The following is a 144,179-nucleotide window of genomic DNA, read 5'->3' on the forward strand; positions in this document are numbered from 1 at the left end:
GAAGATCTTGAGTTTCCTGCTATAGATCTTTAATCTCAACCCTTTTGTGGTGAACTGGAACTGTGACTGCATCCCCATGCCTTTTCACCTCACCCAAATCAGGAGTTTTTATAACTGATTTCACAAACTGTCTGAATGAAATCTCACAAATCTTCACAAGGACACTTAAAGATCTAGTGGAACATCTTCAGAGAAGAATGGAGGTTCTTGTATTATCACATGACTAAGATGTTCATCTATAATGAACATTGACAACTAATCAGAAGCAAGAACTGGATGCAATATACTGTAAGCAAACTTGACAATGTCCAGCATCCAAACTGCATGATTAGTCCCAGGAAGAACAGGATGTTGTGAAGTCAACTGTTCACAAACGTACAACTTGCCATATGTACACAACGAGATCTTGTTGGATTTCTCTTCAACTCAAGCCATAGGGAATTTCTTTCCTGATTATTGAGAGGATACTGTACACTTCACTTCATGTATCAAATTACCGGACTTTTTTCCATAAAGTGCTACTGTACACTGTTGTAGTGCATCTGGAATCGGGCGGAATGTCAAAAGCAGAAGCGAGTCGCAGCAAGGCCACATGGAATCCGTCTGAATTACACCAGCCATAAAACGCGTAATAGGCAAACGATCAGTAGCTCATATCAGTGAAGTCTCGCGGAGTATTTACCTTTTTATAGGGCTGTAAATTTTACAGCTACTGAACACAATGAAGAGCAAAACAATGTTTTATAGGAAAGCCTGTGCAGTCTGTTAGGGTCTTACACACACACACACACACACACACACACACACACACACACACACACACACATTATTATACATTATTATACATTATTATTATACATAATTATTACTTTAAAGTAAGTGAAACCTTTATAATAATAATGATTAAATTAGTACAACTAAATAAAAAAAATTAAGAATAATAATAAAAAAATTAAAAATAATAATCTATTAGTGCTAATATTTGTGTTAGGATCATTATTATTACTTAATTAATAAGTAACTTTTTAGTATAATAATAATAAGAAGAAGAAGAAGAGAATAGTAAAGGAAGAACATTTAGAACAACTTTGCAAATAATAATAATAATAATAATAATAATAATAATAATAATAATAATAATAATAATAATAATAATAATAATAATAATAATAATAATAATATATTAAATAATTATTCAAAAAGTATTCTAAATTCCTTTACTGTTTGTTATTATTATTAGTAGTTGTTGTAATGTTTAATAATATAATAATAATAATAATAATAATAATAATAATAATAATAATAATAATAATAATAATAATAATAATAATAATAATGATAAAGAAAAAATATTTGGAATTCTTATTAAAAAACCTTTGCAAATTTAATTATGGTTTATTCCTGGAAATATTTGACATTGAATCCCAAAGAAAAAAAAAAAAAAAAATATATATATATATATATATATATATATATATATATATATATATATATATATATATATATATATATATATATATATATATATATACACACATAGAATAAGGCAATAATAATGTTACATTTTTTTGTATTATGCATTTTGTTTTACCTCTTATTAGCCTCAGGCGAGAGAAACGAGGGATATTGGTGATGGAACAATTGTAAAAATGAATAAACAGGAAAAACTGTCCCATATTAATCCAAAAGTCCAATTTTTTTTTTATTAAATGTGGGCAATTAATGTTTTCATTCATTTCTTTGGCTCATAGGATTGATTCTAAACTGTAAAGGATGTACGTTCTCGCAGGTTGAGAATCATCTCCCACTGTTGACTTTAGCACCTGTGCTAGAAAACGTCCTTGTCAATTATATTCACAGACTCAAATCATCAACATGTTCAAACTCCAGGATGTCAGCGACCCTTTTAGGGCCTCGACTCTTAATGAGCATGTACTTCGTCTCGCCGAGGTGTTGAGAGGCAGAGATTAGCACCCTGCGATACGCCGAACGCACTCCGAGTGCATTAAAGGAGCCGCAAATGGCTCTGTCACAACAGGGCAGACTCTGGAAAAGGTCAGCAGAAAAGCTCATACATGATGAAGAGATGTTATTTTAAGCATTATTCATAGCAATTAAAACACAGAGAGGTGGAGAAAAAGTGGAAGGCAGCACGAAAGGGAGAGCGGGGGAAAAAGGTACAGAATTCAAAGCTCTAATCAAAATGTCACTTCTGTCTCTTTAGTGAATCCTGGCGTACAAGTGTGTGTGTGTGTGTGTGTGTGTGTGTGTGTTTAAAACATTTACAAGAATATTTTGTCTTCATGCTATGTTATGTTTGGTTTCACTAATAATAAACATACATTTGCAGCGATAATTGTTTATGGCCATGTTGATTACAGTATTAAAATGTGCGATTAATCGCGATTAAATCGGTTTGGTTGCGATTAGTCGAGTTCGCTCGATTCGGCCGTGCGATTAATCACGATTAAATGTTTTTCTTTGCGATGATTTCAAACAAACATCTTCACGTTGTCTTTATGGGGTATTGTTTATAGAATACTAACACTATATTTGCAAAAGTATTGGGTCACCTGGTCATAAGTACGATATGTGATTTTTTTTTTTTCCATTTCACATTTAGTCCCAATCTGCTTTTATAATTTCCTCCACTCTTCTGGGAAGATATTCCACTATTATTTGGAGTGTGTTTATGGATATTTGTGTTCAGCCACAAGGTTGTAATGAAAGGCAGGTACTGATGTAGGGGAGGAGGCCTGGGGTGCAGTCAACGTTTACATTCATCCCAAAGGTGTTCAGTAGAGATGAGATCAGAGCTCTTTAGCAGGCCACTCAATATCTTCCTCTTCAAAGCATGTAAACCAGATCTTCAAGGAGCTGACTTTGTGCACAGGGGCATTGCCATGCTGGAACAGGTTTTGGGTTTCCAAGTTCAAGGGAATGAATGAATGAATGAATGAATGAATGAATATCTATCTATCTATCTATCTATCTATCTATCTATCTATCTATCTATCTATCTATCTATCTATCTATCTATCTATCTATCTAATCTAATCTAATCTAATCTATCTATCTATCTAGAAAGTGAGAGCAACGATGAAGAGGATGAAAAGTGGAAAGTCGGTTGGACCAGTACCAGTAGAAGCTTGATTTGGAAGGTGAGAAGATGCCTGAGGAATGGAGAAGGAGTTTGCTGGTACTGATCTTTAAGCATAAGGGAGATGTGCAGACCTGCAGTAACTACAGGGGAATAAAGTTGATCAGTCACACCATGAAGTTATGGGAAAGAGTATTGGAAGCCAGGCTGAGAGAAGAGGTGACCATCTGTGAGCAACAGTATGGTTTCATGCCGAGGAAGAGCACCACATATGCATTATTTGCTTTGAGAATGTTGATGGAGAAGTATAGAGAAGGTCAGAAGAAGTTGCATTGTGTGTTTGTGGATTTAGAGAAAGCGTACATCAGGGTGCCGAGAGAGGAGTTGTGGTATGAGGAAGTCAGGTGTGTCAGAGAAGTATGTGAGGGTGGTGCAGGACATGTATGAGGACAGTGTGACAGCAGTGAAGTGTGCAGTAGGAACGACAGACTGGTTCAAGGTGGAGATGGGACTGCATCAAGGATCAGCTCTGAGCCCTTTCCTGTTTGCAGTGGTGATGGACAGGTCGACAGACAAGGTCAGACAGGAGTCTCCGTGGACCATGATGTTTGCAGATGATATAGTTACTTGTGGTGAGAGTAGGGAGCAGGTTGAGAAGAGCCTGGAAAGGTGGAGGTACACGCTGGAGAGAAGGGGAATGAAAGTAGGAGTAAGACAGAGTACATGTGTGTGAATGAAAGGGAGGGCAGTGGAGTGGTGCGGTTGCAGGGAGAAGAGGTGGAGAAGGTGTATGTAGGATGTTTTGGAGACGAGGTGAGATTGAGATGGTTTGGACATGTGCAGAGGAGAGACATGGGGTATATCAGTATGAGAATGCTGAGGATGGAGCCACCAGGAAGAAGGAAAAGAGGAAGACCAAGAAGGAGGTTTATGGATGTGGTGAGGGAAGACATGCAGGTAGTTGGTTTGAAAGAGGCAGATGTAGAGGACAAGGGGGTATGGAGACGTATGTGCAGCTTTAGCGCCCCCTAGTGAGAGAAGCCAAAAGAAGAAGCAGAAGCAAAAATTAAATATACAAACATTGAAAACAAGAATTTTGAAAACAGAAGTTAACTGTTGTAGTAGACAAATGCTACAAATGCTTATTTTTTCGTTCCATGTAGAAACCTTGACCCTCAGCATGGAGGAGAATGTGGACCCGTTTTCCTCAGAAGAACAGCTCAGCTTCTAGACGCACATCGCCTCCATCCACAACATCAAGATCTATTGGTAACGAATGACTCGTTTTCTAACTTGATGCCATGCCCATGCCTTATTTTGTCTAATAATTTAAAGAAACAAGGTCAGAATATGTTGTGATTACACAACCACAATTAAAAATAAATACAATTCATAAAGAGACAAAATAATGGAAAAAAAATTATATATATTATACAATTTCTATATCATATAATATTATAAAATACTGATTTCATTGATTTGGTAACAGCCAAAATGTATTATTCTAAATGACTGATTTAAATGTAAGAATTTGACTCAAAAGACGATGCACACACAAAAAAAAAGGCTTAAAAATGCCCATAAAAATCGATTGAAACTCATTGGACAAGATGAATCTCGGTCAGAACGCAGGTCAAAGGAATATGCTGAAATACTTATAATGAAAATATGAAGAATATCGAACATTTTCGGTGTCAGCTGTTCACGATAGTCCCAGCACAATAACGCACTCGGCAAAATATCCTCCAATTATAGTTATAAATCCCCCCAAAACATACTGAGGGAATTTATTGTTAATATCCCACACCCCTGATTTGGACACAAATATAACAGGGAGCCAAATGATCACAACAAAGTGAACTAAATGAGCTCCAGTTTATTGGCTGTCGATTTGTAGTGGTTTCTGAATTCTGAGTGAAAAAAAAACATCCTACATCTGTTCACTCGTTCATACCCACAACGCCACGACAGGGTTCTGTACGTAATGTGTGTACATAATGTATTTATTGATTTATTTTAGAGAGGTTGAGCGAATTTTATTATTATTTTTTCGACCTCGGGATTTCGGTCGGATTGCACTTGTCGATAACCGATTAATCAACTAATATTTTTTTTAATGAATACTGGATAAAAACAAACGTATCACTCCATGTAAAATAGCACTGAACTATTCCAAAAATAATAAAATGTAATTTCAATGCTTCAGGCCTTTTTGTGAAGACGTATAAAGATGGCGGTTTTAAGCATGATCGTCGATGTGAAATGGTACCGCTTTAAAGTGAGATTCCATTTGTAGCGTTAGGTTAAAAAATGCTTTAGAAGTATTGTTTGTTTGTTCATTTCAAAATGTACTCCAATTTTTTCAAATTAAGTTCATTCTATATGTTAAGTTGAATGACTATGAACTAATATTAACAAGGTACAGCACACGATCTAGCAGCAGGAAAAAAAAATATTATTGTATAATAACAGCGGACCTCCAGCAGAGATGCAAACCGGAAAAACTATCAGTATGTTTTATTTTTTTTGTATTTTGCTGATAGAAGATAGTTCCAACTATCGGTTGTGATTAATCACAACCGATAGTTGGAACTATCTTTTATCAGCAAAAAAACCCCAAAAAACATACTGATAGTTTTTCCTATAACAGGCTAACCTGCAATTGAGTAAATTCCCAGTTTATTCTCATTCCTTTCCTTTGTCTTGAACACTCCTGGAATTTCACAACCCTAATGGTGACAAAAATAACCTAGTGTTTCTATGACGCAACCCAGACGAGGTAGGCGTAGCCCCATGACGACATCGTATTGACGACATGATATTGATGCCAGGGTCCAACTTTGCTCACTCGTTTTCATGCCAATTGCCAGGTGTTGTGTAGTGAATGAATAAACGATCAGACGCGGCAGTAGCTTGTTTATTTTATCATTTTAAATCAAATTATTATTATTAATATAAAAAAAATTGACATTTAATTAAAAATGTGCTTTTATTTAAAATAAATTCTCAAAGGTAACCGTTGGTTGGGTGGTTGCCCTCATATCTCACCTCAAAGGTTACAGTATTATGCTAATATTATGACGCATAGGGCAAAATCAGGTCACTCGTTCACTCCTCCCTATAAAGCGTATGGCATAAAGTTTACTCGGTGTGAAGAAGGGAATGAAAACGAGCGAGCGGATTCAGAGCCTGGCGTCAATATGCATCAGTGAGCATTTTTGTCACAACCGTTAAACCTGGAGTACACCGTAAGTACACCCTGTATCGCAGCTTTATCAACACAATTTTTATGTATATTCAACATTTATGTTTATTATATAAACTTACATTTTATATTTAAAAAAAATGTAGGATGTAACCAGACTACGTAGAGGGCATAATCGCCGGGTTTCCTGTCTGTGTCCTTGAGTCGACGGCGCCAAGCTACTCGTTTTGGTTTTGCCGAATCTTCTATTTCCGAGGAGAATTTTGTGGCTACAAGCGAATGATTGACTGTAGCGAATGAAGTCCTTTACTCAAAACTCGGACCCCACTAATGTACCTTCTATATAGTGCACCTCATATGTAGAAGACACTAAGCAGTTTCTGTAAACAAGTTCAAATAAAGAATGGACTTATCACGGAAATTTGATATTAAAAATGACCATTAATATCAGACTGAAAACACGTCATTCCTGAATAAAATGCACCTTTTATTCCGCAGCGGAAAGTAAAGGTAATACTTTGGAAGTAGCGTTGCCATGGCAGTAATACTGGTGACATCGATCACGGCGTACAGTCATGGCCGGATTATATTTAATGCCTCGGTACTATTCAAGACGTTGAATGCGTGCTAATAGAACGTAATGACAGTGGGTAACAGATTTTCGTATTTTAATACTGACCTACCGCTACTTGAAATCAGCGAGACTAAAGAAATCGGTGACGAAAGTGTACCGAGTTTGATATGAAGGGAATTAAAGAGCCGCACACTTTTTATGTACCCCTGCAATACCTTTCACTGGACAGTAGGGATGTGCATCTCCATAAGTAAGATACTTTAAAGATACATATAAAGCAGGGAAGGAAAGGATCCAACATGGCAACCATTCCATACCATGCAATTCCATATAGACTGTGATTGATTGGAACCGACTGCACCATACATGTCAATGAGCCGAAGCGTACGTCCGAGCTCTGTGGGCGTTATTTAGAGAGTTGTCTGGAGTGTTTATTAATCATGGAAATGCCTACCCAGTCACCATACCTAAATCCTATTGAACTGCTCTGGGATAAACTGGGAAAGTTCTGTGGTACAAGGGAAGCTGACGGTTTTTTCTTCACTTGAACTAGGAGACCAAAATCTGTTCCAGATTATTATTATTATAACTATCGGTTCTGATTAATCACAACCGATAGTTGGAACTATCTTCAAAACAGCAAAGAAAAAAAACAAAACGATATTCATCGTACTGGTGCATTCAAGGATGTTCGGACCACTCCTCCATTAGCATGCCCTTAGCTGCGATCACGGCCCTAATGACATTCTTGTTGCATTGCATGCTGGGAAGAGGGCTGCAAGGTGCCGCAGGGGGCCTTCAGGAATCGGCAAAATCTCATCCGAGCACATCAATCGCCAGCATTCTTCCTGCTTTGGAGTGAGGGGAAAAAAAAAAGACACAGCCTTCCAGATAATGTCTTTCATGGTTCAATAGCCTTCCAGGGGTTCTGTTCCTGCATGACGGGGATACATGGGCAAATTAATGTTTGCATTGAAACAAATCGTTCCCTCCGCATTAGATACGAAACTCTGCAAATGTCTATTTGATACATATTTGATCAACTACAATAAGGGGATGTACAGAACGATATAAATGACGCATCCAGTTCTTGGTGCATTACAGATCCGGTCGCTTTTGCTGAATGTCCTCCTTCAGGCATGGCACTCCAAACACCTCGGACGACTCACTGCAGTGTGGCCGTAAATTCGCCAAATCATGAGGGATTTGCCCAATTCCACGCAGAATTTTTTATGTTTGCTCTTCTAATTTGCTGTCCATGATAAAGTCAGAGTTGTGGTAATGCAGATGGTGAGAATAGTACCAATTGCACAGCTCCCAGTCTTTTGGCACACCGATTTATGAAGGTCAGTGCTCCCTTTGACTGTGCGTTCAGTCTTGTGCTGCCATGTGTTGGTGTGTTACAAAACTATTCTTTCTTCGAATCTTTTTTATACCACTTCGTAAAAGCGATTTATTTGAAGCTGTGGATGCTGGGGGACCTTGTTTGCAAAAGGGCGATAGATAAAACCACAGATGCGATAGATAAACCACAGGGCGATAGATGGACCACAGATGCGCCACAGACCACCCCTGATCGAGCTGAGACGTACCGTATACTGGTAAGGCACGTGGATGTGTTTGAGTATTTCTTTGTCACACTATGATTCAGGGGGAATAAAATGGAGGGGGCGGGTAGTCCTTGCCTCAGTAGTCCACAGATTTTGGGCACAAATTGGGCAGTTGTTATTAACTAGAACATGTGTGGACGGTGCTTGCGACAACATACCACGGGGTGGGAGGTCACAAAGAGGTGTTGCAAAAAAAATATATACAGACAGAAAAGCAGCAGACCATGTTACCGTCATGTTGGCAAGAATAGATTTTTCCACATAGGTTTTCCCGAAAAAGTACTTCATACCCCTAACCAAAAACATAATCTTCGACTTGAGTGCCTTTACCATAATTCCAAATGCAGTCAAGAGAGTTTTTTTTGCTCTTGTGGGACACCAAGCAAATGTTGTGCAGTTGTACCATTTCTAGTCTTTTTCCCCGAACACTCGGAAACCTGGTTTTGCATTAAAGACGCCGTTATCGTTCATCATCGTTTATTAAGAATGACATTTCCAAAGTACCTAAATACAGACTCTCGTGTAAACTCTGGCACCGGGGGGGGGACGTGTCAATCTGAAACTCTGCACCACAGTTCGGACAGAAGCGAGAATATAGGAATTCATGACAAAATATGAGGCGGTGTGTGTAGGACACTCCCTGCTCCTTTCAGCATCTCCTCTAGAATACTGTACAAATGTAAAAAATAGTGTTTGCTCTGATATTGCAGCGTCTTCCATCAGTCACAGGAGCTCGAGAATAGATTAGAAAATGGATTTCAAAAGCAAAACTTAACACAGAATATTTAATAATAGTACATTTCTCTCTGTACAAAAGAAACGATATTGCTAACACATCAGTATCGCATGATAATATATCACACAGGATGTTCACATTTCGGAATTAGCGCCGGTAGTGTACGAAAATATTGTTTCCTCGAAGCGGTCGATCTTTGCGGCAGTTCGCAGATTCGTCCGATTTTTTTTCAGCAGCAGTGTTTGGGACAGAGGAGACAGACGGCCTTCAGGTTTGTAGGCCAAATCGTGTAGGGTTGCGGGATTTCATTCACAGCTAAGCATCCGGCCTGCGGAAACGCATGCACGATGCTGGGAAGCCAGAGCGTTAGTTTGTAAACTTCGTCGTGGCTAAATAGGTACCTGGGGGGAAAAAAAGTTGATATGGTAGCTAGTTAGCAATCTGGTTCCTCTGGATAGTGACATATCGGTACAGCAGGAATCCTTTTACTCAAGGCGGTGTGTTGTGGATTGTGTCGATTTGCCGGGATTTTGAACTCGCAACCATCCAGAAGCGGATTGCTTCATAGTGAACGAACGGATTGTTTCAAGAGAACTTGTAAAACAGACTGAGAAATTAAAGGGGGGGAACGAACAGGGTGTCGGCACGGACACAGTGCCGGTGAGGTGATTCAGTCCGGGATCTCTTGCTCAGTTTCCTCGTTCACACACACTGCTCCGGGTTCACGCGCTTCCTCTTCCTCCTGAATAAAAAACAAAGATCGTGTTCACATCACATTGCGTTTCATGATCATTACAAACATTGAGTTTATTAACAAGAGACGAAAAGCTCTTGTTAAAATTTCATATATCCAGTGGAAAAAAAAAATCTTGCCCTCTGCCTGTATATTGTATTCTTCCATTTTTTTTTTATCAATATGCCATCTTTTCAACCTCAGCCAAGCAACAAATACTCGTGCAGTACAACATCGCGGGATGCTCGTGCCTCGGAGTCACTTAAAGCTCGGCGCGATTTAGAGGAGGACGCAAATAGAAAACGACGGCCATCTCGACAGTTAAATGAGTCTGACAGATGCAATTATCCCCTCTTCCTGAGGTTAATACACACATCTACAGCCAGCCATGTGTGATTACTTATTCCCAACCACACACTGCCCTCATCCCTACGCTGGAAGGGCAGCTGTATGACTCACACACACACACACACACACACACACACCTGAAATGACACCTCCTCTTAGGAAACTTCAGCCAAACTGATCAGCGATGGACCCTCGCATTCTCATTGATTATTTAGCTGATGTGCTATTTCCACGCGGATCTCCAACACGCGCCGTCTAGACGGCTGCTGAAACATGACGCGGACTGTCGGTCCTAAAAAAACGCTAACGACCCTCTCGCTAATGCGCAGCGTTCTTTATGGTTCACGCTTCGCTCAGCAATACGACGTCTTTTAACTCAGCCCAAGAAGAATGTAAGGTACGTGAACACTGTTAAACACTGCATGCCTCACCGCTATCATCCATTCATGAAGACGTGATTTACGTGCAGGAGCAAAGAGACACAGATCACATGCACTCTCCTTATAGCACACTGTACATGGTTTACTGTAATAGTAATTATGACTATAATTCAGAAATATATATACTTTAAGTAAAATAAAGATAATACAACAAATACTAAAAGTAAAAACTATTGTACTTTTACTAACAAAAATACTTAAAAATACAACTACTACAATTAATAATAATAATAATAATAATAATAATAATAATAATAAAAATACTACTAATCAACTTTTACATTTATTGTAGTTTACTGAGGGAATGTACTACAACTAAAAAGAAATTCTACTACTATAAATAAAAATAATGACACTACTAATAAAAATACTACTACCACCAATAATAATTATAAAAAATTCCACTCAACTTTTTGTTGCTCACTGAGGGAATACTACTAATTCAACAAATACTAAAAACAAAAAAATAATATAAACAACTAAAAATAAATGATAAAACTTCTACAAATACAATTGCTTCCTCTACGACTAAGAAAATATCACTAATGCTACTCCTAAAACTACTTTTAGTATTTTTATTATTAGTACTAATAAGTACTACAAATAATACTATTGCTACCTCTACTACTAAACATACTACCATTACTACTATTAAGAAAAATACCACTTCTACGGATAAAATGAATACAAAAAAATAGAACTACTACTAAAACAATGTAAACTACTACTGCTAATGATAAATAAAATAAAAACTACTACTAACAATACTACTGACACCTTTAGTACTAAAAACACTACTCACTACTGCTGCTGTTACTATAAAAAATTACTCTACTACTAATAAAAATATTCCCACTATTAAAAAAATCAATACATTTACCTTCATACCCCCCAAATCAAAACTAATGTCAAACGGCCCAGAAGCATTCTCTGAGAGGGTGGAGACAGACGAGCGTCCCTGACCCAATTCAAAAGCTTTCTTCTGTTTTTGGACTTCAAAAGTAACAGTGTGATGATGATCTGTAAATGATGTGGGCCAAATCCAGGAGGTATCAGCAGGAATACTTTTAATCCTAAATATGATTTGTAATATATTGTGTTGCTGGAATTCGAGCCCTACAACCTTCCAGAAGCTCATGAAACACCACGATACGAAAAATATACCGTTCATGAGGGAAACAAACAGGTTATATAGACAAAAGTATTAGGACACCTGACGTAGTTCTACCTCGGAAACCTTTGTGACTACAAAGTTGGAGGAGTGCGGTAGACCGAAATTTCCCCTTTATGTGATGTGCTTTACATGGAATGGATTAGATGATGATGAGTGGCCTGCTATAGTGCTGTAGACCCTCTTGAAAGCCTTTGGGATGAATTGGAACCGGAGCTACATCAGTACCTCAATCTCCAGACATCGAAATCTGGTGGAACATCTTCCAAAAAGAGCGGGGGTTATTATAATAGCAAATGGAGACTCTGAATTTATCTACTAACCAGGATGCTCAGTTCTAATGATTTACGCATCCAGACTTTGTATATAAAGTGTTAGCAGATGCCGCGCGGCCTTGACGGAGGACCGTCGACCTCTGCATGACAACATAATTCAAATCCCAGGCCTGCAGAAGAGAGAAATTCGTTTTACCCCGAGCGCCCGGGCTTTTTATTTCGGTCCGTCTGGCCGTCTCACATTCTCAGACTCGCACTGTCTGGAGGGAACTTTTGATATACAGCGAGGCCCTTTATGAAAAACGCGCCTCTTTTTTTTTCCCCTCCTGAACTCTGGACACTTTGTCGCAGCCGGCCCTTGGGCAGATATAAATTCGCACCTCGTGAGCTTGCGAGTGGCCGATCTGCCCATGCGCCATCCACCAAATCTCCCCGACAAGCCTGCCAATTTTCCAATTACCCGCGGCGCTGTACGTTATCTCCATGGCCGCTCGGTGGTTAAATGAGAAACCACCTCATGCTAAATGTCTTAGTTGGGCTACAGCGCCCCTCCCTTTTTTTTTCTATATCCACTTCTAGACTTTTGCTGATTTAGAGCTTGTCCCTGGGGCAGTGCCCCTGGACTCTTGGAGGGGCTGATTTGCGGGTCCTGCCGAACGTCCCCTCCCTCCCATCTTTTTTCCTCAGGGGGACAGAAGATGACTCGTTTTGGTTCGTGAGTTACAGCGAAGGCACGGCTGCTGCTGGCAGGATCGCATATAATGCGGCAAAAGCTGCTCAGGAGTGTGAGCGGAATAAGAAAAAAAAAACAGTATTTGTTACTTGGCTGTTTTTCGGGGTCTGAATGCGTGGACTACGTGGTCATGGGCAAGCAGTTCGTGCCCCGGAAACTACTGCACTGATTGATCGATGGACGGAGAACAAACGTGCAAAAACTCACATAAAAGAAACGGCGTTGAACTGAAAGTCATTCGATGTGTGCGCTCACCATCTGAATTCGGAATCTGCGATTTCTCATTTTTAGAAATGACTCGTTTTTGAAGGCGTACCTTCAATTAAAAACAACTAGTTCGAGATTTATATCCCCTTGTCCTTTTTGAACTACGCTAGAATCCCTCAACTAAAGGGGTGGGGGGGTGGGGTGTTGAATACGATGTTTATAAAGCACATATACTTATGACCAGGTGTCCACAAACTTTTGGCAATAGGGTGTACTTTTACTTCAGTAGAATATTTGATTGCTGTTTCCACCTCTGCAATCATGGCTGTGATCTCAATTGGAAGTGGTTATTATGATTGAGTTCAAATGGGCCCCTAAGCAAGGCCCTTAACTCTCATCTGCTCACAGGTGCTCAAAAGAGTTGAGGTCAGAGCTCCATAGCAGGAGGTCCACTCCATGGGGACACTGGGGTCTGAGACACGTCTGAGTTTTGGCGTTTGAAGAGAAAATGTCACGCTTGTGTGCAGTTTTGGGGAAGAACCACATACGGCTGGGAAAAGTCTGCCCATATCGTGTAGATGATTAAATAAAAACAAGGCATTTCATCTTAAAAAGAAAGAAAGAAAGAAAACTCCGGTCTTTATACCGACCGTGAATTGAAACGTTCCTGTCAAACTCGGACTCGATGTTCTACCTGAGACGTTAAGTGATTTTATGCAAGTCGGGGTCCAAAAACGCACGTGTCATTCGATTCGCTTCTGCTTCAAAGCGCTTTTCATATCAATCCAGAACGTGTCGCTCAACCTCTCTCTCTTTTTTTTTGTTTGCAGACAGGATGACATTTCCTCCGCGAGGCAGCCCGAGCCATCTCGAGCACCCTGACAGGCAGCGGCATTGTGGGAAGTCTCCGCCAAGCTCCTCTGGGACGAACCGCGCCCTGCCACTCACGCTGCCGCCCTCTGGCAAACGCGTGCATACGCGCGCAGCGATAATGAAACGCCACGTGCTCCGTTCCGATCGCATGTTCGAGCGCGTCAAGAAAAAAACAAGTCCCAAATACGATGGGAGAGGTTTATAACGGAGACGGAGGCACAGGCGCTTTTTCATCGCTGTTACCAAGAGTTAAATAAAGCAGGAACGCTGGAACGATAAAAGACATTAAACTGAAACAGAGAGAGAGAGAGAAGGAAAAAGAGGTGTATAAAAGCTAGTGCAGCTATTTACTCAATCGTTTCAGGATTACTGTTAGTACATTGGCTACACATTTAACTATATTTTTGTGTGTGTGTGTGGGGGGTGCAGCGAGTGAGAAAAAGAAGGGAGAGAACGAGTGAGTATAAAAGGGAGCACAGGATGATGAAAGAAAGGCAATAAGCAAATGAGAAAGATGGAAAGAAAGACGGGGTGGCAGAGAAAAAGTGAGAGAAAGAGGGACAGACAGTGAGAAAGAGACAAAAAGAATGAATGAGTATGAAAGGGAGAACAGGGTAATATGAGAGAGAGAGAGAGAGAGGTAAAAGAGGAATATGCAAATGAGAAAATGGACAGAAGGAGAGGGGGCAGAGGAAAAAGTGAGTGAGAGAGAGAGAGAGAGAGAGAGAGAGAGAGTGACTGCAAAGGAGAATTAGAAAATAAAAAGATGGACAGAGAGTAAGGAACAGTATGAGTGAGAATGAAAGGAGAACAGGAGATAGAGAGAATAAGTGAATGAGAAAATGGACAGAAAGAGAGGGGCAAAGTAAGGAAGTGAGAGAGAGAGAGAGAGAGAGAGAGAGAGAGAGGGCTGAGAAAAGGAAACGGACAGAGGGAGTGGAAAAAAAAAAAACAAACGCCAAGAAAGACAGAGACAAACAAAAGTGACACATAAAGAGGCATATAGACTGAAAGAGAGAAAAAGGCAAAGAGGAAGAGAGAAGAAGAGAGAGAGAAAGACGAAGTAAAAGAGACAGAAAGCGATAGAGAGACACAGAGGGGGAGAGTGAGAAAGTGGAAAAGAGTGAGACAGTAACCGTGAGAACGAGAGACACACACACACATTTGGAGATATAATGGAAGAGAGTGAGACGGAGGTGTGTGAGAAAAGGGGATGAGGGGGTAAAGAACAGAATACAGACTGAACCCTAGGTGGCATCAAAGCCTTGTGAAGTGTGTGAATGTGTTCGACACACAGACTCCTGCAGCCGCACCGTGCTGCGCTTCTCCATCCTCCTGCCTCCTCACACTCACACACACACACACACACACACAGTCAACTTCATAAAGTGGGATTAAACTAAAGCCGGGTGAAAAAGAATTCAAATTTACGACGCTGCTTTGGCTTTAATGAGCTTTGGCGTCCTTTATCAAGCCGCCGCAGTCCTCAAAGAATTCAGCCGCCTAATTAGTATGACGTATTTCCTTATCGTGTTTTCTGCTTTTATTGTCTTCCCTTGCGTGTGTGTGTGCGTGCGTGTGTGTGTATTGTGTATATATTTATGCGTGTAGTGCACAAGCCTTTATAGCCTCCTCCTGCCTGATAGGTGCCGCTGTGCGTTTGCACAAGACAGATTGATGTCCTGCGACGATGATGAAAACACACACAGCGCGTGAAGCCGGAATAACACGGGGGGGAAAAATCGCGAAGACGACGTCGAGTTCCGCTCGGGAAAAAAATCAAATAAATAATAACGCTCTGCGCCAAAGGACGGTTGATAAACGGGCGCGTGACGTACGAAGGCGAAATCTTCAACGTTCTGCGAGGGAAAAAAAATTCAATCACCGGCAAAAAGTTTGGGAACGCCGGATCCGACATCACGTTCCACATTTGGTTCACGTTTGCGTTAATGATAAGTTCCACTCTCCTGGGAAGTCGTTCCACTAGTGATGGAGTTGATGTAGGCGAGGAGGCCTGGGGTGCACTCAAGTGTTCACTTTCACTCTGGAAGTGATCATAAGGGGGTCCAGACACTTTTATATTGCATGTAAATGGGCTGGAAAAGTCAGGTGTCCAAATACTATTGCCCTTAAAAGTATATGTGTGTGTGTGTGTGTGTGTGTGTGTGTGAGTGTGTGTGTGTGAGAGTGTAAAAGTGTGTGTAAGTGTGTAAGTGTAAGAGAGTGTGTGTGTGTGTGTGTGTGTGTGTGTGTGTGTGTAAGTGTGTAAGTGTAAGAGTGTGTGTGTGTGAGTGTGTGTGTGAGTGTAAGAAAGAGAGTGTGTGTGTGTGTGTGTGTGTGTGTGTGTGTGTGTGTGTGTGTGTGTGTGTGTAAGAGAGAGAGAGAGAGCGTGTGTGTGTGTGTGTGTGTAAGAGAGAGAGTGTGTGTGTGTGTGTGTGTGAGTGTGTGTGAGAGTGTAAAAGTGTGTGTAAGTGTGTAAGTGTAAGAGTGTGTGTGTGTGTGAGTATAAGAGTGTGTGTGTGTGTGTGTGTGTGTGTGTGTGTGTGTGAGTGTAAGAGAGTGTGTGTGTGTGTGTGTGTGTGTGTGTGTGTGTGTGTGTGTGTGTGTGTGTGTGTGTGTGTGTGTGTGCGTGCAGTGATTTAAAGCCGCTGTCGGAATGCTGGATATGACACGAGCGCGTTTAGTCATATACACTTGGTTCATTAGGCGGCTGAGGCTGTGTGTTACACGCTACATTGAACCACCTCTGGCCCTCTCCTCCCTTTTCCTTCTCCTCCTCTTTTTTTTGTCTTTGCTCCCTCTTTCTCTCGTTCTTATAGGTCCAGTCAAAGCAAGTCTCCAGAAAGCACAATTAAACTTCATGACGGTGCATATCTGTGCTCCCTATTTCCGTTTATTACAAAGGGCGTTCATTAATCTGCCTTTTTTTCTTCTCTCTCTCTCTCTCTCCTCAGCCCCCCGCCTCTAAGAATGCGTTTTCCATTTTAGTGAGGCGTGACGGATACTGAGGTGAATTTAAGCGAAGACGGCTAATTAAATCAGCGGTAAAACGCACAAGCCTACATCTGATAAGCCCTTATGCTTGGGGGGGAAAAATATAACAGTGAGCGTAAAGTACTTTCACTCCGTTTCCAATTTCGAGCATAATATTAAATCACAAATTAACACGAGCGCTCGGCGGCTGCAGGTAAATTGGTTGCCTTGTCTGATGCACACTTGTTTTTTGGGGTAGTAGTGGGTTACCGGGGCGGGGAGATTGGGGTGCTGCTGCATGGGGTTGGACAACCACTGTGTGGTAAGAACACAGGTTAGAGTTCCATATACAGTAACAGAGAAACTGCTTAGAGAGAGAGAGAGAGAGAGAGAGAGAGAGAGAGAGAGAGAGAGGTTAAAGATAGTGAAAGAGATACGAATGCAATACAAATGTCCATATTTGCCATGTCAACAAAGCAACCTATGAATCTTGAATCCTGAGAGAGAGAGACTAAGGTGCAGATGGAATACGAGAGAGAGAAAAGGAGAAAAGAGAAAGAGAGAGTAAAAGATGGAGAAAGGCAGAAAGTAAGAAAGATGAGGGAGAGAGAGACAGTTTGAGACAGAAATTGAGAGACAGACAGAGGAAGAGAGTAAGAGTGAAAGATGGAGAAAGGCAGAAAGTAAGAGAGATGAGGGAGAGAGAGACAGTGTGAGACAGAAATTAAAAGACAGACAGAGGAAGAGAGTGAGAGTGAAAGATGGAGAAAGGCAGAAAGTAAGAGATGAGAGGAGGGAAAGTGAGAAAGCAAGAGAGATGGAGAGAGAGACACAGTGTGAGACAGAAAGTGAGAGAGAGAAAGAGACAGTGTGAGACAGAAAGGAGAGAGAGACAGACACAGTGTGAGACAGAGAGAGAGAGAGAGAGAGAGAGAGGGGGGAGTGAGATAAAACAGGAAAGGGAGAGACAGATAGGGAGATTCAGACAGAATGTGAGAGAGAGACAGAAAAGGAAATAAAAAGAAAGAGGCAGAGTGGGAAAGCGAGAGACAGACAGAGAAGGGAGTGAGACCGAGAGATTCTACAACAGCTAACAGGATCCAATAGCTTTTAACTATTTGCTAATTTAATGCTTGTAATCAGTAGTATCACTTTCTACCTTTTCTTTTGAATATGTACAAAAAAATATATATGAAACATTATTTCTTTATCGTTATACACAATATGCACAAAAGTACCAGGAGTTTAGAGTCAATTTATAGTTAAGGGCCTTGCTCGAGGGCCCAGCAGTGGCAGCTTGGTGGTGCTGGGATTCGAACTCATGACCTTCTGATCCAGAGTTAACCACTGAGCTACCACCTCCACATATGTGCATTTTCCTCAAACATAAACGTTCGCAATTGTACGGGACGCCGACACGATCTTGTGCACCAAGCCAGCTCCGTGAAGATATGCTTCAGGTGGGCTTGAATGGAAGATCTCCTGCTATAGAGCTCTATCGAAAGCATTTGGGATGAATTGAAACGCTGACTGCACCCCAGGGCCTCTTCGCCCACCTGACTTTACTAACTAGCTGAAAATGAAATCACCAATCTAGTGAAGCATCTTCTCGGGAATTCTAATAGGAAAGGGGTCTAAATGTGGGAATGGGGTGTACCAAAAAAAAAAAAAAAAAGGTCAGGTGCCCAGTGCCCAGTCAGGTGCATACAGTGTAGCCCAAATTGTGTATCATCATAAAAGGTCGACGTTATTTAAGTATCCACATCTCTCATTTTATTCATGTTTGAATTTCTTTTTTTCTGTTTTCTTCAGCACCATTTGTACGTTTCGGTTATTATGGGATTTCTGCTCTTTTTCATCAACACCACCTACCCATGAGTACAATACAAGGCATGTTGGTATAAAGAAACCTGTGCAGGTGCAGAAGAAATCAAGGTGAACAAGCTCATACTGGACCGAAGAAGTGGTAGAATTCCATTTTTTATTTATTTTTTTTTAAAGAAAAGACGCAAGCAATCCCGAAGAACCCAAACCCTCAGAAAAAGAATGCGCGTTTCATCCGTGACGAGCAGATAGCAGTCCCCTGACCCTCATTAACAAGATTTATAGCAGCTCAGAGATACCCTCCAGTACAAACACATTTGTAACTCTGTGTCCCTATTTGAAAATGTGTCCTTTGATATTAAAATATCAAAAGAACGTGTGAAGACGGGCTTCGGATACTAGAATTGGAACAGTATCCTGATTTAACATGCTAATACAGCTAAATATGTAAACAAAAGTAAGATGTTTTTTTGAGCACACTGTTTTACATGTTTTGCTCTTATAATAACCTCCACTCTTCTGGTAAGATGTTTCACTAGATTTTGGCTCCTTCTGCTACAATTATTTACGTAGGTGAGGGTGAGGAGGTCTGAGGTACATTCCGATTCATCCCAATAGAGTTGCGCTCTATTGAAGGCCACTCGAGATCTTCCACATCTCCAAGTTCAAATCAACAATCCAAATGCATCCTAAGACATTTTATACAATTGTGTACCTTCGCTTTGTGGTAACAGTTTGAGGAAGAAGCACATGTGGCTGGAAAAGTCAGGTGTCCCAATACTTTTTTTCTGTGTAGTCCTGTATGTCACTTTGCAAACTAAAACTTCCTGCCACATAAACATTAAAAAATCTTCGGGGGTCGGGGGCTCAAGGCGCTGGATCACCAAGCTGCCACTCTTGGGCCCTTGAGCAAGCCCTTATATCCTCCAGAGCTTTGACCACTGGTGAGGTTATTAACGTCGCCGGGATATGCGGACAAGAAGAAATGTCACCATGCTGGACGGCACATATGACAAGTAAAAAGCTTTTTATTGGGTCACAAAACAGTTCATCCAGACAATGTTGGTAAAAATGTAAATAAAATTCTATGTTGGCAAAAGCAAATTTGAATATTTTGCTTCATATCCAGGATATATCTTTTCTCCTCTTCACTGGCTGCAGCTTCAAAGCAGTATCAAGGGGTAAATTCACCAAAGACCACCATGATGTTCTTTAGTCTCCCCCACCCAAACAAATCGTCCCAGAACTGGTTATGAGAAGGTGGTTATGTCACAGAACCCAGCTCTATACATAGATCTGACCCTACAGTCACAAACATTTCATCCACTGGTCTGAGCTTTCATCTGCTGTAGGTCTTGCCCTGTGGATGACTGATCTATTCCTCGAACGCAGCCGTGTATAAGAGACCACCAGGGCAGGCTTATTAAAATCTATTCAGGGCTGAGTAATGGGGCAGGACCATCACCTTCACTCTTGTTTACTCCACAAATTGGCCCCTGAGAGAGGGGGAAGGCGTCTGGCTCGCCTAGTTAAAGTGATCGAGGTGACGCTGCTTCATTGATTTTCCCTCTGTCTTCATAAACTCCCATCGCCGAGTGGAACGCAGAGGGCCGCTGTTTGGACCCAGGGCTAACACCCTACGGATGGGTCCCCCAAGGTCCCGAACCGCCGCTCTAAATCACGATAACCTTTTGTCAACACGGTGGTCGTGAGCGTAACAAGCAGACGACATCCACCCATGCTCCGAGGACCCAAGGGTCCTATTGCCCTTGACTTCAAGAGCTTAAAGCAAACTTTATTCATTTCACCTTCAAAAGTGTGTCTGGATAAAGATATGAGTGCACAGGTTAAAAGCTGAGAGAGCAGCGGTCGGATGTTTTCTGGCTTCCTGCTTGTGTCCGTCTATTATACCTTCACCACGCTGCAGAAGCATCAGATCAGACGGAAAGGTTTTCAGATTGGAGATAACTCTAGTTAACAGTAAACATTGCAGTCTTTATACCAGTTTTGTACTTTTGGTCTTGCACCATTATACTGGTGTTCATTAAAGGCAATTGGCAGACGCCCTCATTCAGCACGACTTACAACTCTCTCATTTCTGGCCTTGCTCAAGGGCCCAGGAACAGCAGTTTGGTGGTGCTGAACTCATGACCTTCCAATCAATCCAACATCTTCCCACATTTGTCAAGAATGTTTGCATTAAGATTTCCCTTCGCCGGAGCAAAATCTATACTAGCAAGACAATGTCCTTGTGCACAAAAAGAGAAACCAACAAACTCTGACCAAAGAATATCAAAAAACCCTGAATAGAAAGGGCGAATTCACACCAGGCCTCCTCGAATACCATCAGTGTCTGACAAATCAATGCTTTTGTGGCTGAATAGTAAGAAATCCACACAGCCTTGCTTCAAAAGCCAAAAAAAAAGCCTTCCCAGAGGAATAGAGGTAATTGTAAGAGCGACGCGACGGGCAGGTGACGGCAGGTGGCTTCATATTGTGGACTCTGTAATTAGGGTATGATTGTGGCCATTTATTTGCGTCCCCTTTCATCTATTTTTCAAAAGGTATCCCTCACTTCCCGTTTAGTTTCTCATTTCGCTGTTACTCATCTTAATGCTAATTCTCAAGCGTCAAAGCTCCCTCTTTCTCTATCCTGCCATAAAACTTGCACCAAAACAACACAAATCTCACATGCGGACTGTTTAATTTACGTTACGACCCTCGTTTTCCCGCTGCCACCACAGGGCCTGATGTTCATTTGTTTTCAGAGGCGTAAACAAAGAGTGGTAACAATACCCAGCGAGAAAAGTGACACTACTTCGGCACTCTCTTAAGTGTGAATTAATGTCAGATCCGCTCCACGGCCGCATGCTTTCGGAAATACGAGGAGATTTGTAATTAAATATTTCTAATCTAATTGGATTAATATTCATTACCACTCACATTGATAAAATACTTTATGCACAGGAACAGATGATGGTGGCAATAACTACTGTACGCTACGTCCCGAGAAAGCTCTGCTCGTTCGTTTGCGTCGGCATCAAGATGCCGGGTGAAAAAAAGGGCGCCCGGACCGATGAGTAATGATCTCCATTTTCTCTTTCAATTTCCCATCTACGCTAAAGCAGCCAGACTGAGGCACTTAATTAAGTTAATTACGCTAACTTAATTAGGCCGTTTTGCAGGTCACTGTGCGAGTGGTCTGATTGATGAGTGCGCTTGTAAAGGTAATCGCCTTTAGAACTGGCTTTAACAAACAGCATGTTAACTGCTCGGTCATAAATAACACCAAAGTGCTTAGCGCAGGGCCGTTCAGGACGTGTGAAATCCTGCGCCTTTTAACAACCGAGTCAGGGAATTAACTTTGACACGTACAGGGCCTGTCAAAAGTTTGGAAACACCAAGGTTTTTATAGTTTTCGGAGAGACACGTCCATGTTCCTTTGCTGATATTTAACAATACGAGGATTTACTTTGACCAAAAGAATACAGAAATGTACAGACTTTATTTTCATTGAAAAACCTCCCTTAGCACAAAGAACAGCTTTACACACTTTCAGCACCCAGACAGTTCTCCAAACATTTAGCTGAAATACTTTGCAATGCCTCCTGTAAACGTCCCAAAGATGTTCCTCAGTACTTGGAGATTTCTTCCTTGCAATCCAGCTCATCCCAGAGCAGTTCAATAGGATTTAGGTGACTGGGCAGGCCGTTCAATGATAAATAACACTCCACACGACTCTAAATAACGCTTACAGAGCGTAGCTTTGGCGCATTGTGTTTGTCGGTTCCAATGATTTGGAAATGCATGGCGCTAAAGTATGGAATGGTAGCGATGTTGGTTCCTTTGGCTTAGAATAAGTCTCCAACCTTCCCTGCTCCAAAACAACCCCAAACTATTAAGCTTCACCCCCAGCACAGCCTTTGTTACACCCTTAACTTCAGGCAGACGCTAGAGGGGGAGCTAAAGCCAGAACTTTAAGGCTGACAAACAAACCATCAGGCTTATGGACAGTGTGGTCCTATTGCCTTTCCCTATTACTCCAGGCACAGATTACCCTCTGATCCTCAGAAAGTTCATAGACCCCGCCCTTCCCATACCTTCAATACAATTTTAGGCTTCAGACTACATTTGCATACTTGGGTCTGTACAACAACCTCCTCAGGACTTAATGTAAATGTGTCATATGTCTTTTTTTCCTTTACGTCCTTATCATTTGTACCAGCAGCTGCTTGAAGGATTCACAAAGCAAGAATTGTATTGTAGGTTGTAACAGTGTAGGTTGTACTTTCCTGTACGTATAACCTATGATAAACTTGAATCTTGAGCCTTCAAAAAGCGCAGCTCTCTGGGACCCTTGATTTGCCTTGGGCATTCCTGTTTATCGAGTCTTTTGACTTGAGCATGTCGGCTTGCTCTCTTGTGGGTATTACCGAGCCCCTGCGGTGCTTTAAAAACAAAGCCTGATATGGCCGAGCCCCCCCTTCATCACGGGAGTGTAAATAAGGCTCGAACAAGGCTTCTGGGTTGTGACGGGCTCTCAAATTAAAGGCCATCTATATATTACAGCAGAAGTGTCGTTTTATTGCCGGAATCAATTCCGCGAGGCTCCAGAGGTGACAGCGCTGGAACGCGGCCCCCGGTGGCTTTGAGGTTTATCTAACATGTGCAGCCAGGGGAATACGCAGCCGATGTAATGAACTCAACTCCACCTAATAAAGGCTTTACTGCAGCGCGCTGACCCCATCACACCCTGCGTATGCCTCCACGCCCATAAACCATACATGACATATCTTTTTTTATTTCCCCTCATCTTTTTTCTCCTTTAATACAGGCAGACGTAATTAAGGGATTTTATGATCGAGTGGCCACGTGCTGACAACTTGTCCATGTGAAAACAGATTTAGCCTCTTTTTCTTTTAATATATATTATTAATCAAGACCTGAGAGGCAGAAACCCATCCGCAGTGACCTTTAAAGAAGCGTTTCGAAAGAAAGTCAGAGATGGACAACTCGGCGGATCAGATCGGGGCATGACTGGTACCTCGTGTCAAACCAAGGCAAGATAGAACAGTGTCCGGGTGGTGATGCATGCGTGGCGGTTTTTGCCCCCCTTTGCATTTTTCCTTTTGATCGAGATGTAGCGCGTGAGATGCTACATCATTTCTCTAAATGCTTCTCTGCGCTCATCTGGAAGTCAAGGCTGGAAGAGATAACAAATCACCTCATCGGTTCCACTTTTCACCACTGCTGCTGCTTCTTCATTTGCCACCTGCCAGCGAGAAAGAGGGAGAGAGTGACGTACATCTTTAATGGCGACCCTCCCTTCGTCTCAGTTGGAAGGTTGAATCACGGCAGAGTTTTTGTTTAATTACATTTTTTTTTTTTAATGGCATTAGAAAAATCCACGGCTACGATATTTGCGATATTTTACTACGCACTTATAATCAGGATTCTCAGTGAAACAGAATTAAAAATACTTTTGAAGGACTCGAACTACACTAGATGGACAAACGTTTGTGGGCCCCAGACCATAAGACTCGTACGTGCCTTTTGAACATCCCATTTGCTAGTCATAATAAGCTCCGGCCTTCTGGGAAGATGTTTCACTAGATTTTGCAGTGTACTTGTAGATTTGTACTTGTTTTGTGGGGATTCAGACACAATTGTCTTAGTAAAGCCAGGTACTGATGTAGGTAAGAAGAAGAGGCCTGTGGTGCAGTCCAATTCATCCCAAAGGTGTTCAAAAAGGTTATAGAGCTCTATGGCAGGCCACCTAAGATCTTCCACTCCAACCCATGTAAACCATTTCTTGATTGACCTGATTTTGTGCACAGAGGCATTTTCATGCTGGAATTGGTTTGCATCTACTAGATCAAGTGAAGGAAAAATTTCATGCTCCCACAACCAAAGACGTCATTCACAATTGTGTGCCTCCAACTTTGTGGTAACAGAGGAAGAAAAAAAACCCACAAATGGCTAGGAGAAAATGAGGTCTTTGGATTCGAAGGTCAATCCCAGCCACACCAAGGTGCCACTTCTGGGCCCCTGATCAAGGCCCTTAACCCCATAGCTGCTGAGTTGTATGAATGAGATAAAAATGTAAGTCGCCCTGAAAAAGGCCAGCTTCCAAATGCCATAAATGTAGGTGTCTTAAAGCTTTAGAGCTTCAGGTAGAGTCATCCTTACTGCTAAACCATTGGTCAAAGGGTTTCAAATTTGAACCTGATACAACACCTCCTAATACTATATATACACTGTCCCTCACCCCAAAACACACACACACACACACACACACACACACACACACACACACACACACACACACACACACACACACACACACAGGTTCGACTCTGCCAAGAGGGATTAGGTCCGATTACATTCTCTTCCTCGGCGAAGGACACTTGGGTTCTCCCAGAGGTAAAAACCTAAAAACTTTTCATAAGTATCAGCACATGTAGGAGTGATCTTGGGCAGGTTTTCTTTTACAAGGACACAGCAAGAAAAGCAAACAACGATACCAATGCATGCCTCGATTTCAGGCTGGACGCAGGTACCAGGCGGCGGCGGCAGCAGCAGGAGCAGGAGCTACAACCCGAAAGAATGTGTACACCAGAGAGGAAAAAGAGAGAGCAAAAAGTGTGTAGCCCAATTTTCGCAGGCTGTGTGTAAGCGTGTGATTAAACGGGATTGCGTCTAGGCTTTCAGGCTCTCTGGGGATTGGAGCGGTTCCCCCTGCAGGCTGCCAGAGAACTCGTTAAAAAAAAAAGAAAAAAGTGAAGGCTTGCTTAATCCGGCGTATGCCTCCCACTGTCTAAATCTCCTTTCTCTACCTCCGCTCAGCGCTTTTGTTCACAGCCGCTTAGCCCTTGTGTTGTAGCAGCAGGTCATTATTCTTATGCTTTCTTCTGCGCTTTCGACTTACAACACCTAACAGGGCGCACGACGGGGGTCAGTCGTCGATTCAAATTCTCGCCACCGCGCGTTATAAAAGCCCGGGATCCGAGAGAAATTGTATTTCGTATACAAAAGCGGTCTGCTCGTTTACTTGTCTAGCTCAACGTGTACAATAAGCAATTAGACAAGCACATACATCCGTACAACGATTAGCCGTGCTTTAATTGAATGTCGACTCAAGGAACAAAATGATTTTCCTATTTTCGGACCGGAAAACGAAAGCAAGACCATTCTGGCGCAGAACCGTCTTTAACCTTTTGATGTTAGTGCTCGGACGGTAATCCCGCGCCGACGTTCCCGTCACGCAGACGTCCCGCTATGCTTTTTACATTCCACTTTCGCTCCGGCAACATCAATTAACCTCCATTTTCCATGCAGATAGAGCCTGGCAGGCCCGGGCTGGCCTTTTAAAGATAAATTGAAAAAAGCGGGTACATTTATTAACTTAATTAGGTTTGGATGTTGCCTTTGATTCAATGAGGGGGGACAAAATGTGACTGAGGGGGGGGGAAGGAAAAATAAATAAATAAAAGATATATATATATATCTACGTCACTGAAGGAAAGACATGAATGAATACGGAACTCGATGCTCGAGTCAAAACGTCTCAAATCTGATGGAAGGAAAATGATGGCACTGTTTAAAGTGGATATCAAAGAGTTTTTTCCTCCATGACCACACCATCATTGGGGCAGTCTTAAAATTCGAAACGCGAGGCTACTACACATTGGATCCATTTTTACGCATCCAAAAAAACGTGTAAAGAGTCATGTCCTGACGAGCGGTTTTCCTTTGCCGCATATGAAATGCATGGAATTTGTCTCAATTAGGGTTATGATTTCCGCCGGAAGTAGCAGCAGCATGGACTGACTTGCGCCGATGCCAATATGTTTTGATTATGTGCGGAAATATGTTAAAACGAGAATAAAAACAATATGATGTGCTGTTCGTGGTTGCACTTATAACCAGATGAAGCTTAATTTATACACAAACCAAAAGTTAGAGTGGACTTCACTTGCGAGATTGCAGGACATGCCTGTCTTTCCTTGCCTGATCGCATTCTCGAATAGTTTTTCCAGACTCTTTATTTTCCCACCTACCTACGATTGTAGATTTTAGATATAAACCACTAGTTGGCGCTCAGATTATGCTTCTACTACTCGCCTGATGCTAATGGTAATACTAATGATATATACATCAATAATAATACAATCATCATCATGAGCGTCAATCCCACTTCATATTATGTGCATATGTTTAAAAATTTTTTTTTTGCATACAGAAATGATGGTTTATATGTGGTAACATAAGTTTATGTACGACCCCGAGTTTGCACGAAGCCTTTTGAAGGATTTGAAGAAGAGTTGATGCAATGTGTGAATGCGATTGAATTTGAACCCTGAACTAACCCCTACCCCTTTAATACACTTCCAAACTGACACTAACCAACAAACCACCCACCCACAACCACCAAAGAATGACCTTCTCAACTGTCCCCAGAACATCAGAACTTAAAAACTTAAGAAAGAAAAAAACAAGACGATACCTCATTCTAATTAGATAGAAATCTCTCTTGTTCTCTTGCTCAAACCGAAAACCCTGAAAATTATAATTGGGACCAACATTATTTTGTGATCCGAGTAAAAAAAATCACTTGAAATGCATCACGGGGTGCAGGGGAATGCGACAAGCTAAAGACATTACAGCCCTGTCTTCACCTTAGGCTCCCTAAGCGACTCTCACCTTCGACGACGAGGTGTCGCATTCCTGACAGATCCAGCCGTATCCTGTCTGCTTAGGCGACTTCTTCAAGGGAGGGTCCAGGCAGCCGAAGTGGTAACACAGCTGACACTCATCGCACCTACGGAGTACAGGGAGAGCGATATTACCAGAGGGAATTCAGCTCAAGGCAGGGAGTAGCGTCTACGCCGACACGTCCGCGTGCACCGCAATGTATCGCTGCCAACAAAGCGGCATGGCCCTCATCAGGCGGATTTGATCGATGGTGACGGAGCAGCTTCCTGTCAGGTAACAGATGCTTAATAGATTCAAAACACATTGGCACAGCACCTCTCACATGGCCTTGTACAGCCATCATAAAACACGCCAGCTTGATTGGCTCGGCTGAAATAGGATTCCGTGCATCTTGCCAATAAATCTTTAAGGGATATATATATATATATATATATATATATATATATATATATATATATATATATATATTTAAAAAGTCAAGGGGTTTAAAAAGGAGGATCGGCCATACTAGCACTCCTGAACACATCAGTTCACATGAGGTATGAAAATAAAAGGGAAAAAAAACCTCTCTAATGAAAAGCTGATGGAACCTGAACCAAGCAAATCCTCCATTTATCATGCATGGGCTGTTAATGGTGAATGCCTGGATGCCCTTGAGGCCAGGCTCCATGCCCTCCCCTCTCCTTCCTGTCCATAATTAACTAATTATGTTGTAATCGATAGTGAACATTTAGATTTGGCAATGTAAATCAGATAAAGCAGATAAGGGCCGAGGAGGTCAATAGGCCCCCCTCCCCCGTTCCTCTACGTTATAGACATGAGGGGTGCTAAGGCTCTTATCAAACGATGTCCAGGAGGAGAGCAGGACAGAAAAACACTTCATTATTTATTGGCCTTAAATCAGATCAGACCTCTTTTTGTCCAGCCACGTGGTTGAGGTCAAAGCTCTATAGCAGGCCAGTCAAGATCTTCCACTCCAGCCCATGGAAACCATGTCTTTAAAAAGCTAGCTATGGACTGGAGGTAGACTAATTAAACTTTCTTTCGGCTTCTCCCATTAGGGGTCACCACAGCGGACCATCCGCATGTTTGATTTGGCACGTTTTTACGCTGGATGCCCTTCCTAACGCAACCCTTCCCATTTATCCGGGCTTGGGGCTGGCACAGAAAGTGGCTGGGTTTGGTTCCCTGACCGGGGCTCGAACCCGGGCCGCAGCAGTGAGAGCACCGCATCCTAACCACTAGACCACCAGGGAACCTGGAGGTAGACTAATTAATCGGCAAAAATCCAATAGTTTTTCCAGCGTCCAGCCTAGAGATTGTTCACGTTGTGACCTAAGACAGAGCTCTGCACGGAGAGCGCTGTTATATTTATTGTTTATATTTTGTTAACTAGTATCTTCGTATTTATAAAATTTAGCACAATTTCATGATTCAATGCTTTTTTTTCTGTTTCGTTTGCTTTTGTAATAAAGTTCAGTGTCCATTTTTTGTTTTTAAACAAACATTGGTTGATTAATCAGGGTTCCCTGGTGGTGTAGTGGTTAGGACGCGGCGCTCTCACCGCCCTTACCCGGGTCGATCCCCGGTCAGGGAACCAACCCCAGCTATTAGGGTGGCACAAGCCTTAGTGCCGGTCCCAAGCCCAGATAAATGGGGAGGGTTGCGTTAGGAAGGGCATCCAGCGATGCCCTAATGGAAAGTTTTTTATTGGTTGGTTAATCGGTTATTGGCAAGTACAATCCAACCTAACTATCGGTAAAATCGTTCGACCTCTACTGTGTACACGGTGGTTCAGAGGGGTTGAGGTCAGGCTTACAGGACAACCACGTTCTTCTAATCCTTAACATTTAAGGGATTTCACATGGGCATTGGAAAAGACAAGGATATTCTGTACAATTGTGGCCTTCCGAATTCAGCAATGACCAGATATTTGTGTTGTTTAAGTGCCCACAAATATACAAAAAAATCTCAAAACCAATAATCTAATAAATAGCTAGCTGTTCACTATAGAGTCCTTACCACCAGGCTCAGCTCAGGCGTTTCAAACCAACAACCAGGCAAAGAAGTTTTCAATCAAACAGCATAATCAGCCTCTACAAACTAGTAGAGGTGGAACAGAGGTTCCAAACCGATCTAAAATAAATAAATAAATAAAAAAAACACTATTCAGATGGTTATGGCATTTCCCCCCCATGAGTTAAATTAGACTCTGCGAAACAAATAACCAGATTGCGGCGTTTTAAACAGTTTTATCATCAAAGCATTAAAATGATCATGGAGTTTCCAACCAACCTGCCAAATTAGACTCTACAAACAAATAACCAAAATATAAACTGCTTTTTTTTCAGCATGGAATAATAACGTGATCATTGTTTTTCCAACCGAGCAGTCAAATACAACAGGGTTTAAAAAAAAAAAATAGACACAAATACTGTTTGAAACAAAACATCAGATAATCAGCTTGAAGAAACCAGAGAATGGGCACAAGATAGTCTTCAGATCTACAGTATGCAAATAAAAAATTTATGTTTTTGAATCACTTTTGAAATACAGGGAATTTTGATTAGGGGTTCATTTAAAGACCACAGGCCACAACCAGGGGTTGCTCATTTCCCGGTTTGTGTATCAATTCAATTTAATTCTATTTTAACATCTAGATTGTCACTGAGTAGCTTTACAGAAATATATACATGTCAGAAAGCTTGAAACAGACAGTCTTTTATAGTGCATGACTACTTCAATTAGCGGAAAGATTTACAAATATACAGATGTTTATTTTAATAAAAAGTAATAAAAATCCCCCTCAGCATGAATAATTCAATTCATTTTTATTTGTCTAGCGCTTTTAACAAGGGACATTGTCTCAAAGCAGCTGTACACAGATAAAGCGGTAATAAAAGAATGAATAAGCTTGTTCCTTCTTACTGCATGCAAGTGAACCAGTGGAGAAGAAAATCTCCCCGATATAACAGGATTGAAGAAACCTTCAGAGGAACCAGACTCAAATGGGAACCCGTTCTCATCCGGTTGGCATCCAATGTCCATTCATTACAGGTCTTTACACACACTTTGGACCTTGGATGTTCGTTTCTCCAAATACTTTGCTAGCTGGAGATTTCTTTCTGACCTCACGATCCAGTTCATCCCAGAGCAGTTCAATAGGATTGAGGTGCAGTGAGTGGGGAGGTCAGAATTTTTTCCATGGGATGAACTGGAATTGCATGGTGTTGACCATGTTGGATCAGCATTCTTTCACCATTGAATTTGCAAGTACATGATGAGTTAGCAAATCGAATCACAGGTATTTCATCCAAAACTTGTTATTGCCATGGGAATCTTGAGAGGAACCAGCCTCAGACTAGAAAACCAATCCTCATCAATGGGGTGATGCCAAATCTGTTCATTAAAGTTCCGTCATCTTCAGTCACTTCTCCACCAACGCGCTCGTTCCTCGGGTGTCCAGAAACATACGCACCGCCGTTTCCCTAACTAACGTTTCACATACCTGATAAATATCTGACACGCGAGCAACATTTCGTAGCGTAAATGCCAACCTGGAAATGTTCGCCGCATTCTTAATAGCATTTGACATTAAGAAAAGGAATAAAAAAGTACATCAGACTCGGTCAGTCCTCACAAACCCGACATAATATACTCATTAAGAACGGCTGGATCACATTTTATGGGCAGGGGGTATCAAATACTGAGTTTAACAAAAAAAAAAAAAAAAAAGGAATTCCTGAGCTCCTGCTACGCCGAGCTCGTATCACTATCTAATCCACCTATTCATTGTGACAGAGCGGCGAGGAAACGGCGTGCCCTCGGCGACACACTGTCAGCTCCAGACCGCCTCCATTACATGATCGCTCTCCGAAGGAAAAGGAGCCGGGCCAGAATTACTGCACTTTACACACACATCCTATTGTGATGTGCAGAAAAGCGCCGGCTGACAGCATTAGCAGAAAAGTTATCAAGCGATAATACCATTTTTATATGATTCCTTATATTAAAAAAAAAGAACATTATTTAACAAACGCTTATCCAGAGCACCGTCCAGAACTTTGAGTCTGTATTATTGAATAACTAGATTACAAACTTAAGATACCATCAGCCTACAACTCGGAGGATTTCTTTCTTAAAAAAATAAATAAAAACAGAGGAAAAAAACGACTAGTCAGCGACTAAATCAACGTCAGCCAATTCGAATTGAAATTCACAGCAGAATCGTGTGCATTTACACTAACGACACTGGCAAGCGCTACAAATGTATGCCAGCCAATTAGCACCCTGGAAACTGCATGCTAAGCTAAAACCATGTAATCATTCCGACACATTCTGTGCAATACACCGTAGGCCATCTATAGGAAATGAAAATATAAAGAAAAGTCAATCTGTTTGTATCACGATGCACGTTTTTAACATATCTGCATCGGTGAAACCCGATTTATTTAATTATTCGTAGATGCGCTTAATCTTCAATTATGGTTTTCTCCAATAAAAATAAAGTTCATACCCTCCACAGCCACAAACAAACAATTAGGTCATTACATAGGTAATTATTTAATTGAAGAAAATTAAAAACTTAAAAAATTTCATTTCCATTTTTTGGGGTGATGGTGAACATGTAGGGCTTAAAAATCCACCCCAGTGAAAGTGGGGAATGGGAGAAAAATGTTTGAGAACCACTAATTTCATTGAAAGCAGCAGCATGGAATTTTTTCCTTCACATGAACAAGGAGACCCAAACATGTTCCAGCATGACCTTGTGTGCAAATCCAGCTCCAGGAAGATCTGCTTTACATGGGATGCAGTAAAAGATCTCCCTCTATAGAGCTCTTTAACCCTATTGAACTGGAACGCTGAGTGCACTCCGGCACCTCCAGCTCCAGAAATCTAATTGATCATCTTGCCAGAAGAAGGAAGGATATTCTAGAAGGAAATGGGGACTCGACATCGTGGAATGGGACAAACGTTTGTCCGTAAAGTGCGTCGAAAATCCGACAGTGTTTACCGAACATCATCAAGACAACATTAACCACAATCAGTACGAATGAAAGGCTTATAGTAGGAACTGAAGACAATAAAATGGCACCATCACGAGCACGAAAGTGGAATCTAAATCTCCCTCGAGGCCGGCGCTACAAAAAAGAAGACAAATGATCGGAAAAGTGTAGGTGCGAGTGTCCATGTGGTGTGTGTGTGTGTCGTGCTAACGAGCGCACACTTGTAGCAAACGATTGATTTCCGTATGAAGCCTCCACTCTGGGGGCGAATAAAGACGACGCAAGAGGCAAGAGGCTCCTGTTCCCTCTGTGGGAGAGTTTAAGACCCGTAGGAGGCCGACGTTTATTATTATTTTTTTTTATTAGCACCGGCCAGGACGCCTTCACCGTTTCGTGTCTTTAATTACTTCGCTGGAATGAACCTTTTGTTGTGTATCGCGGTTTACCATCTTTGAATTAAAACACAGCTCAGCCGCGCAGGCCCAGGTGATATCCATTATGGGTAATTGGAATTCAGAATGACAAGACCTGTGCACTCGAATGGCGTAACCTGTTTTTTTTTTCTTCTCCCAGGTTTCCTGAACCTTCACGTTGCACAAGCAAATAAAGAAAGAAAGAAGTTTGTTTGCTAATTATGAGCAACAAGTTTTTGTCCTCGAGCTGAATATCGGCCTAAAACACGAACAGGAGATGATCTCCAGATCCGATTAAGCGCCATTTTGTTTAATTCTAAACCAGTTTCGTTTACAAAAAAGACAGGAAGCGGACGATTCCTTTTCCAGACCTGTTTACAATTTTTTAAGACACAGAACATCGAATTTAAGATTTTTCAAGGCCTAAAACTTTTTTTTTCCATTTTAGACTTTTAAATACCCCGCAGAAACCCTGAGAACTTTCTTCAGTGATTGGGTTGCTATACAAACCAGTATACAAACCATCCAGCTGGGCCCTTGAGCAAAGCCCTCAAACCTTATTCACTTCTATAAATGAGAAGGGCATCTGCCAAAAGCCAAAATATAAATGGGGCAAAATGTTGGGGGAGATTTGTGCTCATTCCCCCAAATGATGTAGGTGAGGAGGCCTGGGGGTCAAACAAAGGTGTTCAAAAGAGCTCTATAGCAGCATCTTCCACTCCAACCCATATATATATATATATATATATAGATCATATCTTTACAGAGCTGGCTTTGTGCACAGGAGCATTGTCTTGCTGGAATTGATTTGGGTCTCCTAGTATGTATAAAAGGAACATTTCATTCTACCAAATCCAAAGGTTTTCTGTATAATTGTGTGCCTCAAGGTTTGTGGGAACAGTTTGGAGAAGTAGTTCATATGGTTGGGAAAGTCGGGTGTCCCAATACTTTTGTGAGCACATTGCATTTCCAAATATTCCGTCAGCTATCGAGTTTTGGTTGCCGTTTCCAGGCACTTGATTGGATGAAAGGGACGCACAGAGACTCCGAGTACTAACCATGTGTCCCAGTTCGATCTCCTGCACCCATGGATCGGACTAATCCCTTCCTAGTATCTGTAATACGCAGGTGGCGGCCTCTATCTGCTTCAAACATTGCCCTTACACAACCAAGGTCCTCGATGCTATCAAAGCAATTCGGGACTCGTTTTAATCATTGGGAACAATCGAGCCGCTTTCCCTTCCTCCTTCTCTCTTTTGAAGGCCCAGACACAATCAATCACTCATAAGAGACTCTATCGATTGAGCTAATCTTATTGGGATGCGGACTAAAGGAGGAGGAGAAAACGCGATTGATTGAAACACGTGTTGCACGAGGTGATGGCGTTATCCCTTTTTGGATCTCGAAGGGGAAAGTTCTCGGAAACCCCCGGCCCGCTACCTCTAAACCCTCTCGTTGCCGGGCCCCCCTTCACGAGCTCATGATGGCTTAATTCAATCAAAGGACGTTGCCGAGAGATAGCGGACAATTTGAGATAAAAGCGGACAAGGAGTGAGTCGGCATTCGAAGGTATTGGATTGTCACTAATTTGGAGGCGTCTGCATTTTTTCCCTTTTTTTTTGAAGGAGGGGAGATTTGAGGAACGTGTAAATGGAGGCAGAACCTTGTCCATGTGTTGGTTTCGCTCTAATAACAACTGGATTATTCAAACCATAAATCAACCATAAAATGTCTTTGGGAGTGGTAGCTTGAACTAGGAGATTCAAACCTATAATAAATACAAATAAACCGGAGATATAAAACTATGACGTAAAATTTCAACCATCAAAAGTCATTAATGCAAAGTTACAGACCAACCAATTGCCTGCCCAAGGGGCAACAAATGGTTCATTTGTTTGCCCCAGACTTATACAACTAACCTGGAATAACCTGTGAAGAGGGGAAAAAAGTCTGCAAGGAAAACGGACTTCTGGTCTGGAATACTTATACGTGTTTGGATGGACTTCCTGACCGACAGCCCAATATAGATCCTGGGACTTGTGGGGGAATCATTGAAATGTGAAACGCACTTTAATATTAAAGCATATACACCGATCAGGTACAACATTATGACTGGTGAAGTGAATAACACTGATGATCTCTTCATCATGGCACCTGTTAATGGGTGAATATATTTATTAGGCATCAAGTGAACATTTTCTCTCAAAGTTGACGTGTTCGAAGCAGGAAAAATGTGCAAGGGTAAAGATCTGAGTGAGTTTGACAAATTTTGACGTCTAGACGTCTGGGTCCGAGCATCTCCAAAACTGCAGCTCTTGTGTTTCCTGACCCGCGTGGTCAGTATCTATCAAAAGTGCTCCAAGAAAGGAACAGTGGTGAACCAGCGACAGGGTCACGAGGCTCATTGATGCACGCGGGGAGCGAAGGCTGCTCCGTGTGGTCCGATCCAACAGACCGTAGCTCAAACTGCTGAAGATGTTCAAGCTGTTGATGCTCGACGGCTCATGACTGTTTTGGCAGGAAAAGGGGAACCAACACAATATTAGGCAGGTGGTCCTAATGTTATGCCTGATTGAGGTAAAACATAAAAAAATTAAAACCAAAAAACCCACACAGTCTAATCTTACCTAATGCACTAACAGATGTTTGAACATAAGCAAGCAGAGCCGAATGACAGAATTTTTTTAACACCAAAAATGAAGACGGGATTAGATTGAGAATGCTAATTATGCTATTTAAATGCGGCGTGTTTGGGGATCAACTCTGACGATGCCTTTGTGAACTGAATTCGGGTGAGCAAGAGCGAATTTCTAAACCCTGACCTAAAAATCTCAACACTATACAGAGAAAAAGTTGTGGACAACTGACCACTGACCATGTGATCCTTTTTGAACATCCCGTTCTGAAATTTTCCCCACTAATGATAAGCGCCACTCTTCTGGGAATATGTTCCACTAGATTCTGGGCTCATTCAGCTACAAGGATGTTAGTAAAGTCAAGTAGGTAAAGATGAGAAGATTTGGGGTGCACTGAGCGTTCTAATTTATTTCAAAGGTGTTTAAAATGGCTAAGAGCTCTATGGCAGGCCATGCAAGATCTTTCAAACCATATCTTCATGTGCACATGGTGGAACAGATTTAGGTCTCCCAGTTCAACTGAAGGGAATATTTTTTTATGCTCTAGGATCCCAAGACATCTTATACAATTGTAGGCTTCCACAATTTGTGGTAAAAGTTTGAGGAAGAACCACAATACAAGGTGGTATCAAAAAGTAATGGTGCTATTCTGACCACGTGCGTTACTACAGCTGCGATTTCATTACGGACAGAAAGTTAAAACAAAGTGCAAACGCGAAATCCTGCATGAAACTGGGCAAATCTGCCACAGAGACGCATGACATGACAAACATACGATGACGCTGCAACTAGTTGTTGGAGGTGTTTGGCTTCAAGAGCGGAAAAACATGACTGGAATTCTACGAGAGATCAGGAAGACCTTCAACGAGCTCAACCCCCGAAAACGTCAATTCCATCACTCGGCAACTCGTGCATGATGATCGTCGGAAAAGAATCCGCATGATCTCACTTCCGCACCCACCCTAATGATTTGACTCCTGCAAACTTTGCCCTCTCCTCGAAGATTCAGATCGCCGTTTTGACACCAGCGCGGATATCCGACATGAATTTCGGAAGCTGCTTCGAAAGGAAGACTTCCAGGACATATAAGTGGCAGGAACGCTGGAAGCGCTGTATTGCTGTGCAAGGGGACTATTTTAAGGGTGAGTGTGTAAACGTTGTGAAGTACTAATTACTTAAGTAATAAAGTACTTCCTTGAAAACAGAGCGAGTCTCAAAACTTTTTTGATACCACCTCGTATATTTGCCAATACTCTGTCTGAGCATTCAACCAGGATACTGAAGATGATCATGAACAGACTTGTGGTCAACTTCTTTTTAAAAGGTGCCAAAGTGATTCTCTCGGTCGCTCCAAACCTGCTAGAAACGCTACGAATTTATCACCCGGCTTGCCGCAATTACCTGGGGAGAAGTCCGCGTGAGGCGGATCGATCGAGCACAAAGCGCCCGGCCATTGACCGGCGGCCATGACAAAGTGCCCCGGCGGCTTTTTGTGAATCCCTTCAATAAGAGGAGCGGATTATTGGCCTCCCTGCACTTTTTGATTAACGTCGAGACGGGAACAGTGTTATTACCGAGCTATTGTTTGACAAGGAGGTGTTGCTAAGACCGGGAGAGGAAGCGAGGAGAACAGCGCACTAACTCGTCTTTATGAACTCATTACCCAACAGCTCACTCGGGCACTCGCTCAAAAGGTTGCACGGGGAGACGGAAAGCGGCACGAGAGAACTTTCCGAAAGCCGGCTGCTGTTCCTCCTGGCATTCAGCAGGGGGCTGAAGCGAGTCGAGCGGATTCGGTTCTGTACTTGTGTGTGTGGGGTGAGGTTCCATTTCTTTCTTTTTATTATTTTTATTTTTTTTTGTCTTTACATGAAAATCGTAAGCCTCGCTGTATCAATTTGCCCCCACATACCGTACAGAGGAGTTTGTGGGCCGAGGAGAGAGGTGAAGGAAAGAGGTATCAGCAAAAGAAAAGAAGATCCGAGACCTACAGTGCGTTCAGCTCGACGTGCTAGGAAGCTGCGGAGTAATAGATTTTAGCTGCTCGGCCAACCTTCCTACGCGGTTTCCTCTTTTAATGGTCGGTAGGGAAAGGAGGAGGGAGAGGAGGATGAGGAGGAGGAAAAAAAAAGGAGTAAAGTCAGCAAAACAAAATGCCGCCGTTAAATCATCTGCACGGATCCTGTGTCAGGGCTGTAATAGAAAAAGAGGCCATCGATGGAAAGGTTACTGCTCGTCCACATCCTACACACACACCACATCGCTGTCTTCTGACCCATTAACATTATCTATTCAATTCGAAATACTCTATACATGCAAAAGTTTGTGGACCCCTGACCACAAGACTCGGATTTGCCTTTTAAACATCCTGTACACTTCCCTCAATCCTTCACTCTTCTGGGAAGATGTTCCACTAGATTCTGGAGTTCAATTCAGAGATTTTTGCAACTTCATATGGTTCCTCCTGAAACTTCCCACAAACCTGAAGGCACACAATTTGGATATTATGGCTTGGGATGCAGTGGCGTGAAACGTCCCCTTCTTCGAACTACGAGACCCGAACCTGTTCCAGCATGATGATCTAACCTGTAAAGATCTGCTTTACATTGGTTACATGGAAGTGGGAGATCTGCTGTAGAGCTCAAGAAGATTAAAGACCTCTACGAATTGGAACCGTCACTTCCTCACCTACATCACTTTACTAACGCCCTTGTGGTGGAATAAAATCTCATAAATCTCCATAAGCGTACAACAAAATCGTGTGGAAGAGAAGAGTGGAGGTTCTTCTAAGAGCAAATGGAACTAAATATGCGCATAATTCAATTCAATTTAATTTGTAGAGCATTTTTAACAATGGGACTTTTACACAAAGCAGCTTTATTGGGATAAAGCGGTTATAAATTTGCAGTGGTGGACAAATGACACAAACCATGTAGCTAAGTTAAAGCAGAAATATACTCGAAACTTTCACTTGAGTACAAGTACAAATGTATTTGCCTTGTGGCAATGATTTCTTATGGCTATAATGTTCCTATTATCATTTTTACCACAAGACTCTTCAATCAACTCAGTTTTTGTGAAAAGACTCAAATGTGACTCTCAGCACATTGATCTATTAATAGAATGATATTAATGACTCAAACACTGATGTCTATTCAAATGATCATGAGGTCAAAAACTTTTTGAAAAAAACAAAATAAAAAAAATGGTGCAAATAAAACCCCGGGTGTTTTGCCGAGTTCGAGTCTGGAGTTTCTTCAATCGTTTATTCCTCACAAAATGTTCTGCTTGCAGTTGAACCGACGCTGAACTGCGCCCTGGTGATAGACACCAATCAAAACAAGTTCAAAACAGAGCGTGCTTATGTGGAGTTTGACCAAGTTTTATCCACTCAGAAATAAAACTGATTTTGCAAAATGGAGTTGAGTAAAAAGATATTTGACTAGTGAAGTCAAAATCTCCTAAAATATAATGAGGAAACCTTGAGAGGACTCAAAAGGAACCCAAACTCATCCTTATCTCCGTATATGTCCGCTCATCACATTTTTGACATTTAGACGCCCTTATTTACAAGACTTATATGAATTTACCTTATTCATACATCTGAGCAGCTAAGGGGTTAATTGCTCAGAGAGCCAGGAGCATGCGGCTGGGATTTGAACTCGCGATCTTGTGTTCCATCATCTTATGGTCGGGTGTTCACGAACTTATTTTCTAAGTCGTAAAACAAAAACGTGGGACCGCCTTTTTCCCCCATAGTTGAATTATATCACTATTTCTTAAGCTCATTAAAAAAAAAAAAAAACACCATACTGCAGAGTGAAATCTGTTCTGACAGCCCTAACACACGGCGTCTGGGGTCGGCGTTTCGCGGGGGCTTTTGTGTGCTGCTCGTCGCTTGCCACTGTTGTTGTATAAGCACAAATGGTGCTCGTCTGCTGCCAGGCACACGGAGCTTTTCTGTTATGCCGCTAACCAGATTTCCCCATGAAAGCTCTCTCCGCTCTCAAGAGCTTTGCGATGAACCCGAGAGAGGGGGTAACGCCGGTTGAGCGGACGAGAGGGCGAGACCGAGCGGCGCACCGAGACGTCCATGGAGCCCGAAGTAAATAGATCATCATAAACACTGGTCTGCGGATCCCTCTCTCCACCTCTCTCATTTACCCATACCCCACCCCCGTTCCGTCCTGAGTACATCCAGCGGAGCGGATCCTGTTGAACACGTGTGACGCTCCTGAAAATAAATCGGAGGGGACACGGTGCGCTACAAGCCGACGGCACGGTGCTATTAATTAGCCCGAGCGAGAGTCGTTCATCATGGCGACAATAAGGTGAAAAAGTCAAGAGATTATTACACACAATGCCGAGGCTATGGCTTGGGGACCGTGCACACGCACACACGCCGCTTAAGATTGATAATGTTTTTTTATAATAAAAACTGCCATAAATACATAAATAGGTTAAATACTCCATCTGGAAATGAGTGCAAAAAAAGGTTTTGGTCAAAAAAATCTACCGCAAAATTATGGCACGAAACATAACACCATTCAGCGTCACATCCGTTCCACACCATTATACAACCTCACGCCACGTTATCTCCTACGGTATACAAGTTACACGTGTGGTGGATGTGAACGTAACACGTCTAGGCGGCGAAACCTTTCCACTGACACGACATAAAAAACAGTGACTGCTGTAAACAGTATAATCTAGTATAAAACCATGCAAGTCTACTGCTAGAGGATATAGAGAGAGATTGTTCAGTCCGGGTTGATCGCGTCCGCTTTATAAGTTTAAGTGTGATGGGCCTGAAAGTGCAAAGCACGTTAACAAACACGAAATGCAAGAGCCAATCGGAGAGCAGAGCAAAACTGTAAATACTGAGGAAAAAAGTTATAGACATCACAGGAATAGGAATACAGCAAATCTTGAGACACTACAGCACAATAACAAGTACTACAACAAATCTCTAGACAATACAACAAAACTATAGACACTAAAGCAAGCAATATCGACACCGCAGCACAAAAACTATAAAAACTACAGCAAGCTATAGACACTACAGCACAATTACACAGTTTACAGCATAAAATTAGACACTACAGAAAATAAACTATATAAACAATATAAAAATCTATAGTCGCTACGGCACACCCTATATACACGCTACGGCACACCCTGTAGACGCTACGGCACACCCTATATACACGCTACGACACACACTATAGACGCTATGGCACACCCTGTAGACGCTACGGCACACCCTATATAAGCTACGGCACACCCTATATACTCGCTACGGCACACCCTATATACTGCCACGGCACACACCTATATACACGCCACGGCACACACTATAGACGCTACGGCACACCCTATATACTCGCTACGGCACACCTATATAAGCTACGGCACACCCTGTAGACACTGCGGCACACACTATATACGCCACGGCACACACTATATACACGCCACGGCACACCCTATATACTCGCTACGGCACACACTATATACACGCTACGGCACACACTACAGACGCTACGGCACACCCTATATACTCGCTACGGCACACCCTGTAGACGCTATGGCACACACTATATACTCGCACGGCACACCCTGTAGACGCTACGGCACACACTATATACACGCCACGGCACACCTATATAAGCTACGGCACACCCTGTAGACGCTACGGCACACACTATATACTCGCTACGGCACACACTATATACTCGCTACGGCACACACTATATACACGCTACGGCACACACTACAGACGCTACGGCACACCCTATATACTCGCTACGGCACACCTATATAAGCTACGGCACACCCTGTAGACACTGCGGCACACACTATATACTTGCTACGGCACACACTATATACACGCTACGGCACACCCTATATACTGCCACGGCACACACTATACACGCCACGGCACACACTACAGACGCTACGGCACACCCTATATACTCGCTACGGCACACCCTGTAGACGCTATGGCACACACTATATACTCGCTACGGCACACCCTGTAGACGCTACGGCACACACTATATACACGCTACGGCACACCTATATAAGCTACGGCACACCCTGTAGACGCTACGGCACACACTATATACTCGCTACGGCACACACTATATACACGCTACGGCACACACTATATACACGCTACGGCACACCCTATATACACGTTACGGCACACCTATATAAGGTACAGCACAAACTATAGATGCTACGGCACACACCTGTAGACGCTACGGCACACACCATATGCACGATACGGCACACACCATATACACGATACGGCACACACCTATAGACGCTACGGCACACCTATATAAGCTACGGCACACACTATAGACGCTACGGCACACCTATATAAGCTACGGCACACACTATAGACGCTACGGCACACCCTATATATTCGCTACGGCACACCTATATAAGCTACGGCACACACTATAGACGCTACGGCACACCCTATATACACGCTACGGCACACCCTATATACACGCTACGGCACACACCTATAGACGCTACGGCACACTATAGATGCTACGGCACACTATAGATGCTACAGCACACACCTATAGACGCTACGGCACACACTATAGACGCTACGGCACACACTATAGACGCTACGGCACACACCTATAGACAATAAATCACAAAAATACACTACATTATGACACTACAACAGTTTTGCTGTTGCGTTTTCTGTTCGCTATCTCGAGTCGACGTGTTTTGAATTTGCTCGTGTTGTTTTCCGTGTTTCACCTCTCCGCTTTGTTAACAACTGTCTTGCACTTAAAGGCCTCCACATTAAAGGGCATAAAGGCGTAATGGATTCCACCGAGGGGACATTCCTAACCATCACGACGGAATATAAGGCAGCTGAGCTGTCCGATAAAAAATTTTAACAAAAAAAAAGTATTAACAAAAAAAAAAAACACAATATGTTCCACCACCAGGCGATGTGTGAACCATTAGAAGGGCACGTCACTATTCAGCCTACACACGAATGCAACAAAGATAAAAATAAATAGAAAAAATTATACAATATATATAAAACACACACACACACACACGGCTTGCTAAACCCCTACTTATTTTCTCACACTGATCATTAGGAACTACGTGGTAAATATCACTCGCCATATTGAAATACAGAGGATGCACACAGACAGAAGTGGATTCTCAGGATAGAAGTACTGCTGTGTTTCAGAGAAGACAATTGAACATTCTCTACGGTCTACTTTCACATATCACACGTGATTACGCACCAAGAGCAGCACAGGGTTCAGTTCACAAAGCATTCATCATTCATGTGTTAACATAGTGGACACAACATTCAGATTGGAAAAGGAAAAAAAAAGAAAAACAGAATGCAGAAAAATGAGAGAAAAAAAAAAAAGGAGGGGCCAGCTGCATGGAAGTGTCCCGATTAGGCCAGGATTGCACAAAGGCCACTTGAAGCAGGGCTTGTTGGAAGGCCCCCATTACACCACAGTCAGTTTAGGAGTCCAGAGAACAAGCGGCTACACATCCAGCCTCAGAGACACCGTCCGATTTCAAAGTCCAAAATGGCTACCTAAAGCGTCCATAAGATCCACTTAGTCCTCATATAGTCCACTGTGGCACAATCGTCCCTTTAATCCCTTTCATTTGCTTTAATATTCCATAATTTGCAATTTGAGAGGAAAAAAACAAAAACAAAAAGTGTTCACTCCTGAACGTTGCCCAAAAGAGTCGACGTGTTAAATTCCATGGTTCTGAGCAGGAAGTGATGTCGAAGGTGACGGTCAGAGGAGGCCGTCGTCTTTGTGACTTCCTGCCCCGACCCGGACGCCGCTCTTCAAAACGACTTAATCTGCCTCTCTCTTTCTCTTTTTCTCTTTCTCCCTCTCTTTGTCCCTCTCTCATCTGTCCCCCGGATTTTTTAGGGGAGGAGCTCGGGGAGGGGAGGGGAAGGTGGGAGAGAGGTGGGAGAGGTGGCGCCCCCCGGCTCTCACGACCTGTTTAACGCAAAGATAGAGCAGTCAGTCAGGGCAGCACACCTTCACGCCACAGGCGAGGCCTACACAAATCAGAGAGCACTTCACACCGCAATACAGTTCACAGGCACCACCGTGCTACTCTACACGCTCGAGGTTCCAGAATTCTCGCTGGCGAGCAAATAAGAATTAAGGTCTCACGCAGGACGAGGTCCACACCGGTCCGACTTGTAACGTGCATCGTGACCGCGGCTCTTGTTTCAGTCCTTCAGGTTTCACGATTTTCATATTACAATTAGGATGGAGTGAAAGCTGCACTGCTTCTTTGTTTCGCAAAAAGGATGAAGGTTAACATTACAATTCCTGCCATATTCACACACACACACACACACACACTTAAAATCGTTTTCTTTCTTCAGTGTTTTCATAAGGTGATTTTAAATCTCGTTTTTTTTTCTCGTGTGGTCCTGAACTACTATATAAATGAATGAATGAATAAAAAATTAAATAAAAATCATAGTTTCTTCCCAGTGTGGGTCTAAACTATGAATAAATACAATAAAATACAGAAATGATAATAATAACAATTGTGCATTATTATTATTTTTATTATTATTACTATTATTATTATACACATATTTTACAGTGTGGACCTGAACTACAAATAAAATAAATAAGTATTGTTATTAATAATGAATAAATAAACCCAAAAACATATATATAAATATATATTTTTTAAACATTTTAGGTTATAGATTTATTATCTTTTTTGTCCATTATTATATATTAATTATTTATTGCTTATTAATACAATTATTTTTAAATGTATGCATATATTTATTTATCTATTTATGTATGTATTTATTTATCTATTAATCCAGGTTTTTTTTTCACAGATTGGTGTGTTCCATCATGCAAAGCAGCTTTGAAGTGTGTGATATTTGGTGTAACTAAGACACGCTCTAGTGAGGGTTTTCTACCTCCATGCTGCTGGATTCAGGAGAATGAGAACAAAGACCTGTGTGCAGAACAAAGTAACTGCTTAGAGACTGCTTAGTCTGGAAAGAGCTGGAAACAAATACGGAAAATTGTTTATATACTTGTACACACACTTCATGCGTTCAGACTGACTTCGTTCAGGATCGAATCGTTTCCTCGCTGTGATTTTCACCCTTTCTAGAACGATATATGGACTGGATTCGAAACTGTCTGGAACAAACTTTTGTTGGTCCGATTTTAAGAGGGGGAGACGTGAGCTGCCAAAAAACGAGTCGCGAGGTAGAAGTGCTGCACAAATACCTGTTTCCGGATGCAGTGCAAAAAAAGAAACATGGGATAACTGATGTCTGGATCTAGAAATCGCACCAATTCAGTCGCAGAAAGATACGAGGAGCTCAGCGAATACGGGCCAAGCGTGACGGTTACTTAAGAGAAGTCTGGGGTGGGCTTCGAAAACAAAGGAAAACACTCTAAACACTCACACACACACTCTCTCTCTCTCTCTCCCACCCACCTAACAAGGTTCTCGTTGTCTCCTGGTCCTTTGCAGGTGGTACACTCCGTCCTTGTGTCGTCAGCTTTGGGTTTTTTTTGCAGCACTGTCTGCCGCTGCCTGCGTTCCCGTGGCGCTGGTTCCTATGGAAACGCAAGCCATTAGAGCAACGTGTGTGTGTATATATATCCAAGTCTATGAGTGGAGAAGAACCAAGAGTGCTGTGCAAACATCTCCTTGTCCTTCTCCATGAGATTAAAGATAGCAATAATAAAAGAACAGAGAAGTTAGAGGTCACCTCAATCTTTTCTTCCTCGCAGATAGACACCCTCTTCCTCTTCTGGCCCCGGGTTCTCTGTTTAAGACAAAAAAAAAATCTAATCAGAACTCTACACAACTCACTATAGCTGAAGACTATTTTTGTACGTAGGTAAAACTAATCCTCCTCACTTCAAATCCATCACTCTCACCGTCATTCAGTAGTAAGGTACATTCCATGAAGATTTTATTTGGAGGCCACTCTGTGCAGCTGAGGATGGTTCCCCATGAAAACCCTACAGATCCATTAAGTTGCTCAGCAACTCAAGAAATTTAAGGATGGATTTGAACCGCAATTAATATCAACAGTCTGGTACAACAGTTAAGGACCACAGTTTGCACGGACAGCACGCTTCACTGAACAGTACAACTCAACAATGATAGAACTGAAATGAATCCACATTCGGGGTCGAGGATGTGTTGCCTTTTGAATCTGGTTCCTCTTAAGGTTTTCTCCTTATTAAGTTCCAAAAAGTTTTTCCTTGCCATCGTTGCCACTTGCTCGCTCATTAGGGATAAACTTTTAAGAAATAAACTGATAGGGACTAAACTTTATAACCTCTTTATTTGAATTGAATCTCCAAGATCTAGAATGAAGGGATAGATTTATGGATTAATTAATGTTTGGTTGTTTTATTGGATGGATGGATGGATGGAAGGATGGATGGATTTAATGATGGATGGATGAATTAATGTTTAATTGTTTTATTGGATGGATGGATAGATGGATAGATGGATGGATGGATTAACGTTTGTTTTATTGGATGGATGGATGGATGGATGGATGGGTGGATGGATGGATTAATGTTTGGATAGATTAATGTTTGGATGGTTGGATAGATTAATGTTTGGTTGTTTTATTGGATGGATGGATGAATTAATGTTTGGTTGTTTTATTGGATGGATGAATGGATGGATGGATGGATAGATTAATGTTTGGTTGTTTTATTGGATGAATGGATGGATTAATGTTTGGTTGTTTTATTGGATGGATGGATGGATGGATGGATGGATAGATGGATGATGTCCATATATATAATAAAGTGATTATTTAGACCTGTGTATGAATACAAGTTTGGTATTTTGATGGTTAGACTGGATGCTTGGTTATATGGGTGGACACACAGGTGGAAACTTCTCAGTTTTTCTTGCGTAACCTTCCATACCCAGTCTTCCTGGGACGAATAAATAAATTTATGAATGAATGAATGAATGACGTATTTTGTTGTTTCAGAACCTATAAAGCACTTTGTTGCGTGTAGCATTTGCTAGCCTTATGAGTAAATAGTAGTTTCTGGTAGACGGCAGCTCATCTACATAACAGCTAATAAAAAACATCAGCGCAGCACAAATCAAATCAAGCGCTGGCATCTTAACAGGAAGCGGCGTGCGCCTTTTTTTAAAAAGGGGGAAGAAAAATCGACAACATATTTAAACAGATTGCGAAAACAATTCCATCTGTCGCCTTTGGCTTGCCATCACACGGCAGATGGAACGCTTATCATTATAAATGCTAACTGCCTCCGCGCTGCCAGTTGGCTCTTGAAGCCTCCACCGAACAAAGGCGCTCATTTATTTCGTTTATTCCGTACCGGCAGACTCGATTAAGGGAATCTATTAAAGGCCGAGCCTCCGATGGAGGAGATGCGAGCAGGTAGAGGGCTGACGCGAGCAAAATCTCTGTTTCGTTCCGCTCGCGAAATTAAGATGATTTGGCTAAAAATCGATCTGTTAATTAAATCCATCGCTGCACTTTTAACGAGGCTCAAGTCGATTCTCGCAGGAGTAGAAAAATTAGCCGAGCGCGTGGAGAACCGGGACGCTTCAGTGCCAATGAGAACCGATCGCATACAGGTCGCAGGAAAAGTTTAAAACTGTCAACACCCCCCAACCCGGTTTCTGAATTTGCATTATTGACTAAAAATGTCAAAACATGAAATACCGAAATGTACTGCAATAAAATGGTGATTGAAAACCATAATGCAAATTTTTTTTATTGAGTTTTATGGTTTTTGAAAGACGGTATCAATTAATTGGACAGTAAATGACTGGAAGAAAGTTCTGTGGAGTCAAAATGTAAGATTTTTGTCTCCAACAAAAGAACTTCTGTAAAGCAGAGAAGATCTTAGCAGACTTCCCTCATCCCCACAGTCAAATATAGAGGTGGACGCTTAATGGTTTGGGGTTGCTTTGGAGCGGGGAAGGTTAGAGACTTATTCAAGATGAAAAAACCCAACATAGCAACCATTTAATACTTTAACACCAACTCCTTCTGGACTGCAGCTAACTGGAACCGACTTCACCATACAACAAGACGAAGAGCCGAAGCGAAACCTCCAAGCCCTGCAAGCGTTATTTAAAGAGCTACCAGTCATCTGGAGTGTCATCTATCATGGAATGCCTTCCCAGTCACTGCACTGGACACAGTCACCTGAAATGGATGACGAAAAAAGCTAATCTCCAACTAGCAAATTTTACAAGAGGCAAGTATTTCAGCCAAATATTTGGGAACTGTCCGGGTGCTGAAAGTGTGTAAAGCTGTAATTCATGCTAAGGGAGGATTTTTCAATGAAAATAGTCTGTACATTAAAATATTTGTTCGGTAAATCTTCGTACCATTACGTGCCCTAGTTTGTTGCAAAGAAACAAAGAAACATGCACGTGTCCCTCAAAAAACATTAAAAGACGAGTTCTTTTCCAAACATTGATTTCTAAACATCGTTTAGTAAGAAGGACCCGAAACCGATAGCTATGATTCCTAACCGGAGAAAAATGAAAGATCACTGTGACATTTATGAAGTCGCCGGTCGAGATCTTTACAGGAGGCAGGATCGGAGTGACTGGGACACACAGGGGCAGAACATCAGTGCACCTAGTCTAAAGTGGAGGATCAGCGGGTGGTCGATTAGCTTCTTTTGATAAATCGAAAAGTGGCTTTACAAGGGCTCGGCGCTGTTGTGGCGGCGTTTTAAAAGGCATTAAGGATGCAAACGTGGGGCTCCTTTGGGCTGCTGCTGCTGCGCCTGCCGTGTGAAGATAAATGCTGCATTGAAGCGCCTTACTCCAGCAGAGCGAGTGAGAGTGTGTGTGTGTGTGTGTGTGTGTGTGTGTGTGTGTGTGGGGTGACCGAGAAAGAAGAAGAGATAGGAAGAGGGGAGGGTGGAGGCAGCTGTTTTCTGTCGAGACTCACAGAACACATTCTGATACAGCGGAGATAAACACTAAATCTACAGATTTGCATTTTAGATTACATTTATGGCATAAAAAAAAGAAAATCAACTTCTCATTTATACAAGAACCTTAACCCTAACAATAACCCTTGACCTTTTGGTCAGAAATCCAAACATTTTAAACAGAGCCAAGCATACTTTCAAGCTCTGTGAGCGTTAATTAAAGAGCAAACAGTCGGCTGGTGTGTTATCCATCATCGCACAGTCACCACTCCAAAGTCCTATTGAACTGCTCTGGATCGCATAAACCACGTCTCCAACTCCCAAAGAACTCCTTTATCGAGTTTTACCAGTGGTATGGCAAAGTACTGAATGTTTGGGAACTGTCCAGGTGCTGAAAGTGCGTAAAGCTGTTATTCATGCTAAGCGAAGATTTCTCAATGAATATAAAGTCTTCATGCTCGTGCATGGCCTAGTTTGTTGCGTAGAAACAGAAGGAATGTGCATATGTTCCTCAAAAACCATTAAAGACTAGGTGTTTCCAAACTTTGGCAAGGGCCATTGATTTCTAAACAATGTTTGCTGTGGATGTGCACATTTAGGGTCTGTAAAAAAAATAGGGTTGAGGCCACCCTAGATCTTCCATTTAAACCCATACGCATTTACATTTACAGCATTTGGCAGACGCCTTTATTCATAGCTACTTATCTCAGTTATACAGCAGTTATATGATCCTTGCTCAAGGTCCCAGCTTGGTGGTGCTGGGATTTGAACCTATGACCTTTCCGTTTAAAAGTCCAACATAGCTACCACGTTCCTTCATGGCGGGGTTTGTGGACAGGAACATTGTCATGCTGGGAAAGGTTTGGATCTCGTAGTTTAAGCGAAGGAAAAAATTCCATGCCACCGCGATCCAAAGATGTCCTATGCGATTGTGTTCCCTTGTTTATATGGGAACCTCCACATATGTCTGGAAAAGTCTGGTGTCTGAATATTTTTGTCCATAGAAATGTGGTGCTTTATATTTGTCACATGTACTTTACAGCACAGTGTATTTCTTCGCATATCCCAGCGAAGTAAGGGGCATGAAGCAGCGCCTCTGGAGCACTGTGGTTTAAGGGCCTTGCTTTGGGGCCCAAAGAGTGTCAGCTTGGCGATCCTGGGCGTTGAACCCCTGACCTTCCGATCAGAAAACCAGAGCCTTCACCACTGAGCTACCACCTAGATATTTTTTTATCTGGTCTTATGGCCAGGTGTCCACAAACTTTTGGCTAAATAGGGTACTAGGCTGGGTTTCCAGACACGTCTCTCTTTTCTTTTTAAACCTGTAGACTTTTTTTCACTGAAATAATGGAACCTCAGTACTCACTGTGTTGCCTTGATGGATTTCAGCGTTTTGCACAAAATTAACTGTCTGCCTTTGATCGCTGAACGTCGCAGGCGCCTTTAATTCGCTTACTCTACTCTTAATCCATTCGCTCTTTCTAGTCTTAATCTATTCACGGCTTCGAGGCGAAGCGGCCTTGTTAATTGATTTCTAATTGATCGCCCGGCCTTCGCTAATGAGAGATAATTGACATGCGCTACGGCCTGTTCTCTCAAGCTTTCTCGAAGGTCACGACCACTTTCTTTCGCGAGAGAAAAAAAAAAAGAAGAAAAAAAAAAAAAACGCGTTTTGGATTCTGTGTCCCGGAAGCTTTTATATCGTGTACCTCGAAGGTAAAAATATTGAGACTTTTCTTTGTTTGGAAAGGATCGATCGAAGGGCCCCTGAAAAGTGCGCGCCTTTTATTGAGCTTAAAGGAGAAAGAAGAAAAAGAAAAAAAAAAACTCCGGAGCGTGTATCCTGACTAGTGTACATGTAGCCTTCGTTTTATAAGAAATATTTGAATTTTATATATTAGAAAACAGAACAGGGCAACAGTATGAAAACACAAATATATTTCAATCCTCAGTTCACCCACAGGTTTGGGTCTCCTAGTTCAACTATAGGGAAAATTTCATCCAAAGTCATGCGATATGACACATTTTAAGTGGTTTTAGGGTGTCCACAAACTTTTGGTTTGAATGTGTAGTAGCTGGCAATCCATAAAAGAGACATTCTACACAACTGTGTGCCTGGAAGTTTGGGAACGTACCACATATAGCCAGAAACGTCCCGCTATTTTAGTCCATATATTGCATTTCCATACCATCAAAAAAAGAAGAAAACCCCTCAAACTTCTGATGATCTCCATCCGGAAAGAAATGCAACTTTTTTATGGCCTAGTGGTTGACGTTTTCAACCCCGTCCTCTATTAATAGTAGAGGATATTCGGAGGACGTAAAGAGAAACGTGTATCCAGACCGGCTTCTCGTCAAATTCTGCTAGTCTGCGAAACCTGAGTGACGCCACCAACTGCCTTCTTTTGAAAGATATTCCACTTAATTGGTGTTCTGATGACCGTGTTAGGAAGTCCTATGAGTACAGGCCACTCCAGGATGTGCAAAACTCAGCTAGAATCCTGACTATGCTCCAATTTTAGAATCCCTACTGCACATTGGCTTCCATCGGATTTTTATTTATCTGCGCTGGAGCGGAAACGGAAAGTGGACACGTCCTGCAAAATTATCAGCTTGGATCGCGTAATGCAATAGTAAAATGGCTATGAAATTCAATACAGTAAAAAATTTGCAGATCTACCTCTGCCATGTTAATCTATATGGTGCTGAGAAATCGTGTATAAAGTATGCCGCATCTACTAATAATTATATATGAAATAAAAAAATGTCACCGACGTGAACCGGGGAATTTTACTATCTTCAGTAAGAAGTATTGCATTTAAAGGACGGAGGGAATCGTTGACGCTTTTCTGTACACGGACGCTGGATAACGCGGTTCGACAAACATCCTACAATCAGTGAACGTGTGTTCTGATACCTACCGTGCCCCTCAGTTGCAGTTTTTTAGGCTCAGGTGACATTTCCTGAGGGATGAACTTGATCGGGCCCTTAATTTGCCTCCTGGACCTCTTGGTGCCATCGGGGAGCGTCTCCATGGCGATGTCTGCCTCGTCGCTGCTGGCCTGGTCGCACTCGGAGCACTGCCTGAGAACAGGATGGAGGAATGACGACGTCAGATATCTGAAAACTGGACATGTACCATGTACACGTTTTAGACAACGATTGCATTTGATACGCAGGAGCCGTTTACACTATATGGGCAAAAGTATTAGGACACCTGACTTCTCCAGCCATGTGTGACGGAACGTTCCGATTATTCTGGCTGATATACAAAACTCGGGGAACATGCAAAGAAGCAGGAGAGAGTATTTTTGCTTTCTATACAGGATGGCATCTGCAAGCATGCTGAGAAAAAGTCGTGTCAAATTTGGACTCCCCCTATCCACGGGGATCAAATCTGGGTTATAGAACCCAATATGGCAACCCTATAAGTCTATTTAAAAAAAATAAATACATAAACAAATAATTTGGCACTTATTAAAAATAGAATCAGATTCACGAGAAATAAAGTTGAAATCGTGAGAAGTCAAAATCAAGTTGGTATTGCAAGAAAAAAGACGCGAGTCGTGAGAAATAGTCGGAATTGCAAACAATTAAGTCATAATTGCAGTAACAAAGTCAAAAAAAAGAATAAATAAAAAAAAAAGGCAGAATTGAAGAAATGAAATCGAAATTGCAAGAAGGAAAAAATCGATTGCGAGGGGAAAAAAGTCAGTATTGAAAGAAAGAAATTCAGAATTGCGAGAAAAAAGAATAGGAAGAAATACAGTCGGAATTAAGAGAAATAATGTCGGAATTGCGAGAAAAAGGAATTGTGAGAATAAAGTCGGAATTGCAAGAAATAAAGTCAAAATTGTGAAGGAAAAATTGTTCGAATCATAAGAAATATGTCGGATTTGAAATAAAAGTCGCAATTAAGCAAACTTCTAATTATGTGGCAGAAACGAGCTTCCATAGCATCCTACACGATGTAGTATAGGACATTTATGGAATTTGGTGGCTGCTCTTATCCAGGGCTACTTACATTCCTCCTATTTATACGACAGAGCAGTTAAGGGTTAAGGGCCTTGCTCAAGGGCCCAGCAGTGGGAGCTTAAAGGCTCTGGGATTTCATCTCGTAAATCTTTCGATTCCATGTTAAATATCTTAATCACTGAACTGCCACTTCCTATAGTGTCTCCAACTTGATGGTAACAGATTGGAGAAGAACCACATATGGCTGGAAAAGTCAGATGTCTGAATACACACCGTCTACCTACACATTTATTCCAGTAGCTTATCCTCATCATAGAGAACTAATAAAGATGGGTGTTGAGGTCAGTGTGTGTAGGACATTCAGCGCAAGTTCATAATAAATCAGTGTATTGTGATTTTTTTCCACACCAGTAGCTGTTCTTGGTCTTCTTAGGCATGCGGGTGAGAGGTGGATCCAGGCAGCCCAGGTGGTAGTGCAGCTTGCAGGTGTCACACAGGAGCAAGAGATGCTGGTCCTGGTTCTTCTTGCAGATCCCACAGCTGGAAAAGAATAGAACATAATAGGAAAGGAAAGGAAAGGAAAGGAAAGGAAAGGAAAGGAAAGGAAAGGAAAGGAAAAAAGAAAAGAAGAAAGTAAAAAAAAAAACAGAAAAAAGAAAGGAAAAGAAAGAAAGGAAAAGAAATGAATGTGAATATGACGTATCACATGTGACATATGTGAATATGACGCATCACAGGAGGCGTGTACCGAGAGTCACATGGAACACATTAACATGGCAGAGGTAGAGCTGCGTCCTTCTGCAGACTGAACAGGAAAAAAACATCTGGCTTTGTTGTTTTTGTTTTTGTTTTTACTTCGAAATCATATCGAGATGCAAATCACACATCCCCAAATAGCTGCCTTATATTCTATGAGGCTTATTAGCACTATCACCAGGATCTTTTCAGTAACCATGGCAACAAATAAAACAAAACAAACAAAAGAAATGCAAATTCATTGGGGACGAGACACTTCGAATAACACCTTTGTGAAGTGTGAATGAACTGCCAGGGAAAACTGGAACTATGGGAATCGAAAGTCATGTAAATAAAATGCTATTTTTACTATATTTTATGATTTTGAGATGAAAAAAATATTTTTATATATATATATATATATATATATATATATATATATATATATATATATATATATATATATATTTTTTATATATTTATTTATTTATTTTTGTGAAACCCGGCAGTCCAATTCTGTCTTCCTATTTTTATCATCAAAACCCACCGGGGGAAAAAAAAAAAAAGAGAAAAGGTCTATCTGTTCCTTGAAATGAAAGGTGTAAAAAAAAAAAAAAAAAAAAAAAAAACCCAGATGTGTTGAATCTGACCTGTAGAGCACAGCTGGGAGACTGGACGACTTCCCTGGACTTCCGCCTTCCTTCTTGCTCGGCTTTCTCTCTTTGGGTGGCTTTAAAACGGCTGGCGAATTCAGTTTCTGAAGGAAAAAAAAAACACAAAACTAAATACTCTCAAAATGTGTCAATCTGGATTTGAAGATTTCAGAAGTTCTGAGTTTAGAGGGAGCTCCGATGGAGATAAGAGGAAGTTTACTATAGACAGAAAGATGCAAAAATACAGAGGACATGATTATTTTTTTTTTTCTCCTCCTCATGGCATCTCCGCTGACTCGTGGGCTGCCTGGGTTAATTAGAAAAATGATCTCATGGGCCACGAAGCCATGGGAGCCCAGACTGCGTTCTCTAATCTGTGCACAGCTCAGTTTAGCGCCCGTCTATCTTTCCCCTTGGCCTCGGAGACGCTCCGGCGCTCACGGCCGCTGCTCTCGCGGAAAAGTAGCGCTTGCGCTTCTCCGAAGGTCACCTCGGGCCGACTTGTAAAGATCGCGAGTACGTGAATTTCTGGACACGTATCGATATCGAATACTGAATTTCAAGAGATTGACACTCATTTCATACACTAGAGCAGTTAAAAACTATGCTCAAGGTACGTGGTGGTGCTGGAATTTGAACTCAAACTTCAAACCTCTTTATGCAGGTTCCATTAATCCGAAATTCTTTCAAGTTACATTTTTTTACTCGAGCGAACTCGTCTATGGAGTTGGGCTGCTAAAAAAAAAAACCCACCTTCCCACCACCTCTTATGAGCGGTTTCTCCCACTGGAGTCAACAATCATTGGGGCTAATGTACAGATGGGCGGTGACTGATGGCAGATGACACGAAGAGGCCTATTTGAGCGATGTCGCGACTTGAATCCCTAGACGTTTTTCTAATTACGTGATTTATGCTGTGCTCTTCCTCCAGACCTCTGCTCTGGCGCTCGTGCCCTCGTTTCACTATCGCGCCGTTTTTATTTGACCCGTGCTTCTTTTAATCAAACGGTCTTTAACATGGTTATCGGGGTTTTATTTTTTTTTTTTGTGCAAATGGCTTTAAAAAAAAAGACCCAGAGTTCTGGACTCCGGGAGTCCATATATAGTGTACGTGTCTGTTATATTATTATTATATTATTATTCATACAGCTGGTTTTGTGCATGGGGGAAAATGACATGCTGGAACAATTAAAGTCTCGTAGCTCAGGTGAAAGCAAAATCTCCACATTTGTACAATATGGCTGTTTAAAAGCAAAAGAATAATTCAGATGTCCAAATACTTTTGGCCTCCACATATATACACACACACAGTATGTGTGTGGATGTTTGAGTGTGTGTGTAGGTGCCAGTTAAAGTTCCTCAGAAGCGACGCACTTCTTGCAGGTGCCGTTGTTTTATCTTGAAGTGAGGTGGAGAGACGCCTGACCTCCTCGTTTCCCACTCATTAAATGGCCGTCGCCCATAGCGACGCGCCTCTGCCACTCGGTTGCCATAGCGAGCCAGAGGGAGACGCGGGGGCTTTTAGCGGTCCGAGACAAGTCGATCAGTTAGCGCAATGGAAGAATTTAGCAAAAACCACCGTAGCCGTTACGGCGAGGAGAATTATCCAATGCTAGCAACCCTCCCAGGGGCCTGGCCATCGTGTGCTCCTCCCTCGCTCGCTTTCAGCAGAACTGGAGACAAGAAAATTTTTAAAAATCCAGCTCTGGTTGATCTTACGCAAAAAGTGAGAGGAAGATCGGATCGTTTTAGTGACTCTTTGAATCTCATTTGTCGAAATTAACAGATCTTTGTTTTTTGCCATTTACCTCCTTTGATCGTAGTGCCAATCATATATATATGTTTTGAAAGTCAAAGGAACTGCTGAGCTCTGAAACTGGCTTTAACCCTCAGGATGGTGCGGGAAAACTAAAAACTTCAGCAAAATGTACACTGTTGTGGCTAGGTAATGATTGCTAAAGCTGGAGTGGTGTCCCACCACCTCGTCCTCGATTACTGTCCTAATGCCATGTCTTATTACTAGGTTTTATTACTGTCCTATAAGTGTTCTATTAGCATTTTATTACTGTCCTACTAGCATTCTATTACTGTCCTACTAGCATTCTATTACTGTCCTACTAGCATTCTAATACTGTCCTACTAGCATTCTATTACTGTCCTACTAGCATTCTATTACTGTCCTAGTACTGTTATTTTACTGCCCTATTGCCATGTCCTATTACCTTCATAATGCCATGTCTTTTACTGTCCAATTAATGTCCTATTGCCAAGTCCTATTACTGTCCTACTAGCGTTCTATTACTGTCCTAGTACTGTTATTTTACTGTCCTATTGCCATGTCCTATTACCTTCATAATGCCATGTCTTTTACTGTCCAATTAATGTCCTATTGCCATGTCCTATTACTGTCATAATTCCATGTCTTTTACTGTCCAATTAATGTCCTATTGCCATGTCCTATTACTGTCCTATTTCAATGCTTTATCTGTTACATAAGGACCAACTGGATACCAACAAAACATGGAGTAATATCAGTTCTATCAGTAATGATCTCTGATTTCTGATCTCCTCTGTCGTACCCAGGATTTTCTCCATGATGATGCACCAGACAGCAGGATATCCAAGCCCTGTGGATGGATGGCTGGATTGATGAAGCGCAGTGCAAGTAACAGGAGGCTGGATGTTCAGTGAGGAGCTGCTGGGGGAAAAGGTCAGAGTCGACGTGGAGGAGGAAATAAAAGACCGTACCTGGCCGAGAATGCTTCCAAACATGCTCCACATGGACTGGCCTTCGGTCCTCAGCAACCCGTTGACATTCTGCAGGTCCTCTAGAGACTCGCAGAGCTGCGGCACAGTGGGAGATAAGGTGAGGGCCGGTGTCAGAAAGTGACAAGAAGACTAGAAAAGCACTGAGCAAGCTATCAGGGGCTGCAGCAACAAAAAAAATAATTAAAGGAAAAATATAAAGTTACAGTATATGGACAAAAGTCTTGGGACACTTGACTTTTCCAGCCATATATGTTTCTGCCCAGAAAGCTGGAGGCACAATCGTATAGGATGTCTCTGGACAGCATGAAATAATGCTTGAACTAGGAGGTCCAGCAAGATGATGCTCCTGTGCACAAAGCCAGCTCCATGAAGATCTGCTTTACATGGGATGGAGTGGAAGATCTTGAGTGGCCTGCTATTGAGCACTATAACCCTATAGGGATGAACGTGAATGCTGACTGCATCTAGTGGAGCATCGTCCCAGAAGGGTGGAGTTTATAATAACTGGAAATCAGGACTAAATGTAGAATCAAAAAAGCACATATGGTCGGGTGTCCACAAATCTTTGTCCAAATAATATATACTGAAAAACACCTATAATAAAAAAAACTCACATTATAAATCTTTTTTTTTCTAAACTGTCTGTCTTTGCATTAATAATTTAAAAAATATATTAAAAAAATTCTAGCAAATTCTCCGGTTGATTGCTGAATTTATTATTTGCATTTCAACTTTGGTTATGTGATGTTATAAATAACAAAACTCATAAATTAATAAAAAAAATCAATGAACACATTTGAAAAGATTGTGTCTTCGCACCACTCCACCGATCAGTCAAATGAAAATGGCATATAAATAAATAAATAAAATAAAAACAGTCACCAAAAGAAACAGAACTAAAGCAAACAAAGAAGTCGATGGCATTTTACTTCCCTGGTATATGTTACGCCGTTTACACAGATACACACACACACACACACACACACACACACACACACACACACACACACACACACACACACACACACACACACACACACACATCCCCCGGCCGTGGCATTTGAGTGTGTGAAGGCCACTCGGAACTCCAGACGGCAGATAAGCGTCAGGCATGCGTGTGATAGAGCGGATGATGAGAGCGAGCGGTGGAGAGGTGAAGTTATTATGGGAGTGTGAATCTAAACTACAGAACGCTGCCTCTTATCTGAAAGCTGTGTGTGAAGAGGAGACAAACGCTAACATTTAAAAATCCTCTCACGCCGACCGCAGATGCCTGCCTTAACTTTCAGACGACTGCAGATGCAGACGCCTAACTTTCGAAACTCAAACCGAGGTATGAGAAAGTGGATATGATCAAACCCTATTTCTGACACGGTATTTCATCGAGGGCATTAAACAGACGCCCTTATGCAGAGCACCTTACAACCGAGCAGTTGAAAGCTGAGGGCCTTGCTCAAGGGCCAAGCGGTGGCAGTTCGGTAGTGACCTTCCGAACCAGAGTTGCCTTAACCACTGAGCGACAACCTCCCAGGCCCTGTGTCCATAAGATCGGGATGTGCTTTTGGAACATCAGGTCCCCACATCTGGTGCCCATTTGCTGTTATAATAACCTTAACTCTTCTGGAGAGATGTTTCAACAAGATTTGAGGAGATTTTTGGTGATCCATCCACAAAGTCAGGTACTGGGGGTGAGGTTTAGACAATCTCAAACAGCTTTATAGCAATTCAATCAAGATCTTCCACTCAATTCTATGTCCAGCATATCTTCAGAGAGCTGGCTTTGTGAACAGCGGACATTCTGCGTAACATCAGGAAAATAAAACCACGTGCTGTTATTGGGAAATAATCATTGATGTAGCATCCTGACCCAGCAACGGCACGTCCTTAAGTGTTTTACCTTCAAAATATCACTAGAGGTTTGACAGTATTCATCCTTTTTGGACCTTTTAACACAAAAATCGATGTGGAACAGCTCAAAAACAAGATCACACCTGTTATCGCTTATGTTATAGCAGCTACAAATGGCCTCTACATCACCGGGCTGATTCTTTTCCCCTCTTGTCCTTGGGATAATGGAAGATGGAAAACATCTTTCCTATTGCTTTCCATAAGAGTTAAATAAAACATCCAAATGAGCAGTTACTATGGAAACGACATTGTATTAGAAGAAGCGCGGCATGATTAAAGTACACTGCCAAACCTGCCTGGTAGGGATATAAATAACGAGCACGGACGACGATCCTCATCATTGTCCTCCGTGTCTAATGCTCTTATCTGGTTCGAGCGTATGATGATGGTCATGCAGCCTTCAGCAGAGATCTGTCACTGTCTTCTTCCAGGGCTGTTAAAGCGACTCGAGCCGGGGCAATTAGCGGCATGAGCTCCATTAACAACTCGGAAATACGCATCTTTGCTGGATAGAAAGACTGAAAGCTGCATTGTCCTCCTTTACTTCAAAATTACTTAGAGCGGTGAAGTCCATAGGTAGTCTAATTCCTCACCCTGCCTCCACACCCTCTCCACATTTTAAACACAGAATCCAATGGTAAGGAGGTAAAAGAAGATCATGTTGGGTCCAAACCCTGCCGTTTTATATACAATAATGCAGAGCTCCATCAAAAAATCAATTCCTGACAGTCCAAAGTAATTGCAAATGGAGGCTAAACGTGGAATGAGATGTTCAAAAAGCACTGATCTTATGGTCAGGTGTCCACAAACGTTTTTCCATACATTGTATTCCTTCTACTTTATTAGGACGTCTCTGATGTGAATGGCACAAGAATCTTTCCCAGAAAACCCAAGGGGGAGTGGCAGCCAGCTCAAAGGGGGGCCGAGAGTGGCAGCCAGCTCGAGGGGGGGCCGAGAGTGGCAGCCTGCTCAATGGCGCAGCGGTGGCAGCCTTTTTAATGGCGCAGCAGTGGCAGTTATCTTAGTGGGTGCAGGTTTCTGACCCACTGGAATTATGATACAGTGAATCAGCACAGAAATAAATTGGTATGTAATCAAAAATGTGACAAATACTTGAGATAAGAACAAAATATACTCCTAATCAACCTGCTAAGAGTCAGATATATTTTTTTATTCATTTATTACCTTGTTGTACTCTATGTGCAGCTTCTCCTGCTCACTCTCCAGTTTGTCTTTTAGGTTCTTCTGCTCCAAGATGTTGTCCTGGATCTGGATCATCCTCATGTTCCGCTCTGAATACCAATGGACACACAGAGATCAATACACTGATGGTTATCTACTTTTTAAAAAAAAAAGAAAGAAAAGCAAGAAAAAAACGAACAAAGAGATTGAGACGGGAAGGAAAAAAAAGAGGAAAAACAGAGCGCTGATAGAAGAGAGGCCTCCCGCTGAAGCCTAATCGAGTGTGAGCCCAAGGTTACACCACACATCTGCTCGTAGCATGGCTTGTTTAGAGGGCGAGTGCCTCTCCGTGAGACGGCATACCGGGTGGCACGCGCATCCGGCGCTCGCTCTCGCATCCTGCCTGCTGTTTATCGCTGAGGGATGAGCGCTGAAGGTGTTATGACTGTTACGTGGTAGTATGCAGCAGATGTGTTTCCGTACTTTTAAATGAGCAAAGCGACTAGAAAGGTGTTGCATTTCTGCACAACAAAACACCATTGCGTCGAACCGACGTCGGCACGCTAACAAGACCATAATGTACCGTGTTTACTTATACGCCGTTTGGCAGACGCCCTCAATTATCTTATTTAGACAAATGAGCAGTTTCAGGCATAATGGGGCTTGCTCAAGGGCAGCTTGGTAGTGCTGGGATTTGAACTTAAGACCTTCCATAGGTTAGCAATGCTTTTTGAAATGTTAATCTTTTTAACTTTGGCGTCACTCTATAACGTTTCATTCTGGAATGCATGTCCAGTAAAGAAATCGAGCATAATATGTATACAGTCAACCCCCGGTTATTCGCAGTTCGGAACTCACGGTTTGAAAAAACTCGCGGGTAGTCGTTTGGAACTTCAGCAAGTTGCGGATTATCTAAAATACTTATTTTGTCAAATACTGTACACTATTACGTTTATAAAGTGACAATGTCTAGTTGAATTCACTAAGGTATCATAGGGGCCATTGCTTCCAAAATTCGCGGATTTTCGAAAGTCCAGGGGGTGTGGTAGAGGTGTAACGGGACATGTATTCATACAGAACCGTTTTGGTACAGGTACCCAATTCAATCCTTGTTTTTAACGTAGAGGAACATAAATAAAAACCCGAGTCCACTCACGAACATTGTAAGTGGCGGACCGCAAGTTGTTTTAGTCTCCGCCTAGCACTTTGAGTCACTACTTGATTCGTACCGCGAACTAAGATTTTGTTCTCCGTATGCGCGAAAGCACCGTCATTGCTTCCCGTCATCGCCAACATTTTTACAACAGTCTTGCCATATGGATTCTTTTGCGTTTCATGTACAGCTTCAAGCCCAACTTCTGCATATCGAGTGATCGAATAAAGGATGAATTTATTCATGAACAAATATCTATCTTGTGTTTCCTAAACGCGGACATTCGTTAAAGTCATATTAAAAAATATGACATATGATATATAAAGACATTTAAATAGCGCATTCATTTGATTGATTCTATTTTTAAAAATTACACTATTTAGACCAAGCATTTTATTTCAATTTGTTTATAAATAAAAAAAAAAAAACTGTTGTAAACAACGTTAGCTATTAGCAATTTTTTGTGTTTCGCATAATTACGTTTCAGTACCACAACCGTACTGAACTTTGTGTACTGTTACACCTCTAATGTACACAATTTTATCTACATTTAATCCCCGTTTGCTATAAAAACCTCCACATTTCTTAAATGCTGAAATTTTGGAGATTTGTGCTCAATGGATTGAGGGGAAAATCCCATGCTATTAAAGATCCGAAGGCATCCTATACTGTTAGTACCATCCTGTACTATGGTGTGGCAGTTCATTGCTTACATATTACTTAACACATAATTAACAATAACACTGGTCTACAAAAATCTGGGAAAATTAACATCTTAAATGTTTTGATTGGATGATTTAGAAAACAGGCGATAAAAGTGCTAATATGCAAAACCTTGACCATGATGCCTCGGACTTCTCGACAAAGTGCGGTAGAACAATGAAAATCACATGGAGCCTAAAGATTATTACCTAACTGCGATTTCTTGGTCTTTTATTAGAACCTTGTAGTTTAGTCTGATGTGACGGCTTGCATTCTGTAATTTTATATTCATGTTATAGCTTTAAAACTGAATAATTTTGAGGTCGTATCTTCATAATCTAGGAAGCTACACAGCAATGCGACCAATGAAAAATCATTTTCCAATAATTGGTATCAATAAAAAGATGATTGGTGTGGCACGATTCTTATTCTTATATATACTTCATTTTCCTTTATTATTGACCCTATTCTGGAAAAATATTTAGCTACTTTCATTTCCGAAGCGTTCTCCTTGCACACCAGTGTAATTGGAACGCACCAAGGTAGTAGTTGACAAAATCGGCGGTGAGCGCCGGCTGCTTGTGTTTCCGGCGCCCGTCCAGGCTCGCGCTGGCGTCCGCTGTGTCCGTAGCAAAGACGTCCGTACTGATGCCCATGAGCTCGGCTTTCCGCAGGAGCTTCCGCACGGCCGAGGCGCTCGAGGTGAGCGGCCGCGGCAGCTTCTCGCGCGGTACCCACGCTTGAGGACGCGCGTTCCGGGACACTTCGGCTTTCGCCCGGTACTGCTGCAGCCGCGCGCTGATCCTCGCCTGGAGTCGAGGATGGGAAAAGATAGAGAGAAGGTTGTTGTACTTTAAAAAGGAAATGGCAACAAAAGCAATAGAAGATGAGCAGCGCAGGAGACCTGAGCTTCAGGAGTGAGCTGCCTCTCTCGCTCGTGTAGGGACACTTTGCAGTAGGACTGGAGCGCCAGGTAGTTCTTCCTCTTCCACTTCCTGTCGAAGCGGTCGGCGTGCTGCTTGCAGTAGGCAAAGAACGGGTCGGCGATGTCCTGGAGGACGAGAGAGCGGACGTGTTTGTACCATTCGTTAGGAAAGAGTCGGAATTCTGTTTATTGATAATTTGATACAGGAATTAAAAAGCCTTTAGGGACTATGTTGTGTTGTCAAAAGTATTGGAACACGACTTTTCCAGGCATATGTGCTTCTTCAACCATTTTTGTGCACAATCCCAGATCCATAAAGATATGCTTTACATGGTTTGGAAGATCTTGTAAGGCCCTATCGAACACCTTTGGAATGAATTGGAACGCAGCCTGAACCCCTGGCCCTTGTGGCGGACTCTCCAGAAACCACACTTTAAAATCTGGTGCAACATCCTTCCAGAAGAGTTGAGATGAATTTAACAGCAAATGAGTACTAAATGTGGAATAGGATGTTCAAAAGGCACGTATGTGGAGTTGATAGATCTCTAAAGCAGACCACTTAAGACCTTCCACTCCAACCCAAAATTATTCAAGACCAACAACAGCAAGTTTAAGACTTAAGGCCTAAAATTTAGATTTTATTTGTAGCCTTTGTTTTTTTAACTTTTAAGACTGGAAACCCTGTGGAAAAGACGGGTGTCCCAATGCTTCCGTTCGAGTGGTCTGAAAGTCATCAGCTATTTTTTCCTCTTCTTTTCCTTTCCATCACACAAAAAACTATATCCTCCTTTCGGAATGCACCGTGTGGTAGGTTTTAAATGTATAAACGGATTTTTTTTGGTTCCGGAGACAGAAACAAAACATTTTTAGGTATGTTTTAATGCCTATGAATAATGAAACTGAAAAGAAAAAAAGAAAATCAATTCATAATAAAAAGAAAACATTTTTTTATGATGACTGATGATATCAGTCCTCGTAAGTTCACTCGGTTTTCGGATGCTATACATCCTTATCAAAAATGAATATGTCGTTCTGTGGGAAAGCTCGGCTTCTAATCGTGTCTTCAGACTGACGTGAAGGGCAAGGAGAAGCGTGTAACGCTGGTGTATACGCTGCCAAGCCTCCCCCCCATTAAAAAACGCACAATCTCGAACAACTTGATCTATTACGTGTCGTATCCTATTCTCCGATATTGTCCCGACGCGACTAGCGCTCTAGATTCCATTTCACACCCCTCCCTCCCGCTTTCCCTCCCTCCCTCCCGATTCTGCCACGCCTGATAATTCTAATGTATAGTTCCATTACGGGGCGGGGGTGAGATAGGAATATCTCGAGCGTCCTAGCCGTCGCGGTTACGGCGTCCTGAGGTCTAGACCGGCGTCTGGGCCCGTGCAGATAACTGGTGACGAATACTCAATGACAGTGGGACTGTAAATTTTTTCGCTTTAAAGCAGAACAGGGGGGTTGAGATGCGCAAAGCGAGGAACTTGAGGAGAACCATAGTATAGGTTGATTCATGTCTTGGCGGTGGACGGTGGATGCTGGTGGGGGGTGGGGGAATGAAAAATAAATAAATAAACCTCCCTCGAGGTTGCGGGAAGAAGCAGCCATTTTGAGGAATCGTTTAAGCTTAAGGCATCTCGCCGGATGCTATCAGCGAGCTTACTTTTTGATACGGCGGCGCTTTTGCACGGCCGACTGGATTAAGTGGATTGTGGCGAGTAGGCACTTTGCCCGAGTGTTTATCAGCATCACGGCGTCACCTTTAACACAGAGCGGGCTGCAAATTTCGGCCATGAGCTTGATGAAATGTCACTATACTCTTTTCTTTTTTTCTTTAAACCTACACTATATGGACGACAAAAGTATCAGGACACCTGATCACCAGCAATATGTGGTTCTTCACTAAACTGTTGGCACAAACCCGAAGGCGCACGATTCAGTACGACGTCTTTTGATGCGCCAGCACGGAATTTTCCATTCACTTCAACTAGGAGACCCAAACTTGTTCCAGCATCGCAATTCCCCTGAAAGCCGGCTCCATGAAGATATGCTTTACATGGGTTGGATTGGAAGATCATGAGATGCCGATTTCGATTCAACACAATGTGATGGGGAAAAAAACAATTCAAAATGGTACTTGCTTTTATTTCTTTGCTCACGACGGACTGCAAATCATCAAGTGCCTTCAGACTTCTAATGGATCTGACTCCGGAAAGATGCAGCTCTACCTCTGCCATCTTAATCTATAGTCTATGCAACTCTCAGGACACAGACATGTTCTGCTAGCTTGCCTTTTTATTCTAAAACAAATGAATATTGATTAATTGATTGATCGATAGCCGTTCACTCTGGTTCCAGCAGGTCCTCTTTACTTCAAAAAACCCTTACAAATTGGATGTAACTCACATTTCAGATTAAAAAAGCTGCGCTGTGGTCTGACATTATTGTGTTTGTAAACGATTCAATGTAGCGTCTGGTACTGTTGCAGTATAAACGTGTAGCTCGGTAACACTGGAAGAAACCGGCTGCTTTGAGCAATATCACACATGAGAGTTGCCATAACTCCTAACTCCTTTCTTTCCTTCTTTTTTTTTTTCTCCTGGATGGCAGCAGGGCACGAACTCTGCGGGCTTCAGAATGATGAAGGACTCCGAACAGCTTAGGGCTGTTTTATTAGCCTTCACACACACACACACGCACACACACACACACACACAGCAAACATAGCTACCATGACGGGGATTTTACGAAAGGAGGATTTAGGGTTATAGATGATGGAATTGAAAAGGGTGAGGGGAAAAAAATAAAAAGCTGATGAATGCCATCAGAAATCCTGGAGGGTTTCGAAGAGACATTTGGAGAAGTTTTTCGGGGTTGATTTATGTATGTAAATTACCCAACGAGCACATCGTAGCATTAATCACTGACTACGGCTTTTAGACAACTCGAATTAAACCTGTGTCGAGGTCGAAAGTATTCGGACCACTTTCCATCCATATCTCAACAGTTACCACAGAATTCGAGGCACACTTCTGTATATGATGTCTTTAGGTGGCATGAAATTTCCCCTTGAACTGAAAATGAGGCCCAAACATGTTCCAGCATGGCAATGCCCCCTGTGAACATCTTCATGGAGATATGGTCTATATCTCCATATGGAGTGAAAGAGCTCCTTCGATAGCGCTCTTTAACCCTATTGAACCCCTTTGGGATTATTAAAATGCTGTCTACAACCACCCCCAAACCCCCTCACCTACATCACAGTATTATTGCCCTTGTATCTAAATAAGCACTCTAAAATTTAGTGGAACATCTTCCCCCTGAAGAGACTATTATGGGGAATGGGATGCTCAAAAAGCACATTTGAACCTTATGATCACGTGTCCAGAAACTTGGCTCGTTAGTCAAATTATTTAAAAATTTAAAAAGTTAGAACATTGTGTAGAATGTAAATAAAAACAGAATGCAATAATTTGCAAATCTCAAAAACCCATATTCTATTCACAGTAAAACAAAAAACAATGTTTGAACTGAGAACATATACCATTTTAAGGTAAAAAGGTGGGACTATTGTGTAGCATCAAGTCTTCTGTCCATATACATCTGGGAACTGAGGCCAGTTCCTTAAGTTTCAGGAGAGGAATGCTGTCCCATATGTGTCTGATTCTAGCAGCTCAACAGTTCTGGGTGTTCTTTGTTGTGTTTTTCATTTCATGTTTAACTAAAGGTTTTCAAATAAGGAAAATGGCTAGACTGCAGCCAGGGGGGTGCGGACGTAAGATCATGATGTTTCCGGTGAGAAACTCACGTGTAAGGAGAGCTCGGTGACAGAATGCGCATGTGGTCACAATAGCACCAGCTGCACAGCTCCCTATGTACATAGGACAATGTCTTTTGGCCTGAAGGTCGATGCCCCCTTTGACTGTGAGTGCAGCCTTGTGCTGCCAACCATGTGTGTGTTATAAAACGAAATGTTTTACTATCACTTCGTATGCATTTCAGATTTGCTCACCTCTTCTGCAGCAGCCTCGGAGAGAAGCCCTTCCCGCTGGGCACACGTCACGTGAAAGTAAGATCGGCACATGCCTGCATCGCAGCTGATACACACACCGGTGCGGGCGAAGCGGGCGTCCTCGCAGAGACTGCACTCCTAAAGCGCAGCCAACAGATATCAGGTGAAAATTCACTGTTACTGTTGGTTCCTTTAAAACTTCCCACGCCACATGACCAGCAACTTGTCAGACAGTTCGTCCCCGGGAGCGAGGCCATGAAAAGTGTCGGCACCTATTATAAAAACCTTCCGCGTGCATTTTTATTACATAAACCCATTACGGATAAGCCGGACACGCCGGACTCGAAGTGGCAGCCCAGGCTTTGTCGGCACGTGACGCGAAGGAAGGTCACGGTTTCCAGCGAGCTCGAGAAGTGTCAATTGCGCTGGCTGAGAATTAAAATAATAATAGGGCTTTTTTTTTTTTTCAGAGAGCAATTCGCTTTCAAATGTAAAGAACGAGCCGCTAAAAGGACGACTTCAAAGTGCTTTTAAAAGTAATTTGCTTTTGCGCTTATAAACGCCGTCGACTGACTTGCGTGACCCCGAAACTTGCTTTCAGGTAAAGTAAATGTCAGAATGCCTCAAATTCTTTGGGTAAATGCTCAGACGCATGTAATGGCACAGTTATGGAACTTTTTATATGCAGACGGCTTGTGCAGGTCTGATTTTCCTAAACTCTGGATCCCAATCTAGATCACTTGTTTAGGCCTGCGTTAACAAGTAACTCGAGTAATTCGAAGACAAAAATGGAAAAATTATTTGCCTCAATGCGCCGTCTAGTCCATTTAACTACGCACCACCTGTAAACTTCCGACTTTACGAGGAATTTTCAATGTGTAAAGCTTTCTGCCACTACAGAGGGGGTGACGCAACTACGACTTTTTTCCTCGCAACTGCGATGCTGCCCAATTGGCTAATTGCGAGAAACAAAGTTGCAATTGCGTCCCCCCCCTTTGTAGTAAGTCAACCCCTCCCCTCTTTTGTGAATAAAAAAACGGAGTCGAATTCAGGTGCTGAAATGTCAAAACTATGCTATGAATGCAGATAATTCATTGGAAGAAAAACCCGAAGACGAGCACTCCTGGTCCGGCTTAAAGAAAAGCTAGGTTAAGAAAAACACGAATCATCTCATCTTCTATAGAAGTTGCTAACTTTACTATGATAACACAAAAATCGAAAGGTCCCCATGTGGCGCATACTGACCTTGGCGCCGTATTTGGTGTAGTTCATTTCCGTCAGCGTTACGGGCCGCAGCTTGTCGATGTCTCCGAATGCCACGCCTGGAACGTAGAGTGCGCATACAACGTGCACCCACCTTTAAAAAATTCAATAAAAATCAGACATGAAGAACAGAGTTCTAAACAGGAAGAACATTCGCACACTCGTTTATCAACAGCATCGGCCAACCCATTTATATAGTAAGTATAGAATAAGGGACTTCTTGTAAGATTCCGCATTTAGTCCCAATTTGGTATTATAATCCTATGAAACTGATGCTCTGGGAAGATGTTCCTCCAGATTTTGGAGATTTATGTTTAAAAGGTAGGTGAGAAGGCGCCCCAATTCATCCCGAAAGGAATACAGAGGAACAATCATGCTGGAACAGGTTTGGGTCTTCAAGTTTCGAAGGGAAGATCTTAATCCATCGCATCCAATGACGTCCTATACCAGGGGTCCCCAATCTATGGCCCCTACACCCCCACAAATGAAATGTCCCTCTGAACAATGCCAGTATATTAATATAAATACGTATATTAAAATTTTCATTTTAAGTATGTTTTACTCATATAATATCTGTATTTGATAATAAATGGTGGCTTCAAACTATAATTTCCTTTCGTTATTAATCGAGGTACCGATGATTCCTGAAACGATCTGCAAAAATCCATACCGATAGTTTTTCCGGCTTCCGGTTTGCTTCCACAACGAGAGCGGCCTCTAGAGGCGAAACACTGACACCATGTGCTATTTGTTTTAACACAAGACTATATTACACTTATTATTTATTCATTATATTTATTATTTATTATGTTCCTTTAGCACATGATATATACACACACACACGCACTGTATATATGAACCTTTAATAAGTTTTGCGATTCACCATTTTCTCATCAATTTGCCGGACCGAATCGGCTCGAACATGACCGTTTTTCTCAGGCCGGCCAAAAGAATATTTTCGATGCAGAAGCCGAAGGCCAATATAGAGATATCCATCTGCAGCGAGCATGCGCTCCACACTTTAATTTGCTGTGTTTTTCATGCTCTAGTGAAGTAGCAAATTCAGGTGCAGGTGAGCTGAGGGAGCGTTATCAGTGATAACACACAGCTCGAGTCCTCCTCAGTCGACAATCTTGCTCCAACACCCCCCACCTACTCATTCACTCACTCATTCTCTCTCTCTCTCAGTACTCTACTAGGCATTACTCCTGCAATAAACAACAAACCTCAATTATCGACATGCGGAATATATTCGTAGACTTATCCGTTCAAAATGCCGTTTACACACGCTGCTTTGAACATTTACATTTATGGCAGCGCGACATACATTTGTCTCCTTTATACAACTGAGCAGCAGTGTGGTTAAGGGCCTTGCTCTGGGGCCCAGGAGTGGAGGCTTTGTGAGGCTGGGATTTGAACTCATGACCTTCAAACTTAACCATTGAGAGTTAAAGAGCCTGGTTCAAGAGTCCCCTAGTGGCAGCTGGGTGGGATTTGATCTTATGACCTTCCCAATCCAAAATCTGATGCCATAACCACCTCCCTAAAACTAATTTCATTTCAGCATTGATGTTTACGGGATTGGCAGACACCCTTACCCACTAGCAGCTGAGAGTTAAGGGCCTTGCAATGTAAGGGCCCTGCAGTGGCAACTTGGTACTGGGATTTGAACTCATGACCTTTCAATCCCAAGCTTATTTAGTTTCAGCATTTACATTTACAGCATTTGGCAGATATCCTTATCCACTTACAACTTAACAGTTAAGGGACTTGCTTGAGGGCCCCGCAGTGGCAGCTTGCTGGTCCAATGCCTTAACCCCTGAGCTAACCCATGCTATCCCACTTCTAAGGTTTTGCTTTGACCTCCACTATAGTGTCAAAAGTATTTGGTGCAGTTTCTTCCCAAACCAAACTCTCCCTACAAACTTGGAGGCACCAAATTGTATTTGGATGAGCTTCACTTCAACTAGGAAACTGAAACCTGCTCCAGCATGACGATGCCCCTGTACACAAAATCTAGTGGAACTTTTACAAGTCATTAGCGTTACAACAATCCGAATCATGCTCGTGGCAACGCTTTGCGTTAGTAATCGTTTCCAAAAGTATGTGGACACTTATGCCTTTCTTCTCAAACTGTTGGCACAAATTTGGACCTGTACATGTCTTTGCGTGCCGAAGAATTTGAATTTCTGTGTCCAGCATAATGTCCCTTTTCGAAGGAAAAAAAACCTAGGGCTGTGAATCCACAAACGCCATCCTGTACAATTATGTGCATTCAACTTTGTGGGGGACCAACAACACATGGATGGAAAGGTCGGGTGTCCCAATACTTTTGGCCGATGTAATGGGTATAATCATTGGCTGCATTCATTTTTAATTTTTAGTTTAACATTTATGGGCAGAGACTCAGGGATTAGTGATGGTTCCTGCCTTTTGCACTTTCCAGTCACGTGATAATCTAGCAGCAGTAGAGTACCCATGTGTATAAAGCTTTATAAACGCATCATAGCAGGTTTTCGCTCCACTTATAGATTATGATTATTAAAAGACCTGAAAGCTAAAACACACCTCCCGGCATCCGTCTCCTTGAAGATCCCGTCCTGATTGGGGCAGAGCTCACAGCTGGGCATCACGCCGTTTTTACAGGCGTCGCAGAACCACGGTTCGGTGGAGTTCTCCGAGGCCGAGCTCATGATGGAGTCGCTTTCGCCATCAACCCCGTAGCAGCCTGGGGGAATAAGTTTCGCTTAACAGATCGCAAAATCCTTCAGAATATTGCATCATTTTATTTTGTGGATCGGTGCAGAGAAGACGCACATTTCATAAGAAGAAAAACCCTGCAGCATCGCCTGACTGCTGCCACATTCTCACCGCTCTGCACGATTACCGGCACTCGGAGTAAAAAAATAATAATACACACAACTAAACAAAAATAACTGTAGAAACACACACAAACTCTCTCTCTCTCTCTCACACACACACACAACTGTATAAACACACACAAATAACTGTATAAACACACACAAACTCTCTCTCTCTCACACACACACACAAATAACTGTATAAACACACAAACACTCTCACACACACCCACACACACAAATAACTGTATAAACACACAAACTCTCTCTCTCTCTCACACACACACACACAAATAACTGTATAAACACACACTCACACACAAATAACTGTATAAACACACAAACTCTCGCTCTCTCACACACACACACACACACACAAATAACTGTATAAATACACAAACTCACACACACACACACACACAAATAACTGTATGAACACAAACTCTCTCTCTCACACACACACAAAAAAACTGTATAAAAATACAACTAATTAAATCAACATGTAGATGGATGGATGGATGGATGGATGGATGGATGGATGGATGGATGGATGGATGGATGGATGGATGGATGGATGGATGAAAGAAAGAAAGAAAGAAAGAAAGAAAGAAAGAAAGAAAGAAAGAAAGAAAGAAAGTTGGATGAACAGACAGAGGTTCAGATCAATAGATGGATGGATGGCTAGACATCTGGAAGTGTCTATAAGTGTTTTCTGAAAACAACCAAAATACACAGCTGGAACTACAATGAGCATCACAGAAGCTACAGCTGGATCTGTAGGTTGCGGTCAGATGAAACCGTGTGATAAAAGCCCACATTGTGGCCATGAATGCCATCTGCCAGGGCCCCCAAAGGCCCTTAAAGACCTTGTATATAATAAATAAATAAATAAATAAATAAATAAATAAATAATTAACTAACTAACTAACTAATTAATTAATTAAAAAAAATGGAGCCATGAACTTGCGTCCAAAAACTGGCAGGGATGAAGGCTTGGCTGTAAAAACATAATTACCCCAAAAATTAATCTAAATGAAGGCAGAAATGGTCGAGACAACCATCTCCATCGGAGTGTGCCACGATCTTCTCCATTCTCCAGGCTTGTTATGTTACACTTCAGAGCAATCATTTCTCTTCAGGGAAAGCTTCACCAAAAATGTATTGTGGAGGCGGTGAAAATATTGCAGAATGTTCTGTTTTCTGGGAAAATAAACAAAAACTTATGCACTACTTGGAAAAGCCACCTAAGCATCAAATGGGTAATATTAAAGAAATAGGCAAACTTAGGGGGGCTCCAGGCCAAATAAATATCTTCTCCAATGCCGCCTTTTTTCATTTGCCAGAGCTGGAAAAACAATTATTGGGCTGATCAGGTTACCATGGCACCTATTAAACTCTGCAAACGTGCCCCGTGCTACAAATGCGGACAGCAATCAGAGCCGTTCCGTCGTTTCAGAGATAACGTTTTTGCTCCTAATTTCACAATGTTGCTTCTGGGTAGTGGGGACAGGAGCTGGGGGAATAGCAAATCAGTGTTTGGGTTCTGAATGCTTAAAACATGACGGCCAAATAGGAGCCAGGAAGCAGGGCTTGGCACATTGTATATTGTGAATTTCGGCCGCATTGGAGTAACACTGGAGGAAATGGACCTATGACTAAGCAATTAGATGATCACTAGGTCAGATAATGTGAAAATAATTCTCTGTGCACAACGTTCTGCCTGCCTCCTTGCCAAGCTGCCTCCAAGGGACATTTGAGAGCTACAACTGCAATGCCACGCACCTGCCATCCTCTACCACTGATCCCACCATCCTCTACCATTTCTCCACTGATCCCACCATCTTCCACCACATATTCCCACAGTACTCTACCACTACTCCACTGATCCCACCATCTTCTACCACAAATTCCACCATCTTTTTCCACTGCTCCCACCATCCCCTACCACGGCGCCACTGATCTCAGCATCTTTCTTCATTGCTTGATTGAGCCCACCATCCTCCACAATTGCTTTCCAAAAATCCTTTCCACTGCTCCTGCATCGTCCATCACAACTCCATTGATACCCCCTCCTTTTCACTACTCCCCATTCCTCTTATCACAACTTCATTTATACCCCATTCGTTTTCTCTGCTCCCCCATTCTCTACAACTCTTGATACCGCATCCTCTACCACAACTCCAATGATACCCCCATTCTTAAACACTGCAATGCTGACCCTTCAATCCTCTACCACTGATCCCACCAACCTCTACCACATGTGGACAACTCCACTGCTCCACCATCCTCTACAACTCAATTATTACCCCACCCTCTTTCACAAATCAATTACTACCCCATCCTCTACCACCACTCCATTGATACTTCATCCTTAACCACTGCTCCACTGATCCCTCAATCCTCTACCACTCCTCCCCTAATCCCACATCTCTCAGGGTACGAGGAAGGCATGCATCAAGGATGTTCTTTGTCCTGGCACAAAGGTCATTAAAAGAACTTCCACTTTATGTCCAAATACCAGAGTTGCTCGCAATCTTCAAACAATGTCTAAAGAAATACGTTGTTTTTCAAACTATTTTCCAATACATACGCACAAGTGAAACTTCCAGAATGCAATGCTCCAAGAATACACATCATCTTTGAATCAGGTCGATGCAACTCATTTCAGAAAAAGCAGTCACAGGAAAAACGCTGGCAGCAAGATTTAGTCTTCATACTGATTAAGCTTTGAACTGCGGCGCCGGTTATAACGGACTTACCCATTGAGCGAATCTGTGATGTTCCCTTTTGAACTGGGATAAGCCACAGGTCACTGGTTAATATGAGCTAAGCTTGGAGAAAAACTGATGACTACAGGAACACGTCATAATCCCTGGAGTCGAGATTAGCCTTGCTGGAAATGACAGACTTGGCAGGGTGTTGGCCAAATCAGGACGAGTGATTTCGAGGCGATCAAGAATGAATGAAGGGGAAGAGGGCGGGTGCCTGGGGGTTGGGGGCGTTCAGGGCGGGTGATAGACTTGCACGCAGTGTTTGTGTTGTATCTGTGTATATGTGATAACAGGGATCACAAATTTCAATAGCTAACATTATCAGAAGAAAGGAATCAGCGGATGTGCGCAATTTACTTCCTAAATCCTCTGATCCGAAGTCAAGGAAAGAAGACCGCAATCTGTATAGCCATGATCATATTGGTGTAGAACGAAAGAGAACAGTGAAAAAAACGACCTGATATGAGGGAACATGAGGTACTGTGTCACTGTCACATTGATTATTTTCCAAGAACAGCATTGCCTGAACTGTCTTGCAGTTTTTCTATTACTAATTGGACAATGAACACATTTTTTAATAAATATTATATTTTATCACTATATTGTCCAGCCATAGGTGGTTCTTTCCCAAACCGTTATCAAAGTTCTTACACAGTTGTAGCTCATCCATTGTTATTTGAAATTTTCCTCTTCACAATTAGGAGACCCTCCGGAATCTAGAAGAACATCCTTCCAGAAGAGTGGAGGTTATTATGCTAAATTATGACAGCACACTGAGACTAACTGTACTACTAATCGATGTTTAAAAAGCACATGCAAATTTTATGGTTGGTTGACCGGAAACTTTTAACAATACGATGTATGGTGAGATGGACACGCCGTGGTCTACCTGAATGCCGGATCCTGAATCCTGAAGATTGGATGGCCGTGAAAAATATATCGGAAACGGTGCCAGATGTTAACAGCAACAGCTTTATCATTGTAATAGTAGATGCTGCACAATCATACAATTGATTCAAGTATTTGCGCACATATTATTGCATGACTTCATCTCTGTGTATGATTTAAAGCAGAATTCTAGATCTAATGTCCGGAATATAAATCCCTGGTGGTCTAGTGGTTAGGATGCGGCGCTCTCACAAGCTGCAGCCCGGGTTTGATCCCCGGTCAGGGAACCAACCCCAGCCATTAGGGTTGCACGAGCCTTAGTGCTAGTCCCAAGCCCGGATAAATGGGGAGGGTTGCGATAGAAAGGGGATCCAGCGTAAAAACATGCGGCTAGTCCGCTGTTGGGACCTCTAATGGGAGAAGCCGAAAGAAAGAAAGAAATGTCCGGAATATAAAAATCTGAACAAATATTAATACAGGTAGTGTCCTGTATGTATAGGTAGGTAGGTAGGTAGATCTAGGTAGACCAGGCCATGTTTTGATTTACGATATTCATCAGTCATCGGTACGCATCTCCATTGTAAGTTGGGACTACCTGTACTTGTTTTTATAGATTTTTTTTTTTTATTATTACATTTGTCACTGAAAACATCCGTCACAATCATAATACTGGAAAATGACAATAAAATAAGTTGGCATTTGGCTGTGAGGTCTTAATGCCGTTTTGATGCTTCACAACAAGTTGTTATTAACCTCAGAAATCCTTAATACACTTAAACCTCTGAAAGATGTCATTCCTTTCATGCCGACTAGCCCTCCATTGAGGATCTTTACCTGACCTCAGCTCATCCGTTCTCCAGCGCCGTTAAAACCGCCCAAAAGAACGAGAGAATAAACTGGGAGGATGAGTGAGTGAGGAAGAGCAGCAACACGGCCAATTAAAACTAAAGGACTTGCTTTCTTCCTTCCAACCAGGATCCCCCCCATCCGGAGGAAGAAAAAGAAGGCGGGGAGGGAGGCTTAGGAAAGAACACAAATGGTTTGCTCGTGTCTTTTGTTTGAATCAAGCAGCACCGAATCAAAGCTCAATAAAAGGACAAAAGGGGTGCGATCCTTTTAACGCACTCGCTCAGCTCGGCCTCTCGCCAAAGTAATCCAATCACTTTCATAAAAAGCGCTCCACGGATGAAATGATTTCCTCGTTATAAAAGAAGGAGGGAACAAAAAGGAGAGAGAGAGAGAGAGAGAGAGAGAGAGAGCGCTTCCTAACAAAAACATACAACATGTGCATACAATATTTCAAAATTCTTGCCCTCGTCCTCAGGAGGACGTCTTTGTATGGAAATAAAAGGGGAGTCATGTGGTTTGTGAAAGATGATGAGAATTGTTTTGCTCTTTCTCTCTTTTTTGTGGGTCAACCCACACAGAGGTTAACTCAAAGACACTTGAATTGAATACAAAAATTTCAATGGTCACGTCCATTAGCTATGACGAGGAGGCCATCCAGGGGTGGGGGTGTGGGGTTGAGACATTGAGCAAAAACGAGCCTAATTGTATACAAAGGCTACGTTTGTAATGTATAAAATCTATAAACTACTTCAAACCATGTTCGCAAGGGTTCGAGCGTTTCTTGGCGTCCTCGAAACGTTATTAACAACCCCACACTCTAAGAGGTTTATCAAGGAGACGGGCTTTTAGTACCCCATCGTAAGTGTTTCAAATTTTTCCAAAAAGAATGCATCATTTCGATTTCACCGTCGAGTACGTTCAGATAAACGAATAGAACAATTCGGTAAGCGCTCTTAAAAGCCAATTGTGGGGAATTTTTTTTTTTTTTGCTTCGTTACGGCAGAGTGAAGAGAAAACTAGTTGTGACATCGCTTTTCTGCACCTGAATGTTCGGTTCTCAAGACTGTCATGCATATGACAGATTCGCATCCCCTAATTACAGCCACATTTTGTAATACTATGTGTCTTTTCCTTCACTGTCCTGTCCAGATTATCCCAAACCATCTCAACTGGCTTTAGATGGGGTGATTGCCGAGGCCAGGTCATCTGATGGAGAACTCAATCACTCTCCTTGTTGGAAACGAAAAAACTCTTGCATAACCTAGAGGTAAAGTTTGGGGTCAATTTCGCTGGAAAATGCTGTGGTAGCCATTGCTGGTTGAGTGTGACCTCAATTTCGATGAAGTCCCCACACCATCACACCCCCTCCACCATGCTTCAAAGTGGGAACCACACTTTTGGGAATTGTCTATTCACCCTCAGTATGTCTAACAAACAGTGGTTAAAAAAATGTTTAAATTGAAACTCATGAGAACAAAGGACAGTCTTCTGGGAAGATGCTCCACTAGATTTTGAAGGTAGCGGGGGGCTTGTGGAGATTTGTGCACATTCAGCCACTTAGCAAAGTCAGGTACTGGTAGGTGAGGTGGGGAGGCCTGGGGTACAGACAGCGTTCCAATACATCTCAAAGGTGTTTAATAGGGGCGCTATATAGCAGGCCACAATCATATCTTCATGGAGCTAGCTATGTCTCCAAGTTCAAGTGCAGGGAAAGTTTTATGCTATCGCATCCAAAGATGTACAATTGAACAATAGATATATACTTGTCTAAAAACATTGAGGGAACAGTTTGGGGAAAAAACACATATGGCTGGAATATGATATTGGCCACTACTTCTCTTTTATGGCTGCTACATGAGGTTTTGGAAACACTATTTAATTCACACTTCAAAGACATGCAAGAAGCTTCATGTTTTTGAGAAGTTCAGAATCTACTTTGTATTGCTGTCTGCTTATTGAACCGTGTCAGCGACCTGATGCAAGTTCTGGGAGTCACGGCTAGGACTCGTCACTGCTAATCTTTTCTCCCAGACTCCTGAAAAGGCTGTCTGAGACTGCAAAGCTTCGCAATCAAGCACCGAAGACACTTGCATGCACCTCAAAGATGCAGACAATCAATGCTTGCCCCATTATCACTCCTGCCACAATTTCGTTTTCTCCCTATTCTCTTTTTATTTTTTTTTGTCCAAGAACATTTTCAAAGCATTGCTGCACCCTAAATGACCTTTAAGACCTATCTATATTTTTGAGAACTTTAGGTTTTTTTTCCCCCCTCAGAAACCCATTCTGTAAAAAAAAAAAAAAAGTAATGGGCAGCTCTGCTGGTCAAGGCTGCAGAATTCCTCTCTGAGAATAGTAACAGATTCTGCCTTACTTGGACCATGTGATATCCAAAGATTTTTAACCTCTGACTACAGAATTCAAAGTGAATTCATTCCTTTTTACTTGAAGATGATAAGCAAAAATTATCAAACCAGGTTTGGGCTGGGGTCGGTGCTCTACAGCAGGCCATTTAAGATCTTCCAGTCCAACCCATGCAGACCATATCTTCATGCAGCTGGCTTTGTGCACAGGGGCATTGTTATGCTGGAACAGATTTGGGCCTCCTAGCTCAAGTGAAAAGAAAACTAGTGCCCCCGCATCCATGGACATTCTATACTCTAACTTTGTGGGAGCAGTTTGGGGAAGAATCACATATGGCTGGAAAAGTCAGGTGTCCCAACACTTTTGGGAAGACCACACTATATGATAGTGGGTCGTGTATTCCGAGAAAGGAATGCTTTATACTTGTCATGTGTACTTAGTAGCAAGTGAAATACTTTCTTCGCATACCCAGGCGAAGTTAGGAAGCTGGGGTCAGAGCGCAGGGTCAGCCATGTTAAAACCCTCCCATGTAGCACAGAGGGTTAAGAGCCTTGCTCAAGTGCCCCAAAGCATGCCAGTGCAGGATCAGCCATGTTGCAGCTCCCCTGGAGCACAGAGAATTAAGGGCGTTGCTCAAGGCCTGTAAAGTGTGCCAGCTTGGCGATACCGGGGTAGAACCCCTGACCTTTTGATCACTAACCCAGAGCCTAAACCAGAGCTACCACCTCCCCAAAAACTAATACTTAGGGTTTAGGTGGGTGTGTTTGCGGGTGGTGTGAAAGAAAGCGCCCGAAACTGGTAGCAGCATGGCACAGCTGGCACAAGAGGGTGGCAGGCATCTGGCAGTTGGATGTGGAGAGAGTTTCTGGAGCAAAACAGCTGTCCCCTCTGGGTGATGCTCACGATATCATATTCCACCTGGCAAGCGACGGCAGGTGTCTTTTGGAATACTTTCTTGAACAGCAGACTTCCAAACCAATCCGTTGTACGTCAGATACTCATTTTAAAGCAGACAATCACAGGATCGAACTAGAATGGCAAATTTATTTCATAAAGAGACTTGAGTAGAAGAGAAGTAGATAAGAAGTGGCCTTGAGAGCCAGTTCCCCCGAACGGCAATTCCAATGCTGGCTGTACGCCACTCAGCCAACCCTCAGGCCTGTTCTTTTGGAAATGAACCACCTCTCAGACTTGTACAGAGCACTCAGGTGGGGGTGGGGATTGGGGGGAGCACAACGTCGTCGACCAATCTTTCTTTCAATTCTCTTCACATCTCAGGGCATTTATAAGCTTGTAAGACGTACACACACACACACACACACACACACACACACACACACACACAGGAAGCATGTCTATGAATCAGACAGCGTGTGTGGCTTTGAAGGCTGACTCCGCAACACTCTGCTTGGCCCATCAAAGGACCCTGACTGCTTCAAGGTCATCCCCTGATTTACTGCTACGGCGATATGAAATGGCTCCATATTGCAAGCTGACACTGAAGAAGTAGTGTGTCTGTGGAAGGTGTGTGTGGTGCGTGTGTGCTCGACTTGTGAGCTTCGTCCCTGTCATGATGGAGCATCATTACTTCTGCTTGCATCACCAAAATGCCTGTCACCAAAATGGCAGATGCAGCGACTGTTTATTCCTTTTTTTTTCTTACATCCTGTAAAGCTACACTGCAAACCAGCATCCCGCTACACCAGGAAAACCTAAACTCTATTATAGGGTCAATCACAAGTGTTTCCCAATGCCCAATCCAGGATCACTACTGTTCCTAATGACCAATCAATGATTTGCCAGTGTTTCCTAATAGCCAATCGCTGATCACCACTGTTTTCCAAAGCTTAATCACTTATCACCAGCATTTCCAAGCAACCAATCAAGGATCAATTCTCTTCCCAATGACCAATAAATTATCGTCAGTGTTTTCCAACAACTAATCACTAAACACTACTGTTTCTTAGCAACCAATCACTGTTTCCATAGGACCATTCACTGATCATCACTGTTCCCAATGAGCAAAGTATGGACACACAGACAGACAGACAGACAGACAGACAGACAGACAGACAGACAGACAGACAGACAGACAGACTCACAATCAGGCATAACCCTTAACACACACTTGCCATTTAATAATTAAAAACAATTTGTTTCTCTCATCCTTCTCAAGGTTTTCTCTTCACTGGGCTCTTCTTAATTCTCTGTAGAAAAGTCTTCCTGTCATGGGCTCTCTCAGGATGGCTACCAAGAGTCAGTCAGGCATGGGAAAATAAAGTGGATAATAAATAAATAAATGGGCAAAAAAAAAAAAAAGTAATTGGAAATTAGCGGCGTCACCCCGATGCAGCAGGGCATGGCCGGCGTTAACTAGGCCTGTCTGAAAGCGAGGGCGGCGGCTGGAGGACGAGTTAAAGAGTAATTGATTTTGTTTCCAATAACTCACGGACACAACGAGCTAATAATGCAGGGAGGGATGAAGTTCCACGAAGTGTAGCTCGTAAGAAGGGCAGAAGCTGGCTGACTGTTCTTAGCTTGAGGATGAAGAAAAATATTGAGTTACTTCTTTGAGGTTGCCACTGAGATCAAAAGAAACTTTTTTTTTTTCACTTTAGACCTGACGGTGGACCATATGGACAACTTTTTGTGGAGACCTCACCATCTTTAAAATCCCATTCTGCCCCTTTTTACTGTTTTTATAACCTCCACTCTTCTGGGAAGAGGTTCCACCTGATCGTAGAGTGAGATTTGGGTTCATTCAGCCAGTTAGTAAACCGGGTACTGATTTTGGTGTGCTGAGTGGTAAATGAGCAGTGTTGCATCACGCAACTGTGCACGACGTTACTAAGGATCTTTGGATAAAACGAGTGAGAAAACAGCATCTCAAGAGAAAGAGATGTGTATCTGTGAAAGTGGCCAAATAAAGCATCCAATTCCTTCCTTAATTCCACAGCCAGTGAGCTCACTACATCGTTGAACAGGGTTGAGGGCAGAGCTCTATAGCAGGCCACTCAAGACCTTCCACTCCAAACCATATCTTCATGGTCAAAGTGCTGGAACAGGGTTGGTTCTCCTAGTTAGAGTGAAGGGAATATTTCATGCTACTGTATCCAAAGACATCTTTGACAACCACGTACGGCTGGAAAAGTCTGGTATACCAAAACTTTTATCCATATTTGTATCTATGAAGCTCACTGGGTGGCAAGGGCCATGATGGCTTACTTGCTGTTTCCGTAGCAGTTTTGTTAGGGGGTCGAGATGCTAGCCCAACGTCCACCCTCCTGCTTTCACAGCAGGAATTGGGACCATCCATGGGGGAGTACTTTATCCCCATTCCCACAACTGGGCACCCATGGGGGGGTTAAGGGCCTTGCTCAAAGAAACAAGGAGTGGCAGGCGGGTATGGCCAGGACTCGAACCCATAGGCTTCTACCTCCCTCTTTATCCATTTAGGATAATTAAATAAAAACCCATGTAAATACTGGTTTGTAACTGAATATTGTCTCAAAAAGGACTTTATGGATTATGATGAATTATTCCTACTATAAAAAAATTCAGTAGTTTTGTGTGAATGTGTGTTTGCATGTGTGTGTGTGTGTGTCGACCTTCATGCACGGTCACCCCACAGTTGTCGCACTGGATGATCTCGTCCGTGTCCTCGCTGTTGTCGCCAAGACAGACGCAGCAGATCAGGATGTGCTCCATCGGCTGCGAGTTCCACAAATGAGCTCGCTCCACCAAAGAGTCCTGGGAACAAAGTACGGATTTTACTCATGAACGTTTCAGACCATTTCGGCACAATAACCAACCTTGCCACTAGGTACACGATACTGACAAATTTTTGGGGACACCTGGTATGTGCTTTTTGAGCATCACATTCCACATTTAGTCCCAAATTGCTCTTATTTTTCTTTCCACTCTTCCAGGAAGATGTTCCTCCAGATTTTGCTTGTGGACATTTGTGTTCATAAGCCACAAGGGTGTTAGTAAAGACAGATACTTATATAGCTGAGCAGGTGAGGAGGCCTGGGGTGCAAACAGTGTTCCAATTCATGCCAAAGATGTTCAGTAGGGTTGGGATCAGAGCTCTATAGCAGGCCACTCAAGATCTTCCTCTTTAAACAATATCTTTAATAGAGCTCACTTTGTGCACAGAGGCATTGCTGGAGCAGGTTTGGGTTTCCAAGTTTAAGTGAGTGCGATATTTTATTATTCCACATCCAAAGACAATTCTGTGCCTTCAGCTTTTTCGTAACAGTTCGGGGAACCACCACATTGGGCAGGAAGGGTTGGGTGTCCGCAAACCTTTGGAAATATAGTGTATGTGCGGATTACTACACTAACCAGTCCTAATCCAATGCTGATTCACATGACTACCGCTGTTGGACAATGGAGGAAGGATTTATCGAGTAATGCAAGTGGTATAATACGTAAGAGAGAAGTAGACCTCTCGAAGTGGCCTCCAGTGGAGATTGTTAGCGACGCTGTATTTTTGGTGGGCATCTTCAGGACTGTGCGAGAGCAGTAGCATTTACGCCACAGCAAAAAAGCCAAACGGATGCTCATTTGCACATAGACCATTCCCCCACCACAAGAGAATTCAGAGAGTCACCAAGTTTGGGTGTTTGGCCCCCCCTAAGTCGCTTCTTGCAAATGTAATACTTGTTCACAAACGTAGAGATCTGAAAGCTCATTTATCTGATACATATTCATGAGTAAAATCCTGCTCACTTCCCCTCCTTTACGCCGATACTGGATAAGCATCCCAGTCAGACTCGAATCCTGAACCTCTGTACTGAAACACCAGACTGATCTCGGAATAGACAGGGGGAGAACTTGGGATGGGGGAAAAACTAGTGGCAGTGACTGTAATTTCCCCAGAGAAACAGATAAATAGATGGATTTGTCGGTTTTATATACCGACTCCAAAATTTCTGTTATCAGACAGACCTTATGCTCTTTTGAAAAGTTCAATCAGATACTATGAAAAACCTCGGATCATTTGATCTGACTGTACGGTTGGTTCAGAACTCCTGTATTTCTGGCCTTTCGAAACTGGGAACCGAAAACAAACTTTGGACGCAAACTAACCAACAAGAAATAAAACGTCTCTAGAGATGGTGTGAATCACTCAGCTCCTGAATTATGCCACATGCACTATATGGACATCTGACTTTTCCAGCTATATATGGTTGAAGTAGGAGATGCAAACTTGTTCCAGCATAACCTTGTGCACAAATCCAGCTCCCTGTAGGTGGAAGATCTCCTGAAATAGAGGTCTTGCAACTGAATAAGCACAAATACCACAAGTCCACTATCTAGCCAATATAATGTAAGTTTCTCTGAAGGTTTAAAAAGGTTACAGTCCTGCTCAGCTTTTATTTCAGCGATCCTTCAATAAAGGAACAGATGTGACGGATCATCTCTCACCTCATTTCCCTTCCCTTGAGATGTGCTGTGGCTGTCGTTGGTCTCCTCCTCGTCAAAAGCGCCGCTGTTCTTACTCGCTTTCTTCTTCGCTTTTTTAGCTGCCGCTTCGCTGTCGCTGCTGCTGCTGCTCTCGGCATCATCGTCCTCGTTGTCCTTGTTGTTATCGTCATCGTTCGTGTCATCGTCTTCGTCGTCGTCTTCATCGTCCTCTTCGGCGCTGCCTTCGTCACCTTCCTCGTCCTCGCTCCCGTCTTTCTCCTTCCCGCCTGCTTTGTTCTTCTTCTTCACTGATGTGGGCCTCCAGTCGTTATCGTCCTCGCTGTCATAATCGTCCATCTCGTTCAGCTGCTCCATCGTTGTGAAGTCCAACATAGGCCGGTTTCTCCGGAGGTTCCACTTTTTAGGGCTTTCCTCGACCACACTGCTCTCGTTCGGCTCGGTGTCCGAGGTCTTGTCAACTTTCTTGCGATTTTTCAACAACGGCTCTTTTTTGCTGCTTTCCTCAGAGGAAGGCTGGTCCATGGCTTTCTCTTCTTCTTGCCCATCTTCTTTAAGCTCTTTGGTCTCTTCATCATCGATGGCCTCTTCGTCAGGAGACGGGACAGCGTCCGAGTCGCTCTCCACGCCTCCGGTGCTGTCTTTGGAGCCTTCATCGTCGCTGCCGTTGCCTGTGCCCTCTGACCCTGACAAACACAAAAGAACAGAGAACTTGAAGATTTATAAAAAGCATCACTGTTCTTGTTTTTTTTTTTTACTAAGCTGAGAAGCCTACGCAAGAAGATATATATATCGTTGAAATGACAATACATGACTCTTGATTGGTAAATGCTAGCCATTCTCGATCAAAATCTCAGGAAAAAGGAGATGCAGTTTACCCGAGGCGTCTGCGTCTCCCACTTCGAAATCGCTGTCGTCCGAGCTGTCGTAGTCCAGGACATCTAAAAGGGAGGCAGCCAGGGGCTTTACCTGCCTGCGCTTTGAGGCCCGATCCATTGGGGACTGAGTGAGCGATAGCTGGGGAAAAGGAAGAGGAAGAGTTCTCAGATCAGGAACAAATACGATCATGTATATTCATGTATTTATTTACATTTAACTCATTCATAGTTTCAATCCCAGCCACTCCTGGGCATTCAGTCCCAAAGGAGCATGGCCCTTACTCCCATGCTCAGGAGCGGCTGGGATTTAAACTCATGAGCTTCTAATCCATAATTCAGTGCCTCAACCACCTCCCATTATGATTAGTGCAAAACTTTTGGTCAAACAGGTCTATAATCCATGCATGTATCATATGCATCAATGTGCTGCATTCATTGGCAATTACTTCTGGGATTAGTCATGCATATGTAAATACATATGCATATGCGTGTATATAAACAGTGTGTGTGTGTGTGTGTGTGTGTGTGTGTATATATATATATATATATATATATAGAGAGAGAGAGAGAGAGAGAGAGAGAGAGAGAGAGAGAATAAAAAAAATACATGCATAATTATGATGATGAATGACTGATTGTACAGCTACTTGACATCAAATCGAATAAAACTAAATTGAAGACATTTAAAAAATAATAACAATAATAATAATACTAATAATACTAATAATAACAACAACAACAACTGAATGGCGCGTGCCCCAAGAATGAACAGCATCTCTATACACTCGCATTAGCCCCAGTGCCAGTTAGCAACAGCTAGCATTAGCATCCTGGAAGCCTGTAAGAATTTAAAAAAAGCGCACGTAGTCTCTTCTTTCTCGGGCTATCTGTTAAATGAAATACGTTTCTTAAGAATGAAATAATACTTAAAATAAGCTCGCGAGACACGAAGCAGAAAGACGTCACCTACTTTATCTTGTAGCTTGGACAATAGCAGGCTACAATGAACACTTTTTTTTTTTCTCAATGATGCGTTCGACGTGATAAAATTCGTGCTTACGTAGTACGCAAAAGGCGGGGCTTCTTCAGCCCTCTTCCAACGCCTGGCTTTGCGATACGTGCTTACGTTTGGGAGAGTGGGCGGGACTTAGAAAAACTGGGAATGACACCGGGACTCTTTAGTAGAGCGCAGAGTGAGGAGGATTTTGAAACCATAGCAACGCTGAATAATTATCAGATTTTGATTATGGGATATATATATATATATATATATATATATATATATATATATATATATATATATATATATACACACACACACACACACACACACACACACACACACACACACACTATATTGGCAAAAGTATGTAAACATGGTATGTGCTTTTTGAGCATCGCTTTCAACATTCAGTCCCAATTTGCTCTTCTATTTCCATCTGGGAAGATATTCCACAAAATTTCGGAGTGCGCTTGTGGACATTTGTGTTCATCAGCCTCAAGGCTGTTAGTAATTTCCTGTACTGATGTAGGCGAGAAGGTCAAGTCAAGTCAAGTCAAGTTTATTTGTATAGCGATTTTCACAACAGACATTGTCTCAAAGCAGCTTTACAGAAATCAACAGTCAAGGTGAATGGTGTGCATTTATCTCTGATGAGCAAGCCATGGCGACTGTGGCAAGGAAAAACTCCCTTAGATGTAATGAGGAAAAAACCTTGAGAGGAACCAGACTCAAAAGTGGAACCCATCCTCATTTGGGTGACATCAAGAGTTTGATCATAAATCTTTCAACAGTACAGAACACTGGAGAGTGAGAACTAACATGAGCACTGGAGTATAAGATTATAAGTAAATGTTCTTTCAACAGTCTTTGGTATAAAAGTAGGAGCTACTGAGCTCAACATTTGTGATCATCACAGATCCAGCATCAGCCTCTCCATGCCAGAGCCTTTAAACACTTCAGGAAGTCCAATGTCAAACTCCACACATGCAGTGGGATCCAACTGGCAATTGGAAGGTGAGGAGAACTGGGGTGCAATCAGCATTTCAATTCATTTCAAAGATGTTCAGTAAGGTTGAGAACAGAGCTCTATAGCAGGAGATCTTCATCTCCAAACCATGTTCTTCATGGAGCAAGTAAACGCAAAATTTGATTATTCAGCATCTGAAGACATCCAGCGTTTTGGTACCAGTTTAAAGAAGAACCACAAATGGCCAGATGTCAGATGTCCCAAGACTTCTGTCAAGAAAGTGTATTTTTCTACATCACCTTTTGCATAAATAATTTGCAAAGACGTGTCAGGAGGTTGAGACGGCTGCAGGCACAGGGGTGATGTTGATAAGAAAATTGGCAAAAATGCAAGACAAAATCAGGGACAAAAAAAAAAAAATCAATCCAAACAAAAACCTGAAAATTATTGAGGAAACCAGGAAACAAAATGATCAAACCGAATTGAGTGTTACTTCACGATAATTCCCCGGCTGTGACCGTGACCATTTTGGTGAGTTATGGTAGGCGTAAGTCCATTCCATTGGTGGCCATGTTTGTGAAGGGCAGCAAATTCTGGGATACGGCTCATTCACAGTGTCGGTGTTCCGATTTTTGGCTCCTGCTTTGCCACTTGAAAACCTACTCCTCATCCGAACAAGTTTCTCCATCGTTCCATTCTTGCAAGGATAACAGTCGGAAAGTTGAGGTTTTTTTGAAGTCTATGGTTTTGCATATCAGGGCAGAATGAAACTCCTTGAAAGTCCTTGAAACAGATGTGACTATTATATGTATAATAGTAATTTAATATGCACGTTATTGTGTTTAATTATTCTAATGACACCATCCCCCGCCTGGTCCGTGGAAAAATTGTCTGGTCTATAGTGCAAAAAAAAGTTTGGGATCGCCGCACTATGGCATCCCACCTCTCTGAGCACCAAAAACGCTCCGATTTTTACCTTCATGGTGTGTGTGTTCTGCCCAACATGGCAGCAAGGCCATAACATGCCATTTTCATCAGTTCGAGAAAAAAAAAAAATATCCACACAAACACTACTGTAATCGAATTCAGCGAATTAAAGCAAATGTCGGAACCGAACGCGGTCGACGAAACGTGCGCGATAACAACAAATATTAGGCTTGATTGGAGGAAATGACTGCTTTGGCTCGTGTTCAGAGCCAGGTTTTTGTTGTCCTCCGATGACTTTGGCAGTTTCGGCGGAAAACAGGAGACGATTAAAATAAATGAGGCTAGATTGATCCTGATACACAGCAGGAGAAAGACTGATGGGGGAGGCAGGCGAAAGGGATGATTACGACCGTCCTTGGCCGATGACAAATGGCGCCGCATTGTGCTCGAAAACGGGCCGTTTTTTATCCACACGCATCGAAACACTTTCGGGGATATCGCCGTGGCCATCGACGGCGTCAACGCAGTCGACTCGTCTTCGCCGCGTGGAGTTCTTGCTGTACACGATGTCGGCTGGGTGTGAAACGAGGGAGGCTTTTTACACCGACCAAAGTCAGCGTGAATAACTAGGTACTAGTTCTTAGTTGTTTGGGATGTGAATGTAACCAGGGAGATCACACAGGTGGTCACACCTACTGATGATCGAGAAATCAAGGGTATTTGATTTGCAGTGCACTTTCATTCCATCCATCCATCCTTTCTTTCTTTCTTCCTTCCTTCCTCCTTCCTTCCTCCCATCAATCCTTAATAATTCCATCTTTCCTACTCCTTGTCTTCCTTCCTTCCTTCCTTCCTTCCTTCCTTCATTCCTTTATTCATTCCTATCTTGTTTTTACCTTCCTTCCTTCCTTCCTTCCTTCCTTCCTTCCTTCCTTCCTTCCTTCCTTCCTTCCTTCCTTCCTTCTTCCTTCCTTCCTTCCCTGTCTTCCTTCCTTCCTTCCTTGTCTTCCTTGTCTTCCTTTCTAGTCTTCCTTCCTTTTTTCTTGTCTTCCTTCCTTCCTTCCTTGTCTGTCTTTCTTCGCTCCTTCCTTCCTTCCTTTCTTGTCTTCCTTCCTTTCTTCCTTCCTTGTCTTCCTTCCTTCCTTCCTTCCTTCCTCCTTCCTTCCTCCTTCCTTCCTTGCCTTCCTTTCTTGTCTTCCTTCCTTGTCTTCCTTCCTTCCTTCCTTCCTTCCTCCTTCCTTCCTCCTTCCTTCCTTGCCTTCCTTTCTTGTCTTCCTTCCTTCCTTGTCTCCCTTCCTTCCTTCCTTCCTTCCTTCCTTCCCTCCTTCCTTCCTTGCCTTCCTTCCTTGTCTTCCTTCCTACCTTGTCTTCCTTCCTTCTTCCTTGTCTGTCTTTCTTCGCTCCTTCCTTCCTTCCTTTCTTGTCTTCCTTCCTTCCTTTCTTCCTTCCTTCCTTCCTTCCTTCCTTCCTTCCTCCTTCCTTCCTCCTTCCTTCCTTGCCTTCCTTTCTTGTCTTCCTTCCTTCCTTGTCTCCCTTCCTTCCTTCCTTCCCTCCTTCCTTCCTTGCCTTCCTTCCTTGTCTTCCTTCCTACCTTGTCTTCCTTCCTTCCTTCCTTCCTTCCTTCCTTAACCAGGCATTTCCTATGGTTTATGCATGTCATGAACCGAAATTCATCTGGTAGTGAAGACAAGTATTTTTCTGGTTTGTTCATATCCCACTCTAGTTAGTGTGGTTTTATAAGATGAATAAGATATAATAAGACCTTCTCGTGGATATCTGGCAAGACATGGTATGATGATTGACATGATGAGTAGGCGGAGTTTGTACATGAGCGTCACCGAAAGAGCAAAAATAGCCCTAAAACCCCGATCTCAGCGAATGCCGGGAGGTCTTGGTGTTCGCAGCGATGCATTCGAGATCGTGAAAAACAGTCTTGCCGCTGAGATCTGTCAGCTCGATGAGCCGGAAGACAGAAGCAATTACATTAAGAACAAGAATAACACACGGTTTAGGAAATCAAAACATTACTATAAAGATGCGGTGTGCCACGGCAGCTGTACGAACCTCATTTGAGGAGGAATAATTGTGCAGGGCGTTATTTATGAAGCCCGGAGTGGCACGTAATGGAACGCTTGCATTGATCGACCGCCTTCTCCGCCACCAACTCTACCGGCACCACCTTAATATTTTGCATTTAAATGAAAATATTCGTCTATTCACATGGCGTTAATCATACGACACCATGTCGGGCCCTGTTTATCTTCACCCAGGCTTCCACCGCCTTCCCGCATGCAAAACCACAAGGGTGAAATTGAGTGAATTCGATAACGTGGGCACTCGCCGGGTAGGTGGGAAGATGTTATCTTTCTTGCCTTCCTCGGTAATTGCTATTTTTTTCTTTATTTCTTTTTTTTTTTTTGATAGGATTATTTGCACCTCGGGTCCGAATGATTCGGGCAGATGAACAGCCGGGTTTGAACTGAAACATGACTAATCCAGGAAGTGCTGGAAAATCGGCTAGTGTTGATTAGGATTACAATCTACACCGTTTTTGTTTTTCACACAAACACTGTGGTATTGAAATGATTAGTTTTTGCTCATTTGACAATGCTTGAAGTCAAATCGGAGAAAAGATGAAAATCAGAATTCATCCACGCGCAAAAAAAACAAAAAAAAAAAAACATCGCAAAACACAATCTATAGTTTTCTAATCCTTGAAAAATCCCTCAAGAGTTTAAATTTTTTTTCTTAGTTACAGCCAACTGAAATATAGAGTATCAAACTTACGTACAGTCACTTTCACATTCGAAATTGCACTACTTTTCATGCAAACTCACTTCTGTATACAATATTTATTTTATTCTAGATTGTGTACATACTTCACGTCTGTATATATGTTTGCACAGTTACTTTCACTTGTACGTTCTAAATCGCACTGCCTCGCATGCAAAGCCGCTTTCTGTATACGGTATTTATTCAATTTATTATAGTTTATTTAGAAACTGTGTACACATTCCGTATCTCTGTATATGTTTGCACCTGACACCAAAACAAATTCCTAGTACTGTAAAGTGCTCTTTGCTGAACTCTTTGCTGTACCTGGCATTAAAACTTTTTTCTGATTCTAATCTAGTGTTCATTTTTAACCCCCAGATTATAATCTCAAACATTTCTACCAATTGTAATCTTAATTAAAAGTCTTTTGGTAATGCTCAGGTGAAGTGAATGCAATATATGTAAATCATTTTAGCATAAAGTGCATAAGAAAAAGATCTCTCTCTCTCTCTCTCTCTCTCTCTCTCTCTCTCTATCTATCTATCTATCTATCTATCTATCTATCTATCTATCTATCTATCTATCTATCTATCTATCTATCTATCTATCTATCTATCTATCTATCTATCTATCTATCTATCAGTTTGGACACCACTGTGGAGATCTGGTGTGAACCGTGGAAGGTACTTGAAATGCTTTGAAAAGAAGCCTTCTAGGACACATTCCAAAAGTGGCAGGAACCCTGGGAGTGCTGCATTGCTGTGCAAGGGGACTATTTTAAAGGTGACACATGCATGTTCCTTTAGTTTCTATACAACAAACTTGGAGAAACTCAAAAACACACAAGAATTGGACAGTGAATGTAACAGTAAATGGACAGATGAATCTAAATTTGACATTTTTGGTTCTAACAGAAGAACTTCTGTAAGACAGAGGACAGAAGAGAAGATGTTAACAGACTGCCTCACCCCCACAGTCAAAAATGAAGCTGGAAGCTAAAGGATTGGAGTTGTTTTGGAGCAGGGAAGGTTGGAGACTCATTCCGGGTGAAAGGAACCAACAAGGCAACCATTCCATTCCTCAGCACTATGCGATTCTGTCTGGACTGCGGCTCACTCGAATCATACGCCTAGAGATCTGGAGTGTTATCTATCATGGAATGGCCTGCCTAGCCACCACACCTAACTCTGATTGAACTGCTCTGGGATGAACTGGATCACAAGATTTAAATGTTGAAGTTCTAAAGAGCACCTATGGCAAGTTTTACAAGAGGCATTGCAAAGTATCTCTGCTATATATTTGGAGAAAAGAGCTGTCCGGGTGCTGAAAGCGTGTCAAGCTGTCAAGCATTTTAATATTGCATTGCAGTTTTGCTGCGTCTGTGTGCATGATTGTGCAATGGAATACACGATGGCCGAGAAGTGCAAAACACATTAAATTACTAACTAAAAAACTAATTAACAAATTAGAAAACACTAACAAATCCGAAAACAAAATAACAAAAAAAAAAAAAAATTCCAAAAACAACATAACAAATCCAAAAACAAAACAATAAATCCAAAAACAAAATAACAAAAAAAAAATAATTTCCAAAAACAAAATAACAAATCCGAAAACACAACTACAATTCAGATAAACCGGAGAAGGTAGGAATAGCTTGTGAATGGAACACTTACCGATCATTGGACGAGACACCTGTCATTCAAGATATGTAGGAAGTATGAAATCTTATAACTTTGTTTTCTGTACATGTGTAAAGTTTTCCTTTTACCTTAAACTATTTTTTCTTTCGATTAGTGCACCTTTATATATAATAAAACAACAGAAGTAAACATTTTCAAGCAAAGAGAAACTGTTGTACTTTCTGTATATCTTGAATTACAGGTGTCTCGTCCAATGATCGGTAAGTATTCCATTCATAAACTATACCTACTTTTTCCAGTTTATCTGAATTGTCTTGTTTTCGAATTTGTTAGTGTTTGCGGATTTGTTATTTAGTTTTCGGATTTGTTATTGTGTTTTGCACTTTCCGGCCACGGTAAAAATGTGAATCTGCGAGATTCATCCGACTGTTCAAACAGGTGCACTTCAAAAACGAACGCTCGAACTGGATCTCTTTAAGGGAACTTGACTTTTTTTTCTAAACGATTGGTCAATCACAAGATGTACAAGAAAAAAAAAGGAATCTAAACTCAAATTCAAAGAAGCAACACAGTGAATCAAATTCAAAGAATAGCTGGCTGAAACGGGCAAGAGAGGCGGATGATTAAAGTCGAATATCTCCCTACAGCGGAAATATCAGGAGAAAGCGTCTTAGACCTCACTGTGGAGGCGCAACCTCACTTTCATCTCTACATGCCGGCAGAGGATAGGGGACACGGGTACCTACATTATTAACCTCGACGGCCTCCGAGATGTGAAGAATAATTTAGGATAGTATGTTTCAGTCGGAATTTCCTGCATGCATATCAATTTGGTATCTTAGTCAGAAAGAGAGCCTTCAAGCGACGGAACAGGAATGAGGACGACGCTAATACCTGTAATGATTAGATAATATACTAGTACCCATAATAAGATCACTTTATGCACAAAAGTATTTCCAACATTTTCCAGTGTGGTTCTTCCCCATACTGTTCCCATTGGTGGTATAAAAGGTGGTATAAAAATGTTTCGAGACTAATAGTGCTAACTCGTGCTGTTCTGACCGTTTGCTTTAGTTAGCAAGTGAGAACAAAGAGCAAACGTGAAATTCTGCCAGAAACTGGGCAAATCTGCCAGAGAGACGTTTGATACGACATACGTTTGACATACAGCCATGCTGCAACAAATCGTTCGAGGTGTTTCGAGCGGCATACGCCCTTCAAGAGCGGAAGAACATCGCTGGGAGAGGACGAGAGATCAGGAAGATCTTCAAAGAGGTCAACCCCCTAAAATGTTCGGCTGTTCGTCAACTTGCGCATTATGATCATTGGCGAATAACCCACTTGATCTCACTTCCACACCCATCCTACTCACCAAATGTGGCTCCTGCAGACTTTGCCCTCTTCCTTAAGATGAAGATCCAGTTCAAAGGACTTTGTTTTCACAGAAGGTGCGCCTCCAAAAGAAGACTTCCAGGACACATTCCAGAAGAATGCTGGGAGCGTAAATGTAGATAAATTAAGTATTTTTACCACCTCATATTAACTATTTACACAGATATACTGTAGGCTTGTGTACGCACAACCCGACTCTGAATACCCAGAACTTTTCTTCGCATGGGGACTAAATGTGGAACGGGATGTTCAAACAGTACTTACCAATCTTATGATCAGGGGTCCACAAGCTTCCGGCTATATAGTACATTTTTGCCCAGATATAATACATGCTGGTCTGGAGAATTAATTGAAGCATGCGAACAACCCAATTCTGAATACCCAAAACTTTCCTTTGCGTAAACATTGATGTCATGCCGGTAGCATGCGACCTCCGAGTGAAATCAACCAGACGTCTAAAACTCGTATATCAGGTCACCTTTGCTCCTTTAAGCGTTTAATGTTTCAATTGGGTGCAGAATTGGAAAAGCCTCCAAAAGAAAAATGCAGATAGCACATGTCTGACAACTCACACTTTTTTTTTTATTTCCAGAAGAAAAAAAAAAAAATTAGATAGATATGCAGGGCTATTTATAAAAGTTTGGTCTGCTCTCTCCTTGGTGCAGGAGACAGAGGCTCCATTTCCCTGATGGATCGGCTGTCATAATGTGACACCGCGGTACCTCTTTTAGTTTATAGACGTCTCAGCTCACGCCTCTGTCATTTTTCTTTCTTATCGTTCTCCTGCTCCTCTCAGCTCGCAGACATAAACACAAACAGCCGAACGGAGTTGAGCAGCATTATGTTATTGCTCAGATTTTCAACTTTTAACAGCGGCGTACGTGTGTGTGTGTGTGTGTGTGTGTGTGTGTGTGTGTCCTTAAGGTCTGCCTAAGCGATGCACTGATTCTTCATGGTCACCGTCTGCTGGTATGTGTTAAAGTTTATCTCTGTATGTGGCTAGGTTTTCTGAAAGAGTGTGTCTGTGTGGGTTGTGTGTGCGTACGAAAGTGTGTGTGTGTGTGTGTGTGGGAGGTGCCGTGAGACCTGGTGGACATTGTCTTCTTGGTAAATCTGGTACCTCCTGCAGGCCTGAATGTGAGTGTGGGCTTATCAGCGGCGACCAGAGCCTCCCTGCACTCGCAGGCACCTCTATTGCCAGAGAGCAAAATAAATTGCACCCATGCCGTTAATAAGAATAAGAAATATGGAGTGTGTGTGTGTGAGAGAGAGAGAGAGAGAGAGAGAGAGAGAGAGAGAGAGAGAGAGAGAGAGAGAGAGAGAGGGAAAGAAAGAAGCCAGGGAGGTGATGGTCTTGGGGAATAAAACTCCCGAGCAAAACATAACAGGAAATCTTGTATGTCAGCAAGCAATGCTGCGAATCCCGACAAACCCTGACACGTTTTTTTGTTGTTGTTTTTTTTAAAACAACACGATCATGATCTGTTCTCCATCACAAACCCAGACCTCGTTCTCCAAACCTTCTCCTCCCAACCTCCCTCCCTTTCCTTTCCTTTCCTTCCACCTGATATTTATTTCTCGCACATTACACTGGAAGTGTCATGGGTGCATATTGAGTTTTGCTGCACCAGTGTGACTGTATCTATGGCAGGTAATTACATATTGAATGTTCCTTTTGTTCAATCGCGTCCCGGAGGGCGGAAATCCATCTCGTGCTGCGCGATCATGTCGAAGAATTTCATGCTTTTTTTTCACGCTTCTGCCTACAAATTCCATCAATACTAAAGCCGGAGTCATGGGATAATTCGACGTCCTGCGTAGTCAAAAATCTATTGCATACACCAGATCGCCAAAAGTTTGCGGACACTCGAAAATAAGTTTCCTGTGTGATTTCTTTTTTAACATCCCGTTCCACATTAAGTCTCAGTTTGCCCCTATAATAACCTCTAATCCTTTGGAAAGAGGTTTCACTAGATTTTATGAAGAGATTTGTGCTCAGTGTTATTAAATTCCCAAAGGAGTTCAATACAGTTGAATCAGAGTTTTATAGCAGGCCACTCGAGATGTTCCACTCAATCCGATGTAAAATATCGTCTGGCTTTGTGCACAGGGGTATTGTCATGCTTTTGAACATTTTTGGGTCTCTTAGTTAATCTGAAGGAATGATTTCCTGCTACCACATCCAAAGACATCCCGATGGTTTGCGAGAAGTTGGACCAGAGAGTGAAAGAAAAGCCACTAACAAGCACTCAACTCCTCAAGACTGTTGGAAAACCGTTCCAAGTGACTACATAAGGCTGACTGAAAGAAGTCCAAGAATGTCTATACAAAAGTTGGCTACTTTGAAGACTCGAAAAAAAATTAAGAAAAATCACATTAGGAGATGGTTTTGACTGGTTCGTTAGTTGAGGTGAGGAGGCCTGGGGTGCAAACAGCGTTCTAAATCATCTTGTTCAATAGGGTTGAGGTCATGGTAACTTATATAAACTATATCTTCTGGCTGGAACTCAATTTGTTCTCCCAGTTCAACTGAATGGAAGATTTCGGCATCCAAATACGCTTGTCAGTATAATGTGTATAATGTTATAATATGACCTTGATGACAGAAGAAGAGAAACACAAAGCTTTAAGGACATGCTGTTAATATCCAAAAGTTAAAACTCACCTCCTTGGTCAATCATTCTGGATCTGTATGCTGATTGGCTCATCTGGAGAATATTTTAAATTTATTTTTTTAATAGTGCAAAAGTGGATTTTTTATTCAAGTGGATTTTTCAATGATAACTGATAAGACGTTTAAATGTAAAGCTTCTGTGTAAAATATGTGAAGGCTGGCAGGTGTTTTTTTTCCCAAACCATAAAAAGGAAAAATCCCATTTCAGTTACCATCACTACCTGCCAGCAGAGACTAAGCATCCCTCCTGAAGTCAACTGAGTGTGTGAGTGCGTGTGTGTGTGTGTGTGTGTGTGTGTGTGTGTGTGTGTGTGTGTCTGTGTGGTTATTGTTCTCAGCATTAGAACACCCTGCCTGAGGCTGTGGGATTAGGCTCACTAATGCTGCCACTTGGCTGTGCCGAAGCGTTGCAGCCTAGCGGGCACGAGCTGAATCAGCCTCATATAAGAGCTTTTTAGTCTGTCAGAGGTTCAACCCTGTGGTTTACGACTTGCACGCTCCACACTTTGTCTATTCTTATTGACCTTAGCGTGCAAGATATTTTCCTTGTTTTTTTCTCCCGTTCATTGCTTTGCTTTGTTCCAGATCGAAAGAAAAGCTTTCTTTTTTTTTGCAATTACGCTTTCTACGAAGCCTAGATTCCTTATTTGTTCATTTTGACTGTGCTGTAAAATTGATAACGGTTCATTGTATACGCTCTAGTAATGCCGAAAGCTAAATGAGCTTGAATAATGCACTCGAAATAAGTCTTCGATGACGTCAAATCGTATTCTCTTGCATAAACTATCAGACTAAGTCGCGGAGCTGTCCAGGTCCTGAATAAATACATAAAAAAACGATGCCTACTCATTAATCAAAAGTTGTGTCCCTTTCGAAAAAAGGAGACGGCAACTGTTTTCTATGAATGAAATAATGAACTACACTTATGTATAGTGAGCTATAATCGTATACATTTATGCTTTTCTTTTTTTCCCCCCAAAACACAGTTATCTTTCCAAAAGTGTAAACTTAAGAAGTCAAAAAGCTGCAAATGGCAAAGTATGAAGCTTTCAAGAGGATTAAAAACAAAACATCAGTCAGAAAAGGAGTCTAGAACTTTTTCAGGACTACACTGTATGGACAAACGTATCTTACCTCAGAGACCATATCACACCTCGCACTGCACCACACTGTCTGAGATCCTCCAGCTCTGCTCGACTGGTACCACTTTCTCTCAGAATGAGAGGTATACTTCAAGGCTCTTCTCTGTTCTCTGTCTCTTAGGGGGTGGAACGAACTTCCCCTAGATGTTCGTAGAGCGGAGTCCCTGGCTATCTTCAAGCGACGGTTGAAGACCTACTGTACCTCTTCCTGAAACACTTAAATTAGCACTTTCCAAGTTTGCTTTGTAGAATTCAAGAGTTAAATTTATATTAAGTTTGTAATCTAACGTACCAGTGTGGATTTATTTATTGCTAGAGACTCAAAGCACTTTTGTACGTCGTTCTGGATACGGGCGTCTGCTAAATGTTGCAAATGTAAATGTAAATGTTCTACTGCAAACTGTTACCACAAATTTGGAAGTCCACAATTTTTAAGGATTTTTTTATGTTCTTTCTCTTAAAATGAACCTACCATGAAAATGTAGACTGTTAATTTCTTTATAAGGGATGGATAGATAGATAGATAGATAGTCAAGTGTCCTCGAATTTTTGTAGCATCATGTCAACATAAAGGGGCAGGAAGTCCTTGGAGGCCTTTATTGAATACACTGCTACGAGTTCAAATGTAACTAAGCATCAATAGACATTCCAAAAAATGCCTTCCAGGGACTAGTTACCGACTTATAAAGAGTTATAATCGCAGCTATAATAATTTACAGGCATCCGAGGAATGTGCTCCATTGCCTGAGACGATCGTTCGGAGTTCGTTGTTAAGCATCGGCTCCGCTCTCGTCTGCATGTTACGACCGCATGATGTCATATCCATCACAGGCAGAACATTACCGAAAGCCTTTGCGTAGCAATTCCATTCTCCAGTTCATGAGAAACGTCATTTACAGGCCATGGGCACTGACATCGCTGGGACGATCACTCAACACCGCAAATGGCCGTGACTTCACCACAGGTCCGAGAGCCTCTGCTCGAAGACGTACGGACGTGAAATATGAATATTCCTTGCTTGCTGATTATGTCACATCTGTGGCAATGATTACTTTCTGCAACACACAAACTGGCGCTGGGCTTCTGCTAGCACAGAACATCATAAACAATTTACACGCCATTAGTTTTGTTTTGATCATATTTGTTCGACAGAGAGTCTGGCTGTGTGCGAGTCGGTGATAAATCGGCATTCATCTGCCGAAATGGGAGACCCCGCTTCATGCTGCTTTACTTGTGTGGGTGTTTAAAACCATATGCAAAGCTTTGCAATCGTGTTCACAATCCTTTTGTTTTATGTTAAACATACGTGGCGCCGTGAAGGAGCCGTAATCTTTTTGTTTAATCTTCTCTCCGCTCCGATTTGTTCACTAGATGAGTTAGTAATTAGCATGCTGCTCGATAGGAAACTTCAAATATACAAAAACCTCCCCCCCCCGAATGTTTGAGTTGCTTAAACAAAGCATTCTGTGTACCAAGATCAGCAATGCAAGTGCTGTAATTAGTTCCGATTTACAGTGGACACGCAGTTCCGGCATGTCGACAGCACGTCACGTGTGACGTACATGTGACGTGATGCCGGGAAGATTATAGGAATTAGCATCTATAAATCCCACCACCTGCAGCACTACATACATAGACTGTCTTTTGGAAGAATGTTTTTTTTTCTGCCTCACTGATTGAATTAGCATGGAAGTAATGTCTTAGTAAAATATCAAGCCAACCTTACTTTGCTATGCTTCTTTGTCTGGCTGCCCTGATCTTCTATAGAGGATTTAAATCACTGATGCTGGCCTACAAAGCCAAAAACAGACCAGCACCCCTCTAACTCATACCTCTTATCTCAACCCGAACTGCACCATGCTCCATCCATCTCCTACTACTGCTTTACTGATCCATCCATCCATCCTCTACCACTTCACCACTCATCCCTCTGTTCTTCTCATCTGCAACACACACCTTCATTCCTCTACCAGTGCTCCAAATATCCCTTCATCCTCTACCACTGCTCGACTGATCACTCCATTCTCTACCACTGCACCAAGCACCCACTTTTCTCAACTACTGCTTGACCGATCCCTCGTCCTCTTCCACCACTCCACCGTGCTCCTACCATCCTCTACCACTATTCAACAGTTCTCTTCATTCTCTACCACTGCACCATTGATCCCTCCATCCTCTACCACATGACCAAGCTCCCATACCCTCTACCACTATTTGACTGATCCATCCATTCATCCTCTACCACCGCACCATGCTTTCTCTATCCTCTACCGCTGCTCGACTGATCTCTACATCCACTACCATTGCTGCACTGATCCCTAATCCTCTACCACTGTTTGACAATCCCTCAACCTCTACCACTCCACAATGCTTCCTCTATCCTCTACTAGTGATTGAGTGCTCCCTTCATCCTCTACCATTACTCCACTAGTCCCTCCATCCTCTACCACTACTCCACTAGTCCCTCCAACCTCTACCATTACTCCACTAGTCCCTCCATCCTCTACCACTACTCCACTAGTCCCTCCATCCTCTACCATTACTCCACTAGTACCTCCATCCTCTACCGCTATTCCAATAGTCCCTCCAACCTCTACCATTAATCCACTAGTCCTTCCATCCTCTACCACTACTCCACTAGTCGCTCCATCCTCTACCACTACTCCACTAGTCCCTCCATCCTCTACAGTGGTCGGTTCTATGCTCTACCACTGCTTGATTGATTCATCCATCCTCTACCACTGCACCACACTTCCTCCAACCCTGAGTACTGCAGCTTTTGGCCGAAAACTGGGCAGGTTGAAATGGCAAAAAAACAACAACAATTTGTTAGGATGGAAAAGAAATAGATGCTCAGCATGTTTATATGACTTGGTTTAAAATAATAACTAGCTTAACTAGTTCATCATGCATTATAACAAACCCAAAACAACAAATGTATACTAATGTTTAAGGTTTATTTCTGCCTTTGTTTGTGTGCATCATATCCTCAGTGTTCCTTTTTGCACACCAGCCTGATCCAGAATCTCCAGATCCTGACGTTGAACCTTCTTGGATCCTTGAAGCTGGCACCAGCGCTGGCACCTGCCCAATCACGAGGCTGGCAGAAGGCTGTAAGCCGCACGTTGTCGCAGGACATAGGCGGTTTAGTCGCATTGTGTCGGGTTTGTGTGATGACAGCGCAGGCTCCGAATCCTCAAGTTGGCGGCACGGCAAAAGCTTGGCACGGATGAAAGCCATGCTGGACCTGATCCTCAGACAAATTCAAACACTGCACATCAGCGCCAAGCCGAGAAAAAATGTCAAACTGCTCTCTCAATGTGCCGACGCAGGCAAACCTGAGAGAAACCCGATTTTGTGTCCTTTTCTTAGTAAAACCACCTGCTTTAAATGCATAGTGATAATAAATGATGACCTTCCAATAAATCGTGTGTGTTTAGATAAATTCTTTCATAAATGTGAAAGAAACATATCTTTTTTATATTCATAATGCATGACAGTGTTTTAATGCTATGTAAAAAAAAAAAACTAAGATAGCAGAGATTAAAGTCGTAAAACGTCGAGAACAATGACAAAATTACGAGAATAAAGTTGTCGAAAGGCAAGACTGGGGTCCAGAACAGAGTACCTACGGTGACTCAAATATCCACAACCATTGGTGTGCAAAAAAGCCTCAACTCCTACAAGATATCGAAAAGTTGAAATTAGCTTTGTAACACGCCAACAGATGGCAGCACAAGGCTGCACGCACAGTCATAGAGAGCACCGACTTATATAAGTCAAAGCGGCAAAAGAAATCATTCTGTGTACATCTGGAGCTGATGATTTTCTCACCATGTGCATTACCACATCTGATTTGGCTCGTGTGGACTTCGCCCTCTTCCTCGGATGGAGAAAGATCCAGCTCTGAGGTCTCCATTTTGACAACGTTGCTGAGATCCAGAGCAAATCACGGAAGGTGCTTGACATGGTTCGAGGACACATTCCAGATGTGGCAGGAATGCTGGGAGAGCTGTATTGTTGTGCAGAGGGACTATTTTGAAGGTGACTGTGTGTAAACGTTGATAAATAAAGTAAACAGAGCTTGTCTCGAAACTTTTTGATACCACCTCGTACCTGACTTTCCTAACGACCATGTGGCTAAATATTCAGAAGCACAAAATCCAAAACAACTCAGAAGAATCGAAGGTTTAATAACTGCGAATAGGGCCTAGATGTGAAGCACAAACAAAAACCTTTGTCCAGATATTGTAGGTCTGCCGAGGGAAACAGATTACACCCAATTCCATTGGGATATATACACGGTTGTTGAAGTTGGGAGATCCAATCAGAAAATCTGCATACCATCGCAATCTTTTCTCCCTCTCTCTTTTTCCGTCTGCGCTCCTTGAGGGTGCCGCTCGAAATGCTAGCCAGCACACCCGCTGCGTAAATTAGCAAAACAGGAGTGGAAATGACCTCAAGTGTTTAAGATGGCCACCGCCACCCCATGTGCAGTGCAGAGAGAAACATGAAGTGAGGGGGAGAGAAAAAAACGAAAGAAAAAAAAGCCTCTGAGGGCATTCAAGCACTTTGCTGTGATTTATCTATACTCCTTCCTCCCTCCACTACTTCCCTCCAAAACGCCTGCAGGTGGAGAAAAGATTTCAACCAAGGGCTCGTATTTGAATAATTCCTTCCACTAAAAGTCACAGGAATATTAAACTAAAAAAATCAGCACAGATCAGAGAAAAGGGATTACAGCTGAGTGGTAATCATAGAGACTTTCTCTTGCTGCTGCTTTTTTTTTTTTCCCTCTCCGCCTCTCTCACTTACGTGAACCGAATCCGAATTGCCTTTCTACAGATGGCTCACACGCGGCGAGTGGGATGTCGACCTTTGTCTGTTTTCATAAAATCCTTACACATGTTTGTATTTGAAATCTTTTTAAGTCCTTTGTCAGTTTATTCCCCAATAAATGATACATTTCCTCAATCAGTATTGTTCATACATAATAATTTTAATATACAGTATATTTATTGTGTATAGCATGAACATGCCCCTGATGGGCATGTTCATGCTATACACAATAAATATACTGGGGGCCCAAAATTCTGTCTTGTATACCCCCCTTAAAACTGTTAATTGCAGCCCTGATGCCCATATATGCACAAAAGCTTATCGGACACCTGACCAAAAGATTAGAATATCCTTTTCTGAACATCCCATTCCACATGGAGGCCCCATTTGCAGTTGTTTTATACTCCACTCTTCTGGGAAGATGTTCCACTAGATTTCACAAGTGTCCTTGTAGAGATTTGAGCCCACTCAGTCAAAGAGGCTGATGTAGGTAAGGTGAGGAGGCCTGGAGTGCACTCAGCATTCACATTCATGTTCAATTGGGTTGAGGTCAGAACTCTATAACAGGCAACTCAAGATCTTTCCCTATAAACCAGTGGTCCGCAAACCTCTGGGCCGCGGACCTGCACCGATTCGTGTGTCAATTGGTACTGGGCCGCACAGAAAGAATACATAACCTAAATTATTTCCGTTTTATTTATTTATTTACACCTTCTTAAAGGGGCTCCGGCCGGTAACGCATAATACATTACCGCTAAATTGAAACCCCCGGCTAGCAAAATGATCAAACAACAACACAGTGGATTCACTGAAAGACGATGAAAGGCTCAACCCCCAAAAATGTTGACAGACAATTTAGCAAAAACAATCCATACGATCGCATTTCCACACCTCACCAGATTTGGCTCCTGTGGATTTCGCCCTCTTCCCGGAGATGAAGATCCAGCTCAAAAGTCGCCGTTTTGACACCATTGTGGAGATACGACACGGATCGCAGAAGGTGCTTCAAAAAGAAGACTTCCAGGACATATTCCAGAAGTGAAATATGGAACGTTCAAGGTCGTTCAAGCCATTTAGAATGCCTAAATTATTAAATAAAGTTAGAAAGTCTTTGAATTGTAGAGTTTTGGGTTTTGGGACATAATAAAAACGATCTGATCCTCGGCAAGTCTTGGAGTTGAAGCGAAATACAGCAGCGCATGACATAGAAGGCTGTGTGGTTATTTATTTTGTAGGAATAAAACCAAAATACAAAAGCCACGTGTGTTTCCATAGAATTTGATAAGCTAAGTTTAAGACGAATTAATCATGAGCACGTATCAGATTCTGGTGTACTTGATTTTTTATACTTCTCCATTTCTTGCTTGACTCGTTTTTAGACCAGGTGGCCAGTTGATTTAATTTTGCTTTTTTAGCTATATATAGTTCTTCCTACATTCCTACATTTAGCTATAGGTGGTGCACAATTGCATAGAACGGCTTTGGATGTGGGAGCATGACAATTGCCCTTTTACTTGAACTTGAAGGCCCAAACCTGCTCCAGCAATTTCAATAAATAAAGACAGTAGTTGCAACAATGCAAAAACAATTACTTGCTGTCTCTCAAAATACTTGAGAATTGTACATCATATCTTCAAAGAACCTGTTTTGTGCACAGGAATATTGTCAAGCTGGACCAGGTTCGGATCATATAGTTTCAAGTGCCCCCAATCTGTGCCCCCAACTTTGTAGGAACAATTTAGGGAATAATCAGATGGAAAAGTCAGGTGTCCCAATACTTTTTGTCCAAATATGTTTTATATCTTCAACTGGGAATTGTGAAACTTCTCGATGCACTCTAGACCTAAAATGGAGCCTCAGCATTACGAAGACGCCCCGCTCACCCCATCCTCGCGATTAATCATCGCTAATGAGCCCCAGACCTGTGGGAATGCAACAAGAATCAAAACAAATTAATCGAGAGCAGTGCCGAAGATTGTCAAGTGCTCATTACACCCCCATACTTCCTTCATAAGAACGGCAAACAATAATTTCCTTGTGTAATTACAGCTGCAGCGTAATGAAATCAAGCCTACTCTTTGTATACTCATTTTCGTATTTACCACTATGTTTTCTTCCCTCAAAAATCTTTACTTCCTGCTTGTCTGAAGACGAGTCGACTTGAAGGCTTTGGAATTCCTTGTTTTGAGCTGTTACAGAGGAACGCAAGTTCGTATCTGCTTGGAGCACCATGGATCTTCCACTTTAAAAACTCAAGACTTATAATCTTAATTCTAGCCGTAAAATTGATAAAATTTTAAGAATAAAAAAAACTATTCAAAAGCAGAGTGTTTGTTTTAAGATTTTTATTATCTTATTTCTAAAGCTTAAAATTAGTTTACCTGGAAATTGAGCTCAATTACCATCAGAGACATCATTTGAGACCTTGTCTCTATTAAGACTTTATTTTAGCAGTAATGGTTTTAAGGTCCCCAGTAAAATGATCAATAATCACACTTACTTTAATGTTATTTAATCCAAATGCTTGTTTTATGTCAATGCAATTATTTACAACCTAATAAGAGTTAAGAGTCTGCAGTATTTAAGTCTCTTCACTCTTTCCAAACATTATCCAGGATGATTATTATTTTTTGCAACTTTGTTCTTTATACAAAGTACTCATGTTTTTAAAGTTTTTAAAAAATGTTGAATATCTGTTTTTTTTTTAACGAAATACATTCAGTAATATTTGATGCTGCAATAAGTTGAAGTATTTTGAGAAGCAGCAGGAAATGATCCTGCTTTGTTTTTGAGTTGTAACTAGACAGTTTTTATTTCAATAAATAATTGTTGACAATACGCATGTACGCGTGATCTTGTTTTATGGTTTTCTTTTTTTTTTTAGTTTAAAAGCCATGTTTCATTTTCAAACCGAATATATACTAATGTTTTGAAATTCTATTGTTTAGTAGTTCTGGTTTTAAGATTTTTTTTCCAACAATTAAGAAAAGCAAACGGTTTTTCTTAATTCCTAAAACTAGTTTTGAATTAATTTGACTAAATCGACTGCTTGGAATAAACGCTCTAATGCTTGTTTTGTTCTTTTTTAAAGCCTAGATATGTTTTCTTATTTTAAGAACTCTTACGGAGTGTAATTATCTGCACTGGCGGATTAATTGACTTGTCTGTATATTAAATCATGCAGTATATATTCACACGCCTGTTTTTCGCAGTAAATTCACGCCATGGTTTGTAACCCGTCTCCATCTCATCCACTCGCCAGCAAATCCCCTGTACATGAGCGCCAAACAAAAATACAATCTACAAAGCGTTCTACGTTCGCCACAGATGCGGGATCTTGGTCTAGGGAATCTATTCGCAGCATGCGGGGAAACACTGAGGAAAGGCGAGTTTTTGTTTGTTCGGTTGGAGCAAACACGTGATGCCGAGTTAAGTCGCGGAGGTTAATTGAAAAATGAGATAAACAGAGCCCCCTAAATGGCGAGGGGGAGATTGTGACTGGCAGACACACACACACAACGTTTACTACTGAAACCGCTCCAGACTGTGGCACCCAGATAAAAAAAAAAAACAAACAAAAAAAAATAAAACAAGTTGGTTAATTGTCTTACGGTTTCTTGCACTTAATTTCAGTTCAATTAAAAAAGAAAGAAAGAAAGAAAAGGCAAGGAGCTGTCCGTGGTACTCATTAGTATGCACACACGTCCTGAGAAATAAGACTTGAGCTTCAGTGGGAATCTTTTGGAGATCAGGAAAGGATCGTTTTCTTTGTTTCACCGTGTCTCTCATTATCTTTTCCAGTGGTTCCAATAGAAGATCAATACGTTCAGTAACTCAAAATCCATCAATTTATTGGTTGTTATATCAGTATTTGAGATTAAAACTAATTAGACTGAAGCATTAAATAAAGCTCATTCTTAAGTAAGAGGAAAGTGAAGAAGGGAAAAAGAAAAAACTACACGAAGGAAAGAATCTTTGAAGGAATGCTATACTACATGAAGAAGGGAAGAAAGAAGAAAAAAGGAAGGAAAAAATTTTAAGTCCACAGAAAGAAAAAAAAGATATTCAACACTATACAAAGGAAATGACAGGAAGAAAAAAAGAATGAAGAAATTTCAACACTACAAGTAGGAAGGAAGGAAAGCAGGAAGAAAAAAATTCTTCATTATAGAAAAGAAGGAAGGAAGGAAGGAATTAAACACTAATGTAAGAAAGAAGGAGAGAACAACTTTCAAAAGGAAGGGATTGAACATTACAGGCAAAAAGAAGGCAGGATGGAAATAAAATTTAAACTCTTAAGAAAACAACAAAGAAATTCAACACAATAAATAGAAAAAAAGAGAATTTGACATGGAAGGAAGAAAGAGAGGAAAAAGGAAAGAAGGAATTCCACACTACAGGAAGGAAGGAAGGAAAAGAATCAAACAATACAAGAAGGAAGAAAGGAAGAAGAGCAGCAACAAAAGAAGGACAGAAAGCAGGAAAGAAAAGCAGGTGAAGAGAGAAAGGATCAGTTCAACAGTACAGTAAAGAATGAAGAAAAGAGGGAAAAATATATACTATACTACATAAAGAAAGGAAGGAAGGAGGAAAGGAAGGAAGGAAGGAAGGAATTTAACACTACAACAATGCAGGAATAAAAGCAGTAAAGAAAGAAAAGATTCAACTCTGCAAGAAGGAAAGCTGGAAGGAAAATATTTTTAAGAAGAAAGGATCAAGAGCAGCAAAGAAAGAAAGGATTCAACACTACAAGAAGGAAGGAAGGAAAGATAAAAAAAATTATTTTTTTAGTGCAGGAAGAAAGAAGGGAAAGAAGGAAAAAAAAGGACTTTAAGACTATAGTGAAGAAAAAAAAGAAAGAAAGGGGTGAAGGAAGGAAGGAAGGAAGGAGGAGGAATGAATGAATGAATAAATGAATGACTGAATGAAGGAAGGAAGGAAGGAAGAAAGGAAGGAAGGAACAGGAAAAAAATGAAATTTACCAATATAGAAAGAAAAAGAGAATGTAACAGGATAGGAAAGAAGGAAGGAAATAATTCAGCACCAAGATAAGAAGAATGGAAAGAACTAGGAAGGAAGAAAGGAATTCGACACTATGGGAAAGAAAAGAAGAAACACAACTCTAGGAATGAAAGAAGGAATTAAGGAATTTAGCACTATGGTAAGAAGGAAGGAATGAACTACAAAAGAAGAAATATAACAATACAGTAATGGAGGAAGAAAGGAAAGAATTGAACTACATAAAGGAATGAAGGAAGGAAGGAAGGAAGGAAGGATGGATGCACAGAAATGCAGTGACAAGTCACAAAGACAAATGTAGAGCTTTATTCAACATTAAAATCGACTCCGGAGTGAGGTTCAAGGTGTAGGCAAGGGTCAGATGATCAACAATCATCACGGACTGAGGGAAGTGAAGAAAACCAAGGAGGAGATCAGAAAGCTGGAAGACAATCAATAAACAAAGGCTCGGTGACGGACGTTATAGCAAACACGGAGCGTATACACTGTGCTGGACAAAGAAACCCAGGAGCTTGAACACACAGACTAATCAAGGAGCAAACGGAAAACAGATGCGAGTAATCATCCAGACGAGGGAGACAACCAGAGACATGGAAGGAGACAAAGACTTAACCAAACAAACAAACGCAGTAAAGACAGACACTATTGGATGGGGCAGATACAATATATAGAAAAACAGAATTGGGGCACCTGATATTCCCAGGCATGTGTGATTCTTGCCCAAAATGTTCCCAGAATGTTGGAGGACACAGTCGTATAGGATGAATTTAAATGCTGTAGGCAAACATTTACATTTACAGCATTTGGCAGACATCCCAATCCAGAGCAACTTATAACTGAGCAGTTGGGGGTTAAAAGCCTTGCTCAAGGGCCCAGCAGGGCAAAAAAAAAAAAAAAAAAGATCTTAAATCCAGAGCTACAAAACAGAAGAATGCAAACTGTTGTCCTGAGTCAGTGTAGCAGACTGTTGACGTTAACTACAGTCCAAAATGCCTTTACTACTGAACTTTCATCTCTCAAACCTGTTCCAACATGACCCATCCACAAAGCCAGCTCTATAAAAATAAGGTTTATATGGGCTGGAATGGAAGATTTTGAGGAGACCTGCGATAAAGCACTGACATCTCAACCCTTCTGAACACCTTTGGGATGCACTAATGGCCTCCTACCAGACTGAAATCAAGTGGAACATCTTTCCAGAAAAGTGGATAACAGGAAAAAGGGACTAAATGAGGAAGGAGATGTTCAGAAATAGCAGGAGCAGGAGCTGTGGTGACTCAAATATCCACAACCGTGGTGAGGTGAAAAGCATCTCAGAATGATGTAGATGAGCCTAGAGTCTAGAGTGGGGATCAGTTCATCCAGTCTGGAGAGATGACTTGAAAAAGTAAATAAAAGAAAAGCAAATTAGCATTGACTTTAAACGGCTGACCGTTTTTGTTACTTCCTTTCAGTCAGGTAACCAGCAATCAATTATTGGCGCTGATTAATCTGCAGAATTGACAACTTCTAGTCTTGAGAAACATTCACAACAAAACACAAGAAACATTCGTTATTTAAAAATTTTGTATGAAACATTACATTTTTAACATTTCTCCAGTGGTCTAGCCATGAAATAATTCCAGCAATTACCAAGCTCTCGCTTACTAACATTTAATGTTGGAGGAAACTAAAAAACCCTGAGGACACCCATGGCAAATTCTGTTTAAAAACCAAAATTTGCCATGGGTGTCTTCAGGGTTTTTTAGTTTCCTCCAACATTAAATGCTAGCCAGTTTTCCCATGAGTAGCCGTTAGAGAAAATATATAAATGTGTGCGTGTAACCATACAATTGTCAGCAAAATATAGACACAACACAGCTGCCCTGTTTAATACCCAGAATTCCAGATCTGTGTCTGAATCCATGTTGGATTGCTATAGGCGATAATGTCCTGGAGACCTCGGTGTCCCTCAAATTCATTTGCAAAAAAGAAAACTCCATATGTCTCCCCTCAAATCCAAACCTTGTGATGTTTGTTTGTTTTTTTGCAAGGATTTCAAACTATTTAATATCCAGCTATCATAGTTCTTGGATGAATGCTTCGTGGAGGAGGGGTGGGAACCGGGCTAAATGCCATGACTCCTGCACGAATTTCAATTAGTTCAATCAGCTATGGTTTTCGCCGCGCTGTCAATAACACGCATACTTATGGGCTTATCTGTGTTTACCGGGCTGTTTGTGATTCCGTCTGGGACACCCAAAGGACCAGGGCGGTGGTATAATCCACGAACCAAAGAGTGCAGAAGTCAGCAGATTGCATAGCTCTTCTATGAAACAGTATCTCGCTGTTCGGATAAGGGTTGGTCCTGGTTAAAAGGTCGAACGAGTTCGCTTCACAACATTAAATAGGTTTGTGAGGAAGTTGGTGGACGCCTAAGCAGCAGATGAACTTTTTTGAACAACGCCATTTGCTGTTATAATCACCTCCACTCTTCTGGGAAGATGTTCCTCCAGATTTTGCAGAGTGCTTTTAGAGATTTTACAGAGGAATAAGGTAAAAGCTTTATAGCAAGCCACTCATGATCTTCCACTCCAACCCATGAAAAGCATATCTTTCTGAATCTAGCTTAGTTTACAGAGGCACTAGGTCTCCTTTGTTTGGAGATGATCCACTAGGAAAAATCAGGTCTCCTCAATACTTTTTAAAAGTATTGAGTGTAGTATTCGTGCATTCCTTCACAATCCACACTGGCTTTTCTCTCTAGCTAAGCACAACAAAACTAGCTTGCACCAGATTTTAAAGAACGTGTCAAGTGTTTCAAACTTCAAAGGAGCTTGCAAGGCGAAGTTCTAAACCTTTAAAGCTTTTTTATGAAAAACCCAGACTTTGAGACTTTGCGTCGTAACTTCCTGTCTCCTCGACATTTGCGAGCGATTATGTCGGGCTTATAGCGAGCAGATATACACGCGTAAAGCCATTAGCATTCCGACACACGCTTGCTAGCTTGATTAATGTCTGGTATGAAGCACGGGTATATAACGGATGGAGGCAGGTGTAGCAGGAACATATCAGCTAGCAGGTGAGGATACATGGGTACATGGAGGGAAGATACACTTGGTGAAAGATGGCATCCTAATGACTGCCAGTGTATAAAGATATATCATGGTCAGGCTAAACAATTGATTTTGATTGGCTGGAAGTTTTTTCAGGATTCTAAGTAAATGCGAACAACTTTCATTACACAAATGGATGAAAATAAACCTATTTTTTTGTAGGTAGTTGATTTTCCAAAACATCAACAGCTTCAACTTCATGACATGCATTAGAAGTGTATAACACTTACCTAGCAATGGATTTTCCCTTATACACTATAAGAAAAAGATGCCATCGTGATGTGTTTGTCACAATATCCAATTAAAACAATATAAAAATACAAAATAAAAAAAGCACTGAATCATAAAAATGTGCTAAATGAAATAAATATGAATACAGTATATGAATTAAATAAATAATTATTATAAAATAAATTATAAATTATGATTAATACATGTAATGTGGCGCTCTCTGTGCAGCACGCAGTTCCGCGTGTAAAAACATTCAGCACTTCAGCTCAGTGATTCGCCGGTAACACTTTATTTTAGGAATAAAACATTTGCCAGTAATCGATGAATAATAACTGCTTTTGTTAATGACTGGTTATAGATGTGTGTGTTATTATAAACTATTTATAATTGGTTATTTTCTTAATTTGTCCAATTGCTCCTTTACACTTGTTTCTGTCATAACGATGACCTTATTAACTAGAAATAAAATGTATTAGACAATAGGGTAAAATACACACTTTATAAGTTCCCAGTTGTTTGCAAATTAACTGTGATTATTCAAGATGTCTGTTTTCTAGTTGAACTATAAAACAATAAAGTCTGAGTTCTTTAATGCAGTATTTAATGTCTCTTATTGCATTTACAAAATTTGTCACTGTTGAACAGAGAACAACACGTTTTGTATTTATTTCACACATTCACACAGTGAACTGGGAACTTATAAAGTTTGTATTTTGTCCTCTAGAAGCTACTCGTACCTTTTATTCCTAGTTAATAAGGTCATCGCTATGAGAGAAACAAGTGCAAGTGGCTATAAGACAAGAATAAGAGAATAACCAATAAAGGCCTTTGAAATAGTTTGTAATAGCATAAGCATTCAAAACTAGTCAATACCAAAAGCAGTTATTAGTCATTACTTACTGGCTAATTACTGATCTCTAAAATAAAGTGTTACTGATTGGCCTCTAGAGGCCGCCCTTACAATCACAGCGGACCTTTTAAACTTCAGCAATTAATTATCGGCACTGATTAATCTGCAAAACCGACAACTTCTAGTCTTGAGTGCAATGCCCAGAATTCTCAACTGCATACATAAATGAAATTTGCCAAAAGCCCTACATTCTGTGTGAATTTTTTTATGATCATTTGCGCTCCATTAAAAAAAAATCCAAACTAATCAGCCTTAGGACATTAAGACAGGAAATAATCTGATGTAAATGCTTAATTTATGCCTATTTATCTTTTAAAAGATACCAGACTTGTTCCTGCCAGACTACAAAACACAAATGAGATTTTTTTTTTTTTTGCCAAAACTGGACCAGTTAATGCTGTACAAATGCTAGAAAACATTAGAGAAAAACCAACTGGACCAACGGAATAATGTCAAAAAGGAAATACAAAATCCAAGGAACATTACATTTTTAACATTTCTCCAGTGGTCTAGCCATGAAATAATTCCAGCAATTACCAGGCTCTTGCTTACTAGTATTTTATTTTGGAGGAAACAAAAAAACCCCTGAGAAAACCCATGGCAAATTCAGTTTTTTAAACAGAAAGACGTTAAACACTGGTGGTTTATGAAAATGGTGCTGGAAGCATCCCCTTGAATAGCCATTCGATTAAATATATAAATGTGTGAGTGTATGTGTGTGAATAACTATATATTTGGATTTCATCTTGATGCAAGTGTCAGAGAACGATGGAAAGGGATGTGAAGAAGAAGTGAGGTTATTTTGAAAAAATAAACAGAGCTTACATACTCCCCGAAGGAGAGACGTACAATCTCAAATGTCTACAGTATACGTTGTCATTCATATATAAAGGCTTAGTAGCGGGGCTTGTTTATTTATTTTGTCAAGCAGAGCTCCGAGAGACGCACCGTAGATTGTCAGTGCCCCTCATGCCTCCTCAGAGAGACGGAAAGCGAGAGGAGAGAGAGAGAGAGAGAGAGGGAGAGGGAGAGAGATTCAAATACTCTCAGAATTGCGCCCAAATATCCGAGGTTAATTTTGTGAGAAAGCTGCAGTGCCCAGATAAGACCGTCCCTGCAAATGAGTTCTGCCTGCCTGGATTACAGCTAAATTTATGCAGCTCCCTTATCCTTCCACAAGCTCCTCTGAAGTGGCATAATTAACTTGTGCACATAAAATGTGCACATTTTCTGCTCGGTGGTAACCATCCCTCATTTCACCGCTTTGATTTTCCTGACCCTGTTCAAAACAACACAGGCGGCGTCTTCTTCCTCTCGTTTTGGTGCGAGTTGAAAGATTTAACAGGCAGATGAAGCACGGACGATCAGTCCACGGATCCCGAGCGCTGGCGTGCTCAGCATGGCCGAGGAATGTTTTTTTTTTCACTATTATAAACACTGCCTAAACAGATCGAGCCTGGAGCTGTGACCGAACAGATTTCCTTCCTCTACACATATACACACACACACACACACACACACACTTTATGTCTCTTTCAGTTTTCAGGTGCTTCATTGGCATGACAAATAAGTATGGGTTTGTATTGCCAAAGCAAGTAGAACGGGAAGAAAAGGCAAATGTAGTTCATTTATCCTGTTCCTAATATTGTGGCAGACCTGGACATATTGTCATGCTAATATACAGATTCTATATCTTCTCTATATCTTCTATTGCCTACTGTACCATGCCATGTTCTCCTGTGTCTGCTGATTTCTACTGCAAGGTTGTCTCTATGTCTCTTTCGCTCTCTTTCGCATATTATTATCTTTCTGGGATTTGGGATCCGTTTTGACCTTTGTACCATTTATATTTATAATAACAAATCATTTGCTAACATCTGGAAGTTTTTCAACGTACATTGCAGCGGAAGATCTCAACACCTCCAGGATAAACTGGAACGCTGATTGCACCACAGGTCTCCTCACCTCAACTACATCAGTACCAGATTTTACTCATACCCTTTTAGCTTCTGGAATGACCATGATTCTCCACACTCCCGAATCTAGTGGAACATCCTCCTGGAAGAGTGGAGGTTATCATAGCAGAATCGAATGGTCAGGTGTTGGCAATCTTTTCTTCATATAGTATACTTGGAATTAAAATGATAATATGGTCATACATGTCCTTATTAAAGTGTCTGCACTTGAATTTGGTATTTTCTGAATTTATACTTTTATATATAATTTAAGATTGCGAGTGACCATTATGGCCTTCCACGTTATAGAAAGACAAAATCAAATCTTTTGGTCTGTATGTTCTGGACACCTAAGATGTTTTTTTTTCTGAAACATTTGGTTTTGTGGTACTTAATAGATCCTATCCAGATCGATGCACAAAGCACAATTGATGCAGGTTTAGCACGAATAAATCCAGAGTGAACATTTCTTTAAACAAAAACCCAAAACCAAAACACTGAGATCCCCTTTAACCTCTAGTTTAGGATTGTTAGACTGCTACAGTTATACTGTGGATTTTAGGGCATTGATCATATTGGGTTTTGTGAGCGTTTGTAGCACTTACTCATTCAGAAGGTTGGGGGTTGCCACTGCTGGGCCCTTAAACAAGACATTTAATCCTTTCTTCCAAGCATTTTTTTCCTTTTTTTTGCATTTATTATTAAATAAATCATAATAGAATAAAGTCCTAATCAAAAACGCATGACATCAATTGAACAGAATTGCAAGATCAGAATTTTGATGTTGTTGTATATTGAGGAGGAGAATCATCTGAGGTGATAATATGGCGTTTTGGAAACATTGGGCATCCTAAAGATGTCTATATGAGATATGAGATGGACAACTATTAACAGTTCTTTTTCAATTCCTGTCCATTGCTATGCAATACCCTGAGATGATCAAAGCACCGAGGACATCAAATGTTCACTTATTTGGGAGGGGGACATAGTCAGTGGGCATTACTGCACCCTAATGGCATTATGAAACATTCAAATAATGTACAGTTATGTGTTTAATGACATCAGACAGAGAACAATCCCTGATAATAGAGACAATAGACACAAATCAATACAGTAATAAAGACCATCCAACCTCGTTACAAGCTACACTTTTTGGCTGAAAAATATATTCATAGTCTTGTATTCATGCAACTGATGTGGAAATGAAAGACAAGACACCAGTTTACAGTCTGGAGCACAATTACTTGAATGAGATGGACATTACCAGGCTGATATAACCGTTTCTTTTGTCTTGAGACTTGTGGATGTAGATAGGAGCAGTAATTGTATTCTGACTACATTTAGTAGGCCAAAACTTCTATTTGGTCCAAGCTAGAGAGATTGGTGTAACCATGGCAACTGAGAAGCAAACATCATCAGGCGCATAATGTCCTCGTAATGCTTCTCTAACGATGAAACACATTTTGTGATTCATTGCTCAGCCATGGTTCTGTCAAGAGTCTATACTGAGATCGAAGCTTTGATATGGACTTGGGTTGCCAGATTATCTCCACCCACTCTTTTTTTTTTTTGATTGAATCCCCAATATCAGACTCTAACATGACCCCCGAAGCAGCTTCTTGTCGTGCGTAGTGTTCGATATGAGTCTCTAGTGACTGTTCATCCTATAATCACGTGTGGATGATCCTGATGTGAGTGTCAACAGAAGCTTAGAAAGCGCACAGCTTGTCTTAATGGCAAACCATTTTAATCTAATAAGCAAAAACTAATTACGTGTTTTTTTGCTTAATTCATTTAAAGCAAGGGGGCGAAGATAAATCGGTTCTGCCACATGAGGCTGCATTTGATTGTTTTTTTTCTTTTTTTCTGTAAATTGAGCCTCCGGAAAGAGAAAAAAAACAAGAACAAAAAATTAACGATTGTCAGTCTTCAAGAGAAATGCCACTATACAAGAACACCTGAGATTCCCTGGTGGATAAATTATGTCCTAATTAAGTAAAAAAAAAAAAAAAAAAGGACAAAAAATAATTCTAAATACAGTAAGGATGACATAAAAGTGTGCACTGCTTCTTTTTAATTGAAGTTAATGGTGGACATTGGTTGAATTCTAGCATCTGAAATTTGAGTCTTTTAGGTTATTTAAAATTCTTATTTAAAAGGACAAGATAAAATTAAAATGTATTTATATACAGTGCGTGACTAAATTCTAGTAACCCCTAATATTTCAGGGTTACTGGAACAAAATGTGTTTATATGCAACACACAAGAATAGGACAGTAAATGACAGTGAGATGAGTCCAATTTTGACATTTTTGTCTCTAACAGAAAAGCAGGGAATGTTGGAAACTTATTCCAGGTGAAAGGAAGCAAAATGGTGACCATTTCATACCTCAGCACCATGCAATTTGGTCTGGACTGCAGTTCATTGGAACTGAATTCATCTATCATGGAATGGTCTGCCCAGTCACTGCACCTAAATCCTGTTGAACTGCTTTTGGATGAACTGGATCACAAGAAAGAAATCTCCAACTAGTGTAGAGGACCTACGATGAGTTTTTACATAGACATGGCAAAGTATTTCAGCTGAATGTTTGGAGAACTGTCCAGGTGCTGAAAGTGTGTAATTCTTCACTGAAAATAAAGTCTGTACATTTCTATATTTTTTGATCAAAGTAAATATACTAATCATTAAATGTCCTAGTTTGTTGCATAAAAACAAAACAAAAATGCATGTGCCTATTTCTATTTCATAATTCCATTAATAGATTTATAGTCAATTTAAAGTGTTTTTTGGTCATTAGTCCCAGTCTAGTTGTTAAAAACAGTTCACTGTTTGTTACACATTTTATGTATCAGGTCACAGCAAGCACACAATAGCCATTACAGATCACATTTCCAGAATCCTATAGCCCTCTCATACAGCCAGCTTGTTGTACTCCTTTTTTTTCTTGTACTACTACATTAATAAACCAAATGCTGTTTCTATCCATCCACAAGTCTCAAGATAAAGCATAAAATAATTATATCGACCTGTTATGATGAAGCAATTATGTGCCAAACTGTAAACTGGTTTTTAATCATGTCTAACCAAAAAAGTGTTCAAATAAGACTTGAAAAGAGGATGTTTGGACTATATTATTGTAACGATAGTTTCTAGTATCAGTAATTGTTTCTGTTAGGCATCAGTACACACATACCCACCTGGCAAATACGGGTAGACCAATGCCTCTGACTACGTTCCACTCTCAAATGATGTAAAAGCTGATGTCTTCTCTGGTTCATAGTCATGAAACATGCAGCATAATGTCAGGTCAGGTCTCAGGTCAGATCATGAACTGTACAAACAGGGCTAGGCAAGCAGACTTAAAGCAGGTCAATAACAAAAGCACAATCAGCAATAGCCAGGCTTAATAATGTCTAGTGTGCAAACTCTGTTCTAAAATTTAATAAAGGTGGCTGACCTCAGAGGTCAACCCCACCACCAGGTCACCAGTTACCTAGTAACAATAGAGTTGCTACTGGATCGCAAGAACATTCTGGTGAAAATTGGCAATAGATACAACACTGTATACAATCTTGCCTTTTAAAAATCATTATCCAAATAAGCAGAATATGACGACTCGTATTCGTCTTAGCCTGCAGTTCAAATGCTCTAAACCTCATGTGTATAACATGTGGAGATACAATAGCTAGTAAGGCAACAAAGCCCTGAAAATTGCTTTGGCATTGTGAAGCTAAGATTGAGAGACAAACAAGACAGCTGCTCAATACCACCATGTCTGCGAATGTTGCAGAACTAAAAGACGTCATACAGAAGTTGATGGCTGGCCATATCACTTAGGCTTAGAAGCTATTTACTGTTGGGGAAGAATGTGAATTATTTGATGAAGCTTCATCAAACAAAATGTTCTATTGTCTTGGTTTCATATAAATTAAATGTTAAATATGTAAATGAATGATTTTATATATACAGATAGTCCAAGAGTTACGATGGTTCGACTTACGTTTTTGGTCTTATGATGCCAATAGCAATACAACAAAAACTTTCTTTCAGCTTCTCCCATCAGGGGTCGCCACAGCGGATCATCCGCATGTTTGATTTGGCACGTTTTTAAGATGGATGCCCTTCCTACTCATTATTTATCCGGGCTTGGGACCGGCACTAAGAGTGGCTGGGGTTGGTTCCCTGACCGGGGATTGAACCCCGGCCACAGCAGTGAGAGCGCCGCATCCTAACCACTAGACCACCAGGGGACCGCCAATAGCAATACAACAAAACATATATATATGTCCATATATATATATATATATATATATATATATATATATATATATATATATATATATATATATATATATATATATATATATATGTGTGGCAGGAGTGGCAGACTATGGCAGTATTATTAAAACAAAACTGGTCAATAGCTTACAAAAGTTTGAAGAACTCTGGTTTACCTGCATTTTCATCCATCTATTATTTCCATTTATGACATTTGGCACATGCCCTTATCCAAAATTACTAATCTTTTCTAATTTTTATACAAATGAGCCGCTATGGGGTTAAGAGTCTTACTCAGGGCCCAGGAGTGGCAGCTTGTGGCGGCTGGGATTTAAACCTACAACCTTCGGATCCAAAGTCCACTGCGTCAACCACTAAGCCACCACCTTCCTCGCCTCGTGATTTGTGACAGTATAGTAACGTACGGTTATCATGTATGTGATATCCTGAATATTTTGATCTGTACATTCTTCTGAACGTATGTACAAGCATTTCCCCAGTCTGAATATTACTTTTAACTTTTCTGTTTTAAATAGAGCAAAATACCTGCTGTTAATAATCCATTGCGTCCACTAGATGCATTTTACAGAAAAGGGAATGCTTAGTTTCTTGAAGAACAAGCCTCATGCCGTGCCCAAGAAGAAATCAACATCGCAGAAAGAGTAATGTTCTATATATGGAGATAAGGCTGTTGCTGAGGAATACTTTAGCGTAGCATTTTCTGCTTGATGATCTACATTACCATGATAAAAGTCTAAACTCTATTAGGTTTCTACGAGGAATTTTTATAGTCATAGTCACCGTATGAAAGCCAAAACCAGAAATTACAAAACCCTGGAAGCAGGAAATACTAATATTCTCTTGCAAACCAATGGATTATAATTCACTTCCAGAAAATCTGAGAGATGTCTAGCGTACTGGAGACACAAAACGGCTGACAAAACCTTTCACTTATTTTCTCATTAATCATATTATCTGGGCCTTCAGTTCAGTCTAGTTTGATCATTCGGTGCACAAGCTTGATGATAAAAGCTTAAACATAAATTTTCCCATTATTCCAGTCCATGTGGGCTGAGGTCCAGCACATTTCGCTAATTTGACAGCTAAATGAAGCTATCAAAAGTTAAATATGAGAGTTATTATTCTGTCTTTACAGAACAGATTCAGGACATAGTTGGGATGGGTTTAAGGTGCTGTTTCTGCTTCTTATAAAGAGAAGACACTGAATGCTAGTCAGCTGTAATGATAATTCATGCCTTTACATTTACACTTATGCAAATTTGTACACAATTTTGTCTTTGTCTAGAAGGAAGCTGGAAGGTGGCTCAGTGATGGAGATGTTGGACTTCTGCTTGGAAAATCATGAGTTCTGATCCCAGCATCCACTAAGCTACTATTATTGTCCAGAAAATGTGAGTGACCCCCAAATGCTATGAGCAAAGATACTAAACACCAGCAAAACAGAACTGTTGGTTTTCGCAACCTTGGGGTGACCCGTGGACAATCAACTGTCCTTCTTTTCACATGTTGCTAATGTGACTCATTCTTGTCAATTTCTTCTCTACAACATCTGAAGAATTCAACCATTTCTGTCCACACAGGCTGCCCAGGTGCTTGTTCAGTCTCTTGTCGACCTTCATAAGTGCAATGTGGAAAAATACTTTATCCTGTGTACATCGGGAGCTGTGCAACTGTAGCTATTCTGACCAGGTGTGTTACCATGTCTGCGATCTCATCATGGAGGTAGAACACTCGCCAGATTCGGCTCTTGCAGACTTCGCTTTCTTCCTGAAGATGAAGATCCAGCTCGAAAATCGACACCATCGCGGAGATCCAGCGCAGACCGCAGAAGGTATAAGTGATGATGCAAGGGCTGTAAGGTACATGTGTTCTGGTCTATTTCTAGTTGGTAAGCATTAGTGTTGCAAATGTAATGCTAACAGCTACAGGAGGCTTGGTAAAAAGAACGTAGCGATGGAGTTGTATGGGAGAGTTTAGGTTTTGCTGTTATGATTTGTACGTTTTTTATCGAAAAAACGTATTGGAAAAAAAATGATACAGCTTATTTCCAGTGAGAGACCCAACAATCACTTTTATAGATAAGTCCAAGCTCTGTTACCTGAAGATCATATAAACAGTTTCAAATAGTGGTCAATTCAAATCAAATTTTATGTATAAATTTGGTAATTTTTTCCCCCAATATCTGGAAAATCCAAAATGGTGGGGTTTTAAATTCCTTATCATGCTACCAACATCGAGCATTTGTACAAATACAAAAAGAAGACCTTGCTGAGGTCAATGAGGCGCCATAAAATCAGAAAACTTTTTCATAGCCAAATGCGATGATTACTTTCGTAATCTGACATTGTCTATGATCCGGATTACTGTTATTTATTTGGTATTTTTTCATCCCTATATGCTTTTCTTGATGTATCGGTTTAGCCAAATCCATTGCAGATTGGATTTACACTATTCAGGTCAGACATGAGCCACTGCTCCATCACCTGCTTTATATTACCATTTCTGAAAGAGCCCATGATTGCAACAGTACAGTGCTCCAAATTCTATTCGCAGTCGTCAGATTATTACATGATGCAAAATCCAGATTAACAGCACCGACTTGAACTTTTACAGTCAGTCACAAGTGCTGCGAGGAAATCCGACCGTTCTTCAGTTCCCAGCTTTCTTTAGCGCTGACCGAAATCACGACACTGATTGCAAGGACAGTGGATGTTTTTGATTGGCTAGACTGTGTGATTAAGACACTTCATTAATGTAACTTCAATGGGCAATCAACAGGAGATAGCAGGAAATAAGGAGGAGAATTGCACCGCTCTGGTTAGGTTTAATCAAAGTCCTCTCTTGTGTGCATCGAGGGCACTGTGACTTCAAGCCAAAGTGGAAAAAAATGATTTCATGTTTTCAGGTTTTTCAATTTGAGGACATGCTGCTTGCTTATGCACCATATGGAGTATAGTTTGTGGATACCTGACCACTTTTGGACGTCCGAATTCACATTTAGCCTCTGTTTGCTGTAATAATAACCACCACTCTTCTGATCTGGAGATTTTTTAGTGTTGGTGCTCCACAATTTCTGTCAAAAGAGACGGGTTACAAAACCTGGTAATGCTATACAATCATGATACACTTCAAAATGTCTCAAAACAAATTTATATGCATTTATTCTTCATATAATATTTGAAGGTTAGACAATAATTTCCACTCTTCTAGGCAGATGTTTCACTAGATTTTCAGGACATTTATCCAAACATTTGTAGGTGAGGTGAGGAGGCCTGGGGTCCAATCAGTGTATCAATTCATCCCAAGGATGGTCAATAGGGTTAATGTCAGATCTCTATTGCAAAAAAAACCAAGCAATTTTATGTTTTGCTTTTCCCCCCCTGTACCTTTACACCCCTTATACACACACATACATACATACACAATATTGTAACAAAACATTTTGTAACACGCCAACAGATGGCAGCACAAGGCTGCACACACAGTCACAGGGAGCACCGACCTCCATGAGTCAGCGTGTTAAAAAACATTGTCGTGTGTACATCAAGAGCTGTGTTACTGGTGCTATTCTGACCACTAAGCACCCTGGGATAATATTTCACAACAAACATTTTCTCAAAGCAGCTTTACAGAATTTTAAGAGTTAAGGCGAATGGTGTCTATTTATCCCTGATGATGAAGCCATGGCGACTGTGGAAAGGAAAAACTCCCTCAGCTGACATATGAAAGAAACCTTGAGAGGAACCAGACTCAAAAGGGGAACCCACAGATACAGTATGTATATTAATAACAAAGCAACAAGACATATTTAACCTGGTACTATGGCAAGCTTCGAATAATTTCCATAGCATGCTGTTAATCAGTCTTGGATGTCTCAATAAATTAACTGCATAATAAGTATCTCGAAACGTTTGTTTTGCAAAAAAAAAAAAAAGGTTGAGTGCACTTTAAATACCAAATGTCAAATTAGAAAATAACACAAAGTGCTTTGCTCGAGTCGCTCTAATCTAGGAGAAGCAATTTCTGTTTTTTTCTAGATGGCCATCGTTCTGATCCTCTTCGGGTTTATCTATCAGCCTCCATCAGCACCTCGCTCCCACTAGCCACCGAAAAATACAGCAACAGCTTGTAGGTAATTGATCAGACAAGCCAACTGTAAAATATTCATTTTCTACTTCAGCAGCCAAATAAATCCCCAGGGACGGCTTGCAGGACTTTGCAGCAATCTTGCTTATGCATAGGCAGGTTAGTGCAGCACCTATTGTGCAGGAGCTGATAAGAAGGGTCAGTCAAGTAAGGACCCCTGTACTCGCATCCACACGCCTTCCTGCTGCTGGGTTCTGATCGACATTGCATCTGCTATATATATATATAAAACAACCCCATTCCACATTTAGTACCCATTCACTCTTCTTCAAATCTCCACTCTTCTGGGTAGATGTTTTGTGGAGATTTGTGCTCATTCAGACTCAACAGTGTAAGTACATTCAAGAAGGTTGAGGAGGTATGAGTTTAGCATTCCAATACATCCCAAAGGTCCCATCTCATTTAGGGCCACATATATATCTTCCACATATCCTGATGGATTGGCTTTGTGCACAGGGGCATAGCCATGCTGGAACAGGTTCATGCCAAAAATTCATCCAAAGACGAATACAATTGTGTGCCTCTAACATTTTTGTAAAAATTTGGGAAAGAACTACATATACATTTACAGTACATTACATTAATGCCATTTGGCAGAAATCCTAATCCAAGGGAATTTACGACTATGGAGGTAAAGGTTAAGGGCCTTACGCAAGACCCCAGCAGTGACAGCTTCGTGGTGCCGGAATCTTGTGACCTTATACTGATCCACCCAAACCGCCCCCCCCGGCCCCCCACCCACACAAATAGCACAAGAGGGGAAATCAGCAGCCAACAACCAACCAGCCCCTGATTTGATTCCTTCAAGGCTAAAAAACATGAACGATCATTTGTAAAAATCACATTTATATAAATTTTTAACCTTATTAAAAGCATAACTAGATGCATGTTGAAGCCCCGAGGAACTAAACCCATGAATGCGTTATAATTGGGTTTATTTTGTTCTCATTGGCAAATATATAATATGCTTCACTTGGGCATTTTCAATTTTCTACCTTTGCATTAAAATTCCAGAATTGTAACATTTCTTTTGCATTTCTGTCACATTTTCTACACTCAAAAATCACAACAATGGCGTTTCGTATGCCTTAGACAGTTTTTAGGCTTTACTTAAATGGTTTCTTCCATTTAATGGATACATCTAATAGATACAATGGATACAAACTGAGCGACTTAAAATACTGTTTGAATTTCATGACTTTTTCATAATGGGTGTATGTAGGGTTCGTTTGTGCTATTCAAGTGTTCCAGTGAACCATTATTGATCATGTATGATCAGAATTAATTATGTGTGCTGCTGGTGTTTTATTCTTTTTTTTAATAGAAACTTACAGTAAAATGCAAATTTAGTCTAATTCATTCAATTATCTTCAGTAGCTGCTTTATCCTGGTCAGGATTGTGACATATCCACTAACAGGAACACTGAGCAATACACACTGGGTGGTGTACACTATGCACACAATGTTTTGCTTTATTAACCTGCAAATATGATACTAGAAAACCCCTCATAATAACAGGATGACATGAAAACAACATATCTAGAAATTCTACCTAAACTCAGAATAAAACAAGGAACCCTGTGGGCACTGACAGCGATACTACTATACTGTGATACTAAGTGATACTACTTGGCTATTAATTACAGGACATTCTGGGGGAATCCCCAAATTCCCTGGGGAAAACTGTGAGATATAATCTTAAGTGGGCTCCAAAGCTTCTGTATGGTAGGACATGCCAGATTTAGCTGAACCCTCTTTAGTGGGAGGATTATTATGGTCCCCTCCAAATTCCTTCCATTCTCCAGGCTTTTGGTTGTGATGTATCTTTAAATCAAACAGAATCAAAAATATTTTGAGCATTTCTCAAATTTGTTAACATCGGTTCGATTAGCAAGTCCTGAAGATACGGCTTGAATGGATACCAACATATTTCTACCCACATGATCCATGCCCCCAATGACAATTAGTATAAGATTAACCTACCATTTCTCAAACCTATCTGTCTGATTTTAGTTTTTTAGAACACATTATTGATTGTTATTTCTTCACATATTCCAGATAATGTAGACAGCTGGGGTCAGAGCGCATGATCAGCCATGGTACAGTCCCCCCGGGGTTGGAGCACTTAATGTTAAGGGCCTTGCTCACGAGCCCCAAGAGTGGCACCTTGGCAAAACCACATCTTGAACAACCGACCTGCCGATCAGTAACCCAGAGGCTTAACCACTGAGCTACTGTACCACAACCCCATAAGTTGGTTGGATGCACATTTTTTCACTGCCATAGCCATTATATTTAATTTCTATAAATCTTCCACTTACAGACAAGGTGGTTTAACGTTTTGAGACTAACTATGCTAACTGGTGCTATTCTGAAAATGTGTGTTACCACGTCTGCGATTTCATCATTGACAGCAGGTAAAAACAAAAAGCAAATGTGAAATTCTGCAGGAAACTGACCAAATCTGTCACACCTTCGACATGCCGAAATGCTTCAACGAATCGTTCGAGGTGTTCAGAGTGGCACAAGAACTTCAAGAGCATCATCACTGGAAAACAAGGAGAGATCAGGAAGACCTTCAACGATCTAAACCAACGAAAATGTGGAAACCATTCAACAACTTGTGCATGATGATCGTTGGAGAACAATCCACATGTGCCTTCCGCACCCAGCCAGATTTGGCCCATACGGACTTCGTCCCCTTCCCGAAGATGAAGATCCAGCTTTAAGTTTGCCGTTAGATTCCTGAAGTGGCTGTGTTGCTGTGCAAGAAGATTATTTGGAAGGTGATAGTGTGCAAACAAGTTCAACAGCCTTCATCTTTCTGTAACTTTCATGGGATTGCTCTGCCATTTCTGCCCTTTCAGAACTTACACCAAGTGTGGCACGACTGAGATCCTCAAGCACCCATTGACTTTTTCTACAAGCGGCTCCACCACATTACCATCTCAATTCTAGGTGGGAAAACAACAAAATAATGCAAAACTATATTTCAACTAAATAAACTGTATGCATGGAGTCATTTATGGAAATGTTGTAAGATTGATGCTGGAAGTTCAACAGCTCTACTTCATTTCTGGACCAAACTACAATCGATTACTTCTCCTTAGACATGTCCAGGTGCCCCAGAGTATTTTTCATACACTCTGTGACATGGGGCAGAGTGGAATTAGAGCCGTGCTTCTATACATCAGTTACACTACATTCACTGCTGGCATTTCAATAAGAACTGGGCATAAATCAGAAAACTCGTGAAGCCGCCATGGCACCGTGTGTTTGCGTGTTTCAAAACTAGGATGGAGGCATCTCGCTATCCTGCACCACTCTGTTTGTAATTAAGCAATCAAAGCAATATGTGAAATGATTAATATTTAATGGCAGCGGCTGTTTTTTTTTTTTATACTCTGCTTAATTAAATACCTTATCTGTATTATGCAGATGCTTCATAAATGTAAAATATCACCGATAGCTGCTCTTGAGAACCTCACTGAAGCGTTCAGAAGTATAATTAAGTTTCGGAAGAAATAAACCGACTATTCCAGTTTTTTTTTTCCCTCTCGTGTTTCGTTTAGTTCCGTTTTTTTTTATGTAGCACTTTATCTCAAACGAAGCTCTGACAACGAAATTGGAAATGCTCACTTGAAACAAGTGAAAGGGTTCAAAATCCATAAAAAACAAAAATACATTTCTATATATAATTATTTGCGCTTTCTAAACACCAGTGCAAGTCCATGGCATGGGTTGATTAAACGAGGGATAATCTCCAGGCTGATCCGTTCAATTTTCAAATACTGACGATGTAATCCTCTTGTTCGCTGGTTTCGACTAAGAGCACTGGATTAATTCGTCTATTGTTTTCTTCTTTTCTCTACTCCGAGATATCTGGTGTGCATGCTGTTATTAATTGATGACCTGCCTAAAGTATTGTGTTTGATTCTTGGTGGTTTGCTGGTATCTCATACACAATGATAGACTGATTATTGTGCAGTTTTATGTCTACTACGGTGAAGCATCTACAATTCTTTGACTTTCTATCCCCCTGTACTTCACTCGTTTCTTCAATGATGTGAGAATGAGAGAAAACAAAATCAGAACTGCATGCCTGGCATCCAGGAAGCTACATTTCAGTAACCCCGAGAAAATCCGCTTCTCCGTGGCCTTTAAAAAGCTGCTAGGCCAGAGATGCTCCCCCACACCTCCCTCCCCAGCTTCGAGGAGGACGTCCACCCACATATCCTAATCTCAAAGGAAGTGTTTTCTTCCCCGAGGAAGCCTGACCGGCTAGTCCTCGGATTTTCGCGAGCATCCCCACTGATAGAGAGGGAGCACGGAGGATCAAAGAGAGCCTGTAGGCCTGTGATTATGGATGGCAGAGTTCAAAAAAGCTTCCTTGAAAAGAGGCTGTATGGGATAAAATGCTTCATCAAACAAGTTTGCGCCAAAAAAAAAAAAACACAGCACAACCTTTCCTTTTTGAGTCCAATCGATTTGTATTGTTCTCCTCTGCAGCATTTTGTATATGCACACGCACCACGTGAGACGCGATATCAGGGCTTCATAAAAGACGCGGAAGATGAGAACAAAGTCCAAAAAATGACTGGGTGTAATTACACATGACAAACAGTAGGGGCTCTGTAACTGGGAACGATGCGATTCATATCTCGGTGCATAGCCAACGATAAGATACATTCAAGATACATATGAATCAGCTACCAATGCGATTCGATACGATCAATCCCTATTATGATGCAGTTCGATCTGATTTTGAATCGATTTCACACAACGCAATAAGATACAATGGAAAAAATACGGTGCTGTACAATTTATTTCTTTGGTTCAGACAGACAACAAATCATACATTTAGAAGCAAACAGATTATATAAAACCAGACGCTCTTTTCCTGTTCTGTCTTCAGGAAGTTACAGCTCTACCTCTACCATGTAAATCTGTATTCTATGTCAATCTCAGGACACGCCTCAGTCTCTGTAGTGTTGTGATACTGAAAACGAGAAGAAAACAATCTACATATAAAATATTGGTCACAAATTATTGGCGAGTTTGTGCCCGGAGTAGCCTTGAATTCTGAAAGGAATGAAACCAAATATGATTTTATAACCTGGTGGCTCATCCAGCTCAAAACTCATCAAATTGTGCGTTATGAGTTGCTTTTCTGCTCACCACGGTTGTAAAGAGTAGCTGCAGACTTCCTGTCATTCTTTCTTCATCAATATGTTATTGCCATATGCAGCTGCCTCTCAGTGGTTTCTTCTTTGCGTCATTATGTTACTCAAATTCTCAAACCGGACTAAATACCTATACCAAGATTTTAATAAACGAAGATCACCTTATAACCCCCCCAATTCGATGTTGAGATGATGTGATGATTAACCAGCGAGCAGGAAGACAATCAGACAGAAAGATCTTTCTAATGAAATGTTCAATGACTATGGGCTACAATCCTATTAGCAAAAAAAAAAAAATCTTTAAAGCTTTGAGTCTTCATTAGTTTCTAATGACAGTGTAAACAACTAAAACTGACACCTGTTTTCTTTTTAGTCACCTGTCTGATCTTCTGATATCCATCTGCTTTGGCACTTTGTCTTGGCTCTGCATCATAGGAAGAAGGCTTTTAGTGTGGTTGTTCTATCACATGGAACACTATACTCCTTCTCCAGCTCGGTACTTGCACCTCTTTTACACACAAAAAAAAAAAAGAAGCAAACAAAAAGCTTTTCGCCTTGCTTTTTCACTAACCTCATGACCCATATACTTTTGTACATGTAAATCCTGATCGTATTCTTTTTATAATGCTATTTTTAAAATGTACATTTTTTTATTTGTAATATTTTGTAATTTCTTTTAATTAAACATAGTAGAAGTAGTATTTATAGTAATATTAGTGATAGAAATAGATAGTAGTAGTATTTATAGTAATGATAATAGTAGAATTAATTGTATTAAAAATAGAAGTAATTTTACTAATAGTAGTTTGTAATTATAGTAGTAGTGGTAATTATAGTACTGGTAATATAAAAAGTAGTATTAATTATATTAAAATGCAGTGGTAATTATAGTAATAGTAATAATAGAATTAATTGGATTAAAAGTAATATTAATTATAGTAATAGTAATGATAGTAATAGTAGAATTAATTACATTAAAAGTAATATTAATTATCATAAAAGTAATAATAGTAATAGTAGAATTAATGATAATAAAAGTATTAGTAATTATTTTAATAGTACTAATAGTAAAAATAGAATTAATTGCATTAAAAATAATATAAATAATAGTAATAGCAATAATAGTAATAGTAGAATTAATTGCATTAAAAGTAATATTAATTATAGTAATAGTAATAATAGTAATAGTAGAATTAATGATATTAAAAGTAGTAGTAATTATACTAATACTAGTTGTAATAGCACTTTTGTACATCACTCTATATAACAACACCTGCCAAATGGCTTAAATGTAATGTAATAGTTATAGCAGTTGTAATAGGAATAGTAGTCATACTAGTATTTATAGAAGTAGTAGTAGAAACAGTAAAAGTAGTAATAGCAGTTGTAATAGCAGTAGCTTGTAATAGTAAGAGTAGAAAATAGTAATTGTGGTAGTAGTGATGGTAGAAGTATTAGGAATAGTAATAATAGTATTAGTTTTTTTTTATAGAAATAGAACTAATAGTAGAAAAAATAATAGTAGTAGCTGTTGTAATAGTAGAAGTGGTTTTAATGGTAGTAGAAACAATTGTACAAATAGTAGTTGTAGTATGATAATTACCTTTGGTTTATTCTTTTGTTTATTCTTTTTGTCACTCTTACATTTTCGTTTTTATTGCTGCTGGTCTCTTAAAAGCTACCAAACAAATTTTATTGTATCACTACAATGACAAAGAATCTAAGTCTAGTAATAGAAAATAGAAGTATAGTAGTCATAATAGTAGTAATAATATTTATAGTATTAGTAGTAATAATGGTAGTTCATAATAATAATAATAATAATAATAATAATAATAATAATAGCAGTAGTGGTAGTAATGGAAGTGGTAGTAATAGTAGTAGAAGTAGTATTAATATTAGTAATTAAAATAGTAGTAATATTATGGGAAATAGAAGTAGCAATTGCTGTAATAGTAGTTGTAGAAGCAGTTGCAGTAGTATTAGAAACCGTAACGCTAGTAGTGGTAATTAAAGTAATAGTAGCACTAGTTTTTATAGCAGTAAGAGTTGTAATAGTTAATTATTAGTATTAATAGGAGTAATAGGCATAGTTGAAATAGTAGTAATTATAATAGTAGATGTAAAAGCAGTAGTAATAGAAGTTATAGTAATTCTAATAGTAGTAGTACTAGTAGTAATGCTAGTATTAGTAGTCGAAGTACTTATAGTAATAGTGTTAGTAATAACAGCAATCTAATAATGTAAGTAGTAATAGTTATAGCAAGAAAGTAGAAAATTCCATTCTATTAAAACAAAAATCTACGAGCTGTTTCTTTTTTTTTAGTTAGTTAATTAAATAAAACATTTTTTTTTTTATAAATTAGAATAAAAATAGGATCACGTAAATTAGAAATGCCTGACGGAATTGACGCAGACCCGAAGTTTTTATCTAAGCACAGGACAGGTATGTATTTTTTGTTTAGTTTGTTTTTATTTAAAAAAAAAAAATGAACATGCAGTTTTCAGTTTTCTCCTCTGCACAATCCATTTGTAGGATATATCAAAGCTCTGAAAAAGGCCAGATCAATTTATTACAAATTCAGCCAGGAATTTAATCCGTCACCTCACCATCCAGTGTCGAGGTATTGCTGTTGCTGAGTCGGTGTTTTGTGCTCCTTAGTAAGAGAGAGCGAGAGAGCTAGAGAGAGAGAGAGAAGGGGGAAAAAACAAAGAAAGAAAAAAGGAAGGAAGAAAGAAAGAAATGTAATTAACCTCCTCTGCAGGGAGAATTCTATTACAAGCACCTATTCTGCCATGCAAAAGGTGTGACACGCAGAGATGTCACAGGACATCAAGCAGAAAGCCAGGGCCTGTCTGCATTTTAAACCAAACTTCCAATTTTCACCCCCTGTATCTTTCTTCATCCTCACCGGAGCTGGAAATTAATCGCGGTGAACGTCGGCACGGCGATGCGGAGGAGAAAGGGGGTGTAAGTGAGAGCGAGCGAGAAAAAAAGATAAAGTGCATTTCGAAGGCTTTATGAAGTATTTGCCGGATGCAAATGAACTGCACATTTTGCTTATGCTGTAAAGGTTGCAAAAAAAATGTGAGTGTGTGTGCAAGAGCGCGAGAAAGAGAGAGAGATAGTAAGAGAGCAAAAGAGAGATGGAAAGTGGTTTGTTCTTTACGGAACTGGATGCTTTGATGCACCGGACTGACATTCAACTACGAAACAAGAGGAGAGAAAAAAAAAAACCTTTCCCGTGAAAATGTCACTGAGTCCTTCCTACCCTGGTAATCAATTTAGGCGCGTTTCTCACTCATTACATGACAGGATGAAAAATTGTGTTCTATCCTTTTGGCCGTTAAAAGGGAGCCCATTCTCTGTGAAAAGGCCGCCAGATGCAGCTTTTTCACGTGCTTCCTCCGAGAGGCCTCTCAGAGCAAAAGAAAGGGAGAAAGAGAGCGAAAGAGATAGAGTGAGAGAAAGGAGGGAGAGGAAGATGTGCTTGAAAGTAGCCCAAAATGGCAGGGGTTAATAAAGTCCATTTTTGTCATTGGAAATAACACACGAGTTAGAGGGATAATTACAGAAGGGGGCGTCAATATCCCCCGGATTAAATTACACAGCACCCGGTCCCTCTCCTGCTGCTCGCCCGCCCCATGCAGCTCTGAGTGGCAGCTCCAATTTGTGCCAGCCGGAGGCCCGGGTGCCACGAGAAAACCGGCGCTAGCGTCAGCGACCGTGCCAGGAAAAGGGACGAGATAGAGATTTCGGATTAAAAAGGACAGATGTCTTATTCATCATAAAACATCATGAAGAACCTTTCAGGACTGGGAAACGTCTTCGACTGGATCATGCTCTGAAAAGTCTCCAGGTGGAAAAACTGGTTTTCTCAAAACCTGCTGTTCTGTTTAGTACTAGCATTGCTAACTTCATTAGCTAGCACAGCACGGAGGTTGAAGCTACCATGTGATGTCCAAAGTTTTGCTTCTCGGAAGCCTAAATGAATAAATGACTAGCATAATATGATAAAGTTGTCGTCTTCTTTCGGCTGATCCCGTTAGGAAGCATCTGTTAGGGTCTCCTAATCCATCTTCATCTCTCTGTCCTCTACATCCGCCTCTTTCAAACCAACCACCCGCAAGTCTTCCCTCAACTCCTCCTTGGACTTCCTTAAGATAGCTAATCCAGCATATTCACAAATATACGATCTGCAAACTTGTTGGCTAATGAGATGTCTAGAGTGGCGTTCTTATCACACTAAAATGTCACACTTTAGCTGGCCATTTTTTGACTTTCTGTTAATAGGCTGACTAGCTGACTAGTACAATATGCTAGCAATCATCACTTTGTTCTGATTCCACACTGTTTTTCATTCTGAAACGATTGTTGAGCAAGCTAATGTATCAACCTAGAAATGATCTAGTTTAAGGTTAATTATCACTAGTCGAAAATACCTAAATACATTTTTGGGGACACTTGACTAAACATTTTGTGCTTTTTGAACACCCCAATCCACATTTAGTTTTCATTTGCTGTTACATAAAGTGCTATAGCAGGAGATCTTCCACTCCAACCATTCTCGTGCCGGAATTGGTTTGGAGGCACACAATTGTATAGGACGTCTTTGGATGTGATAGCATATAATTTTACCTTTAAAGGTAGTCCCCTACTTACGACAGAGATACGTTACGACGACCTCATCGTAAATCGATGGTGCTACGACTGTACCAGACTTTCCTTCTTCATGCCGATTTATAATTTTCATTTTCTGCTCTAAACTGATGGCTTTCCTCTTCTTTTTTCCCTACAAGCAGACATGCTCTTATTACTAAAATTGCTGTTTGAAACCGTTTGAAACCGAATACACACTGAGACTTAACTCCGTCGACCGCTAGCGAGAGTGGGGCATCTCACCGGGCATAAGATACGCCCATCCCAGCTCGGCATCCAACGCATTGTACATCGTACGCTGCTGCCTGTTGTGCGGAATTTTAAATATTTGTACAATTTTGTCGTATCACTATAGTCATCTGGGATCGAAAAATCGTAAGTCGAACCATTGTAACTCTGAGACCATCTGTATTTAAACTAGGAGACCCAATTTTGTGGTCATATTTTGGTGTCCCCATCATTTTTTCCAAATTGACCAAGTAAATTTTTCCTAAAATCCCGGGACTACTGATTAGTCCTGCTCTGCAATAACCATGCTCATCAGCATTGTAGTGATTAGTACTAAAAATAGTTTTGAAATTTAATGTGGAAATTTTTTTTCAAACATAAAAATTTGTTCATTTGGCAGCAATAGTAACTCTTGTCAAACCGACAGTTTGTGTGTGTGTGTGTGTGTGCGTAAAATAAGTGGCTCGGCTGGGTAGCATCTGCATACCTCGCCTGCTTCTATTTACATGGTCGTGTGAGCGGATGTGAATATAAAGCGCATTAGACCGGCCCCGGGCTAGAAAATATACTCAGTGTCAGACTGCATTCGAGTCGAGTTCGCACTGATCGATTCGTACATTTCATTATGCGAAAAGTGTCCCTTTTTTATTTATTTATTATTTACACTCCTTGGAGACAGGACAGGCTGGAAAAGCATCATGCGGCCCAACGGACCATAGAAGTCCCCAAACGCAAAGTGGCCTCTGAGGACTGCTTTCGGCTCTCGTCTTTTCAAATCCATTTGATTGAATATGGCACGCACCGAAAAAGCAAAAAAGCCGATAAAACGCACATCTTGGGCCGAGGAATTGCGATCGTGCCGTTAATAGTCAGCGGAAAAACACAACGTGGCATGTCCAAGAAAGAGTTCAGAGTTTTGTTTAACAAGCAAACAAACCGCCCCAAAAAATCAATGTCAATACACAGACGAAGGTCAGAAAGGCAGTCAACAATGTGAACAATACCAAGAATAAGGCAAAGTGTCGAATCAACAAATACAACAATATAAAATTATATTTTATACAAACAAAATGTATAAAAGTAAAATAGAATTTATAAATTATATTTGGAAATGAATGCAATACACTTAGATTGTATTGATGAAACCGAGTAATCAATTTGACAAATTACAAATTAAATTAATTACATAAAATTTAACAAATGGAAAAGTTTTAGTTTAGTTTCCAGGTGTGTGTGAGTGTGTGTGTGTGTGTGTGTGTGTGTGTGTGTGTGTGTGTGTGTTCAATAAATGTCTTCATTCCTTTCATCCATCATTTATTCACTCCCTCTATATGCGGATTTGTCAGGATTTTCTCCTTTTTAAAGAAATTCTTGAAGCTGGACGTAAAATGGTAAAGAATCCACATCGCTAGCAGTAGCAATGACCAGAAAGTAGCCGGAATTTCGTTGCATTCGGACCACATGTGCACCGACCCAAAAGCCCTGTAACTAAAAAAGTTCGGTACAAATTTGTTTACCGTTCCACCTTTAGTTAGAAGCACTTCAGACTTGGAAGCACTCAGTCTTAGGAATGTGTTAACATGAAATTTAACGATGCCACAATGGTCCCAAAAATGTTCAGTAGGGATGAGATCAGAGCTCTATAGCAGCAAGATCTTTCTCTCAAAAAGCATGCAAACCAGATCTTCAAGGAGCTCACTTTGTGCACAGGGGCATCGCTATGCTGAAACAGGTTTTGGGTTTCCAAGTTGCAAATGCAAAATTTTATTATAGCGCCATCTAAAGACGTTCTGTACAATTGAGTGCTTCCAGTTTTGTGGTAACAGTTTGGAAAAGAGCCACATATAGCAGGAAAGGGCAGGTGTCCCAATACTTTAGGAAATATAGTGAATATATATATAATGAATGTAATATAATAATAGAAATCAGAGTTTGGATGTAGACTGATCGACGAGTGCAGGTGTTGGTCAGAGGAGGAGGAAGTGGCATTAGTCACCCAAAAGAGGCTCAGCTGCACACAGCCCTCTATTGGAATAGGAAGTAAATATCAGCAATTAGAAGCCTGGCAGTGGTACAGTGCTTGCACAAAAGCCCAGTATCTGTTATTACACACACACACACACACACACACACACACACACACACACACATGTGCACACACATGCACTGCCATACAGAGATGTAAACATGTGCACATCCTTGTGCTCACACACACATATACATTATATATAGCTGTATGTGCACAAATCCACAAAGGTGAGGATCCGGGAAATGTGGCTTTCCCTCCTCCCGCATTTTGACTGCCATTTTCCATGTTTTTTCTTTCTTTGTCCCTTTGCACCGAGGGCAAGGGAATTGCAAATTTCCTCCTGATTTACTCTCACCGTTTCTGACATTTCCTATCTGCGCTTTCCGGAAGGTCATAATTTGAAAGAAATCCGTCGATATGCTAAACGCGCAGCGCCATTTCCCGTGTCGAGCGATAAGCTCGTGCCATGTCGTTTTATTTGCACCAAGGTGTTCCCATGGTACCATTGACACAATGCATCATTTCCCACATGTCAATGCCAAAAAAAAGGGGTGAGGGGGAAGACAGTCATATACAAGATCATGAGGACGCATGTCAAACAGCGATCGTAAAGAGAGTCGAATCGTCTGATTGGGAAACAATGTTTATTTAAATGAGCAAAAGAAAGAAATAACTGGAATCTATGTGGTATATTGTATATTGTCATGGCACATTAGCAGGACGGAGAAAGAAAGAGAGAAAAGAAAAAGACTTACTTGTCAAATATACATTACAGCACAGTGAAATTCTTTCTTTACATATCCCAGCTTGTTAGGAAGCTAGGATCAGAGCAAAAAAGGTGCAAAGAGAGGATTAAGGGCCTTGCTCAAGGGCCCAAAAGAAGCAACTTGGTGATACTGGGGCTTGAACCAACAACCTTCAGATCAGTAGCCCATAACATTAACCACTGAGCTGTTGCTTCAATGTGTTACCAGGTGCCCCCCTTTTTGGACTCACAGCTGAAAAAAATGACCTACCTAAATTAAAATGTTAACAGTTCCTGTTAACCAATCAGATTTCGAGTTGACATCACAGAGGCCATCTAGCAGGCGTACAACAACATCGGCATTGCCGGTTAGCCAGAGCTCGCCAGCCGCACAGGTAGCAAATTACAATTGATTTGGTCACAGATACACTTCAAGGGTATTTAGAAAACGGACTTTTCACGGGCTTTATCACAAAATCGTTTCTACATTTTGTTTCCTGTCAAATTTGCACATAAACACACAATTTGCCTTCATTTCAAGTTCACAGGAAAACCGAAAGGCACAGAAAAAATTCCTCAAAATTGCAATTCATACCGGAACTCCTGCTAGAGATGATGTACACGGGCGGTGCGGATGTGGCTCCAGTGAAAAGAGACTTGTTGAATTGTTTTCATTGGGTTTCTTGCTTTATAGCATTCATTCCCACTGTGTGAGATTTCGTCTGTGATGTGACGCTCTGTTCTGCCCCGTTCCTCTAAAAGTCACGCGTCCCAATACTTTTGGTAAAGAGTAGTGAAAGAGACACAGTTAAAGGCTGTGCCACGTAAGGATTTGGATTGTTATTGATGAAATTGGCTTCATTAGCTGTGTTAGCTGAAGCAAATATGGAAACGTCATACGACACATCAGCAAAAAAAAAAACCAAACAAAAAAAACGTTGAATTCGTCCATTTAATGGATCGGGTGGTTTGACGCATAATAACTTACCATGTTTGTAGTCCTCATCGAAATATCCTTGTAGCAAGTGCGACGGTACAATCGATCGTGCCGGAATATTATGCAAGCGCAAGGATCGATAGTGAATTACGTGAAACGAGCCCATTACCTTAGCCGCGCTGGATGTGTTGGATTCATTGGATATGTAATTGTGCAGAGTGAGCTGAAATGTCACATCTAGTTTCAGTAAAACAAGATAATCTGTTATCAATGCCTTTCGGAGCAGGAAGGTGTGAGATTTAATATATATATATATATATATATATATATATATACAAACAAAAAAAAAACCCTTAGTCAATACACAGTTATCAGTAACCATTAAACTTCGAGTCAGGGCTGTAAAAACGAAGTGCTGGAACTGATTTCTTAGCATGTTTAACAGGTCAGAAGGTGTTTTAAGGAGCTCATACAGAGTTAGAATGACTAAATACTATTTCATGATAATGTATTCTACATTTCTGGACATCGGAGCATATCGCAGGATCACGGACACTGAAAAGGCCAAAATATCAGAGGACCAAATATCTGTCTAAAACTCTTCATACACTTTTAACACTCCTTCTGTGGTTAAAAATGGAGAAAAACTACAGATAGATTAATACTGACTATAAACAGAATAAAAAGTGATTCATATGTAGCATGAAGTACAAAAATGTAATGTGTAAGTTAGAGCATTAAATGAGTGATAATGTAATAATGTAAACATAGGGCCAAATATTAGGCTACAATATGTGGAAAAATAGGAATAAAATCAATTTTTGCTTTTATTAACGCCAAACAAAAAACGCTTCATATAAGATTTATGTCAAGCGCTTGGTAAAAATGGGACTTACAAGTGTCAAGACGTTTCCATAAGAGATTTTTCTTTTCCATTTAAAAAAAAAAAAGGAAAAAAAAAAATGTATTTTAATTATTTTAATATATAATAAAAAAAAACTCTGTACAACTCTAATATACATAAAATAGACATTTTGTGATGAGTTCCCTATTGAGTCTGGTTTCTCTCAAGGTTTCCTCCTCATAAAGTCTTATGGAGTTTTTCTTTGGCGCAGTTGCTGCTGATTTACTTATTAGGGATAAACATGAAAAAAAATTCTAAGCAACATAGAAAGAAACGTATACATTCTTTTTCCAACGTATACAATATTTTAAATCTCTCCAAAGCTGTTTTGAGAAAATGTCCTTCATTAAAAGCGCTCTACAAACTCCAACTAACTTGAATTGAATGAAAAAAGTCCAGCTAATGTTTTTGGAATCTCAATAGTCACACATTTTTGGTGCAATGCAGTGGAACCGGTTGTGTTTTTCTGCTTCTGGTTTCCAGCCCAATCCAACTTAAGCATTATAGTGTGTTGCATTATAAGATTATTTGAGTTACTATTTACAGGTACCCTTATTAAATTATTATTATTATTATTAATGTTGTATTTTAATACGAGTGAGCAATTGAGGGTCAACACACTACAATACAAAATGTCCATATAAAGCAGGTCATGGAACATTTGCGAAAGAAAGAAAGAGTACGAAAGAAACACTAACTAGTCAAATAAAAATTACAGCACAGTGCAAAGTTGTTTCTTGTTAGGAATCTGGGCTCGGAGTGCAGGGTCCAAATGCCCCTGGAGCAGAGAGGGTCTTCCTCAAGGGCCCATGAGAGGCAGCTTGGTGATACTGAGGCTTGAAACCCTGACCTTCCAATCAGTAATCTACCAAGTACTAACACTCCTTAATGCTATCTTCTTATAGGGATCTGAGGAATGATATAAAATATTTAAACACCTTTTCTTGGAAACCCAGAAGACCTATTTGAGATAAGGTACTGGGTTTTGAACTAAAACTTGTGATCCTCTTCTTCTTCTGAAATCCAACACCTTAACCACTGACTTCCCACGTCTCTACCATCATTGTTCTGTTAACTTCTGCCAAATTCGTCCGTCTGTATGCGATTCCTCCCTGAAATCTTCCTACACAATTTCAGTAGCATGAACATGTCTTTGCACTTGAGCTCCAAAACCCAGACCTGTTCCATCCATGACAATGCTGCTGTGAACTTACCTGCCTTCATGAAGCTATGCTTAAAATGGGTTAGAGTAGAAGCTCTGACCTCAACCCTATTAAAAATCTTTGGACTGCACCCTAGGCCACCTTATACTACTTATTAATATTATTATTGCTGAATGAGCACAAATCTTTACAATCACCCTCGGAAATCTAGTGGAACATCTTCCTACAAGATATGATGCTTTTTTGTTGTGCATCAAAATCTCACTGCATACCTTTTTTTGTAAATGTACAGGTTTATGATAGACACCTACAGCCTGTAAATATATTATGATCGATATTATACATCATTATTCCATGCCAAAGTTAATTTTTGTTTGGAAACTGCACAGAATAGCCACAGAAGGAGTTCGTGATGAAGGCTCCAACAATTAATCACGCTCTTTGCTGTTCGTGCAGCTTCTCCAGTTCTCTGGCAACGTGAATTTGCAAAGCTTGTCATATGGTGACCACCAATTATTCTAGATTCGGTGGCAAAGATCAGAAAAGTTTTATTTTATTATTTTTTACCCCTGCAGTTTCCAGACACTGATGACAGCCTGCTTCTTTTTAATTAGCAAGTAAATATATATATATTTCTTTACAATTCATTCACTAGGAGAGAAAAGGATAAAGGTGAATTTTCTTAGACTTGGCCATTCGAGTTCTTAGGTCTTGTTATGTGCGTTCTCTTCAACTCTTCGACTTTTTTTTTTTTTTTTTTTTTAACAGTAGCCCATAGGTGCCTGAACTTTTTCCTATAGAGGGCAACAAATCTTATATAATTCAGGGTCCTAAATGTACCCCATGTCCCTCTTCTGCACATGACCAGAGGTGTCTCAATCACAATTCTCTGACCTTGTCTTCAAAATGTCTTTCCTGTCCTCCTAATAAAAACCCATTTCTAATCCTGTCCATCCTCATCCTTCTGCAGCATATTCAGTTCTGCCACCTCCAGCTCAGTGCAACAAAAACATAAACACAACTCCAATTTATACAGCAGAGTTCAATGGCTAATACAACTACCGTATTTTCCGGTCTATAAGCCGCTACTTTTTTCCCCACTCTTTAAACCCCGCGGCTTAAACAATGAAGCGGCTAATTTATGGATTTTTCCTGGGTTTTTCCCGGTTTCACAAACTTCAAGCCAAAAAACTGAACCCCATAACATTAGACCAATAAGATTGCCGAACGGGTTCAGGTGAACCAATGAAACTCTTTATATTAAATCAGATGCGCTCCCACTGAATCGGGCCGCACCACATCATAAATATGGATAAAGTTCCTCTGACGTTTGACCTGCCGCTCACTCGGACTGTCTACAGGAAATGCCAATCATTCGTCACGCTAAAAAACAACCGGGCATGAAAACACACTTCACCTGTGTTCTGAGCTGCACGGCATCAGGAGAAAAGCTTCACCGATGGTGATTTTTAAACGCACGACGATGCCAAAAGATAAACTCTCAAGAGAAATAGTTGTGAAAGGAAGGAGGAAGACAGTGAACATTGACTTTCTTGGTAGGCTCCTGTTTAGATACAAACCGTGTAACAGACACTGTCTTTCATTAAAGCCTGTGTAAAGTTCATTAGTTTCAATGTAGGAACCTGTGGCTTATAGACAGGTGCGGCATATTTATGTTCAAAATAAAAATCTTTGTCAAATTCAGTGGGTGCGGCTTATATTTGGGTGCGTTTAATAGTCCGGAAATTATGGTATTCAATTTAAGCAATGCAACTATATTGTTGTAATTTCAGTGAGCTCTAATAAAAGGCATGAAGCTGCTCCATCATGGATAAGTCATGAGTTTGCATCGCAGGTAACACTTGCTCAAGGAAGTTTGTCACAGAGGAGAAGTTTGCAGCTTGAACAGCTAAATAGAACTGAAGCTCTGTCAATGGCATTTTTTCCTTTTCTTATCTAAAAAAAGAAGAAAATTAAATGTTAAATAGAAGTGAAGATCTGTACCAGTGACCTTTTCTCCTCTTCTAAATAAAAAATAAAAAATAATGTGCACAACGTGTCTCCACAGTTCAGTAAATCTGTTGATTGAATTCGAAACATGATTTATAAGGTTATATATGTTTTAATTTTAGTTGACAAAATATAAAAAAACTGAAATGATAATGTCATCTTTCAATCTGTTTCTTTGTCCTTCTTTGTCATTGACTCGTATCAATAAATTCCAGTAGGAATCCTTTGTTTTGACCCAGAAAGTCCACAACTAAACCCTCCCTGACTGTGGAACCCTCCCTGATCAATTTGGAAGGGAATTTAGTGATGGAACTGGAAAACCTGCCTCAGATGTGAAAAAAAACATTAGCAACCCTGTGGTTGTTTTTTTTTTTTTTTTTACTGTTTTGTATTTTGGAATGAAAAGATAAGTAGAAATTAAGAAAATAAAAAAAAAGTTATTTGTTGTTTGCTTGCGTTTGTGTATAATTTAATGTAAGTAAAGTAATCTGGAGTAATTTGCCCAAAAAAATGGTCTATTTAACTGAAAATAATTGTTAGAACAACTTAAAAATTTCAATTTATGTTCTCTGAATTTTATTAATTTCATTACAAATTTCTATTATTTTATTTTTTTTTTAACTCATCTGGGCATACAGTGCAGATTGACTCAATAGTCACCTGTTTTAGTAAAACAGAATTAGTTTATCTGCCTCTGCAGCATATTTACACACTGTTTTTTTTTTTTTGTTCGTACCAAATAAAACGCATTTCGAGAGCCTTCGAGAGAGAGAGTTTGGCGAAGAACCACATGCGTCTGGAAAAGTCAGACGTCTGAATCTTTTTTCCCTTATAAAAAGTAGTTTCTGCATTGCAAACGAATGGCTTTGTTCCTGAACGAGTGCCGATCTCTAAAATCCAGAACACCTTCCCACAAGAGTGGAAGATATTAGAAGAGTGGAAGGTTAGAACAGCAAATGGGGACTATACAGTATGTGGGGAAAAAAAATACAAAATTACAAAACAAAAGCACAATCTTATGGTCAAGTGTCTACAAACTTGTCCCTCAAATGTATATGCTCAAATGAATGCCTATAAAACAGTTATTGTTTTATTCCTTTTAAAATAAAATCAGTTTTATGATTGTCGGGCAGATGATAAACTTGATTGTAAAAGAGTTTTAAAAGCATTTAGAGCTCATTTTTACTGTTCTATTCCACAATTCACCTTTTTTTTTTTTTTTTTTTTTGCAAAGCCATCAGAAACATAATGAGGACTTTCCAAAGACACCGTAATGTAATAAAGGTTTTTTTTTTTCCCTAATATAAAACTCTAAGGTAATTGCAATGGCAAACTCAATGGAGTGTGTTTATCTTACCTCTTCCACCCTGGGATTTGCAAGGAAATTCAGTGCATGCGTAATCTCGTGTGCACCAGTGCATAGAGGAATGAGGTGTGTGTGTGTGTGTGTGTGTGTGTGTGTGTGAGGTGGTAAGGAGTTGGATGGGTCGAAGCATTAAAAGGCAATACTTGAATGCATTTTTTAACCGAAGAAGGAGGAGATATGGATGCTATCGAGGAGCAAGCGGCGTCTTTCTCGTGTCGCGTGAATAAAACACACACGGAACACACACATGCGTATACGGTTGAATTCTAGGGGCAGTGGAGTCTAGAGATCTTTAATAAGCGTGATATAATACGGTGCAGGATTGTGCCACAGTACGGATCATTATGCATCGCGATTGTGATTACACTCTAGCGAGTTTGTGGATAACAGACCAGAATGTGCAGAACATCCTATTTCATATTTGGTCTTCATTTGGTGTTATACTATTTCTCAAAATCTAATTCTACACCAGTACTTCAGTTGTTTTTATTTAATTTTTCAGAAATGTATCAGTTGTTCTATATATAATTCTACACCAGTTCTTTAATTCTTCTAGGTATAATTCTAAACATGTACATAGCGATTTATTCTCTTTTTTTTTATATAATTCTACAGAAATATGTCAGTTGTTCTATAAATAGTTCGACACCAGTACTTCAAGGCATAGATCAATACCAGTAATTTAGTATGTAGTATTTATATATAGTATAATTTAGGACCAGTTCTTCAAGCCAATGGTCAATACCAGTAATGTAGTTTTTCTACATATAGTTTTTTAGACCAGTACTTCAGTTCTTCAATTATAATTCTACTCCAGTTCTAAAGTTCTATTCGGTATAATTCTAAACCAGTACTTCACTACTTTAAGGCATACAGTACAACAATATTGGTGACTTAGTTATTCTAGATATAATTTAAGACCAGTATTTCAGGTATAGTTCTACACCAGTTATGCAGAATTTTATTTTTGTGAAATTCTACACCATTACTTCAATACTTTAAGGCATTACTCGGAGCAATACTTTAGTTCTTCTAAGTATAATTCCAGACCAGTACTTAAAATTTTCTAGGCAGAACACAATACCAGTATTTTAATGTATGTATTTAATACCAGTATTTCTATGTATAATTCTACACCAGTACTTCGGTTGTTTTTATTTAATTTTTCAGAAATGTATCAATTGTTCTATATATAATTCTACACCAGTACTTCAAGGCATAGGTCAATACCAGTTTTTTAATTCTTCTATGTATAATTCTAAACCTGTATGTAGTGATTCATTCCTTTTTTTAAATATATAATTCTACAGAAATATGTCAGTTGTTCTATGAATAGTTCAACACCAGTACTTCCAGGCATAGATCAATACCAGTAATTTCTTCTAGTATAATTCTACAGCAGGACTTCAGTTCTTTTGGGCATAACTACTTAAGTTCTTATAAAACTAATTCCAAACCAGTATTTTGGTTCTTCAAATATAATTCTACACAAGTTTAAAAGTTTTTCTAGATATAATTCTACAGCAGCACTTCAGCTTCAGTAATTTAGTATTCTGGGTATAATTCAGGACCAGTACTTCAGTTCTTTAAAATAATTCTACACTAGTTCTGAAGTTCTTTTAGGTATAATTCTACACCAGTACTTCAAGACAAAGTTCAATACCAGTAATGTAGTTATTCTGGGTATAATTCTAGACCAGTACTTCAAATTTTCAAGTATAGTTCTACACCAGTTATGCAGGGTTTTTAAGGTATAATTCTACACCATTACTTCAACTCGGTAGCAATACTTTAGTTCTTCTAAGTATAATTCCAGACCAGTACTTTACTTTTTCTAGGGAGAACTCAATACCAGATTTTAGTTCTTCTATGTACAATTCTACACTAGTTCTTCGTTTTTTTTATTCAATTCCACAAAACTGCATCAGTTCTTCTATATATAATTCTACACCAGTACTTCAAGATGCATTTCAATACCAGTAATGTAGTTATTCTGGGTATAATTCTAGACCAGTACCTCGAAATTTCAAGTATAGTTCTACATCAGTTTTACAGTTTTTTTTTTTTTTTTTTACGTATAATTCTACACCAGAACTTTGGTTATTTTACTGCTCAATACCAGTATTTGAGTTTTTCAAGGTTTAATGCTTGAGACCAGGATATCTAGTCATAAGTCTACAGTCTTCAGGTAGGAAATGTAGGTGCAAATCCTCCAGTCTTCAGGCAGGAAAGTGCAAATCCTTATGTTTTTTATCTCTTCCTTTGTGAAAAGCACGTCCTTTTCCATTCTGGGCTTTTTAAAGGCTCTATTTCTAGTCTCCTGCACTGACTCAGTTTGCATTTAATCACCATCACTGCACACCTTAACATCATTTAGCTGTAATAAACGGAATCACCATTCGGTCCAGATCCACCATCCAGATGAGGATGGGTTCCTTCTTGAGTCTGGTTTCTTCCTTATGCCATCTCAGGGAGGTTTTCCTTGGCATAGTCACCACCGGTGTATATAAAAAACATCATATTCATCTTTCTTACCACATCTGTGTAAAACTGCTTTGAGACAATTTTCATTGGCCATACAAATTAAAAAGAATAGAATTTTCTTTTATTAGTTCTATCGATTTCGTCGTCTATAAGCTGATGCAGGTGCATCAGGAGCTAAAGCCACATTTTGACTACTGATCCTTTTTGATCCTGAGATTGTATATTCGTTACTAGTTTGCACCAACTTGACTTGTGAAGGCCAACAAATGCCAGTTCGAGCTTGCGAATACGCTTACCTTTGTTTTTCAGCTTGACAAGCAGTGAGAGAGAAAAAAGCAAAAAAACACGAGTGCTACATGATCACATTTGGTCGAGATAAAGATCTGCAAAGCCAAAGGCAATGAGCACTGGCGAGAAAAGCCAGACATGATCACAAATGATGAAAGAGGAGCCAAAAGCCTGAGGCAGAGGACACACACGTAATCTAAGCTACCATATCTTGCAGTAAGTGAACCAGTCTGATACATGGTTGGTTAAATCTTTGGAAAAAAAATCATAAGAAAAGCCAAGTTTCCTTGAAAATAATAGAAGATCGAAAGATTTTGGCGACAAGGAAACATTACAATATTTTAAATAGTCAATAAAGATTTACTGTAAATATATTCTGGTATTGCGGCTTGAAAGAAACGCGTTCGGACTCGGATTGCCTTTGTGTAAACAGCTGTAACATTTTTCGAACGACTTCATCACAACAATATTTGCATAACGAATACATCACAGGTCCCGGGAGCATTTTTCGCTCTCTGCAGGGAGTCTGTGGAGAAACCGAATAGAACGAGCTTGATGAGTCGGGGTGAGAAATGGTCCGGGTTCAACTTATTTGATGTCGATTAAACAGGAGATCAGTTTCAATTGCTATGTCAAGTGAGACCTCACAGGATGTGTGCAGAGATGAACAATGAATGTGTCAAAAAAAGAAAAGCCTCCCTGCTGTGCTTAGTGATGCACTAAAATTAGATTCAACACCAAGCCACTGCTTTTCATTTCAGATGCCGTGTCTAAAATTGCTCCATGTCTCCGATATATATATATATATATATATATATATATATATATATATATATATATATATATATATATAGTCTGAATTTTACTTTCCATTAAGTAGTTAAACACATTTAATAATCATTGCAGAATTGCCTGAATGCAAGTATGTAAACATCTACTACAATAATTGAAATGGGCAAGGGGAAAAGTGAGGGCAGAGACGAGGCGGGGGTTGCTCACTGGCGCCCCCCCAGCTTGTTGCGCCTTAGGCAACCGCCTAGTTTGTCTTTGCCTAGGAACGGTGCTAAAGTTCATTCCCTTCAGCCATTCACTCGTTTATACCCACAATAGATTTTCAAGTTTACATTCGATATTCACTCACCAATAGGACTATTTCCCATACTGCCCTATGAAGTGGTGGAAAAGACATTTGCCAACATTGGAGTTCAACACCAATCTGGATTTTTGAGACTTGTTGGATCCATAGATTCATATTATCAGGTTAACCATCTCCATGTTATAGGGA

At 40.8% G+C, this 144,179-nt stretch overlaps 1 protein-coding gene and 1 long non-coding RNA gene across 5 annotated transcripts; one reads left to right on the plus strand and one right to left on the minus strand.

The window, feature by feature from the left end:
- The first annotated feature begins 3,125 nt into the window (after nt 1–3,125).
- LOC124381881 lies at nt 3,126–14,649 on the plus strand. The gene is made up of 3 exons (XR_006924939.1): nt 3,126–3,161; nt 4,264–4,369; nt 13,963–14,649. It is a non-coding gene; the product is annotated as an uncharacterized LOC124381881 (long non-coding RNA).
- phf14 (PHD finger protein 14) lies at nt 9,261–84,948 on the minus strand. Of its 4 annotated transcripts, none has more exons than XM_046843774.1 (18): nt 84,847–84,948; nt 83,877–84,015; nt 83,002–83,684; nt 81,177–81,318; nt 70,404–70,563; nt 67,818–67,929; nt 66,573–66,710; nt 62,537–62,683; nt 62,171–62,441; nt 59,781–59,887; nt 56,667–56,762; nt 53,916–54,022; nt 52,939–53,070; nt 51,477–51,639; nt 45,363–45,419; nt 45,086–45,207; nt 27,506–27,623; nt 9,261–9,967 (listed from the first exon to the last, which is right to left on the minus strand). In XM_046843774.1, the coding sequence occupies exons 2-18, from the start codon at nt 83,992–83,994 to the stop codon at nt 9,896–9,898; spliced, it is 2,745 nt and encodes a 914-aa protein (XP_046699730.1). In that variant the 5' UTR covers nt 83,995–84,015; nt 84,847–84,948; the 3' UTR covers nt 9,261–9,895. The 4 variants fall into 4 exon arrangements, with proteins under 4 accessions (XP_046699730.1, XP_046699731.1, XP_046699732.1 ...); XM_046843775.1 differs by lacking the exon at nt 84,847–84,948 and adding an exon at nt 84,803–84,821; XM_046843776.1 differs by lacking the exon at nt 56,667–56,762.
- Between the last annotated feature and the right edge of the window lie 59,231 nt (nt 84,949–144,179).

The sequence above is a fragment of the Silurus meridionalis genome, chromosome 29 (genome assembly GCF_014805685.1).
Source record: "Silurus meridionalis isolate SWU-2019-XX chromosome 29, ASM1480568v1, whole genome shotgun sequence".
In the NCBI taxonomy this organism is placed as follows: Eukaryota; Metazoa; Chordata; class Actinopteri; order Siluriformes; family Siluridae; genus Silurus; species Silurus meridionalis.

Bases quoted from the DNA above. Each gene is read 5' to 3' on its own strand.
- phf14 (XM_046843774.1), bottom strand. From the start codon at position 83,994: ATGGATCGGGCCTCAAAGCGCAGGCAGGTAAAGCCCCTGGCTGCCTCC. The intron at 53,071-53,915 runs GTCAGATTCAAC...ATTCTTTTCCAG, and splicing joins CTCCCAGCTGTGCTCTACAG to CTGTGGGATCTGCAAGAAGA. The intron at 45,420-51,476 runs GTAGGTATCAGA...TGTCTTAAACAG, and splicing joins AACTGCAACTGAGGGGCACG to AGAACCCGGGGCCAGAAGAG.